Source organism: Haliotis rufescens, unplaced genomic scaffold, assembly GCF_023055435.1.
Source record: "Haliotis rufescens isolate VD_foot unplaced genomic scaffold, xgHalRufe1.0.p SCAF_18, whole genome shotgun sequence".
Taxonomy (NCBI): Eukaryota; Metazoa; Mollusca; class Gastropoda; order Lepetellida; family Haliotidae; genus Haliotis; species Haliotis rufescens.
In genome coordinates, this window is record NW_025963868.1 from 31,301,472 (window position 1) to 31,425,153 (window position 123,682).

Genomic DNA, 123,682 nt, shown 5'->3' on the forward strand with positions numbered 1-123,682 from the left:
GACGTTTACCACTTCGGTGAAACCCACGAGCACGGGTATGGTGCTGACAAACCTAGAGACATAATTGGGGCGAACCGGGATTCGAATCCGCAATCATAGGTTTCTGGCGTGCCCAAGGGACGCAACTGTGCACAGCGAATTGCGGCGCCTTAGACGACTGGGCCACCCGTGCCCCCAGTTAATTTAAGAACCTTATTTAAACTGTAAATGTATTTCAGAAAGATCATGGCATGTCAACTTAATACGTTTTTGTATGTCTTAACTGCTTTTGTGACCTCCACGAACACGGTGGTGACAAACAAAGGATTAAAATCAGGACGTATCAGGGATAACAGAGCCATGGCAACAGTCAAATGCAGGGCCTTAGACGACAGGACCACCCGCTCCCTTCTTACTTGAATTAGTAAGTGCCAAGATGCTATGAATATAGTGTTTCAGATTAATGAAAATATACCTATGAAAAGATGAGCTGTGTGATGATCACAAATAAGAAATAACAAATACAACAGGTAAATGTAATATTTATTGAAAAATTTATGTTTTACAAAATGATTGTTGTTTACATAATGTTGTATAGGAAATATAAGATAGAAGCTTCAAGGTTACAAGCTACCGCCTCGATCAGCGATGACAACGCACAGTACCTACATTTTCTTCTTTATTATAAGTCTTCATCACTGCATTGCACAAATTCGGCCATTCGCAAGTTCTGCAATGGACAAGCAAGTGTGCTGACGTGATATATCACACGACACAATCAACCATATTCCATAAATGTTAATATCAAACGCCAGGATCTCGCAAGTTTCCCTGTATCGCACATAGGGTTGTATATGGCTGCACATGGTACTGTGGCCCTCTGTAGAGGAAGCTGAAGAGTGGAGAGACGTGTAGATGTGGAACTGTTCCCTCATACGAGGCTGCACCTGTTACTGTGGTCCTCTGTAGAGGAAGCTGATGAGTTGAGACACGTGTAGATGTGAAACTGTTCCCTTAGTAGTCGTTCATAATCATGCAAGGATAAGGCATCCTCGTCATTGATGGAAGCGTACGGTGCATCACTGATGTCACGGGATAGTCTCTCCCCCACCACAGTGAGATATTCACCACATCTATAAATACAACATAACACTCTCATAAACTACAGATGACTTTGACTTCCACATACGTTGAATGATACATGTGTTTAATTGAGGTTGGCAATGCAAATATGCAATATATTTATATGGTAATATTTGCCCATCTTTCGCAATATAAAATACCAAATACAGGCATTGTTTATTTAGCTGTCAGATAGCTTGTGTAAATGAAGTTTCACATAATAGTGAGCACCTGAACAAGTTGTTCAGTTGGGGCTTGTCCTAATTGCAGTTAATCCATAGTTGAGACCTAACATGAAAACTCTGTTAATTTACCCGAAACATAATAAAATGCATGTACCTTAAGCTGTGTCCCTCTGGAAGTAAAAAAAGGTTGAACTTGTCAAATTATGTAACGAATAAGACTTTGTGCAATGAATTTTCTTTAAAAAATAGGAACAAAACAGGGCTGACGAACCCAAGACTTCAGCGTTTCCAGATACCCGAAAACCGTGAACTTATGGTTGATTGCATTTTAAGAGAGTAATTTGTTTACTCACCTTTCACGTCCTTGCAGCCAAGAATAGCAACTGCTGCAACAACAACTGTCACAGCGGTGAGTATAACAGAGTAGACGGCTACAATAGGGACGATGTCGTCTACGTTCACATCATCTTCTGGCGTAAGACAAAGGTTACTCACATGTATACTCAACATGATAATTCTCATGAGAATGCCAACCATGCATTACCGTATTGCAACCATTGGGGATTCACCACCTAATATTTTATGTTCATTTCAATATACATTTTAATTATCGGATATCAGAAATGTCCATGGATCAAACTATCTCTTCGGGTAACCTGGAACAATTAGCAAACTACGAACCCTATTTTTAAGCTGAGGAAACCCTGACTATATCACATAAAAGTGCAAAAAGAGAAGCGAGCAATTAGCAATGGATGAGGAATCGAATTTTCCCCATCACTCCAGCTTGGAAACGGTGAAAGAGTCTACATCGAAACGTCGCTAAATGAAATAAACCAGAATTTGTCATCCATAAAGTTGTATGTGTTGTTTTTCACTTACCAACTTCTCGAATGCCTATGACCGTTACTGCTATGCAGGCCCATGGATTGGTTTCTCAAACATGGCGTATTACATAACCCTTGTAATGTTTCATGATGGCTCATTTCTATGTTTAAGAAGTGTCGTTAAATATATATTATGGCTTTTAATAGTAAAAATACATATAACTAAAGGATGTCTGCTGTTGTATTAAGTGTAAGTTTCCTATTCTATGACAAGTATTATGAAATCTTTGTTATGTTATATAATTATCCACATGAAAAAAGGGGTTGCTGTACATTTTATTGCACGAGACACACTTATTAACTATGAAGGGAAAACATTCAGTTTCGCATAAAAGTGTAATTTATAGTATATAACGTTTCAATAATATTTTAACCACATGGATAAAAAGTGGATCTTTCACAAAACAACAATAAAATCTACATTTTAGTCTGTTAACTCTTTGACAAATAGACAACAACGAGCGAATTTACGTGTTTCCCTCAACATCTGTTGTGCAGTGACATTCTATGGATGACGTCAAGGAGTGCTACGACGTCACGCAACGAGGTTATAATAAAGGGAAATCTTGTAAAAAGAATGTTGCAGCACTACTCCTATTTGACGTTTCCGTAAGGTCGTAAAATGGGAATGAATTTGATTTGTATCTTAGTCTAAGCTTCCCGGCTTCAGGAGGGAAATAGATTGACTTAGATGGATTGAAGTCGTTAGAATAGTACCATACACATCAGTTCGAGTTGCGCGGTCATTACACAATCATACCAGTAGATAGCGGGAAGACACTAACCTTCTATCTCCTGGTAGCTACCTTCATTTTCCTCATCCCGGACATATGAGACCACGCTGATGGAAATGAATAATAATATTAAACATGATCTCGGACCGGATATGCTGTGATACACTATCAATTTACATTGTGCTCCAAACTGTATATAGTTTCACTCTCATAGCCATGCAAAGTCATAAATCACTGCGTAGAGTGTAACTATTTATTAACTTCACTAGAGGATCGATGGCATATACTCACCGATAATTAATGTATCCTCTCTCTGAAAGTAACAGTGTTCTGCAGTTAATTAGGTGTATGAACAACATATGACTCTTTATCATTGCATAGCTTCAAACTAATTGTAAATAGTTTCAACAATGATGTGACGCCAGCGTTATCCACATCATTTGAAGGATAAGGAAGCACTGTTTATTAACAGTGGTGCATTTGATGCTTTGTGATGACCTCTTATAAAGTTTAAGAAGCGTCATCCAAATTAATTGAAATTGCTTTTCAAATACTAATTTAGACTTACGCCACCAACCTTCTATTTCCTGGTAGCTCCCGTCTGTTTCAGCGTCCCGGGTATATGTGACCCCACTGAGGGGAAGGAAAGTGATTGGAATAGAAGGAACTTATCAAGGCAACTAGCAAGCAGATAATTTGTGTTGTTGTTGTCGTCGGTTTGTTGTTTTACGCCGCACTCAGCAATATTCCAGCTATATGACGGCCGAGATAATTTGTGACACAATCAATTTAGATTGTGTTCCAAATTGCATAGATACAGTTTTGTTCCTTTAGCCATGCACGTTGAAAACGCAATGTTTAGGTGAACTATTTCCCCACCAGACTTGATAGATAGCAGATACTCACTGGTTATGAATGGGTCCTCTCTCTGAAAGTTAGAGTTATGTGTAGATAATTATGTATAAAGGTTTCAAGATGAATAACGGATCAACTAATTAGGGCTCCAAGCCGAAAGGCTGTAGAGCCCTATTGTAATCGTTCGATTTATTATTATTATTATTTATTATTATTATTATTATTTATTATTCCGCCGATTTTTGTACCTGCCCTAGCAAAATAACCACCAGCTCGATTTTGTTCAAATTTTGTGGGTGTTTGTAGACCGTTGGGTACTAGTGCCCGCCAGAAAGCCAAGGCCGTAGGCCTAAAGGCCAAGGGCAGATAACTGAAAAACAAATATTTTTTGACGATATATTTTGCCCTGTTGCTCTACAACCGTTTGCCCGTTTACTTTCAAACCTTGCATGTATCTACTGCTTCAGTTGCTTGATATTTTTTGTTCTTTGACTTTGGTCATTGATCACGTTGTTTGGCAGCCATATTGGATTCAAGGTTTTGACAGGGTTTTATGGGCACCTGTCTTCAAATACTATCTCCTCTGAATCCGCTGCATGAAATGCTTCCAAATTTTCTGAGAATTGTCTCCACACACAACACAGCAAACTCTCATAGCCGTTTTGGGATATCTGTTTTAGTTGCGGTTGTATTGGATTTTGATTTTGATAAAAAAAATTACCGAAATTTTACTTTAAAGATCATATCTTGTTAGCTTGTTGACAGAAACTATTGCAAGTTTACATGAAGTTAGGTATCATATGCATCTTATTTTCTGTTCTTGGGTGCATGGAAAAAGTAACAACACTTGGTGGTAATATTTGATTAGAATTTGGGACACCCCTGGAACACGCCAATGTCCTTCAAATGGTGACTATCTTTTGACAGAGTTGGTACAAACAAACCCTTTGAGGATTCGAATATGTTTGATGTCGGAAATGGGTTTAAAACAGACTTAGCACACGCCAATTTCGTAGCGGCAATACCCTGCAAGTTGTGCCTACATGTGACGGATTTGGTACAAGGAAACCCTTTAAGGATTCGAACATGGACGTTTGTGCACAGTGTAACTTGGAGCCCGCCATTGCTGCTTGCAGCTTTAATTACTCGTGTTATTACATACCTTTGAAATAATAATAAATAATTTGAACTTTGCACAACATGTGCCTGTTTATCCAAATTTACGAAAAAAACGCGTCAAAGAAGTTCTACTTGTTATGAAGCCATAGTAAACACCTACAGAAGCCCGGCATCGTAGTTTCAAATAATCTTTTCTATCACAACTACACAAAATGGTTAGCCGATGTGAATGCCCTAAATAAAACATAACTCTATCTCGACAACTCTTTCATGTTGACAATTATGTTAGAGATGCTGAGATGATATATTGGGTTTAATGAGATAATAATAATAATAATAATAATAATAATTAAAGCTGCAAGCAGCAATGGCGGGCTCCAAGTTACACTGTGCACAAACGTCCATGTTCGAATCCTTAAAGGGTTTCCTTGTACCAAATCCGTCACATGTAGGCACAACTTGCAGGGTATTGCCGCTACGAAATTGGCGTGTGCTAAGTCTGTTTTAAACCCATTTCCGACATCAAACATATTCGAATCCTCAAAGGGTTTGTTTGTACCAACTCTGTCAAAAGATAGTCACCATTTGAAGGACATTGGCGTGTTCCAGGGGTGTCCCAAATTCTAATCAAATATTACCACCAAGTGTTGTTACTTTTTCCATGCACCCAAGAACAGAAAATAAGATGCATATGATACCTAACTTCATGTAAACTTGCAATAGTTTCTGTCAACAAGCTAACAAGATATGATCTTTAAAGTAAAATTTCGGTAATTTTTTTTATCAAAATCAAAATCCAATACAACCGCAACTAAAACAGATATCCCAAAACGGCTATGAGAGTTTGCTGTGTTGTGTGTGGAGACAATTCTCAGAAAATTTGGAAGCATTTCATGCAGTGGACTCGGAGTTGTTTGCGTTTGAAGACAGGTACCCAAAAGACACTGTGAAAACCTTGAATCCAATATGGCTGCCAAACCATTTGACCAATGACCAAAGTCAAAGAACAAAATATGTCAAGCAGCTCAAGCAGCAGATACATGCAAGTTTTCAAAGTAATCTGATAAGCGGTTGCGGAGCAATAGGGCGAAATACATCTTTAAAAACGTCTTGATTTTTAGTTATCTGCCCTTGGCTTTTGGGCCTACGGCCTTGGGTTTTTGGCGGGCACTAGTACCCAACAGTCTTCATACACATACAAAATTTGAACAAAATCGAGCTGGTGGTTATTTTGCTAGCTCTGGTACAAAAATCGGCGGAATAATAATAATATTAAATCAAACGCTTACACTGGGGCTCTTCAGCCTTACGGCTTGGGGACTCTTTAACAGGCTGTAACTTCTTTGTCAGTTGGGCTCCAGTCAAACGGATTAGCGTTCTGCGTTCGTCCGGACCCCGGGTTCCTGTCGTGCTAAACTTGTTTCCGACATCGTTCATATTCGAATCCTCAAAGAGTTTACCTGTACCAACGCCGTCAAATGTAAGGAACCTCTTGTGAGACATCACCACTACTAAATTGACATGTGCTTGGGTGTCCCAGGATGTTTTAACCAATTTCCAACTTCGACCATGTTCGAATCCTCAAATGGTTTGCTTGTACCAACGCCATCATATGTAAGGAACCGCTGGCGAGACATCACCACACGTGTCCTAGTGTGTTCTTAACCCATGTTTGACTTCGACCATGTTCGAATCCGCATATGGTTTGCTTGTACCAACGCCATCAAATGTAATGAACCGCTGGTGAGACATCACCACACGTGTCCCAGTGTATTCTTAACCCATGTTTGACTTCGACCATGTTCGAATCCCGAAATGGTTTGCTTGTACCAACGCCGTTAAATGTAATAAACCGCTTGTGAGACATCATGACATGTGTCCCAGTGTATTCTTAACCAATGTTTGACTTCGACCATGTTCGAATCCGCACATGGTTTGCTTGTACCAACTCCATCAAAAGATAGTCCACGTTTGCAGGCCATTGCCGCTACCAAATTGGCGTGTGCCACAGTTTCCCAGAGTGGACTAAATGCCGACCTCCATATTCTAATCCGCAAATGGTTTGCAAATGGTTTGCTTTTAACAACGCTGTCAAAAATAAGGTACCGTAGCAATTGGCAATTGAGAAATGAAGAATCAAGTCAGCGAGTCTGATCACCCAATCCGATTAGTCGCCACCTGTGACAAGCATAGTTGCCTCTTGAGACAAGCATCGTTTGAAAAAGGCCAATTCTAACTCTGGTCGTCAAGGGTAGTACACATAATATTGAACAAGGCTGTGGAGAACGCTAGGGTATCTGCAAAGCCAGTGAATGGGGGTTTATAGTAGATTTATGAGGCGCTTCCATCAGTATTATACTTGGGTGAAATTTTTTATCAAAATCAAAATCCAATATGACCGCAACTAAAAAGATATAAAAAAACGGCTATGCTCATTTGTTGTGTTCTGTATGGAGACAATTCTCAAAAAGTTTGAAATCATTTCATGCAGCGGATTCAGAGGAGATAGTATTTGAAGACAGGTGCCCATAAAACCCTGTCAAAACCTTGAATCCAATATGGCTGCCAAACAACGTGATCAATGGACAAAGTCAAAGAACAAAAAATATCAAGCAACTGAAGCAGTAGATACATGCAAGGTTTGAAAGTAAACGGGCAAACGGTTGTAGAGCAACAGGGCAAAATATATCGTCAAAAAATACTTGTTTTTCAGTTATCTGCCCTTGGCCTTTAGGCCTACGGCCTTGGCTTTCTGGCGGGCACTAGTACCCAACGGTCTACAAACACCCATAAAATTTGAACAAAATCGAGCTGGTGGTTATTTTGCTAGGGCAGGTACAAAAATCGGCGGAATAATAAATAATAATAATAATAATAAATAATAATAATAATAAATCGAACGATTACAATAGGGCTCTACAGCCTTTCGGCTTGGAGCCCTAATAATAATAATATGATAGACATTAAATTTACATGTTCAAACACTGTCTAGTTAATCCCTGGAATAAATTCAAATCATTTTACCTCATAAATGACAAAATTCAAACAATCTCAGCTGCTCTTTCATTAAGTCAGTTTCGCAATAGAAAATGGAATGTATATATCCGATATTGATTCTTTTGTCGTACTGTTTATGATTAGTTAATGCATACCTTGACGGTTATGTTGGAAATTACTCAGTATTGAAGGAAAGGAGAGCCAGGTTGACACTGTCAAGAAGATATAACCCTAGTTGCCTTTTATTCACCTCATCACCTCATCTAAGTTTACAAGTGAGCTTATGTCATTGTGTTCCATTTTCAACATCTCTTCGCTGACACACTGTTTTTATGAGAATGAAAGCTTATAATAATCACAGTAATAATAATCTTCCTTAAACGCTGGTGTCAGATTCTCCTTCTTCGCACGGACTTGGTTTTGATCCTTAACAGTGACTAATGCTGAATATCAAGGACAGGGAAACATGGCCTTCTTTTTGTTTATTCAAGATAAAATACAAGGAAGTAAACTATATAGTTGAAGAATAAATCCACTGATATCATAGGTCAAGCCCCACACATTCCACCTATCACCAAACCGTCAATGACATGCTGGTTTTATAGGATGAAACTTAGGGTAACAACAACTATATAATGTCTTCCATGTTTCACGTAATTCGTGTTCATCAATATCGTTTTCATTTAAGCTTTTACTTTAATACTGAGACTCGGACGAACGATTTTCGCATAACGTCACACAACCCTAACTATACACATCACATATCGTTATTGCATTGAATCTTCATGAATAACTTTAAATCCAGAATATATAGTGTACAGTTTGCAGTCAGAAAAGAAAATTGTTTCGTTGACATCAGTCGATCAGGTGAATACACGGCTCATTCGTAGTTAAACTAACTAAAGGTCAGTTTCTGATATCTTGATCAAGGAACCAGTGGTCAATAATGTGAACAACGACATACGCTGCCTGGTTTATGTGCACACAACCACTTACTTCACAAATCAAATTTAGGAGATAAACCTAGTGTGTGTTTAATATAGAGCTTTTGAAATTAGATTTGATACCTGAATATTTTATTCGAAACCGAAAGCAACAGCTCTTTACACTATCTAAGTATTTGTACGTCATGTTTTCCGCCTGTAATATACTGCCACACTTGCTGGGAATAATGTTGAAAACGCGACACGTTATTCAGCAACATTAATAAAGTAAGATCAATATTTGATATTGCCAAACGGGTGGGTTTCCGAAAGAAGTGCTTCTGATATTTTCGTTCGTGGTAATGTGGTCATCTGCCAAATCGTGGCCAAGAGTAGATGCGATACCGTCGGTGGACCAATCATAATGCAGGATTCTAAAATATTATGATAGAATAGTTTATGTGAGTCTCACGTTGTACTCATTCGCACTCACACCACACAGTATTACCTTCACCTGTCTGTTTTCTACGAACAGCAAATATGACGACCACGGCGATGACGACGATCAGCACAGAACAAACAGCAGCCACGTAGACGAAGGAAGCGACGCCACCTTCAGTAACCTCACGTGCTGGAACATTAAATAAATAACAAAAGCATTGTTTTGAATTCTAATGTTTCCGATATATAACATATGGAATAAGCGGTCACTTTAATTTCTAAATGTGGTGAACTTCAGTAAAATTGTCGCACATCTTACGAGTTATCGGAACAGTTTCGTTTGTCGAATTAGGTAGTAAATAAACAATCGATTTCTGTCTTTAATACAGATCTTTGTTAATTTGATTCTGAATGAACAGAAACGCTTTGCCATTTGAAAGAATCTCAAGAATCACATTGACATGATGTCACATCATCAGAATATAGTCAATATTACCTGTTTAAATGATTAATCATCTCTGTGGGTTTAGATGAAGTTGAAATGAATGAAAATGAAATTTGTCATTACAGGAGTTATCCAAATAAAAGTTACAGATTCTGTCTAACACCAGTAATGTTGTAGAAGTCTTACAGAACACGTCCAGCGTCAGGTTCCGTGATGTATTCCCATATCTGTTGTTGACGTGGCAGATGTACTGTCCAGACACAGATCTGTCTACAGCTGGTATATACAACACAGCCTCCCTATGTCCCATGATCTCCCTCTGTCTGGATGTGTCCCACCAGGTCACAGTGCAGGCGGGGTTACAGTCAGCAGAACATCTCACTGTGAGAGGGTCACCTTCTACTGCCTTTAGCCTGTCACTTGCACCGTTAAACTGTATCTGGTCAGGTCCAACTGGAATTTTTGATGTACTATGGTCAGAAGTTCCACACTGTATCGGAAACTAAACGGAAAATGCTACTGCACGCAACAGCGCATCCTTCTGATCCTAAATAATGTGATGTACGAGTACAGTTTGGTTTTGTAATATATGTGTAAATAGCGAGATAAACATGTGCGGTTTGTTTCTGTGACTTGTACGTGTGTGACTACTGGAAATACACATGTGACGGAGGGGCCAATATTGTAAAAGGGGGAGGGGTAGGATGGGGAAGGGGGGATGAGTTAGTGAATGAGTGATTGAGTGAGTGAGTGAGTTGGGTATAACAACGCTTCTAACATGATTCCATGATTATATCACGGTGTGTCGGCTTTATGTGGTAGGAAAGCCCGAAGTGAAGCAGGTCTTAGACGTTTGCCACTTCGGTGAAACCCACGAGCACGGTTATCGTGCTGACAAACCTAGAGACATAATCGGGGCGAACCTGGATTCGAACCAGCAATCAACTCTGCACAGCAAATCGCGGTGCCTTAGACGACTGGGCCCTGGAAGGAGGGATGAAAAGGAGCGGTTCAGTGAAGGGTTGAAAAAGAGGAAACGCTGTAATTTTCACGATCAATTAAGGTCAGTGTTTCTAGTTTAGGGATTACCCGATCATAAAATATTGAGGTTATACACACTTTGCATGATGACCTTGACCTTGACAGTCAACCCATCTTATTACAGAATAATCAGTTTTACATATGTAGTGTTGCTTAAGAGTATGTTGGTAAGTACGTATGTACGTACAAAATTGGAGCCAACATGTAACAAATGATTTCGTTGTAACGTGCAATGGCAAGATCTTATTTCATGTTTGAGACGTGTGAGGAGGTAGCGTAGTGGTTTAAGCGTTCGCTCGTCACGTCGAAGACTCGGCACAAAGATTATATTTTTACCTAAATTAAAAATGCACTGATGCTCTGGGCATTTGAATTTATCGAACCTCCAATCAGCAAGTGGATGTACAATTTTGTATGTGAACATGGAATTGATATGTTTCATTGCTAACAGACGGACCGACCTGTGGAGAACGGACGTCGGACGAAGCCCATTATACAATTTTACACTGACAAAAAGGGATCGTTTAACTGGTGATTAGCAACAGTGCATATAGCGTTCATATCTGATCGTACCTGCAAGGATTTCTTCCAGATAGAATGTATACAAGTATTCTCAGAATTCTCAGAAAAGAATTTACAAAGCATGTATCATAGCCTGCTGGAAAATTGTTGCTTTTGAAACAGGAGTAAACGTGGCGATAAATAATAACAGTAGCGCACAAATGACAAAGTCAAGATTAGGTAAGAGATATAAGTTTGCTTATGATCTAATACATGTTTATTTTATTACGGAATTTGCATTTGCAACGCGTGGGTGCGTTAGTGTGGCATGGCCGTTGTTTACAGTGAACAGGTAAGACGCACAAATCAGTATCACGCATGGACGCTGAGTTCAGGGCCATCAAACAATGATCGATCAATGAGTAATCGATTAAAAGTTGAAAGATAAATATTTCGTGGCCCAGTGATTGCCATCAAGCCAATCACAAGCGTTACAGGAAGAGCATTGGCGTCAGGTAATTGCGTCATTGGCGTCACATGTTCAGTGACAAGATTTCTTTCAGATCTTATAGATAAGTCGTGTCTGGAGAGGTTTACAATGGAAAGTTTGCATTCCTGAGAAGGTAAATGAAAGGTGTTTAAATATTTCAAGCTCGAGTTTTATGGGTCACTACATCGGTCTGTAGAAAGGACGATTTAGCATAGTAACTTACCCATTGTGAATTGGAATACATCCTTTCTACCTAGATTTTAAACACATGCAATAGATATTCTAAGAACAACAGTATACCATATTTTAAAATATGCTTCTTTAAACAGTTCCATTAAAAAAACACCGTCTCCTTGAAGCAATATATTGTTGTTGAGACTACATTCAAATTGCTAACACAAGATATCAGGTTAAACTGAGGTTTCACTATATGCTATTCAGCAATGTTCGTTCAACATGTCATGGTATTTGGTATATGTTTATTTGGTAATGGTTCACATATGTTTTATTTTTACCTTGATTTTAGATTTGTGCCTTACCATACTCATAACTCATCTAAAATGTATTTTTCACTTGTAAACATCCCTAGACTGCCTCCGTGGTCAAGTAGTAGAGCGTCCGCCCGGAGAGCGCAAGGGCCGGGCTTCGATCCGACACGACCCGCCGACATACTTTGATAATACTTCCGAACATAAACGTTATTATGAACAATGCACAATGCTTCAGAAAAATCAGTTCACACAAAACTGTCGCTTAGAATCACAGTTGCAAAGATAAGATACTTCCTTCACATACCTTAAACAAGGTAAGTGCTTACTCACACTGAACCTCCAGTACATGTCCGTGACTCCAGTCAGACTCCAGCCCCTCCTCCACAGCCTGGCAGGTGTAGATGTCTCCCTGGTCCCCTCTGCTGATGTAGGTTATTGTCAGGACATCTCCGCCTGTGTGAGACCCGTCACCAGATTCCAGCAGGGTCCTGTTCCTCCTCCAGGTGTAGATGTATCCCTGGTTCTTTCTGCTGATGTGGGTTATTGTCAGGTCATCTCCGCCCGTGTGAGACCCGTCACCAGATTCCAGCAGGGTCCTGTTCCTCCTCCAGGTGTAGGTCATGTTCAGTGGGGGGTGGTCCAGGGGCAGACTATGGGAGGAGGAGGAGCATGTCAGGGTGACATTCTCACCTGATACAGCATAGGGAGGTCCTGTGATGTTAGGTGTGGTCGGCTGCTCTGTTAAAATATTAATATTTCAAAATGAACCAGTCAACCAGGACCATAGAATTGTGTCGTTTTATATCTCGAGTAAATGGAATTCAAATTAACATCATGTTATATGTTATATCATGATGTCATGATGTTCGAACCTCGTTACACCTATATTTTATCACCAACAACCGTTGAGGGTATTACCCCAAATCATGTCGGTATTCCATGATTACACTTTACTCAAATTAAATTGTTTCAGTTCTTTTCTTCATTATGTTATGTCATGGAATTTCCTTTGTAGCCAATGGCAGGAGGTTTTGAAATCTTAAAATTACAAATGAAAGTGATAATTCCCATGGCACATTTCCCGTGACAAAACTGCGAGGCACAAGTGATGAATGTGACGAGCATGAGCTGCCTCGCGAAATACTTGAACCCTCCTGACCAAAGGTGTATGAAACATTAAAAAGTAACATACCACTCCTATCCTTATACTTCTAACGGTTTTACTTTCTTCCCAACTAAAGGGTCTGCTACCAATGATTACTTTCTGACATTGTTTATTTATTACCGCAATGCAGCTTAATGCACTTTCATTTCTTGGAATATTCTTCGGTTAATCACAGGTAATACTTACGTGACACAACGAGGATCTGCCTACATCCAGGTATTATCTGTCCATTGTTTCCTTGACAGTAGTAAGTACCAGCGTCCTGTACAGTAATATTGTAGATGGTAAACCTCAGCTGTCCAGTCTGTGATAGTGAGTCCTCCCCTGTGTATCTGATCCTGGTCGTGTAGCCGGTGTTACTGTTGTTCAGTACCTCTACACTGTGTGACTTAGGCACGACCACTAACAGTCTGCCAGCTACTGAACCATTCTTCCATACGTAATATAGGTGGCCGACATCAGCTGGGTTCATGGTCATGTCAACATCGTAGCCAGCACGTGTGACGGTGTGTGGGTATTCAGTTGTCATGGAGGCAACAGCTGCACACAAAACACATAAACGTCATAGACACGTATGTCGGTTAAAAGTTAATAGAAATATCAAATAATGCGAACTATTAAGGCAAAAATAAGTTTTAATAAGCACAGCTGAATATAATACCAAATTATGTTTACGAAAACATATACATACCACACACATATATTCCTCCGGCCACAACATAAAACAGAACCATAACCGTCACTGTGGTGAGTTAATACTGCCAGATCTGGTTTGTGATTTGTTTGTAAAGCCACACAATATTCAGTTTCGCTCCATAATATTTCCTTATAAAAGTTGGTCATTTCCCGTTGTACGTGAAGTTGGGGAAATGTATTACACGACACTGTACATATCTTTGTGTAGACATGCCCCCTGTGGACCCGGGTAAGAATAAGTTACCCCATCACTCTATTGTTTGTTTGGAGAGGCTCAGTGACTTGACTGATTGTGACTCACAGACAGCTTCCAATCACAGGTTTACCTTGCCCAGACTGAAGTTTCAAGCAGTCATGATGTAGCAGGAATATTGCTGACTGTGTCGTTAAAATAAGTATAAAATAGCTATGAATGGTTATGGCATTGAACTCTCGTTTCGTGTTAAGATAGGGGGGGGGGGGGGGGCTCAGTCGTATAAGGCGCCGCGATTCGCTGTGCAGAGTTGCATAGGGGCGCAACATTTCATCAGTTGATAACACAGACATGAGCACACTGAGACCCTAATTTGGCACTACTTTGTAAGTATTCCAGGTGTTCTGAATGATTATAGGGATACCATGTTACACGCTTCAATGTCTTGCGTTTTGTGAGGCTACAGGGAAACGACAACTGGTACATGTTTTCCCAGATCGATATATGCAATGTGTGTGAGAGAGGGGCCGTGCTAAAAATATTTAAGTGAAAGCGTGTAGCCCATCGGGTGCGTCGATAAAACATGGGTGGTATACACGTACGAGTTACCTCCCTTTAAACTATTTAAACCTCTTAAGTTGCCAGAGCGGTGCGCAAAACACAGTGAGTTGGATCTAGTGCTGCTTAAATGAGTTTCAGCTATATCATAGCGTGTCTGCTTTGTGTGAGTAAATTTAAAATCATGACTTTAGGATATATGCACGCAACTCTTTCAAGCAAATTGCGGTGACTTATACCACACATAAGATGTTATCTCATTCCGGTCGTTGGTTGATCCCTGGCCGCATCATGACAGATGATGTTAAAGATGTTACCTTGTTACCTTGGCTGACGCTCGATGTGAATGGTATACATCAAGAAGCGGTCGTTCAGGAGTCAGTAGCATGTTTCATTCTGGTTGGTTGATGTTGGTTTGTTGTTTAACGTCGCACTCAGCAATATTCCAGTTATATGACGGCGGTCTGTAAATAATGCAGTCTCGACCAGACAATCCAGTGATTAATATCATGAACATCGATAACTGACCGAAGACTGAAGTGTTGCAGGACTCTTACCACTTTATTGAAATCCACGATCACGGGTATAAAGCTGACAAACCTGGACACACAATCCGTGAGACTTTGATTCCTGCAGGCCAAAGTGACGCCACAATTTCAACTCATTTGTCCATTCGTCACCACTCGCCCCTTTCCGTAACCCCTTACGATCAATTTATTTTATAGACGACAATACAAAAAACAATCTGAATGCCCGTAAAGATTGAGGTACTTTGATAAAAAAATAATCCAGTACTTAACTCAATTATGGCATAATGTGATAATTTAAAATTATAAATAGTCAATTTGATATTAGAATGCACATGGTTAAGAGAATTGTGTTGTGTGAGTTGTAAAGACATATAAGAGTCATGCATGGTGAGATTTAAATCTACACACGTGCGTTTGTTTACATTCAGTTAATGGCTCAATTTACAACAATGTGTTCTTCCTTTGAGTTTTAACTGGATCTCAAAACTGAATACAGTTTAATGTTCATTTGAATATGTACTATGAAGCGAAAAGTATTCTGAAGTAGATAAAATAGCCACCAGTTTCAACACAATATATATTCATTTATCATATAATGGGTAGGTATCTCGGCGGGATAAAGGTGGCGAGACGTGTAGATGTGGAACGGTTCCCTCACATATGGCTGCACCTGGTACTCTGGTCCTCTGTAGAGGAAGCTGAAGGGTTGAGAGACCCGTAGGTGTGGAACTGTTCCCTCACATCAGGCTGCACCTAGTAGTGTGGTCCTCTGTCGAGGAAGCTGAAGGGTTGAGAGACGTGTAGATGTGTAACTGTTCCCTCACATCAGGCTGCACCTAGTACTGTTGTCCTCTGTAGAGGAAGCTGAAGGGTTGAGAGACCTGTAGGTGTAGAACTGTTCCCTCCCATAAAGCTGCACCTGGTACTGTGGTCCTCTATAGAGGAAGCTGAAGGGTTGAGAGACCTGTAGATGTGGAACTGTTCCCTCACATCAGGCTGAACCTGGCACTTTGGTCCTCTGTTGAGGAAGCTGAAGGGTGGAGAGACGTGTAGATGTGGAACTGTTCCCTTACATTAAGATGCACCTGGTACTGTGGTCCTCTGTAGAGGAAGCTGAAGGATGGAGAAACGAGTAGATGTGGAACTGTTCCCTCTCATAAAGCTGCACCTGGCACTTTGGTCCTCTGTTGAGGAAGCTGAAGGGTTGAGAGACGTGTAGATGTGTAACTGTTCCCTTACACATGGCTGTACCTGGTGCCGTTTTCCTCTGTAGAAGAAGCTGAAGAATGAAGAGACCTGTAGATGTTGACCTGTTCCCTCAGCAGTCGGTTACTGTAACTAATTACATATTCCTCATTAACGTTAATCCAATTGATAAAGGACATCTACTTAATATATGTCATCACCAGAAACACATTTTGTTAACACAAATGAGGCACCTATCACGTATATATGTTGGATTGTATGTCATCTGATTTTTAAAAATGTCTATGAAAGAAAGCTTTGCTGATATCGTTTAATTATATATATACCTCATGCCATGACCATCTGTAAATAAACATTGTTTCATAATAAATTAGTTTGATGTACTATTGTTACATGTAAATCTACTAATTCTATCTAAAACAAGAAACTATTACATCTGAAATGTGTAATTCAGACCTATAATTAATGTTGTTGCTTGATAAGTTACCTCTAAATCTACAGATCAAGGTTTCAGCCAGTTAACTCTTACAATATATTTAGAATTTGATGAATATTTTCTAAAATATTTGTTCGGGCTAAAGGTGACACTAAATCAAAACTGTCAACGTTTTGTTCCAACAAATCCAATGCTACAATGTTTACCGTTGTTCAGGATATTGTAGGGTATACTATTTATATTATCCTGAACTGTTATGTACCCATTGCGTGTTAAACGAAATGACACATTCAACAGGACTATGTTAAGATTAACAGGAATATCTACCAAAGAAGACTTAGGTGTGTACCAGGAAACTTTAGCAAACACATCCAGGAATATTCATAGCGTAGTTGCTATGGCTAAAAATGTACATAAAGACATGCCAACATTTCACCAATAAGTCCCTGATCCTGTTCTGACTAGGGCATATATTGATAACTTAAAACGTTGAGGTCACTATATTGGTATGAATTCTAATTGAAATACAACTATTGCTTTAAATATATTAAACGAAAACGTTTTTTCCTCTATTGAAATACACGAAACAAGTTATAATTACTTAGCCCAAGGCCTCTCTGAAAACAAACATACAAGAAATGACAGGCGAAGACATATATGCGTAGATATTAAAGGAATGGAAAGTAGTATGGATCTTTGAGCATGTGGTCATCTTGTTTCCCTTTTTCATTAATGACTTGTCAAATTCATAATACAAAATATAAAAACGAGCTTAAATAACTTCTTGTATGCCCATGGGTGAAGAAAAAGTGGCGCTTTAAAGAGGTGTCCCCAGCTTGAGTAAAACCTTCATATATAAATTGACCTGTGACGATCCGCGTTAGAATTGTTCTTCAGCAACTCAAGCTTGCCGTCATGCTTGCCGTAAGAGGCGACTATGCTTGTCGTAAGAGGCGACTGATGGGATCGTTTGGTAAGGCTCTCTGACTTGTTTGATGCATGACATCTCATCCGAATAGCGTGGGTCGATGCTCGCGATGTCAATCATTAGTTTGTCTTGTCCAGACTTGATTACTTACAGACTGGTGTCATGTAGCTAAAATATTGCTTAGTGCGGCAATAAACAACAAACAAACATATATAAATTATGATAATATATTAGTGGGTAGCACCTATGTTTTAAAGAAAAATGATACTATCTTTCTTTTAAAATAATATTGAACATGTTATATATCAACAAAGTTTCACATTATTATTCAGAATAAAAACATGTCGGAGTTCGTGTTTGTGTGATTGTTATGATTTACGTTGGCAAAATTAATAATAAAGAAGAAATTGTGTGCACCACAACTGAAATTGCATCCAGTAAAATAGAAGTTAATTTGTTCTGCCAATAGAGCAATTTTATTATTGGGTTGTGGCCCTGCAGTGATGAATAAAACAAATTAGCATAGAACAGATACAGATGTCTTCATACAGAACATGCTAGAAGCTTCATATACCACCTGTGCACTATAAAGATATGTTCGTACCTGTACTGATGATCTCCTGGAAGGTAGATGAGTTATGCAGTAAAGGTACATCGCCGAGAGCACTTACAATGATCAATAATAATTTTCATAAAATGTCACCATCAAATATCAAAAGAAGCTGGTTGATAGTAATAGCATGAAACACACACAAACGAACAAACACACACACGCAAACACACGCACGCACACACACATACACACACGCACACGCACACACAAACACACACGCACACACGCGTGCACACACACACGCACGCACGCACGCACGCACACACACGCACGCACGCACACACACACAAACACACACACACACATAGATACATGTATTCTTCAAGATGACATGACCTTTCTTCCCTCTTTTGCCACAAACACGTATCACGACAACAGCAGCAATGAGGACAATCAGGGAAGAGCAGACAACGACGACAGGTACAGCGACGGTTGAGACAACAGGCCCAGAATGTGAACCAGCTACAAGAGAACGAACTCAAAGATACATTTGTCAGCATTGAACCGATAGTACCAAACAGTGCCATTATAATAGCGCAACCATATCTTGCAATCTGTTTGAAAGTGGTCCCAAAGATGTATGTGGAGTCATAAAACGCCGTTTATATCGCAATTTATGTGTCGCTTGAAACACAAGTTACTGTTGCAGCAAGATGTGAAGTTCCAATATTTACCAGAGTTGTTTCATAACGCATACTGGTCGATTATAGCAGCAATATCTTTAAAAGTTTTCGTTTTGTCCTTTTGGTGTTGCCATTGTAATTACTTTGCAGTAATATGTATTGATGTGTATACCTTGTTAATCATATAATACATTTTTTTGTTATTTGTTGGTTTCACACTAATTTCGGTAGCGTATAAATTTCTGAATTAAGTTATTGTTTCAATTTGGATATTTGATATAACTGGAACACATGGAATTATGCTTTTTAAGTAACAGGTAAGATGTGATTCATATCAGATTATGTAGTTTAATTTCAATACAATCTTATAATGTATATCCAGCTTCAGGCTCCTTGATGACATGCCTTTTGTATTGTTGACGTGACACGAGTATTGTCCAGACACAGATCTGTCTACAGCTGGTATATACAACACATCCTCCCTATGTCCCGTGATCGGCCTCTGTCTAGATGTGTCCCACCAGGTCACAGTGCAGGCGGGGTTACAGTCAGCAGAACATCTCACTGTGAGAGGGTCACCTTCTACTGCAGACACGTTGTCTCTGTTGTCATTAAACTGTACTGTGTCTGGTCCATCTGAATAATAGAAATAATCTAATAATTTTTCTATCGTAACTGATCACCTATATCACTGCACAGCGAATCGCTGCGCCTAAGACGACTGGGCCACCCGTGTCCCCCACTTAACAAAGTAAAAACAACATTGAACATTAGCAGATTAAATGAGATATGCATTATATGCAAACATTCATCCTTCTGTACACGATTCTTTTTTTTAAATCAATTCCACATTAATTAACTTCAACTCACACAGAAATTCAGAGTGTATCCCTGACTCCTGTCTGACAGTACCCCCTCTCCTTCATTAGAGTTAGGATGAACATTTGAAACATCATGCTACACGTTCAAGTACCAAATCTAATTCAGTGTGGTTCAAATTATGAAAACAATTGTTTCGTTTATGTCCTAACCAACTCATACTACGTCTTAATCTATAACAATACAAAACACTACATTAACAAAACAACCTTTCCACTCACACAGAACATTCAGAGTGTATCCCTGACTCCAGTCTGACAGGACGCCCTCTTCTTAACACTGACATGTGTAGACACCCACAGCAAAAAAAGTGTAGGTTTCCGTCTTCCGGAAACCTTCCGGAAACCTTCCGGATACCTACCCATTTTGGATCCGGCCCGGATACCTTCCAGAAACCTTCCAAAACAATGTCAAAATTTGGGGGGTGCATTTTGTTCACTTCAGTGTGAAACACATAAAAAAATTATCTTGAAAATACCAAGAAATTTGAAGGTTGCTGAAGGCATCTGGTAGGTTTCCGGAAGGTATCCGGATGCAATTTTTTTTCATGTCTTGTTTCTGGTAAATAATGTTAGCCTGTGCATAACAGATAGCTGTTGTAATATTCTGTGTTACTTTAATGGTACATATCCTCCTAAAACATCTTTGGAGAAGACAATTGTTCAATTTCATATATTGTTCTTTTCAGATGTTAATGGTATTTAATGAACAAACATTAGTTCTCGTATAATGATATCCTTAAATTTCATGTCCAGACTTCCAGTTTGTACTGAGAAAAAGAAAAAGACAATGTGCTCACTTGGGCCTTTGGTCCTAGTGAGATGATAGTAAGACTATTTGTAACGGAACATGTACTTGTTATATCAAAAATGCTAACTTCATTGAAATTTGTCTCACCCTAGTTTTATGGTACTACAGTGAGCTCTTCCTCAGTTACTGTGAATTCTTTTATTAAAAGAGATTGAGAGTTAATTTGACACTGGAGTTGTAACCACTGCTCATATATGTGTATTCAAATAATATAACAACTATGTGCTTAATACTTCACTAATATCTCCAGAAATAGGCATTTTAGTTATAATTGCAGAAATACTTTATGAATGACCCCTTCACTATTGCCTTGATCTTACACTTCAACCCTTCATGAGTTATCACTTTTGGGTGTGAATTTGACCTTCAATATCAGTGAAAAATATTTCAAAAATTTTTCAAAGAGCTAGCCAGCACATAAACCAAATATGCAGTCCTTTGGTAGAATTCAACATATCATTGACAAAAATATGAAAATAATATAACCATTATATGTATAAAAGTTACTAAGTTTCTGCAGAAAAGGCAATTTAGGGAAAAATGTAGTATATATAGGTCACGCACGACCTTTTTCCAACTTCAACCCCTGCCCAAAGAAAGAGTTAGACCACAAACAAACTTTTTGTCTGGTTGTGACTTTGACCTTTGACATAATAGATCAATGTGTCATCAGACGTTCTCAGAGCTAAGGAAACACGTGTTATTTATTCCTGAGATGCCCAAGCAATGCACGGTTTCATAAGATAAGTGTGGCTATTAAACTGAGGCAAAATCATGAAACATCCTCATTTACACAGCTGGCAAATGAAACATAAGCAACAATCAAATTATCAATTTCTTTTATTCATATGCCTATAGTATATCGCACATTGAACAGTGTTCACGTGATGGTTCCTGATGCAGTATGCAATTTCATCCTATTCTTCAAAACTCATAACAGGGTGTGATAACTGTTCGCTTGACAGTACCTACGGATAATGTTCACTAGTTCAGAGAACTTACTTTCCCTCATTCCTCCTTTTCTTTCGATATTGCCATGGATGAACAGGAACCAGGATGAGGGTATGCCAGTTGGACTATCTCTGCTGCATTGTGTTAGTAGAATTGTGAACTTTCCATTTGGTGTTTGGGTCGGTCCACTTTGAAAGACAATAAGTCCCATTTATCATTCCTTTCAAGTGTTTACCACATGGCTCAAGACAAGAATTTCTTGAATGTCCTGGAAGGATCCCACTCCAGCTTGGCATTGGTTGGTCTTCACACATTAGCCAGACCAGCCTTTGTGTGTCCCAGTACCATTTGGCATACAACTTCTCGGTCGGCCTCCATTGAAATAACAGGACCCTCGTCATCCCTGTCTGCAAATCACCTCTGATATCTGAAGGGGTGCACTCTCTGTTAAGTACTCCCTTGTCTGGTCCTTCCAGATTGTCCACCTGGAGTACTCATCCAGGGATCTCTAGCAGGACTTAAGTTTCTGCAGCATTATGTACAAAGATTTTAGCAATCAAAAAAAATTGTTGCCACATGTACTTACAGATAGAAGACAGCAAAATCACTTAAGTTATCATATGTGAGTCTTGTTATATGCCAAACATTTAAGATAATCACAGCTCAACCAGACAAACCAGCGATTAATGTTATGAACTCGGTCCAGACAAACCGATGATAACTGTTATGGACAATATCCCACATCATTGTGGTATGATTACATGCGATCAATGAGCCTACTCGATCACTACCTGATCTATTAATTAGGCTTGTATGGCAAGCATAGACTGCTGGGAATATTTTTAAGAGATGTCACTTAGTGATTGTTTCAACTCATCAACATGGGAAAATATATATTTACAATCCTTGTAATATAGCCAATCTATTGCTTGATGCAGTGTTAAATAAGTGAGTTGGGTTTAACACTGCTTTGAACAGTATTCCAGATATATCACCGCCTGTTAGCTTGATGTGGGAAGAAAGCCCTAAGTGATGTAGGTATTTGATGAATCCCACGAGCATGTGTATAACGCTGACAAACCTAGCAACATAATCGGGGAGAACCAGGATTTGAACCCATGACTATAGGTTTCTGCTAAGCCCAAGAGATGCAACTCTGCACAGCAAATTGTAGTGCCTAAGATAATAGGACATCTGTGCCCACAGCGATAAGGAACAAACTGAAGAAATATTTGCAAAATATCCATATGAACCAAACAGAATAATTTCAAAATATTTATCACTCCCTGTTGCTCTTCTCTTGTTCCTCATTGCTTCTCTTCTATGGTCTTTCTTTGCATTGATGCTGCACTGATGCCTGTCTCTTTTATTCATCCGGACATTCTACAAACATAAGTTGCATTCACATCACAGAAATGTCCAAACTGTACATGTTGTACATTTGATTCAAATGAAAAGACCCCAGTTGTGACTTAGAATTGCCCTAATTATAATAATTCATGTCAAACATTCAGAGATGACATTTATCCCCATATTTAACAAATGTCAAAACAATATTTTGACAACAAAATCATGGTCATTCAACACATACATTACATAGGGAATAACTTGTTCAACAATGCAGAAAGATCCTCACCAAGTCAATATCATTCCATGAATTATTGCTAAATTTTCTTGAAATGCAGATTAATGCAATACAGTATTTACTTTTATATCTAGGCTATTTGTTTGGCTTTTCCATGGCACTGTTTTGACAGAGATCTAACCTTGATATGACACTTTGTTCAGAAATGATATGAATAAGATAATACTTTATTATTTCCAAGGAAATTTGGGTTACATTGTAAAAGCACAGAGAAACAAGTATAAGATTCATGATTTAAGTTAAATACACTCATACATACACACAAACACAACGACAAAACAACATCCAAACACTAATCAACTAATGAATCGGGTGGTCAGACTAAGTTGTCATCATACTCTGAGGGCATGGATCTTTGCTGATAATAACAATCACTAGATTGCCTGGTCCATGTTCAATTATTTACAGGCCGCCATCACAGAGCTCGAATATTGTGATTGTGATGTTTCACATTGCATTGAAATATACCATGATGAATACATGTAGTTTGTAATTAACACACACAAAAATACTTACTCATTACTTCGTATCCTCCCTGAGGTGAACCTCCCCACAAACCCTGAACGTGCTGAAACAGAAAACAACTAACTTGTCTTAATCCTTTCAAAGTTTCAATGTGAATTTGTTAAGATTCATAAGCTGCCATTATTCATTGTAATCCATATCTCACTTTCAGGTGGTTCAGGTGGCAACTCATGATTGGAATTGAATGCCACGTTTTGTATGACATGCACTTTTCCAGATTTATACCCTTGGTAACTAACCCTTATCATCAAATCCCAGCGTTATGTTGAGAATAAGGACACGACCATTAAAAGTCCTACACCTGTAACTCTTATGCAAGCCCAATTCCCATGTCAAAACAAACACTTGATCATAATAATAACAAAAGGTTTCCGAAAACAACAAAACTAAAAGGCCCTTGACGTTTACAGTAGTAACATGGAGTTCAGGAAAATATCTAAATCAATTCATTCCATAAGATCTCTGTATAGAAATCATGGAACATTATGTCTCGAAGCCCTGCTACTTACCTGGCATCCGCAAGCTGCTCTTCCTTCCTTCGGCTGTCAATCGAGTTTTCGAAATACTTGACGTCCTCGTTGTGAATGGCTCAGATGGATTTTGACCGGGATTTCCGTGTTAGAGGTGATTGAGAACAATGTATCGATACACGAGGTAAGCATATCGCAATCAAGCATCACGATGTACATCGATTACACGAGGTTTGAGTGTTTGTTTACATTTGTGTTCCAAAATGGCGCCCTCGGCCATACAGGGATTTATGGGTAGACTTGCTTGTCCCGGAATAACACGAGTTGGTCACGAATTACGAGCGGTCATTTCTGAAGCAGTTACGGAAAGAGACGAGGTTGGCCGATTACAGTTCATACAGGCCATATTGGGAGCCGCGGGTATTTCGACAGTGTGTATTAGGAAGTATACCTACGTCGTGAATGGAATATGAGTTTGCCTACCATGCCTAGATAAGGCAGTGTGACAAGGGATATCCCAGCGGACGTAATATTCCTACAGCAGAAATGTTTCAAACCTCGTCAAAATTGGCGATTGCAGCTGATGTCATGCAGGGAGCTGAATACGTGACATATTCAGACAGAGACCATATTACATATAGACTGTTACATGGTCTCTGATTCAGGTAAGGAATATGTGAATAATATTGATCACGTATTAAAGTTATTTATCATCTGTAAACCACTCATTCAGTTTTATATATGTTAGTAAATGTGTGATTTTATTTTTGTAGGATAATCTACCTAACTTATGTTAATCCTTGCTAATGTATATGATGTAGAAATATGTTTGCCTACTTATATTCCTTTAACTAGATACTCTAATGTGACTCATTTTCTTAGTTCATATCGTACCGTCAAAGCAATCTGTGGTACTCACCAATCTGTGAGAACGGTTAATAGACTAAACTTACTTTTGCAGGTGTCAAGAATCAAGAACAAATTAAATGACAGAAGTTTTGCAACAGTGAACATAGTGAAGTGGAAGATAAGACATTTGAAAGGTATGGATATTTTCACTTGAACTTGTTAAGGAATACCATGATGACAACTTTATCATGTTGGGAATTTTGGCGGTGGGGTAGCCTAGTGGTTGAAGTGCTGAAGACCAAGGTTCGATTCTTGTCATGGGTACAATGTGTGAAGTCCATGTCAGGTGTCCCTTGCTGTGTTATTGCTGGAATATTGCTAAAAACAGCGTAAAACCATACCCACTCATGTGGGGATACAGGGTTGGAATTGGTCCCCATCAACCTATGCTAGTTTTAAGAGAGGGTTATACAATATAGCGAAAACGGCACCTCGCCTGCTATTGCCCGGTGAAAACAGCACCTTGTTATTTATTTTACCTTGGTACTGAACATGCCCAAATACATGAAATTAAACTCGCATGGTCACTTGTAAACACAAATAAATGAGACATGTTCAAAAAGGTTTACATTAGAAACTAGCCTTTACTCGCCGACTCTGATTTGGAGATGCAACTGAATTTATTGTGAAAATATAACATGCTTTGATTACTTTGAAGTAAAATAAATGAAATAAAACTTGCAAACACAAATAATTGTGAAATGTTAATCACCTAAAAACAGTTCACATTAGAAATTAGCCTCTACTTAAATTTACTCATGATTCTGATTGGGAGGTGCAACTAAACTTATCATTGAAAGATCACATGCTTTGAAGATTTAAGTAGCTTTACTCAGATTAGCTCAATGTCAAGCTGAAACTGGACTACAGGTATACTATATATTTCATATTTATTTTAGTAAGTAGGAAATGAATAGTAATTTTATAGAAATTTCATATATATTTCCCCTTTCTGCCAACAACATCACAACATCTCCAGATAACAGACAACGACAATTAGTAGCCCTTTTTGCCAAAACAAGTGCTGTTTTTGCCTCACCCATAACAGATAACTTAATAGATCGGGTGATCAGGCTCGGTGACCTGGTTCATGGCATCTGACAGTGACCATCTGACAGCGTGGATTGTTGTTCACAATATCAATCACTGGATTGTCTAGAATTTTGGGCCTACCTTTAGAATACAGTACCACAAACTTTTCAAACAGGTCACAATACCCTCTGATGTAATTTGTAGTATTTTGTTGCCTGACACACTGGCAAAACAATGCCTTGTGATGTCAGGGGTCATTGGGTGTGCATATATATGCTCTTTTCAGTGGTCTATCGTCTCCACACACTATGTTTTTGCATAAGCCCAGCAATGTTGACAGTTTTAATTATTTGTTTACTAAATATTGCCTGCGGCTGCGCATTTTATATCAAGTGCTTGTTTATGAAAGCACCTTTGTTTTCTATATGTTTATTATTTCATTTTTTACTTATTCCAGTGGTTAAATTGATTATATATTGAAACTTATAATGTGCAATAAGCGGGTTATAGCTAAAACGTCAACGATTGGCAAAACCCTTGCCGAAAGCGAAAACGGCGATTATTACTTGGCGAAAATGGCACCTTATTTTTTTTTACCTTGGTAAAAAAAATGAAATTAAACTTGGATTGATAACTTGCAAAGACCAATAATTGTGAAATGTTAAAACAAGTTTACATTAGAAATTAGCCTCTACTCCAACTTATCCTATACGCGACTCAATTTATTGTGATAACATGCTTTGAAGTAAAATATATGGAATTAAACACACATCGTCTCATACAAACACAAATAGTTGTGAAACGTTAAAACATGTTTACCTTAGAAATTAGCTTCCTACTCCAATTTACTCGCCGACTCTGATTGGCAGACGCAGCTAACTTATTGTGAATATATTATACGCTTTGAAGTTTAAAGTACTCAATGTCAAGCTGAAACTGTATTTTAAAATCCTAACATTGTGCTGTCAGATCACAATTATTCACAGTGGCCTTTCGATGTATCATTTGAACATGTTGAAAGGTTTCACAAGAGATTTTTGTCAGTAATAGCTGATGCTATTTCTGCCCTTACATTACAACAATAAATCAACCAATATGGAACTATTTTATTGATTTGTGGCAACAAACATACTTCAGGCTGTATATTTTACAAATGGATCAATATCTATGTCATCTTGTTTCTCCTAATGTCTGTGCAGGTGCTCGCTACAATTTCGGAACTTCTTTACAGCTACAAACAGAAAATATTAGAACAGTTTACTACTACAAATCAAATACTGTATGGGTTTCACTGAAAGTGTCGCCACAACCGAAAATCTTCAAATACCTGTATTTGGCTATAAATTTGACTATGGTTTCTGTCAAATTATCTATTCCTGCCTCAGGTAAGGATGCAGTGATTTATTTAAGTGCACACATGTATCACAGATATACTCCTGAAGTCAATGAAAGTTATTTACAAGTGATACACATAAGGACTTAAAGGAGGAAATGTATTGATGTCAACTTCTTTATTATGAGGATCACAACATTTCGGAGTATATACATGTATTTACTCCTTCATTAGGTTGATATTCACGATTCTGCTCCAATTGCTTAGATCAATGCCCTCATTGTCAATCACTGGGTCGTCTGGTACAGACTCGATTATTTACAGATCACTGTCATATGGATGGGATATTGCTGAGTGTGGCGTTAATCAACTAATACAACATGTTTCTAATACCTGCCGTTGTGGATACCATTTTGAGAATCCTACACATTACATCTTTTCATGTCATAACTATTGCCATCTTCTAAATAATATGTACTACTACATGTGTTTTAAACATAATTATTTCAAATTGTAATGGATTTGCAAACAATCTGATTCCCTATCTATATGCTTATCAAATACACAAAAAGTATTAATTACAATACAGTTCAATACTATCAGTTAAGCAATAATGTAGTTATTAAATTGTAAGTAGATGTTTCAAGTATGAAACCATATTGATTAAATTTAACAGATTCTGACAAAAATGCATGTATCGATGAATTCTTTCAATGTTTTCTTGTACATAATTTTCAACATTACCATATTAAACCATTTTTATATCATATTCATGTGTATCATAATACATATTTTTTCTAATAATTGCGTAATTTGGACACACAAATATAAAGCAATCCAATACTTGCCGTAACAGGCGACTATGCTTGTCTAAAGAGTTGACTAACGGGATCGGGTGGTGGTCAGGCTCGGTGACTTGGTTGAAGCATGTCATTGATCCCAATTGTGTGGGTCGATGCTCATGATGTCAATCACTGGACTGTCTGGTCAAGACGCGATTATTTACATATAGCCGGAATATCGCTGAGTGCGGCATAAAACAACAAACCAAACCAAATCATAAAAAGCGCCACCACAAGTCGGGATGGGTCATTTGAGATTAGCAAGTTTTATGTGAACTTAAATCACTACAACCTGATCCGAGTCGTGAATAGATATGACTTTGATTCAGTGAAAATTTGCATCATGATAGTTTCAACTGTAGGCACAGTTAATCGCAACAGTTAATCTGATTTTTGTACAGTTTCTGTTTATTAATTGTTAAATGTCTTTGTGTTCAAATAAGCTTTGCCTCTTCACCAACCCTATTCCTCTTTTGGAATAAATAGTGTCTAATTCAAATACCATCACTACTAATCATCCTAGTGAACAAAACAAAGAAATGCACATCAAAACGGTCATTATTATATATCAGATATCTCATAAAGTAGAAAAAACTGCTATCCAGCAAGATACATTTCCTTGGTCCCCAGAAGCATGTTACATAGTAAACTGACTTGATAGGTTGAATAGCAGTCAGCGTGGTTGTAAATGCACAACTGACTAAGACGTCACTACTCAATTAAGTAATTAACAGACAATTGCAAGTGCTAATACCCACCCGACACTTATTGCCCTGTTAATCCCTAGCCCACAATGAGTTCATTTTGCTAATTAGCTTTTTTTTAGAGTAGCAAGGTTATAAACATCAAAGGTGGGGCAGGCTTTGATCATGTGTTCTGTAGAAAAGATGATGTCACTTGTTTTATGTTTATTTAGGATTAGCTACATCCCTTGAAGCTACCAAGGCAGCCCTTGAGATTATCAGACAGTTTGGCTGGACACAAACAGATGTCTCCCTTGTAGCACACTATGTGTCAGACAAGGACTTTGACCACTCTGTGCAGATGCATATCAATGCATAAAGAACATTGGGTAGATGATTCAATAAGGTCATGCAAGTCAAAGTTGGGTTTCACTGTATTTAGAAACAGACGATGGATCCAAAACCTTATAACAGTAATCATGATTAATTTAAACTTTGCCAGACCAATATTTTTGGCAGATTTGCATGTTATTATTAATCTTCATTAAGTTATTTTAAAAAAAAGATAGGATATGATAAGGTATGATAAAATATGATAAAAATATTATAAAAATATGCTAAAAAATATGATAATGATTTTAGTCAAGAATATTGCCATGAATATTTTAATTCAGATCAGAACAAACGGGGAGGGTCACCCAAAAAATGTGAGAGTCTCTAGGGGAGGGACCGGTCATGTAAAAAGGGTTTTGAAAAAATGGACAATAAAATATAAAGTGCTTTGCATTTTCTTTCAGGGAGGGTAGTGTCAGAACTGAATGAGAACATACCGGTAATACATGACCGGCCCCTTTAATGTAATATACATAGTTTTTAGTTGATGGTTCAGGTTGTGCTTTTCAGTTGAATTTCTTATCACTGTCTATGTCGGACTACCAATTAACGGTAGATATTAAATATCCATAATAACTTGGATAAATACTTCTACATTCTAATCCTAATTTGTCAAAATTTGAATTTCAATATAGCTTCCAATAATGAATGAATGAATTTGGTGAGAATATCTATTGTGAAATCCTAATGTACTTTCTTTTGTATTTGGTGTGCTAGGGTAGCCTAGTGGGTAAAACGATCTCTGAAACCCGGGTTCGATTCACCACTTGGGTACAATGTGTGAAGCCCATAGCTGCAATATTGTTAACGAGCTGCATGAAACTATACCAACTCACTCGCACATTATGTTGTATTTTGAGATCACTTACATGACCTGTCTGATTGAAAGTTTTGATTATTATGAATAGTTCTGTTTTTATGTATAAGAACCTATGTAACTTAGTTTTGCATTGTCTTGTTTACCCTTCCTTATATTTTGATGTAATGCAAACATTCAAGCAAAATTCAGGTGAACCGTGTGGCGCTTAAGGTATTGTTTTAGAAGACCGGATACATTTTTGTATTTTCTGAACACTTTTCTGTTTGCAATGGCTTATTTACATAAGATAAGTTGTCAATACCCCACTGTTCGAGAAAACAAATTTTTACATTTGTAAATATGTGTTTCATAATTTTTGAATAACAAGTTTCTAAAGATGTTATGAATTGTTTCAGGACTTGGATTTCACAATCTGACACCAGCTACATTTAAGAAGATCTTGCTCAGACATGTCAGACAAGGGACTTGCCGGATGATGAACAATCCTCCCAATAACAACCAACAGATTCACCTCAGAAAGTGATGATTCTGAATGAATAATGCCACATCAGTGTGATTGTAGGTGGTTTTATTATGACACTAATCAAGTCTGAATGAATTTATGCCAAAGTACTGTGACTATGTCCAGGTTGTGTACACCGACGCTGACTATACAAATCTGAATGACTTTTGTGGTTTACTGCAGAAACATAACTGACTTTACATATTCTTCTTCCATGAAATTCTTCTGAGATTTGGCAAATTTGTTTATTTAGAAAATTGCATTGAAGAGTCTGTTCTGTAAGTTTTTGCAAACACCACTGGTTACTTTATGCTAGTTCCTCTTCTTGCTTGATCAAATTTCAATTTGTGATATGTACCAATGAAATGTCATATAATCAATAAATATGATTTTTTCTCCAAAAACATTATTTGTTTTGCTTCATAAGCATACAGAAATATGATACTGACCAGCCATAACATAGGTGCTGAACAAATATAAAATATACTAATACCCTGAATGTTTTCCTACTATGAATACAGCTCACTTAACAAAAGTTGTAGTTCCACGCTAGTAATCAAATGACATTGATATTTTTTTCTGTGCTTTAATTAGGTGTTTTCTATGGATGCCATTTGTCTTATGCACCAATTTGGGACAATTGTATTGTGTTTCGTACTCCCATGAAACTACGCTCTCCAGATATAACAAGTACTGATACCGTTCCAAACTAATCTTTTAATTTCACCAGGGCCAATTGCCAAAGCACATAACCAATGACTTTCCATTTTTTCTGAGTGAGAATGGTGTTATGCCACTTTTAGCAATATTGCAACAATATTAGGGTGGGTGACACCAGCAATAAGCTTCACACATTTGTAACCATGTCGCGAATCGAACTTGTGAACAATGCATGCCCACATATCTCAGTTTTAGGAGGATATTTACAACTAAAATAACACAGAATATTACAACAGCTATCTCATATGTAAAGGCTAACATTAATAACCAGAAACAAGACATGAAGAAATTTGCATCCGGAAACCTTCCGGAAACCTACCAGATGCCTTCAGCAACCTTCAAATTTCTTGGTATTTTCAAGATAATTTTTTATGTGTTTCACACTTAAGTGAACAAAATGCACCCCCCAAATTTTGACATTTTTTTGGAAGGTTTCCGGAAGTTTCTGAAAGGTATCCGGGCCGGATCCAAAATGGGTAGGTATCCGGAAGGTTTCCGGAAGACGGAAACCTACACTTTTTTTGCTGTGACCCGTGTGCCCCTTGGTGACGTTTTCTGTAGTCAGGACTGCCCCCTCCATGTGTACTCCGCTCTCAACCCTCCTGTTGTTTCTCCTTCAGGTGTAGGACGTGTTCAGGGTATACGGGTACAGAGACCGGTCTGGAGGAAGACTCCGGGAGAAGGAGGGCGTGTTCAGGGTATACGAGTACAGAGACCGGTCTAGAGGAAGACTCCGGGAGGTGGAGGACGTGTTCAGGGTTTACGGGTGCAGAGACCGGTCTAGAGGAAGACTCCGGGAGATGGAAGACATGTTCAGGCTATACGGTTACAGAGACCGTCAGCTGTCTGGTCTGTGATGATGGGACCTCCCCTGTGTATCTGATCCTGGTGGTGTAGCCAGTGTTACTCCTGTTGAGTACCTCTAGACTCTGTGACTTAGGCACGACCAGTCTTGCAGCTTCTGAACCATTCCTCCATACGTAATATAGGTGGATGACATTAGGCGGGCTCGCGGTTATGTTAACATAGTAGCCAGCACGTGTGACAGTGTGTGGGTAGTCAGCTGTCACGGAGGCCAGACCTGCACGCAAATCAAATACTCATCATACAAACCTATTGATTAATGCATATTGACAGTTGACAGAAAGTTGAGAATTTATTCAAGAAAACAACAACAAAAGAACAACTATATACACTGCCAAATGTTGTTGACGAAGACAGATATATACCACACACATGTAGTCTTCAGGCCACAATCTAAAGCAGAAACATTGTCGCCATGATGCTGAGGCAACACTGACAGATTTCAGCTTCTGGTGTGATTTGCGGGCAGTGCGTCACACATAATGAGGTTTTCCATATGAAATGAACGTAGTCTGACGTGTTCTATGATAATGTTAAAAGCGATAATATTGCATAAATGTTAATGTCAATGTGATCCTCCGCTTGATATATCGAAACCATGCATATGAAACGTCAGGGCCTCGAAGCTTTCCTTGCATCGCACATCGGGGTAAACGTTTCCCTTTGCCTGTTCCCTCACATGAGGCTGTGCCTGGTACTGTGGTCTTCTGTAGAGGAAGCTGATGGATGGACAGACGTGTGGATGTGGAACTGTTCCCTCACATTAGGCTGCACCTGGTACTGTGGTCGTCTGTAGAGGAAGCTGAAGGATGGAGTGAGGCGTGTAAATGTTGAAATCTTCCCTCCAATTTGGCTGCACCTGGTACAGTGGAAGTCTGTATAGGAATCTGAAGGGTTGAGACACGTGTAGATGTGGAACTGTTCCCTCACATTAGGCTACACCTGGTACTGTGGACGTCTGTAGAGGAAGCTGAAGGATGGACAGACGTGTGGGTGTGGAACTGTTCCCTCACATTAGGCTGCACCTGGTACTGTGGACGTCTGTAGAGGAAGCTGAAGGGTGCACACACATGTAGATGTGGAACTGTTCCCTCACATTAGGCTACACCTGGTACTGTGGACGTCTGTAGAGGAAGTTGAAGGATGGACAGACGTGTGGATGTGGAACTGTTCCCTCACATTAGGCTGCACCTGGTACTGTGGACGTCTGTAGAGGAAGCTGAAGGGTGCACACACATGTAGATGTGGAACTGTTCCCTCACATTAGGCTACACCTGGGACTGTGGACGTCTGTAGAGGAAGCTGAAGGATGGACAGACCTGTGGATGTGGAAGTGTTCCCTCACATTAGGCTGCACCTGGTACTGTGGACGTATGTAGAGGAAGCTGAAGAATGGACAGACGTGTGGATGTGGAACTGTTCCCTCACATTAGGCTGCACCTGGTACTGCGGACGTCTGTAGAGGAAGCTGAAGGATGGAGAGAGGCGTGTAAATGTTGAAATCTTCCCTCACATTAGGCTGCACCTGGTACAGTGGACGTCTGTAGAGGAATCTGAAGGGTTGAGACACGTGTAGACGTGGAACTGTTCCCTCACATTAGGCTGTACCTGGTACAGTGGACGTCCATAAAGGAAGCTGAAGGATTGGGACACATGTAGATCGGAAACTGTTCTCTTACATTAAGCTGCACCCGGTACAGTGGACGTGTGTAGAAGAAGATGAAGGGTTGGGACGCGTTTAGATGGGAAACTGTTCCCTCACATTAGGCTGCACCTGGTACGTCTGTCCTCTGTGGAGGAAGCTGAAGGGTGGAGGCATGTGTAGATGGGAAACTGTTCCCTCACATGAGGCTGCACCTGGTACTGTGGTCCTCTGTAGAGGAAGCTGAAGGGTTGAGACATGTGTAGATGTGGAACTGTTCCCTCAGTAATCGCTCATAATCATGCAAGGATAAGGCATCCTCGTCGTTGATTGCAGCACAAGGTGCATCACTGATGTCACAGGATAGTCTCTCGCCCACCACAGTGAGATATTCACCAAATCTATAATTACAATGTAAAACGTACACACAAATTGTACCTTACAGATGAAATTGATTTGCACAGACAATGAAGGATACATGTATATTGTTTAAATGCGGCTGGCAATACAACCTATTATATGAAGAGAAACCTTTTTGTTCCTAACAAATTATCCATCTCCGACTTAAAACAAACACAACTTTAACATTTTCCCACCCTTTAGCACAAATCATACATAGCATACATTCATTTGAGTAATTACCATCACAAGATGCAAATGGAAATACAGCTATTTAACTATTGTATTATCATTGTCTCAGGTAACTCAAAATTATTTTGCTTTACATTAAATAGAAACAGGAGATATATCGGTGGGGGTTTTCCAAGGATATGAAGTTACCCTGAGACCTAATTTTAACATACAACTCAAGTATTTCACCTGCAACAATACAAAGTGTATGTACCTTCTGCTGTGACCATCTGAAAATAAAGAAACGTTCTACGTGTCAAATTCTTTAACGAATGAAACTTCGCGCAAAACATATATTTTTACCAAAACAGACAACACTGACAAAACAAGACTTCAGCGTTTCTAGATACTTGGCAAAAGGTGAACATAAGGTTGATTGAATTGTAAGAGAGTAATTTGTTTCCTTACCTTTTACGTCCTTGCAGACAAGAATAGCAACTGCTGCCACCACAACCGCCACAGCCGTGAGCATGACAGAGTAGACAGCTACAAGAGGGGCGATGTCGTCTACGTTCACCTCTTCTGGTGTAAGACAAAAGTTACACACATGTATAGTCAATATGATACTTCACAAGAAAATGTCTACCGTGCAGTGACATATCCCATTAGGGATTAATGTCCTATGAAATGACAATACGTATGACCAATACAACTATCCGTTTCTCGAACATGCATGCGTAATAAATAACCCAGGTTATGATTCACGATGGCTCACTAATATGTTTAACAAGAGAACATATAATGGCTTTTAAAAAACACCGTATAACTTCGGGATATCTGCTGATATATGAAGACTATCTAACCTATTTTATGATAGTTACTGTATAATTGTTATTGTTTGATCTAAATATCCAAATGAACAATCAAGGGATTTGTGTGCATTTTAGGTAATCAGGTAATCATTTCGCATAAAAGTATAATAAAACCTTTGTTTAAATATATTTACCTAAAATGCGAACAGTTACATCTATAAAACTCTTTCACAAATAGATGAGAACGTTTGCATATATGTATACTAGCGGGAAAAAGTAACTGTGCTTCATATGAAGTGATGTAAATGTTACGTGATTAAAAACTGAATATGGTTTGGACATTCGTCTGTCCAATTTTTTATCATAACAAATTCATTCACAAAACCAATAATTGGGAAAAGGCGTCAGAGAAACACGCCACTCAATTAACAATGGGGTGTGACCATCATTTGCGTTGATGCAAGCGAGGCAGCGACGACGCCTTGAAGACGCCAGATGATTGAATACAGCCTTGGGATATTGTTCCAAATGTCCAGCAAAGATTGTGCTCCCTGAACCGATTTGTCTCAACCAAAGGATGGTCTGAGCAGTTCATATGACATTTGGTATCGATTCCGTCGATACACAAACCGAATTGGTTGTTTTGTTGACGTGAAGTCACACTTGACATTAGTGTTGCGCTGCTGTAGACAACGTCTCAATAGAAATAATATTGTGTTTCAGTGAACATTTAAGTGTTTTCCAACTATGATTTGCGCCATTCTTGTTCACGGCTTACCCACGGCACGTTAATTTTATGAGCACCCAACAGCTAAACATTCATTGTGAACTGTTTACATAAAAAAACACGTGTGTGGGTATCATGCTCCCAACAAATATCCCAATTGTGCACTGTGCATAAAAATTCATGGGTAATTGTGAATCACGACATTAAAGTCGATGATATGTCTTCATGGATATGTATTAAAAGATGAATTATTTAAATTCAGAATAAATCATTTTTTAGTCAACTTTATATGAAGCAAAGTTATTTTTACCCTTTCGTGTTTCTCTCATTATTTAATGTCCAGTAGCATTCCATGAATGCTGTTGAGCATATGGTAATTATTTTCCTCTCGCTTTTTTCACAGTGTGCCATCCTCGATGATTTGACTCCTGGGCCCACTTGCACAAAATGATCTTAGTGCTACGACTATTGTAAGCCTATGGTAAAGTATGGTAGTTCCGATCATATTAGCGCTAAGATCCCTTTGTGCAAGTGGGCCCTGGTCTTAGCATTTAGGCTTTAGATGGGAGATAGGTTGACTTACAATAAGTCGTTAGATCAGGCCAATACACCATCAAACCAGTAGACAACCTAAAGACACCAACCTTCTATCTCCTGGTAGCTCCCATCTTTGTCCTCGTCCCGGACATATGAGACCATGCTGGTGACAATGAATATTAAAAAAAGATTGAAATAAGAGACAAGTTAGCCTACAGATGAGCTGTGATACATTTTCAAGTTACATTGTGTTAAACAGCTTGTATGTAGTTTCCACATTATTGCCATGCAAGCCCATATCATTGCGTAGAGAGTAACTTTTAATTCATTTCACTTGAAGATCGATGGCAGATACTCACCGATTTTGAATGGATCCTCCCTCTGAAAGTTACAACGTTGGACAGGTAATTATGCATACAAAATGCAAGATAAATAACAGATGACTCCTTGTCATTGCATACCTTGAACCTAATGGTAAATAGGTTCAAGTATGCTGTGATATGTGACTCGTTTCCTCTTACGCGATTAAGAAGTTTAGATAAAGCTGCACTTTGGTAAAAGAGCCAGTGTGACTCGTGATTTAAAAAGGTCAATCAGTGCTTAACGTTTCTAAGAAGTCACAACTTGACGACAGAAACAAATTAATGTTAGTGATAAGTTATGACTTAACAGTATGTCCATTAAAGGTTATCCAAATCAAAGAATGCGAACTGTTTTCAAGAAAGGGTTGATTACATTATTCATGAAATGATTCTCAATTACCCTGTAAAATTTAAGAAGTGTAATCCGATATAAATGCAATGGTGTTGAATGACTAATTAATATTTACGACACCAACCTTCTATTTCCTGGTAGCTTCCGTCTGTTTCCTCGTCCCGGGTATATGTGACGACGCTGAGGGAAAGGCATTAAAAATGACTTAAGCAGAAAGGACTAATCAAGGCAAACTAGTCTTCAGATAATCTGTGATACACTATCAGTTTAACTGTATATATACAGTTTTATTCATCTGACTATGCAAGGTCAGTGACATGATGGACAGCATGTACTCACCGGTTATGAATGTATCCCCTCTCTGAAAGTTAGAAATGTCTTTAGATAATTATGGATACATATTTCAAGATAAATAGAAGATAGACTAATTAATTATTTCACTGCGTACCTGTGAAATGATAATATATATTTATTTTATTCCATTCTTAACATCGTGTCTGACCTACTGTATTTACGAGAGTAAAAGGTTATGCATATAATCTCAGAAGTATTACTCTTCCTTAAACGTTGGTGTCAGACTCACTTTCCTAACACAGACTTGGTTTTGATCCTTGTGATTACTAATAATGGCCATCAAGGACAGGGAAGCATAGCCGTCTTTTCGTTTATTCAAAGTCAACGACAAGGAAGAAACCTAAATAACTGATTAGACCCAGTAATATTGATAACAACTTTGATCATTACAGCCACCCTCCCAACCCAGACACACACTACCCTCACCAAGACCGTCATTTTCATGTTGTTCTAATGGTAAGACACTGTGGTTAACAACAACAACAACAACAACAACAACAAAAACAACGACAATAACAGCCTTAATTAAACAGCTATTCATCCCATTAACGAGTGAAAACAACAATGCCGTCCTTGTTTCGCGTATATCGTATTGATAATTTGTTTCATTTGATTGATTTTACCTTAATATTGAGACTCGAACTATTCCCGCGTGATAACACACACACTTAGCTGTACACATCACATACCGTGATTACAGTAGACTCCAGGAAGAATTTTAAACCCAGAATATATCTTGTGTACAATTCAGGAAAAATAATTGTTTCGTTGACATGAATCGATCAGCTGAATATAGGACTCATTCGTAGTTAACGAAACTGAAGGGCGGTTTCTGATATCTTGATCAATGGTCACTAATGTGAGCAACGGCCAACAATGCCTGGTGCAAACAACCAGTTCATTCATGTATTCATTAAGAAGATATAGAGCTTTCGAACGTAGATTTGAAACTTGTAACATATATTCCAAACCGAACGCTATAACTCTTTACACTCTCATTAAATATTTGATTTTTACGTGTTTCTCCTGAAATATACTGCCACATTTACTGGTCATAATGTAGAAACCACAGCACGTTATTTAGCAACGTTAATGAAGTGAGATCCATATTTAAAATTGTCATACGTGCAGGATTTCCCAGAAAGGGCTTCTATCTATTTTGTTTGCGGTAATCTGGTCTTCATGGCCTAAAGTGGATCCAATACTTCTGGGGACCAATCATAATGCAGGGTTCTAAAATATTATGGTAGAATAGTTAATGTGACTCTCACGTTGTACTCATTCACACTCACACCACACAGTATTACCTTCACGTGTCTGTTTTCTACGAACAAGAAATATGACGACCACAGCGGTGACGACGATCAGGACAGAACAGACAGCAGCGACAGGGACGGTCGAAGCGACGCCAACTCCAGTAACCTCTCGTGCTGGAACATTCAAAATGTTTCTAATCTTATTTTCCCTTGGATAGATAACTTCTAGGATTGTGTTTGTTTGTTTGTGTGTGTGTGTTTTTGTGTGTGTGTTTTTGTGTGTGTGTGTGTGTGTGTGTGTGTTTGTGTGTGTGTGTGTGTGTGTGTGTGTGTGTGTGTGTGTGTGTGTGTGTGTGTGTGTGTGTGTGTGTGTGTGTGTGTGTGTGTATGTGTGTGTGTGTGCGCGCGTGTGTGTGTGTGTGTGTGTGTGTGTGTGTGTGTGTGAGATCCATATTGTTAAATGAATGGGAGTGGGTGGTACAATCAGAACGGCTGATCCTCGGAATATATCATACCAGAGCTATTCTGTGTCTGCAAATGTTTTGTCGGGTGTGGTGTTCTTTCTTGTTATGCTTATCGGTAGCCTTATACTGAATAAGCTATGTTTAACACGAAATAAGGTTGAATATTTATGTGTCACATGGTAATTTAAATAATGAATTATTGACATACTCGTTTCAATAATTACTCTCAAATTTCGCAACAACAGCGTTTACAGCAGCTGAGATGACTGAAAATGTTATCAATCATGGTTTGTTTAACCCCAATAAATGCTTGCATGCCACTGATTCTGTTACTAAAGTCTATCGCTAATGTTGTTTGAGTCTTACAGAAAACGTCCAGCGTCAGGTTCCGTGATGTATTCCCATGTATATTGTTGACGTGACACGTGTACTGCCCAGACACAGATCTGTCTACAGCTGGTATATACAACACATCCCCCCTCTGTCCTGTGATCTCCCTCTGTATGGATGTGTCCCACCAGGTCAAAGTGCAGGCGGGGTTACAGTCAGCAGAACATCTCACTGTGAGAGGGTCACCTTCTACTGCCTTTAGCCTGTCACTTGCACCGTTAAACTGTATCTGGTCAGGTCCATCTGGAATGTTTGATGTACTATGGTCAGTAGTTCCACACTGTATCACCAGCTTACGACGGAAAATGCTACTGCACGTCATAACGGTTCATACTGATCCTGAATACTGTGATGTACGCGTACAGTTTGGTTTTGTAATATATGTGTTAAAAGCGAATTAAACGTGCGGTTTGTTTCTGTGACATGTGTGTGACTACTGGAAATACGCATGTGACATGGGCCAATGTTGTACAAGAGGGAAGGGTAGAATGGGGAGTGAGTGAGTGAGTGAGTGAGTGAGTGAGTGAGTGAGTGAGTGAGTGAGTTGGGTATAACGCCGCTTTTAATATTATTCCAGTAATATCACGGCGTGTCAGCTTAATGTGGTAGGAAAGCCCGAAGTGATGCAGGTCTTAGACGTTTGCCACTTCGGTGAAACCCACGACGATGGGAGCGACACCAGCTTTAGTAACCTAAGTGCTGGAACATTTAATAAATAACAAAAGAATTGTTTAGGATTATAATGTTTCCGATATATAACATATGAAATAAGCAGTCACTTTAATTTCTAAATGTGGTGAACTTCAGTAAAATTGTCGCACATCTTACGAGTTATTGGAAGTTTCGTTTGTCGAATTAGGTAGTAAATAAACAATCGATTTCTGTCTTTAATACAGATCTGTGTTAAGTTGATTTTGAATGAACAGAAACGCTTTGCCATTTGAAAGAATCTCAAGAATGACATTGACGTGATGTCACATCATCAGAATATAGTCAATATTACCTGTTTAAATGATTAATCATCTCTGTGGGTTTAGATAAAGTTGAAATGAATGAAAATGAAAACACTGTATCACTAGCTAAACGGAAAATGCTACTGCACGCGACAGCGGATCCTTCTGGTCCTAAATAATGTGATGTACGCGTACAGTTTTGTAATATATGTGTGAATAGCGAGATAAACATGTGCAGTTTCTTGCTGTGACATGTACGTGTGAGACTACTGGAAATACACATGTGACGGAGGGGCCAATATTGTACAAGGGGGAGGGTAAGGATGGGGAAGGAGGGATGAGTGAGTGATTTGGGTATAACAACGCTTTTAACAGTATTCCAGTTATATCACGGTGTGTCGGCTTTATGTGGGAGGAAAGCCCGAAGTGATGCAGGTCTCAGACGTTTACCACTTCGTTGAAACCCACGAGCACGGATATCGTGCTGACAAACCTAGAGACATAATCGGGGCGAACGTGTATTCGAACCGAAAATCACCTCTGCACAGCAAATCGCGGTGCCTTAGACGACTGGGCCCTGGAAGGAGGTATGAAAAAGAGAGGTACAGTGAAGGGTTGAAAAAGAGGAAACGCTGTAATTTTCACGATCAATTAAGGTTAGTGTTTCTGAGGGAAACCCCGATCATAAAATATTGAGGTTATACACACTTTGCATGATGACCTTGACCATGACAGTCAACCCATCTTATTACAGAATAATCAGTTTTACTTATGTAGTGTTGCTTAAGAGTAATTTTGTAAGTACGTATGTGATAGACAAAATTGGAGCCAACATGTTACAAATGATTTCGTTGTATCATGTGCAATGACAAGATCTTATTTCATGTTTAAGACGGGTGGTGAGGTAGACTAGTGGTTTAAGCCTTCGCTCGTCACCTCGAAGACTCGGGTTCGATTCCTACATGGGTACAATGTGTGAAGCTCATTTCTGGTGTTCCCCGCCGTGATATTGCTGGAATATTGCTAAAAGTGGCGTAAAACCAAACTCACTCACTCATGTTTAAGACGGATCCTCTAAAGTGTTGCAAGGAAGTTTACTGAGGAGAGGAGATTGGTACTAATATTATATGTTTACCTAAATTAAAAATGCACTGATGCGGTGGCCATTTGAATTTGTCGAACCTCCAATCAGCAAGTGGATGTACAACCTGGTATGTGAACATGCATTTAAAATGTTTCATTGCTAACAGAAGGACCGACCTGTAGACAACGGACGTCGGACGAAGCCCATTATACAATTTTACACTGCCAAAAAAGGGATCGTTTAACTGGTGATTAGCAACAGTGCATAAAGCGTTCATATCTGATGGTACCTGGAAGGATTTCCTTCAGATATAATGTATGCAAGTATTCTCACAATTCTAAGAAAAGAATGTACAAAGCATGTATCATATATAGCGTACTGGAAAACTGTTGCTTTTGAAACAGGAGTAAACGTGTTGATAAATAATAACAGTAGCGCACAACTGACAAGTCAAGATTAGGTAAGAGCTATAAGTTTGCTAATGATCTAATCCATTTTTATTTTGTTACGGAATTTGCATTTGCAACGCGGGGGTGTGCTAATGTGGCATGGCCGTGGTTTACAGTGAAGACGCATGGACGCTTTCAATCGATTGAAAGTTGAAAGATTGATATGTCATGGCCCAGTGACTGCCATCAAGCCTATCACAAGCGTCAAGGGAAGAGCACGGCGTCATTAGCGTCAGATACTTGCGTCATTGGCGTCACATGTTCAGTGACAAGATTTCTTTCACATCTTATAGATAAGTCGTGTCTGGAGTGGTTTACAATGGAAAGTTTGCATACCTGAGAAGGTAAATGAAAGGTGTTTAAAGAGAATATTTTAAGCTCTAGTTTTATAGGGCCACTACATCGGTCTGTAGAAAGGACGATTTAGCATAGTAACTTAGCCATTGTGAATTAGAATACATCCTTTCTACCTAGATTTTCAACACGTGCAATAGATATTCTAAGAACAACAGTATACAATGTTTTAAATTATGCTTCTTAAAACAGTTCCAATAAAAACGCCGTCTCCTTGAATTAATATATTGTTGTTGAGACTACATTCAAATTGTTAACAGCCATAAATGGTGTATGAATATGGAATATGTACCTCAAGATATCGCTCAATGGAGGTTGGACTGAGGTTTCACTATATGCTATTCAGCAATGTTCGTTCAACATGTCATGGTATTTGGTATATGTTTATTTGGTAATGGTTCACATATGTTTCATTTTTACCTTGATTTTTGATTTGTGCTTTACCATGCTCATAACTCATCTAAAAATGTAAACATCTCTAGACCGCCTCTGTGGTCAAGTGGTAGAGCGTCCGCCGCGTCATACCAAAAGACGTTAAAAGATGGTACTTGTTGTTACCCTGTCTGGCGCTCGACATAAAGGGCCTAAAACAGGGACTGGTCAGCTCGGAGTCAGTATGCTGAGTCTGATTGGGGTATTCATGTTAATCTGCGGCATGGTATCTCAGTGGGCATTGATATGCATTGATATTTAAAACCCTAGACAACATATCCAGGTGCCGTGAAAACATTTGTATAGTGATCATGAATTTTCTATATACCTTCTGAAACTGCAATGAATATGAAGCTGAAACTTTTCACAGCTGATTTTGACTTTGGTGTCTATTATCCCGACACGACCCGCCGACATACTTTGAAAATACTTCCGAACATAAACGTTATTATGAACAATGCACAATGCTTCTGAAAATACAGTTCTCACAAAACTGTAGCTCAGAACCACAGTTGGAAAGATAAGATACTTCGTTCTCATACCTTAAACAAGGTAAGTTCTTACTCACACTGAACCTCCATTACATGTCCGTGACTCCAGTCAGACTCCAGCCCCTCCTCCAAAGCCTGGCAGGTGTAGATGTCTCCCTGGTTCTCTCTGCTGATGTGGGTTATTGTCAGGTCATCTCCGCCTGTGTGAGACCCATCACCAGATCCTAGCAGGGTCCTGTTCCTCCTCCAGGTGTAGGTCATGTTCAGTGGGGGGTGGTCCGGGGGCAGACTCTGGGAGGAGGAGGAGCATGTCAGGGTGACATTCTCACCTGAGACTACTGAGGCACGTCCTGTGATGTTAGGTGTGGTCGGCTTCTCTGTTAAAATATTAATATTTCAAAATAAACCAGTCAACCAGGACCATAGAATTGTGTCGTTTTATATGTCTAGTAAATGGAGTTCAAATTAACAATGTTTTATCATGATGTCTTGACCATTATATTACTGTAATATTCGAACCTCATTACATCTATTATTTTATCACCAACAACCGTTAAGGGTATTACCCCAAATCATGTCAGTATTCCAACATTACACTTTACTCAAATTAAATTGTTTCAGTTCATTTCTTCATTATGTTATGCCATGGAATTTCCTTTGTAGCCAATGGCAGGAGGTTTTGAAATCTTAAAATTACAAATGAAAGTGATAATTCCCATGGCACATTTCCCGTGACACAACTGCGAGGTACCAGTCATGAATGTGACGAGCATGATCTGCTCTGCGAAATACTTGAACCCGCCTGAACAAAGGTGTATGAAACATTAAAAAGTAACATACCACTCCTATCCTTATACTTCTGACGGTTTTACTTTCTTCACAACTAAAGGGTCTGCTACCAATAATTACTTTCTGACATTGTGTATTATCACGGCGATGCAGCTTAATGTACTTTCATTTCTTGGAATATTCTTCTGTTAATCACACGTAATACTTACGTGATACAACGAGGACCTGTCTACATCCAGGTACCGTCTGATACGTGCTTCCTTTACAGTAGTAAGTACCAGCGTCCTGTACAGTAACATTGTAGATGGTAAACCTCAGCTGTCCGGTCTGTGATAGTGAGTCCTCCCCTGTGTATCTGATCCTGGTCTTGTAGCCGGTGTGACTGGTGTTGAGTACCCATACCCCGTGTGACTTAGGCACGACCACTAACAGTTTTACCGAACCATTCCTCCATACGAAATATGTCTTGCTGACATGAGCTGGGTTCATGGTTATATTAACATCGTCGCCAACACGTGAAAGAGTGTGAGGGTAGTCAGCTGTCAGGGAGACCAGACCTGCACACAGAACAAATAATAAAGATTAAGCTTATGCTTATTAATATTTGATAAAAATTGTAAATGTTTTATTAATGCAAAATACGAATTTAAGCACAGCTCAATATAATGCCAAGTTCTGTATACGCAGACCGATACATACCACACACATATATCCATCCAGACACCATGAAAAACAGAAACATAGTCTCCAGCTGTTGAGTTAATACTGAGTTGATACAATTTGTAATTTGTCTGTAAAGCTTCAAAAATTTAGTTTCGCTCGATGATATTTCCGTGTAAAAGTAGGTCACTTCCCCTTGTACGTGAAGTTGTGAAAATATATCACTGTCTGGATACCCTACATTTCTCCTTGGTTATGTACCCGTTGGAGACCCGGGTAAGAATTAATCATAATCACGTTGCTGCTCGTTTTGAAAAACTCACTTACTTGACTGATTGATGCCACTGATCGAGGCTCGTGCTATCAACCACTGGTTTGCCGCACCAAGACTTGATTGTTAACAGGCAGCCGTCATGAGTCTGGAATACTGCCGACTGTGTGGTGAAACAGCAAAATCAAAAACAGGCAGAGTGCCGTAGTAATGAGTGATTATATAATTTCACTACATTTCAGTATACAGTATACCACATGTCGCGTGCGGTCACGACGCTCTGAAAGTAGTTTATCAATCATCTTTTAGGCGAAAAAAAACATTAGGCGTTCTGCCCCAGGCTCGCACTCATTAACCCGAAGCACGGAGATATCTGAATGACGTCACGCTAAAAATAGCTTACCAGCGTAGTACATTACAGGTTGTGTTGCAATCTGGGAAAACCCTGGCTTAAGATAGACCAACGGTTATACATTCAAATGGGGAAAGGTGTACATATCTATTAAGGTTGATGTAGTATGTTATGTGAACAATTTATGTTGAATGTTTTAAAACTTTCTTTCTTGGGAAATGTATTTACCTACGGGCGTCAGACAGTGTGGGATTCATTAATTCACCTTTAGCGAGGTGGACACACGCTATGTAAGCTGTGTTTTAAAAAAAAAATAATTCACATTTATGTTTTGAAGACGCCTTGTCATAAAACTACTAGCATATCTAAAGTAAATGTGATAGTTTACATACAAACTGCTGCGTAGTTGAAATATTGTAATAATTTGTATCTATAGTGTTTTCATGCTGAGAGAAATTGCTTTGTTGATATGGTGACTCATCAGAGTGGTATGCGGGACGCTGCCCTTACATCTGTTCAACGACAAAGGTATATCTTGTTGGACATCTTAGTGATTTAACGATGCAGTGACGTCTTATCAGTTACCAGTTCAAACAAATCGTAATCTTAATTCACTGTTGACTACAACCCTACCTAAGCACAGGTGCGTAGTAGACGTAACAACGGTCCTTACGCAGCCGATAGCGAGCTCCAGTTTGGCTTCTAATGTTCTATTTAGGGGTGCACCTTCAGAAATTTTTTTGCCATGATGTAGTTTATCGTAAAGATAACGTTCAACCTCACGTTCTGTGTATAATGTTTAAGAAAATAAACTTTTATCTAACTTGGAGTTGGGCGATAGCGGGCGATGTAATGTTCTCCAGTCCTCTTCAGACAGTTTTGGAAAGAATTGTGTTTCCAGCTTTGCCGTTTTGTGACATGTAACTTGTATTTTGTGAATTTCGTTGAAATAGTCCTACAGTGTAGGCTCAATCATAATCCTTCGAATTCTGTCACAATGAACCATGTAAACTGTACATGTTCGTTCCGCGAAATATATAATCAGTTGCATTTACATATTCATATAGTTTATTGTCTAAACTCCTTTCAGTAAAAATTACAAATTAAAATAATTGCAGTTTGTTTTCCTTCGTTAAGTTGCAATTCTCAGCGAAAACACAAATTGAGTTCTTGTGATCGAAATATGAACGAATGAATGTAGCGAAAGTTGTCCCGTAGAAGTCAGGTCTCACAATCAGCCAATCAAATAGCAGCACCTGGGCTAACAAAAAGTGTTGCATATGAAGATAGTGTAGTATGTGTGAGTGAGGTGAATGATCAAATATTATATCGTTATTTTGTTATCACATTAGTACCACTTTACATGACGCACAGTTACTTTTCCCCCGTTAGTATATACAGATAATCAAGAAACTGTACGAAGTGTTATACAATGACAGCAAAGCAGAGTCACATGTCCTTCACAACGACAACGTGTTAAGTGTGAGTCGGGTTTAACGACGCTTTGAACAGTATTCCAGTTATATCACGGCGTGTCAGTTTGATGTGGGAGGAAAGCCCGAAGTGATGCAGATCTCAGACGTTAACCACTTCGGTGAAGCCCAAGAGCATGGGTATGGTGCTGACAAACCTAGATACATAATTGGGGCGAACCGGGGATCGAACCCTCAATCATAGGTTTCTGGCGTATAGAAACATCGGGATTCGCACCACATTCATAGGTAACAACTTGTTAAGACAACCCAGGCGTATTCGTTACTAGTTTGCTGAGGAAGTAGATTCGTTGACCTTGTTCATTGGGATGGCACATGAATCGTGACAATTTCCGTATCAGCCATACCATCAGAGTAGTGTGACATATACCAGTTGTAACCACAGCAAACGACATCACTTCAAGTGACAAGAGCTATTGCTTAATGCTATCATTCACAATATTAGAGTCAGTGAGTTGGGTGTAACGCCGCTTTTAACAGTATTCCAGTTATGTCGCGTCGTGACTGCTTAATGTGGGAGGAAAGCCCGAAGTGATGCAGGTCTCAGACGTTTACCACTTCGGTGAAACCCACAGGCATGGGTATGGTGCTGACAAACCTAGAAACATAATTGGGGCGAACCGGGGATCGAACCCTCAATCATAGGCTTCTTGCGTGCCCAAGGGACGCAACTCTACACAGCGAATCGCTGCGTCTTAGACGACTGGGCCACCCCTAAACTATAAGAGGTATCACCAATCACATATGCCAGTTGTGACAAAAGTTACAATCAGCAGCAGCACAATGTTACCACTTGAATCGGTGCCCCACATGTCAGCCCGTCTGCCTACAACCGTCCATACGTCACTGTTTACGGAACTGGGATATGTGCTGTGGAAATGTTTGTTTTAAAGGAAATTTAATTAGAGTGAGTGAGTTGGGTATTACAACGCTTTTAAAATTTTTCCAATTATATCACGGCGTGTCGGCTTTATGTGGTAGGAAAGCCCGAAGTGATGCAGGTCTTAGACGTTTGCCACTTCGGTGAAACCTACGAGCACGGGTATCGTGCTGACAAACCTAGAGACATAATCGGGGCGAACCTGGATTCGAACCAACAATCAACTCTGCACAGAGTGAGTAAAAAATGGCTGCAGTCATTGCCCCATATCATGAATCGAGCCCTGTCCTTCGGCGTAATGATCGATTTTTTTAACCACAAGACTATCGGCGCGCATCTTTTCATCAATACACTAAGGCCCTAATTTGCGCTAAATTGTAAGTATTCCAGGTGAATCATAATAGGGATACCATGTTACACGCTTTATTGTCTTACGACAGCTGGTACATGTATTCCCAGATCGATATATGCAGTGGGTGTGTGAGAGAGGGGCCGTGCTAAGACATGTAAGTGACAGAGTGTAGCCCACCGGGTGAATCGATAAAACATGGGTGGTATACACGTACGAGTTACCTCCCTTTAAACTTTTCAAACATGTTTATCTTGCTGTCAGAGGTGCTTTCATGAGTTTCAGCTATAACGTGGCGTGTCTGCGTTATACTGGAGTAAATGTAAACATATACATCATGATTACAGGATCTATGCATCAATAAGGGACGCAACTCCTCAAAGTAAGTTGAGGTGTCTTTTACAACACCTTCTCTTCATCTTCCGAGTATGCACGGGTGGCCCAGTCGTCTAAGGTACCGCGATTCGGTGTGCAGAGTTGCGTCCCTTGGGCACGCCAGAAACCTATGATTGTGGGTTCGAATACCTGTTCGCCCCGATTATGTTTCTAGGTTTGTCAGCACCATACCCGTGCTCGTGGGTTTGACCGAAGTGGTAAATGTCTGAGACCTGCATCACTTCGGGCTTTCCTCCCACATTAAGCGGACACGCCGTGATATAACTGGAATACTGTTAAAAGCGGCGTTAAACCCAACTCACTCACTCTTCCGAGTATCTCTTTCTCTTCATCTCTCGCCGTCTCTTTCCTAAGATCTTCCTGTCATCTTTTCTCCTTCAGCTTCCATCGTTTTAAGTAATGACACAAATGTAATACCGTACCAAGTTTCATTATTTCATTGTGAAAACTATATTGATTTTATCATAATATACAAGGTTTTCTTAAACAAATGAAAATGTTTATATGAAACGGATTTATTCATCCAAATTTTGACTTTTTGATATCAGTTCAAATAATTGGTCAGTCAGTACATGTTGCAATTGGAACTGCATAATAGCTGTCAGAAACAGCAGCAACATTGGAAAGGGGAATATTTTCTTAACACGAGGATATGTTTAAGTGTGCTTTAAACACAATAAGAAGACTTAATTTGAACACTCCCATGACAGCGGGGCCAGGGAAGGAGTTCTAAACCGGGTTAGAGTTAAGCTCCCAGGTCCTCGGTTTATTGCTTGTCATAAATGATTTGGTTGGTTGGTTTGTTGTTTAACGCCGCACTCAGCAATATTCCAGCTTTATGACGGCGGTCTGTAAATAATCGAGTCTGGACCAGACAATCCACTGATTAATGTCATGAGCATCGATCCGCGCAATTGGGATCGATGACATGCATCAACCAAGTCAGCGAGCCTGACCACCCGATCCCGTTAGTCGCCTTTTACGACAAGCATAGTCGCCTTTTACGGCAAGCATGGGTTGCTGAAGACCTATTCTACCCGAATAAATGACTCAACTGATTGCCGTCGTGCACCGAGGACGTGGATTATTGTTCACGATATCTGCCACTAGTTTGTCTGGTCCAGAACTGATTCTTCACAGGTCGACGTGATATTGCTGGATTCATAATATCTGCCACACACACTCTTAATATTATATTTTCTTATATTCTATAAACGTCTGTCACGGGTCTAACTGGTTGGGGTACAGGTAACCGTATTTCGATTAAAATATTGTTTCAAGAATAGAAGAGCATCCTATGCTTGTCCTAAGAAGCCACTAAGTGGATCAAGCAGTTATGCTCTGTGACTCTGCATTCAATAAGCTTATGGTTGAAAATCACTTGACACAGGTCTTAAATGTGACCCCTTTTAACACTGTGAAGTATAATGTAGTCATCTCTACAACATGTTTGCTCGTATGTGTTCTCCTAATTCGTAAGGGGCGATCGGGTAGCCTTGTAGTAAAAGCGTTGTTTGTCACGCCGAAGGCCCGGGTTCGATTACCGACATGGGTACAATGTGTGAAGCCCATTTCTGGTGTCCCCCGCCGTGATATTGCTGGGATATTGCTAAAAGCGCCGTAAAACCAAACTCACTCACTCACTAAGTGGATCAAGCAGTTATGCTCTGTGACTTGGTTGACTGCGTGTCACGGTACCCGTACCAGTCGTTGCTCATATCAATCGCTGGGTTGTCTGGACTACACCCGAGCATATAGAGGTCACCATCATGTACGAAGCTGGAATATTGCTGAGTGCGGCGTTAAGCAAACAAACATGATTACCTCCCGTTTTGTTTTGCTGACCTCTCTGTCTCCACGATAACCAACAAGTAGCATTCAGTAAGCTTATGGTTGAAAATCACTTGACACAGGTCTTAAATGTGACCTCTTTCAATACTGTGAAGTATATTGTAGTCATCTCTACAACATGTTTGCTCGTATGTGTTCTCCTAATTCGTAAGGGGCGATCGGGTAGCCTTGTAGTAAAAGCGTTGTTGGTCACGCCAAAGACCCGGGTTCGATTACCGACATGGGTACAATGTGTGAGGACCATTACTGGTGTCCCCCGCCGTGATATTGCTGGAATATTGCTAAAAGTGGCGTCAAACCATACTCACTCACTCACCTAATTCGTAAATCGATGAAACTGATATTAAACTATAAAGTTAAATTTATTACAATTTAGTTTTATTCATATCAATGTTTGACTAATACGTGTATTGTAATATCATTTGGAACTAATTTAGCGTTCCTGTATTTTCTATGCACAAATCACTTACAATAATTCTTATCCTAAAGGTCCGAGGTTGATCCCGGGCCGCATCATGACAGATCACGTTAAAGATGCTACCTTGTTACCTTGGCTGACACTCGATATGAATGCTATACATCAAGAGGCGGTCATCCAGGATTCAGTAGCATGTTTCACGCTGGTTGGTTGATGTTGATTTGTTGTTTAACGTGGCACTCAGCAATATTACAACTATATGACGGCGGTCTGTAAATAATGGAGTCTCAACCAGACAATCCAGTGATTAATATCATGAGCATCTATAACTGACCACGTGCAATTCATGGAAAGAGCAGTAGAAGTATGGGTTTATAAAACACGTGTTGATTAGCAATACATTTTATCATTTTCACTGAAAGACAAGGTCGAATATGCCACGGTTGAGTGCTGCAGATCGAAATATCTCCAATTGCCTTGGGAACGTTGCCCGGCACCTCAATTATCATAAAACAATGATTTCCCGACTTTGCACCGGGATACACCCAGTTTCATGCAACTGAAGATCTCCCCAGAAGTGGTAGGCCAAGGGTTACCACACCACCTCAGGATCGATTCATCCTGGTCACCCACCTACGTAATCGGCTAGCCACACCTACCGTCACTGCAACACAGGTGCCAGGTTTGAGAAGAGTGTCCGCACAAACATTTAGGAACCGTCTACGAGAGGGCGGTCTACGTGCAAGATGACCTCTTATTGGACCTGTTTTACGCCACGAACATCGACGCCAACGACTCAGGTGGTGCACCAACGTTCGGATATGGACCCTCAGAAACTGGAGGCGCGTCTGGTTTAGTGACGAATCACGTTTTCTCTTACAACGCCGTGACGGAAGACAGCGTGTCTATAGAAGAGGAAACGAACGTTTTGCCCCGAACTGTGTTCGGCAGGTCGACAGAGTTGGAGGAGGGAGCGTCATGGTTTGGGGAGCCATGTATTTCAACCAAAGATCAGACTTGGTGATCGTTCGTGGTAATATGACAGCCCAGTGCTATATCAATGACGTTTTACAGCCTCATCTTCTGCCGATTATCGACCGACAGAGGGAGCTCTATCAACACGACAACGCCGGGCCGCACACTGCTCATGCAACAGTGAATTTTCTCCAGAATTCTAACGTCAACGTGTTACCATGGCCCTCCCGATCACCAGACATCAACCCAATCGAACATCTTTGGGATTATCTGGACCGACGAGTACGTGCACGTACACCGCCGCCGCAGACGTTGGATGCACTAGCCGTTGCACTACAGGAGGAGTGGAGAGCAATCCCTCAGGAAAGAATCCGGCGTCTAATCCGTTCTGTTCATAGGAGGTGTAATGCTGTGATCGCAGCTCGTGGCGCTCATACGAGGTACTGAGAAAGACGCCCCATTGCGTCAAGTCAATCTTAGTGAGAGAACTGTCGAAGTCTGGACTTAAACTTGCATAACTGTACTGCCACCATGCCAAATTTCATATTGTTGTCTTCAATAATAAATGTGTTATAATAACTTGAATATTGAGATAAACATCTTGAAAATATAGGGGTTGCGTTTCTTTTTTGAGAGAGTGTATTTTTCACAATGAAATATTCAAACTTGGTACGGTATTACATTTGTGTCATTACTTAAAACGAGGGAAGCTGAAGGAGAAGAGATGACGGGAAGATCTTAGGAAATGGACGGCGAGAGATGAAGAGAAAGAAATACTCGGAAGATGAACGGAATGAGATAACATTCGTGTGGTATAAGGCGCCGCAATTTGCTTGAAAGAGTTGCGTGCATATATCCTAAAGTCATGATTTCAAATTTACTCACACAAAGCAGACACGCTATGATATAGCTGAAACTCATTAAAGCAGCACTAGATCCAACTCACTGTATTTTGCGTACCGCTGTGGCAGCTTAAGATGTTTAAAAAGTTTAAAGGGCGGAAACTCGTACGTGTATACCACCCATGTTTTATCGACGCACCCGATGCTACACGCTTTCACTTAAATATTTTTAGCACGGCCCCTCTCTCTCACACACTGCATATATCGATCTGGGAAAACATGTACCAGTTGTCGTTTCCCTGTAGCGTCACAAAACGCAAGACATTGAAGCGTGTAACATGGTATCCCTATAATCATTCAGAACACCTTGAATACTTACAATGTAGTGCCAAATTAGGGTCTCAGTGTGCTAATGTCTGTGTTATCAACCGATGAAAAGTTGCATCCCTATAGTCTTATGCTTAAAGAATTCGATCATAACCCTGACTGACAGGGCTCGGTTCACCACATGGGACGAGTGAAGCCAGTTTTTACTCACCCACTCACTTACTACATAGTGATTCATAACCAAAGATATATGTTTATGTTGTAGTCGGTTTTTGATTTAACTGCAATTTCTTATGAATATGGAGATGGTTTTGTCGCTTTTATGTCACCAAAACACTGACGACCTGCGACGCCTTTGGTTTCCACCAACATCGGGCTGAGACGCCTCCATATCAGTGAAATACTGTTCAAAGAGACTTAATACATCCAACTGACTAGATCATGAACTTACTCGTCGCAATTTCCTATGCATTTCATATGTTAACACTTCCTCATAGCATATATTTGGTTTCGTATTGATTACATTAAATGATTAACAAAGCAAATTTCCTTTAAACAAACATTTCAACAGCACATATCCCAATTCCGTATACAGTGACGTATGGAAAGTTATAGGCCGATGATCTCGTCGCGGTAGCGCTGTCCTTTGAGATTTCCCTCTACCACTATCAAACGGGTCCTCTGTCTTGGTGTAATCCCACCCCATACCATAACGCTGCTACCCCCGAACCGATCTTCTTCCATGACACAATGATTGACGTAACGTTCACCTCGACGTCGGTACACTCGAATCCATCGCTGTGGCTGAGGTTAAAACGAGACTCGTCAGTGAATAGAACTTGTCCCCACTGCATGGCCCTCCAGCGTTGACGCTGTCTGCACCACTGTAGACGTGCTTGACGTGCTTGACGGTGGTTTCCTGTCAAAATGAGACGCCTGGCGGGTCTTCTGGCTACAATGCCTGCATATCTGAGGCGACGACGTACAGTTTGTGAAGATATTCGTCGAAGGCCAGAGATGCTTCTTGCAGTCACTGTTGCTGGCTGGAATCGTTTTCGTAGGTGTGTTGTTCGAATCCAGTTGTCTTGTCAATTATTGGTTACGCGTGGCCTGCCACTGCGAGGATGGTCTCTGACTGCATTCGTCTGTTGTCAACGTTGCCACCAAATGGTGTTTCTGTGGACGTTAAATGGTCATGCAACATCACGTTGACTCCATCCTGCTTCAAGTATACCAATGGCTCGCAGACACCCATTTTCGGACAGGCATGGCATGTTGAATGATGAATAATGGCGTAAATATATTGTTTTTCTGAGTGGTTGTTGTCAGCACGAGGCTTAACAATGCATATGGAATCCTGTTAACGCACATGTTTTTATACCCATTCTTGGGTAGTGAAATGCATGTGGCTTGCAAAAAGTCAACTTTTGCATGGAATGCATGCTTTTCTGTAGCTGTTGCGTTTTTGTGACTTGATTTCATACATGTACTACAATATTGAAAACCAAACTTTACTAGTTTGAAAAATACACTAAAATAATGGTGTCACAGGAACTTTTGTTGTTGAGTATATTTTTCATTGTGTACGTTACAAACACGTCGTCACTGGCACTTGCGAGTCTGTATTCATCCACTCAAGCCATGTTAATAAAAACAACAACATTAGATTAGGTTTATTTAAGGAAGTTTTGTTGACTTTATTTATTCATTAAACTGAAGTGCAAACTGTTATAAAAACCCGTAGCTTTGCATTATGGGGATTAATAATAATTTTAAGGATAAGTCATATTTTTCTAACTTAACCTTCAACGTCAGCAAATCATGTTAGAAAACCCCACTGAACATATAAAGTGCGTATGTAAAAAAATATCATGATTATTAGGAACATATGGTACACAGAATTGGACATTCAACACTCCCTCAACAGAGAGATGCCATGGTGGTACCTTACCCTACTTTGTTATAAATGTAAAATGTTTAACGCCATTCAAATGTTTCTCGTTTCAGGGACCTTTACCATATAATTCGTTGATATTAAATATGTTATACATAATCACACTCTGCAACCTACCGAAAGGGCGTAAGACGAAGGGCGAAGTTCCATGCTATAAGTTCCATTGATAATGTCAATGTGAGCAGGTTTATAGCTTCATTCTATTTGTGATACGTTCGGTCAAACAAGCCCCATACACTAAGTTCCCACGCACCAATCTGACAACGAGTGAGTGAGTGAGTTAGGTGTAACGCCGCTTTTTACAGTACTACAGATATGTCGAGGCGATGCTGGTCTCAGACGTTTACCACTTCGGTGAAACCCACGAGCACGGGTATGGTGCTGACAAACCTAGAAACATAATCGGGATTAGAACCTACAATCCTAGGTTTCTGGCATGCCCAGGGGACGCAACTCTGCACAGCGAATCGCGGCGCCTTATACGACTGAGCCCCACGTGCCGCCGCTTCAGTCTGGGCAAGGTAAACCTGTGATTGGAAGCTGTCTGTGAGTCACAATCAGTCAAGTCACTGAGCCTCTCCAAACAAACAATAGAGTGATGGGGTAACTTATTCTTACCCGGGTCCACAGGGGGCATGTCTACACAAAGATATGTACAGTGTCGAGTAATACATTTCCCCAACTTCACGTACAACGGGAAATGACCAACTTTTATAAGGAAATATTATGGAGCGAAACTGAATATTGTGTGGCTTTACAAACAAATCACAAACCAGATCTGGCAGTATTAACTCACCACAGTGACGGTTATGGTTCTGTTTTACGTCGTGGCCGGAGGAATATATGTGTGTGGTATGTATATGTTTTCGTAAACATAATTTGGTATAATATTCAGCTGTGCTTATTAAAACTTATTTTTGCCTTAATAGTTCGCATTATTTGATATTTCTATTAACTGTTAACCGACATACGTGTCTATGACGTTTATGTGTTTTGTGTGCAGCTGTTGCCTCCATGACAACTGAATACCCACACACCGTCACACGTGCTGGCTACGATGTTAACATAACCATGAACCCAGCTGATGTCAGCCACCTATATTACGTATGGGTGGATGGTTCAGAAGCTGACAGACTGTTAGTGGTTATACCTAAGTCACACCATGTAGGCGTACTCAACACCAGTCACACCGGCTACACGACCAGGATCAGATACACAGGGGAGGACTCACCATCACAGACCGGACAGCTGAGGTTTACCATCTACAATGTTACTGTACAGGACGCTGGTACCTACTACTGTCAAGGAAACGGCAAAAAGAAAATGCCTGGATGTAGGCAGATCCTCGTTGTATCACGTAAGTATTACGTGTGATTAACCGAAGAATATTCTAAGAAATGAAAGTGCATTAAGCTGCATTGCGGTAATAAATAAACCATGTCAGAAAGTAATCACTGGTAGCAGACCCTTTAGTTGTGAAGAAAGTAAAACCGTTAGAAGTATAAGGATAGGAGTGGTATGTTACTTTTTAATGTTTCATACACCTTTGGTCAGCAGGGTTCAAGTATTTCGCAAGGCAGATCATGCTCGTCACATTCATCACTTGTGCCTCGCAGTTGTGTCACGGGAAATGTGCCATGGGAATTATCACTTTCATTTGTAATTCTAAGATTTCAAAACCTCCTGCCATTGGCTACAAAGGAAATTCCATGACATAACATAATGAAGAAAAGAACTGAAACAATTTAATTTGAGTAAAGTGTAATCATGGAATACTGACATGATTTGGGGTAATACCCTCAACGGTTGTTGGTGATAAAATATAGATGTAAGAGGCTCGAATATTACAGTAATATAATGGTCAAGTCATCATGATATCACATTGTTAATTTGAACTCCATTTACTAGATATATAAAACGACACAATTCTATGGTCCTTGTTGACTGGTTTATTTTGAAATATTAATATTTTAACAGAGCAGCCGACCACACCTACCATGACTGGACCTCCCTCAGCTGTATCAGGTGAGAATGTCACCCTGACATGCTCCTCCTCCTCCCTGAGTCTGCCCTCGGACCACCCCCCACTGAACATGACCTACACCTGGAGGAGGAACAGGACCCTGCTAGCATCTGGTGATAGGCCTCACACAGGCGGAGATGTCCTGACAATAACCCACATCAGCAAAGAGAACCAGGGAGAAATCTACACCTGCCAGGCTGTGGAGGAGGGGCTGGAGTCTGACTGGAGTCACGGACATGTACTGGATGTTCACTGTGAGTAATCACTTACCTTGTTTTAGGTATGAGAACGAAGTATCTTATCTTTGCAACTGTGACTCTAAGCGACAGTTTTCTGTGAACTGTTTTTTTCTGAAGCATTGTGCATTGTTCATAATAACGTTTATGTTCGGAAGTATTATCAAAGTATGTCGGCGGGTCGTGTCGGATCGAAGCCCGGCCCTTGCGCTCTCCGGGCGGACGCTCTACTACTTGACCACGGAGGCGGTCTAGGGATGTTTACGAGTGAAAAATACTTTTTTAGATGAGTTATGAGCATGTCTAAAATCTAAAATCAAGGTAAAAATAAAACATATGTGAACCATTACCAAATAAACAAATACCAAATAACATGACATGTTGAACGAACATTGCTGAATAGCATATGGTGAAACCTCAGTCCAACCTCCATTGAGCGATATCTCGAGGTACATATTCCATATTCATACACCATTTATGGTTGTTAGCAATTTGGATGTAGTCTCAACAACAATATATCAATTCAAGGAGACGGTGTATTTTAATGGAACAGTTTTAAGAAGCATAATTTAAAATATGGTATACTGTTGTTCTTAGAATATATATTGCATGTGTTGAAAATCTAGGTAGAAAGGATGTATTCCAATTCACAATGGCTAAGTTACTATGCTAAATCGTCCTTTCTACAGAGCGATGTAGTGGCCCCATAAAACTCGAGCTTGAAATATTTAAACACCTTTCATTTACCTTCTCAGGTATGCAGGGGCGGTCGGGTAGCCTAGTGGTTAAAGCGTTCGCTCGTCACGCCGAAGACCCGGGTTCGATTTCCGACATGGGTACAATGTGTGAAGCCCATTTCTGGCGTGATATTGCTGGAATATTGCTAAAATCGGCGTAAAACCATACTCACGCCACGACATATTAATCTTTCAACTTTCAATTGATTACTCATTGATTGATCATTGTTTGATGGCCCTGAACTCAGCGTCCATGCGTGATTCTGATTTGTGCGTCTCACCTGTCTTCACTGTAAACCACGGCCATGCCACATTAACACACACCCGCGTTGCAAATGCAAATTCCGTAACAAAATAAACATGTATTAGATCATAAGAAAACTTATATCTCTTACCTAATCTTGACTTTGTCATTTGTGCGCTACTGTTATTATTTATCGCCACGTTTACTCCTGTTTCAAAAGCAACAATTTTCCAGCACGCTATGATACATGCTTTGTACATTCTTTTCTGAGAATTCTGAGAATACTTGTATACATTCTATCTGGAAGAAATCCTTGCAGGTACCATCAGATATGAACGCTATATGCACTGTTGCTAATCACCAGTTAAATGATCCCTTTTTGTCAGTGTAAAATTGTATAACGGGCTTCGTCCGACGTCCGTTGTCCATAGGTCGGTCCGTCTGTTAGCAATGAAACATACATGTTCACATACAAAATTGTACATCCAGTTGCTGCTTGGAGGTTCGACAAATTCAAATGCTCAGAGCATCAGTGCATTTTTAATTTAGGTAAAACTATAATCTTTGTGCCGAGTCTTCGACGTGACGAGCGAACGCTCAAACCACTAGGCTACCTCTCCACCCGTCTTAAACATGAAATAATATCTTGTCATTGCACGTTACAACGAAAACATTTATTACATGTTGGCTCCAATTTTGTCTATCACATACGTACTCACCAACATACTCTTAAGCAACACTACATATGTAAAACTGATAATTCTGTAATAAGATGGGTTGACTCTCAAGGTCAAGATCATCATGCAAAGTGTGTATAACCTCAATATTTTATGATCGGGTATTCCCTTAACTAGAAACACTGACCTTAATTGATAGTGAAAATTACAGCGTTTCCTCTTTTTCAACCCTTCACTGAACCGCTCCTTTTCATCCCTCCTTCCAGGGCCCTGTCGTCTAAGGCACCGCGATTTCCTGTGCAGAGTTGATTGTTGGTTCGAATCAAGGTTCGCCCCGATTATGTCTTATAGGTTTGTCAGCACGATACCCGTGCTCGTGGGTTTCACCGAAGTGGCAAACGTCTGATCAGACCTGCATCACTTCGGGCTTCCCTACCACATAAAGCCGACACACCGTGATATAACTGGAATACTGTTAGAAGCGTTATTATACCCCACTCACTCACTCACTCACTCACTCACTCACTCACTCACTCATCCCCCCTAGCCCTCCCCCTTGTACAATATTTGCCCCTCCGTCACATGTGTATTTCCAGTAGTCACACACGTACAAGTCACAGAAACAAACCGCACATGTTTATCTCGCTATTCACACATATATTACAAAACCAAACTGTACTCGTACATCACATTATTTAGGATCAGAAGGATGTCGCGTGCAGTAGCATTTTCCGTTTAGTTGCCGATACAGTGTGGAACTTCTGACCATAGTATATCAAACATTCCAGTTGGACCTGACCAGATACAGTTTGACGGTGCAAGTGACAGGCTAAAGGCAGAAGAAGGGAAACCTATCACAGTGAGATGTTCTGCTGACTGTCACCCCGCCTGCACTGTGACCTGGTGGGACACATCCAGACAGAGGGAGATCACAGGACAGAGGAATGATATGTTGTATATACCAGCTGTAGACAGATCTGTGTCTGGACAGTACATCTGTCACGTCAACAACAGATATGGGAATACATCACGGAACCTGACGCTGGACGTTTTCTGTAAGACTTTTACAACATTGCTGGTGATAGACAGAATCTGTAACATTTATTTGGATAACTCCTGTAATGACCAATTTCATTTTCATTCATTTCAACTTTATCTAAACCCACAGAGATGATTAATAATTTAAAAAGGTAATATTAACTATAGTCTGATGATGTGACATCACGTCAATGTCATTCTTGAGATTCTTTGGAATGGCAAAGCGTTTCTGTTCATTCAGAATCAAATTAACAAAGATTTGTATTAAAGACAGAAATCGATTATTTATTTACTACTTAATTCGACAAACGAAACTGTTCCGATAACTCGTAAGATGTGCGACAATTTTACTGAAGTTCACCACATTTAGAAATTAAAGTGACTGCTTATTCCATATGTTATATATCGGAAACATTAGAATCCTAAACAATGCTTTTGTTATTTATTTAATGTTCCAGCACGTGAGGTTACTGAAGCTGGCGTCGCTTCCATCGTCTACGTGGCTGCTGTTTGTTCTGTGCTGATCGTCGTCATCGCCGTGGTCGTCATATTTGCTGTTCGTAGAAAACAGACAGGTGGAGGTAATACTATGTTGTGTGAGTGTGAATGAGTACAACGTGGGACTCACATTAACTATTCTATCATAATATTTTAGAATCCTGCATTATTATTGGTCATGATTTGGCAGATGACCATATTACCACGAACGAAAATTTCAGAAGCACTTCTTTCGGAAACCCACCCGTTTGGCAATATCAAATATTGAACTTACTTTATTAATGTTGCCGAATAACGTGTCGCGGTTTCTACATTATTCCCAGCAAGTGTGGCAGTATATGACAGGCGGAAAACATGACGTACAAATACTTAGATAGTGTAAAGAGTTATTGCTTTCGGTTTCTAATAAAAAATTCAGGTATCAAATCTACTTTCAAAAGCTCTTTATTAAACACACACTAGGTTTATCTCCTAAATTTGATATGTGAAGTAAGTGGTTGTGTGCACATAAACCAGGCAGCGTATGTCGTTGTTCACATTATTGACCACTGGTTCCTTGATCAAGATATCAGAAACTGACCTTTAGTTAGATTTACTACGAATGAGCCGTGTATTCACCTGATCAACTGATGTCAACGAAACAATTTTCCTTTCTGACTGCAAACTGTACACTATATATTCTGGATTTAAAGTTATTCATGAAGATTTAATGCAATAACGGTATTTGATGTGTATAGTTAGGGTTGTGTGACGTTATGCGAAAATCGTTCGTCCGAGTCTCAGTATTAAAGTAAAAGCTTAAATGAAAACGATATTGATGAACACGAAATACGCGAAACATGGAAGACATTATATAGTTGTTGTTACCCTAAGTCTCATCCTATAAAACCAGCATGTCAATGACGATTTGGTGATAGGTGGAATGTGTGGGGCTTGACATATGATATCAGTGGATTTATTCTTCAACTATATAGTTTACTTCCTTGTATTTTATCTTGAATAAACGAAAAGAAGGCCATGTTTCCCTGTCCTTGATATTCAGCATTAGTCACTGTTAAAGGATCAAAACCAAGTCTGTGTGAGGAAGGGGAATCTGACACCAGCGTTTAAGGAAGATTATTATTACTGTGATTAGTATAAGCTTTCATTCTCATAAAAACAGTGTGTCAGCGAAGCGATGTTGAAAATGGGAACACAATGACATAAGCTCACTTGTAAACTTAGATGAGGTGATGAGGTGAATTAAAGGCAACTAGGGTTATGCCTACTTGACAGTGTCAATCTGGCTCTCCTTTCATTCAACCCAATATCGAGTAATTTCCAACATAACCGTCAAGGTATGCATTAACTAATCATAAACAGTACGACAAAAGAATCAATATCGGATATATACATTCCATTTTCTACTGCCAAACTGACTTAATGAAAGAGCAGCCGAGATAGATTGAATTTTGTCATTTATGATGTAAAATGATTTGAATTTAATCCAGCGATTAACTAGACAGTGTTTGAACATATAAATTAAATGTCTATATTGTTATTATTATTATTATTATTATTATTATTATTATTATTATTATTATTATTATTATCTCATTAAACCCAATATATCATCTCAGCATTTCATCTCTCTAACATAATTGTCAACATGAAAGAGTAGTCGAGATAGAGTTATGTTTTATTTAGGGCATTCACATCTGCCAACCATTTTGTGTAGTTGTGATAGAAAAGATTATTTGAAACTACAATGCCCGGCTTCTGTAGGTGTTTAACACTGGCTTCATAACAAGTAGAACTTCTTTGACGCGTTTGTTTCGTAAATTTGGATAAACAGGCACATGTTGTGCAAAGTTCAAATTATTTATTATTATTTCAAAGGTATGTAATAATACGAGTAATTATTTGATCCGTTATTTATCTTGAAACCTGTATACAATTATCTACACATAACTCTAACTTTCAGAGAGGGGACCCATTCATAACCAGTGAGTATCTGCTATCGTTCAAGTGAGGTGGGGAAATAGTTCACCTAAACATTGCGATTTTAACGTGCATGGCTAAAGGAAGAAAACTGTATCTGTGCAATTTGGAACAAAATCTAAATTGATTGTGTCACAATTTATCTGTTTGCTTATTGCCTTGATTAGTTCCTTCGATTCCAATCACTTTCAACATTTCTTTCCCTCAGCGTGGTCACATATACCCCGGACGCTGAAACAGACGGGAGCTACCAGGAAATTGAAGGTTGGTGTCGTAAGTCAAAATTAGCATTTGAAAAGAAATTTCAATTAACTTGGATAAACTTTAAAAGCGGTCATCACGAAGCATCACATGCACCACTGTTGATAAATAGTGCGTGCTTATCATTCAAATGATTTGGATAACGCTGGCGTCACATATTATTGTTGAAACTATTTACAATTAGTTTGAAGCTATGCAATGATAAAGAGTCATATGTTGTTTATACACCTAATTAACTGCAGAACACTGTTACTTTCAGAGAGAGGATACATTAATAATCGGTGAGTACCTGCCATCGATACTCTAGTGAAGTGAATAAATAGTTACACTCTACGCAGTGATATGACTTTGCATGGCTATGGGAGTAAAACTATATACAGTTTGGAGCACAATGTAAATTGATAGTGTATCACAGCATATCCGGTCCGAGATCATGTTTAATATTATTATTCATTTCCATCAGCGTGGTCTCATATATCCGGGATGAGGAAAATGAAGGTAGCTACCAGGAGATAGAAGGTTAGTGTTTTCACGCTATCTACTGGTATGATTGTGTAATGACCGCGCAACACGAACTGATGTGTATGGTACTATTCTAACGACTTCAATCCATCTAAGTCAATCTATTTCCCTCTTGAAGCCGGGAAGCTCAGGCTAAGATACAAATCAAATTCATTCCCATTTTACGACCATACGGAAACGTCAAATAGGAGTAGTGCTGCAACATTCTTTTTACAAGATTTTCCTTTTTTATAACCTCGTTGCGTGACGTCGTAGCACTCCTTGACGTCATCCATAGAATGTCACTGCACAACAGATGTTGAGGGAAACACGTAAATTCGCTCGTTGTTGTCTTTTTGTCAAAGAGTGAACAGACTAACATGTAGATTTTATTGTTGTTTTGTGAAAGATCCACTTTTTATCCATGTGGTTAAAATATTATTGAAACGTTATATACTATAAATTACACTTTTATGCGAAACTGAATGTTTTCCCTTTATAGTTAACAAGTGTGTCTCGTGCAATGAAATGTACAGCAACCCCTTTTTTCATGTGGATAATTATATAACATAACAAAGATTTCATAATACTTGTCATAGAATAGGAAACTTACACTTCATACAACAGCAGACATCCTTTAGTTATATGTATTTTTACTATTAAAAGCCATAATATATTTTTAACGACACTTTTTAAACATAGAAATGAGCCATCATGAAACATTACAAGGGTTATGTAAAACGCCATGTTTGAGAAACAAACCCATGGGCCTGCATAGCAGTAACGGTCATAGGCATTCGAGAAGTTGGTAAGTGAAAAACAACACCTACAACTTTATAGATGACAAATTCTGGTTTATTTCATTTAGCGACGTTTCGATGTAGACTCTTACACCGTTTCCAAGCTGGAGTGATGGGGAAAATTCGATTCCATAGCCATTGCTCATTGCTCGCTTCTCTTTTTGCACTTTTATGTGATATAGTCAGGGTTTCCTCAGCTTAAAAATAGGGTTCGTAGTTTGCTAATTGTTCCAGGTTACCCCAAGAGATAGTTTGTTCCATGGACATTTCTGATATCCGATAATTAAAATGTATATTAAAATGAACATAAAATATTAGGTGGTGAATCCCGAATGGTTGCAATATGGTAATGCATGGTTGGCGTTCTCATGTAGAGTATACATGTGAGTAACCTTTGTCCTACTGCAGAAGATGATGTGAACGTAGACGACATCGTCCCTATTGTAGCCGTCTACTCTGTTATACTCACCGCTGTGACAGTTGTTGTTGCAGCAGTTGCTATTCTTGGCTGCAAGGACGTGAAAGGTGAGTAAACAAATTACTCTCTTAAAAGGCAATCAACCATAAGTTAACGGTTTTCGGGTATCTGGAAACGCTGAAGTCTTGGGTTCGTCAGCCCTGTTTTTTCCTATTTTGTAAAAGAAAATTCATTGCACAAAGTCTTATTCGTTACATAATTTGACAAGTTCAACCTTTTTTTACTTCCAGAGGGACACAGCTTAAGGTACATGCATTTTATTATGTTTCGGGTAAATTAACAGAGTTTTCATGTTAGGTCTCAACTATGGATTAACTGCAATTAGGACAAGCCCCAACTGAACAACTTGTTCAGGTGCTCACTATTGTGTGAAACTTCATTTACACAAGCTATCTGACAGCTAAATAAACAATGCCTGTATTTGATATTTTATATTGCGAAAGATGGGCAAATATTACCATATAAATATATTGCATATTTGCATTGCCAACCTCAATTAAACACATGTATCATTCAACGTCTGTCGAAGTCAAAGTCATCTGTAGTTTATGAGAGTGTTATGTTGTATTTATAGATGTGGTGAATATCTCACTGTGGTGGGGGAGAGACTATCCTGTGACATCAGTGATGCACCTTGTGCTGCCATCAACGACGAGGATGCCTTATCCCTGCATGATTATGAGCGACTACTGAGGGAACAGTTCCACATCTACACATGTCTCAACTCATCAGCTTCCTCTACACAGGACCAACGTACCAGGGGTAGCCTTATGTGAGGGTAGAGGGAACAGTTCCACATCTACACGTCTCTCCACCCTTCAGCTTCTTCTACAGAGGGCCACAGTACCAGGTGCAGCCTCGTATGAGGGAACAGTTCCACATCTACACGTCTCTCCACCCTTCAGCTTCCTCTACAGAGGGCCACAGTACCAGGTGCAGCCTTATGTGAGGGTAGAGGGAACAGTTCCACATCTACACGTCACTCCACTCTTCAGATTCCTCTACAGAGGACCACAGTACTAGGTGCAGCCTTGTATGAGGGAACAGTTCCACATCTACACGTCTCTCCATCCTTCAGCTTCCTCTACAGAGGACCACAGTACCAGATGCGGCCTCGTATGAGGGAACAGTTCCACATCTACACGTCTCTCCACCCTTCAGTTTCCTCTACAGAGGGCCACAGTACCATGTGCAGCCATAGACACCCCTATGTGCGATACAGGGAAACTTGCGAGATCCTGGCGTTTGATATTAACATTTATGGAATATGGTTGATTGTGTCGTGTGATATATCACGTCAGCACACGTGCTTGTCCATTGCAGAACTTGCGAATGGCCGAGTTTGTGCAATGCAGTGATGAAGACTTTTAATAAAGAAAGAAAAAAAATGTAGTTACTGTGCCTTGTCATCGCTGATCGAGGCGGTAGCTTGTACCCTTGAGAAGCTTCTATCTTATATTTCCTATACAACATTATGTGAACAACAATCATTTTGTAAAACATAATTTTTTTCAATAAATATTACATTTACCTATTGTATTTGTTATTTCTTATTTGTGATCATCACACAGCTCATCTGTTCATAGTTATGTTTTCATTAATCTGAAACACTATATTCATAGCACCTTGGCACTTGCTAATTCAAGTAAGAAGGGAGCGGGTGGTCCTGTCGTCTAAGGTCCTGATACGTCCTGATTTTAATCCTTTGTTTGCCACCACCGTGTTCGTGGAGGTCACCAAAGCAGTTAAGACATACAAAAACGTATTAAGTTGACATGCCATGATCTTTCTGAAATACATTTACAGTTTAAATAAGGTTCTTAAATTAACTGGGGGCACGGGTGGCCCAGTCGTCTAAGGCGCCGCAATTCGCTGTGCAGAGTTGCGTCCCTTGGTAACGGCAGAAACCTATGATTGTGGGTTCGAATCCCGGTTCGCCCCGATTATGTTTAAACGTTTAAATGTGGTAAACTTCTGAGACCTGCATCACTTCGGGGTTCCTCCCACAATAAGCTGACACGCCGTGATATAACTGGAATAATGATAAAAGCGGCGTTAAACCCAACACACTCACTCACTCACTTAAATTAACTGCTATCGTTAGCGGGAAAATTCTCGCTCATGCATATAAACTACTGATTTATGTCTCGCGTCATCTACTTGACATTTAATACATAACAAGATAGAGATGAACATTACTATATGAGATACTCGCTGTGTATAGTTGCATCCTTAAACCGTCCCAGGATCCGAATGTGTTCGACTTCCTTTATTGCCGGATTATGATCTTTTGATGTCACTTGCACCACTATAAGACATGGCCGGAATGTTATGATCCCGGGTTCGTTTCCCAGGTATGAGTATTATGTTTTTATGTTGATCAACACAATACCCATGATCGTGGGTCTCATCACTTCGGTCTTTTACCACTCACTCACTCACTCACCCACTCACTCAATCACTCACTCACTCACTCACTCCATCCACTCACTCACCTGAAATCACATTGATATCCATCTCTTATAATGACAGTACACTTCATGTATACTGTAGATGGATTCTTCAAGCAATCACGTTCGTTTCCACAAAATGACACGTGACAGAAACAATTATTGAATTTTCTCCTGTTACATGGAGTTGAGATTTTCCCTTGCTTTAACATCCACCTAGTTTTCCACCCTCCCAATTATTATTCTGTTGAAGATACGCACACAACTATGGGCACCAGTACTAGATCGGTGATTTGATATCAATAGTTGCATTTGCACCTTGATTTGGAATGCATTAGCGTAATAAGGTGTAAACACTAGAGGGATGATACAATGAGAGTATTCTGATAGACATGTGGACAATGCTGTTATATACACTGCAAAAAAAGAAATGCAAAAGTGATTTTCAATGTATATTTTGTTTAATATATCATATTCATAATCAACACATAGTAATTGAATGTTTGCAAAATTGGCATGCCAGTCACCAGGATGTATCACCGTGGACAGTGAGCATTCGTGACCAACTCGTGTTATTCCGGGACAAGCCGAATAGCGACTCGTGCCCATATCCACTTATGCGACCGGGTTCCATCTTAGCGCAAACGGGCATACCTAAAACAATTGTCAACTCGTTGCGTAATGGTTCACATATTTTTCCCCATATGTTATATATATTTCAGATGCAATTTAAAACACATCTGGATATGTGGAATTATACAGTATTAGTTGAAGGATAACAAAAAACCATCACTATAGGATCAAGGCATCAACTGCTGAAGATACAAAAATAGAAAATTACCACATCAAAGTCTCAGTAAAATGAAGCTGAAAGAGTTTGGGAGATCCTGGCAGTCAGACGGGTAAAGGCTTATTATCAGCTCAGTACTCTCACCCGCTCTATATGCAGCCCAGACAGCACATGGGACTCACTGGAAGCCTCGCTGCCTAGTCGAACCCACCAAGAACTTTCCAGAGAGTAGGCAGACTCCACAAGCACATCAGTCTTCTGCATTACCAAGATTGTCAGAAGAACTGTGCTGTCGACGGGCAGTGTGTGTGTGTGTGTGTGTGTGTGTGTGTGTGTGTGTGTGTGTGTTTTATAATGAATGAATTGAAACGCGTACTTGTTCGTGTACAATGATTAGGGATAGGGATTAGGGATTAGGGTTAGATTTGTTCTTCAGCAACCCATGTTTGTCGTAAGAGGCGACTAACGGAATCGGGTGGTCAGGCTCGCTGACTTGGTCGATGCATGTCTTCGTATCCCAATTGCGTGGATCGATGTTCATGGTTTTAATCAGTAGATTGTCTGGTCCAGACTCGATTATTTACAGACAGCCGTCGTATGTCTAGAATAGTGCCGAGTGCGGCATTATACCACACAAAAAAACAACATGATGGTTACGTTTTATGCAGAATTACATCTTGTAAATTAGTTTTCCCGACGACAGCTCATGCAAACAGTTTTCGTATGTATTTTTCAACCATATCGATCCCCGTGTACACCAGACATGAGGTTCACGCATTACGTCTATGTTGGTTATCTCATCCTGGTCTTTGGTGTGAAGAAGCAAAGCTTTAACCACTTGGCTACCCACTTCCCCAAGTGCGTGACGCTAAATCGCGTGAACTGACACATTTGCAATAATACTTCCTTGCTATAAACAAACTTGCCCACGTTTCATTGACTCATGGAAACTGAAGCTGATTAGTGCGCAATAGCCGACTACAGGACAGGCTACGTGCATCTTGGTTTTAGAGTACCCACATTGAATCGATATTTCTAGATTTCTGAAATGATAATCATTTTAGTAACTTTCATACATGTATATCTAATTTAGATGAGTTGTAATCTTGAGCTGAGGCAATATGTATTTTAACTACTGCTGATACAAGACTGGAAATATATGTATTCATTGAACCTTGTGATAACTTAAGATACGGACTAACCAAGAATTGCACAACTCCTCTATATACGATTTTTCATTTTATCATCAACGTATATATATCAACTTCACGTCATGAAACAATTCGGTGCATGAGCGCAAAATATATTCATTCAGAAAAAGCAAGGAAAATGAAAGTGAAACAAACGACGGGTCTCACTCATCGTAGAGTTGTCCGGTACCGCTTCTCATAGCACATTCGGGGGCACGGGTGTCCCAGTCGTCTAAGGCGCCGCGATTCGCTGTGCAGAGTTGCGTCCCTTGGGCACGCCAGAAACCTATGATTGCGGATTCGAATCCCGGTTTGCCCCAATTATGTTTCTAGGTTTGTCAGCACCATACCCGTGCTCGTGGGTTTCACCAAAGTGGTAAACGTCTGAGGCCTGCATCACTTGGGGCTTTCCTCCCACATTAAGCTGACACGCCGCGATATGACTGGAATACTGTTAAAAGCGGCGTTAAACCCAACTCACTCACTCACTCATAGCACATTCAATATGCAATACAATCCCTCGTACAGCTTTAAACCTGACCCCTGACATCATGGAACAATTCTATTGACATCTGGTAAACATGCACAATAATATTAAACAACATTATCCAGATTTAACGTTTACCGTATAACTCGAATTGTTGTTAGCCCTAAAAGGAAAATGACTTTAGACTTTAAACACCATTTCACCTCTAGTGTAACTCAAACTGCAGACGCGCCTCTTCTTGATATGTTTATGAATCTTTGAAGGTATGTTGAGGTCTCATTGAAATATAGTAGCTCTTGAGGAACTGATACTTGTATAATATAAATAATTATTAATTAAAGCAACAAATGCCTTTCCATAATCATAAGAAATCTCCATATCGAGGATGTGTTTATGAATCACTAAATAATCGTGATGATGACGATAATCGCGAAAAGATTAGGGTAACCTGCCCCACCAGTAGCACCCATGCAAACACATGCAAAGGCAAATCAGTTGTTCACGTGAACAACGACCACTGAATCACAAAAAATAACAAGTCCCAGTTATGACATATTAGTAATGTGTCAGTTCACCAAATGAAGTATGAACTTGGACAAGTAGCTAGTTACATACCACGACATTCTTTTAAGTTCTTACGTTCACATAAGACATTCACAGAGTTTTTTTTTATCAACTTCTTGTTGTGAATAATGTTATGTAGCAGTAGAAGCTGTTTTAAACTTACTTGTAGATCGAGGGTTGATTGATACTTTTGACCGGATATAATCAAGAAAAATATGTTGATGATACAGTTTTTATATGCGTTCGTAGTGCGTATGCATTACTGGTGTTTTCTGGAGAATCCGGAGTAGAGTAGACGTTCCACAGTACAGTTGCTTAGTGTTGCCGAGGCCTCCATTCGAAAGACCAGCTGATGCAAAACATCGTCCCGGCCGCAGATGTCGATATTACATAATGTGCAATAAATGTGAAATGTTATTACACGGGTGATCACTGTGTAGGTACGTAATACTGACACGTTCGACACATGTACATCTTGATCTATATACATAATGTCAAAACTGTGATTAAATAGCATGAGGTCTCTGAAAAGATTGGTCGTAAGGCTTGGTTACTTGACTGACAGTAAGTCATCGTACCGGACGATGTTGACCGATCCTCATAATGTCAGTCACTGTATTCCAAACTCGATTATTTATAGGCCGCCACCATATAGCTGGAATATTGCTGAATGATACACGTTTTGTTCCGAAACGACGGAGGTTGCAATAAGAAATAATACCACTGAATGTATGGTCACTTAATAAATGCACATTTAGTTTTGTCACAACACTCAGTGTGTCACAATCTGTGTGATAAGCAGATATTGGAACAGATTCTAAACTAAAGAGATCAATCATGTTCAGGACATTCGCAGGACCCTGGCTCTGTTGAATATAGAACATAAACAGCCAATGATTACTGGTGTTTTCCGGTTGATCATTCGACATCATGCAGCTCATCTGCGTGTTCGACGACCACATGTAATCCCACGTTTGACTGAAAGCCAGAAGTGCAGACAATGTAGGCACTGGACGAATAGAAGAAATGCATGTTGAATGTCGCCATACGAATCAAGTTCACCTTACACTTCCTTGACAGGCGGGACCGTGTTCGGAGACGTACGTACGTCTGCAAAAATGAGAGGTTTGGCGGTGGTTCAGTTTTTACTTAGGGATGAGATCATCATGGCAGATCACCACATCATCCAAAGGAGGGTCACAGAACAGTACTACCGTATAAAACATACTTGCGGCTAACGTGCTGCCAACTGCACGTTTCGCCTTCAAATTTGATAAGATCATAGTCGGATTGTCACAGCGTCCTTGCCTCAGCAGAACATTGCTATATGACAACGACCAGCACTATATGACACATTAGCCTTCACTGGGTCTTGTGCTTCATGGGATAAGGATAGGAAACCCAAAATGACCACTGGTTTATCAAGGGCGTACCACGTCAATCAACGAATGTTTGTGGAATCGTGGTTGGTATTCCCGTTATATGGACGCACATGTAGCAAATGCATTCTTGGCTACTGGCATTCACCTCTGTTTTACTCCAGGAGATGAACTCGTGATAATCGTGATTTGTCAAATTCTTCCTCAGTATGGTTCATTCATAACCAGTATTTGTATAGTTACTGTATATTTATCCTCAGTCACACATGTACACTCAATGTTACGGGACAATAAAAGTATAATGTTCAATGTATCAAGTGTTTCCTTCCTGTAGGAAACCATTAGTTCCGGTTAATGACATAGCTAGAGAAATAACAATTATATACGTTTAGGTAAATAAAGTATCTCATCATTAAATAGGACATAAAACATAAACAAACTGTTTTTTTTCTATATTTCATTTCTAAAATTGCTTCAAACATATATATAAAATAGTTGATCAACCATCAACCGTTCATGATATGTACTGTAACAGGAGTAACATAACTAATCATAATTTGAAACACATAGCGAGACGGATATATAAATTCGAAAATAACAGATGATAACAAGAACATGTCGAGTTATGGTAAAGAGACAGGAAGAACTAGGTTAAATATGACAACTTGACAGAACATGTTGGCGGTGCAAGACGGTTTCATGATCCCCGACGTTTTGAGAGGTGAGGTGAGGTGAAATTGGGTTTAACGTCGCGGCCAAGATTATTGCACTTATATAGCGACGTGCATGCACGTGTATGCACATGTATGTGTGTGTGTGGCTGCTTGTACTAGTTCGGACTGATGCCGATTGATAGTGCTAGCTCACTGAGACACCATGCCGCAGTTTAACATGAATACCCAACTCAGACACAGTATACTGACTCCGAGCCAACCAGTCCTTGTTTTAGCCCCTTAATGCCGAGCGCCAGACAGGGTAACAACAAGTACCATCTTTTAACGTCTTTTTGTATGACGCGGCCGGGGATGGAACCCCGGACCTTCCGCTCTCCGGGCGGACGCTCTACCACAAGACCACGGAGGCGGTCGCGTTTTGAGAGAGTTTTATAAACCCAGGTAAAAATAAATGCGATCACACACAAACATTAAAATTATTAATAACATGATGACTGTAAAACTTCACACACTCAATTGTCTTGACACAATCTTGCAAATCCACAAAGCTACTTTTCGGGACATATGTATCAGGGTAGATTAGCACTGTTTTAGTGGAAGTTGGAATCAAAATGAATATATAGAAGAGAAGAGTTAGGTACCTCTAAAACTTAAATGATAGATTGAACATATTCACAGTTACCTTTGCCTTTTATTACTACGAGGGGTGTTCATTAAAGATTTCCCCTAAACCACTTAGGGTTATCATTTTGGTTGAATTTTCACATGTGTAATGATACATGTATCTATGGGTTATGTCTGAATTTGCAGCACCGAACTATTAATCTTACCACTTTTACAGGTGTTATGATCGAGTAGGGTGTGACAATGGAGCCAGTAGAATACCGAGCAGTGATTAGGTTTTTATATTTGAAAGGTCGATGAAATGAAAGCAACTTATATGACGTTGTTAACCAGTTCAAGTGTGGTCGGACATCTGTGGAAACAGCTGCCATTCCTGGTCGCCCCCATTCAGCCATTGATGAGGACACTATCCATCAAGTGGAGACCGCCATTTTGGCAGACCGACGTATAACTGTTCGCCAGTTAGCACATGATGTCAAGATCAGTTTAGGGTCTGTGGAAAAAATCATCCATGACAATTTGAACATGCATAAGGTGTCTGCACGATGGATTCCCAGGTTGCTCACACCTTTCCAAAAGCAGGAACGAGTCAATTACTCAAAGGATCTTTTGGACATGTGCCATAAAAACCAGGCAAACGTTTTTGACAGACTTATCACACAGGATGAAACATGGGTCCATCACTATGATCCTGAGACTAAAGTTCAGTCGATGCAATGGAAGCATGTGGAGTCACCACCCCCAAAGAAAGCACGTGTCCAACCCTCTGCAGGCAAGGTCATGCTCACGGTGTTTTGGGACCAGCACTGAGTAGTGATGATGGATTTCTTGGCAAAGGGGTACCACAATTACAGGAGCTTATTATGCTTCACTGCTGCGGAAATTACGGGACGCTATCAAGCTTAAGAGGCGTGGCATGCTGACCAAGGTGTCCGTCTCCTGCAAGACAATGCTCCAGTACACAACTCTCATGATGCCCAGACAGAAACGCGGTCCTGTGGCTATGAAATCCTTCCACATCCTCCTTACTCTCCTGCCCTTGCACCATCTGACTTCCACCTCTTTCCAACCATGAAGTCATTTTTGAAGGGAAAACGTTTCACAGATGATGAAACACTGATTTCTGAAGTCAAGTCCTGGTTTGGGACGCAAAATGAGGGCTTTTATATGCGAGGTTTGTGTCTTTTAGCTAAGCTCACATGTACTGAACCGTTAGATATTTGACTTGCGACTATCGAGACAGATGCTATATAGAATTTAGTGTTTGTTTGTTTGTTTGTTGTTTAACGCCGCACTCAGCAATATTCCAGCTACATGACGGAGGTCTGTAAATAATCGAGTCTGGACCAAACAATCCATTGATTGACATCGTGAGCATCGATCAACGCAATTGGGATACGATGACATGCATCAACCAAGTCAGCAACTATCTCGTGCTGACTCAGGGGTTTGAGTATAAAGCTCTCTCTACTAAATACAGAGAACATGCCCGAACGTGTCACCCGTGTGCAAAATACGCATAATGGAAAGCGCATGTTAAATCTCCAGTAAGTGAACGCGTCACTCGGCGGCCATGTTTAAAGTGTGTGAACGACTCGAGGATGTCTGTGTGAATAAATTATATGTTTATTCAAGATATTTTTCTGTTCATTATGAAAAGATGTGATACTACACCTTATGTCATGTAAGCCTGTTGTATAAAGCAAACCTTATGTCCTCCTTCTTTGACTAAACCATATCAGGGCTCACAGGTACAATGGGATACATATGTTTGGGTAAACGGGCACATTGAACAAATTTCGCATTTGATCTCGTCACCAACCAGCTCACATAGTCAATACAAGGAAGTATGAACTATTTTATATGTTATTTCTATTTTGACTTCAACATGTGTCACACTTGTCGAGAGGCTTCCTTGTGTTTATCATCTGGTGCATTTGTGTGAGCTTGTGAAAAGGAAGTTTTACATTGTACCAAGCTCAACTCTCTATGTGTAAAATACATGAGTACACATGACTGAGCTTTCACGTGGTTTTACCGTGACTGCCATAATTATCAAAAACACACGAGTAGATAATGACATTTCTACATTAAGGGTGGTCGGGCAGACTAGTGGTTAAAGCATTCGTTCGTCACGCAGAAGACCCGGGTTCGGCTCCCGACATGGGTACACTGTGTGAAGCCCATTTCTGGTGTCCCTCGACTTTATATGGTTTTACGCCGTTTTTAGCAATACTCCAACAATAATCACTTACCCACCCACTTCTGCATTTAAATATAATTGCACACTAAATTGAGTGTGTGAGTTGCGTTTAACGTCGCAATTGTAGATATGTTTTCTGGTGTTTTGAGGATGGGTGCAGTATGTCATTATAGTATAATGCATTGGAACGTGTTCAATGTTTGATGAGGGAGTGAGTGAGTTGGGTTTAACGCCGCTTTTAACAGTATTCCAGTTGTATCACAGCGTGTCATCTTAATGTGGGAGGAAAGCCCGACGTGATGCAGATCTCAGACGTTTAAGACTTCGGTGAAACCCGAATGGGTAACGGGGATGACAAACCAAGACATATAATCGATGCGAACAGGGATTCGATCCCACAATCAAAGGTTTCTGGAACATTCAATTTTTCTCTGATATATATTTTGGTAAACTGAGCACATTCTAATGTTGCTCCTAATGTTACTCATGTACATATCATGGTACTGACGTCTGAGTTTTGAAAAGCAGCAAAACACAAATACAAGCTGAATAAATAACACTCTCTTATGGGCCTCACATTGTACTCTTGTGGGTTATAGAACCCGGGCGTTTGCTGTGACGAGCAATTGCTTAAACCACACGGCTCACACAACCGCGCCTTGTGTCGAAGGAAGATGAAAATGTGTGTGTGTGTGTGTGTGCGTGCGTGCGTGCGTGCGTGCGTGCGTGTGCGTGCATGTGTGTGCGTGTGTATCGATTGAAAATAGCAGTATGTGCGTCTAGCAGTTGTATCGATGGAAGCTATCCTTATTTGCCTGTTGCAGCGCTGTCAGGTAAGACAATCTTTCCTGCAAACTTAGTTTCGTCCTTGTTTTGCAGATAGCCAGTATTGACTTGCGTTAATTTCCCAACAAATATTGCAATAAGCCAAGTTCAGTTGATTAAACATTTATTATCAGTCTATCGACACAGATGCTATTAAGAAATTCACTGTATACTCGTTTGTTTCTCAAATTGAAGAAAGTGTGATCGCAAATCGTCAGCTGCGATCCTAAACTGCCTACCTTCAAATGCCTGGTTCAAATCCAGGATGCTATCATAGATGCATCACTATAACTGTGGGTGACAGTGTGTCGAACAAATTGAAGGTTGCCAATTACTGAGTTTTCATGATGCTAAAGCGATTCAATCCTAACTTTCCTTCTTGGAATGCATTGGACATATATTTGTGACATTCAATTGTGACAAGTTATTTTATAAAAGGCTTAAAATAGCCAATATCAGTATCATAAATACAAAGAGCATGTCCTCACTATAATTGTGAATTGTCAGAAGCGTACGTCAGAATGAAAAAGAAACGAAATAAGAAAGGTTTAAAATACATTCATTTATCTCTTTGTATCAGTTGAAGTATAAATACTTAATCGGAAATACCATGAGTGATAATTTCGACCTCAATTTCAATGCCCTGTTATTTTGTTTATGTTGTGAAAGTTCACTAACCGTCATGTGTGTGAATAGTACAATCAGAACCGACACGAACATATATCATCAACAAACGCTTGAAACAATTATTAATTTACACGTTATTTTAATGTCAGCATATAATGTTAGTATTTCCACTGAAGTGACTATTCAAAGTCTACAAATCAGATTAATATATGACATACCCATGTACCATCCAAAACGTGAAATGATTATGTGATAAAATTTGCAATAAAGTTTACAATGTTGCATATTCCTTCCTTCGCACAGATTTCCTTGTAAACAGCAGTGACATCATCAGAAGTTAATTTCAATATTTCCATTCCAGTCCTTGAAAAAGAAACCTATGAACTGGAATTATTTAATTACCCTGTTCTGAATTTATGTGTATGTAACCATATGATCCATTTTACCCATTTCCTTTTTAAAAAGCAGTCAATTTCGTAGGAAACGAAAACTGGCACAATGAAAGCAAATGTTTATCTCTAGGGATCAAACAAGGATATCAGTGTGGATCTATTTATAGTAAGACAATGCGAAACCTATCGAAATGAATTAAACACGGATTATTGGTTAAAAATAAATCATAGAAGGCTTCACAAACAAACACAGTAATGACCACAGGCGACAATTACAACAATGAAGGCATAAAAGAACTAGTAGCACCAATATGTACACATATAAACAATCATAATCAATAGAAAACTGTTGAAAAGAAGAACCATGTTTGGAGGTCTGCAACTGCCACAAGCTATGTTCTATAATACTGTTTAAAGCGATAATATTTCATAAATGTTAACGTCAATGTGATCCTCCGCTTGATATATCGAAACAATGCATATGACACGTCGGGGCCTCAAGTTTTCCTTGCATCGCACATCGGGGAAAACGTTTCCCTTTGGCTGTTCCCTCACATGAGGCTACACCTGGTACTGTGGACGTCTGTGGAGGAAACTGAAGGATGGACAGACGTGTGGATGTGGATCTGTTGCCTCACATGAGGCTGCACCAGGTACTGTCGACGTCTGTAGAGGAAGCTGAAGGATGGACAGACGTGTGGATGTGGAAATGTTCCCTCACATTAGGCTACACCTGGTGCTGTGGATGGCTGTAGAGGAAGCTGATGGATCGACAGACGTGTGGATGTGGAACTGTTCCCTCACATTAGGCTTCACCTGGTACTGCGGATGGCTGCAGAGGAAGCTGATGGATGGACAGACGTGTGGATGTGGAACTGTTCCCTCACATGAGGCTGTACCTGGTACTGTGGTCTTCTGTAGAGGAAGCTGATGGATGGACAGACGTGTGGATGTGGAACTGTTGCCTCACATTAGGCTTCACCTGGTACTGTGGATGGCTGCAGAGGAAGCTGATGGATGGACAGACGTGTGGATGTGGAACTGTTCCCTCACATGAGGCTGTACCTGGTACTGTGGTCTTCTGTAGAGGAAGCTGATGGATGGACAGACGTGTGGATGTGGAACTGTTGCCTCACAATGGCCTACACCTGGTACTGTGGATGTCTGTAGAGGAAGCTGATGGATGGACAGACGTGTGGATGTGGAAATGTTCCCTCACATTAGGCTACACCTGGTGCTGTGGATGGCTGTAGAGGAAGCTGATGGATGGACAGACGTGTGGATGTGGAACTGTTCCCTCACATTAGGCTTCACCTGGTACTGCGGACGTCTGTAGAGGAAGCTGATGGATGGACAGACGTGTGGGTGTGGAACTGTTCCCTCTCATTAGGCTACACCTGGTACTGCGGACGTCTGTAGAGGAAGCTGATGGATGGACAGACGTGTGGATGTGGAACTGTTCCCTCTCATTAGGCTACACCTGGTACTGCGGACGTCTGTAGAGGAAGCTGATGGATGGACAGACGTGTGGGTGTGGAACTGTTCCCTCACATTAGGCTTCACCTGGTACTGTGGATGTCTGTAGAGGAAGCTGTAGATGGACAGACGTGTGGATGTGGAACTGTTCCCTCTCATTAGGCTACACCTGGTACTGCGGACGTCTGTAGAGGAAGCTGATGGATGGACAGACGTGTGGATGTGGAACTGTTCCTTCACATTAGGCTACACCTGGTACTGTGGACGTCTGTAGAGGAATCTGAAGGGTTGAGACACGTGTGGATGTGGAACTGTTCCCTCACATTAGGCTGCACCTGGTACTGTGGACGTCTGTAGAGGAAGCTGAAGGATGGAGAGAGGCGTGTAATTGTTGAAATGTTCCCTCACATTAGGCTGCACCTGGTACTGTGGACGTCTGTAGAGGAATCTGAAGGGTTGAGACACGTGTAGATGTGGAACTGTTCCCTCACATTAGGCTGCACCTGGTACTGTGGACGTCTGTAGAGGAAGCTGAAGGATGGACAGACGTGTGGATGTTGAACTGTTCCATCACATTAGATTGCACCTGGTACTATGGACGTGTGCAGAGGAAGCTGAAGGGTTGGGACACGTTTAGATGGGAAATTGTTCCCTCACATTAGGCTGCACCTGGTACGTCTGTCCTCTGTGGAGGAAGCTGAAGGGTGGAGGCACGTGTAGATGTGGAACTGTTCCCTCAGTAATCGCTCATAATCATGCAAGGATAAGGCATCCTCGTCGTTGATGGCAGCACAAGGTGCATCACTGATGTCACAGGATAGTCTCTCCCGCACCACAGTTAGATATTCATCAAATCTATAATTACAATGTAAAACGTACACACAAATTGTACCTTACAGATGAAATTGACTTGCACAGACAAAGAAGGATACATGTATATTGTTTAAATGCGGCTGGCAATACAACCTATTATATGAAGAGAAACCTTTTGTTCCTAACAAATTATCCATCTCCGACTTAAAAGAAACACAACTTTAACATTTTCCCACCCTTCTGCACAAATCATACATAGCATACATTCATTTGAGTAATTACCATCACAAGATACAAATGAAAATACAGCTATTGTTTTATTTAACTATTGTATTATCATTGTCTCAGGTAACTCAAAATTACTTTCCTTCACATAAATAGAAACATGAGATATATCGGTGGGGTTTTTCCACCGATATGAAGTTACCCCGAGACCTTATTATAACATACAACTCAAGTATTTCACCTGCAACAATACAACGTGTATTTACCTTCTGCTGTGACCATCTGAAAGTAAAGAAACGTTGTATGAGTCAAATTCTTTAACGAATGAAACTTCGCGCAAAACATATATTTCTACCAAAAAAGACAACACTGACAAAACAAGACTTCAGCGTTTCTAGATACTTGGCAAAAGATGAACATAAGGTTGATGGAATTGTAAGAGAGTAATTTGTTTCCTTACCTTTTACGTCCTTGCAGACAAGAATAGCAACTGCTGCCACCACAACCGCCACAGCCGTGAGCATGACAGAGTAGACAGCTACAAGAGGGGCGATGTCGTCTACGTTCACCTCTTCTGGTGTATGACAAAAGTTACACACATGTATAGTCAATATGATACTTCACAAGAAAATGTCTACCGTGCAGTGATATATCTCAAACATTAGGGATTAATGTCGTATGAAATGACAATGCGTATGACCAATACAACTATCCGTTTCTCGAACATACATGCGTATTAAATAACCCAGGTTATGATTCACGATGGCTCACTAATATGTTTAACAGGTGTCATCAAGAGAACATATAATGGCTTTTAAAAAACACCATATGACTTCGGGATGTCTGCTGATATATGAAGACTATCTAACCTATTTTATTATAGTTATTGTATAATTGTTATTGTTTGATCTAAATATCCAAATGAACAATCAAGGGATTTGTGTGCTTTTTAGGTAATCAGGTAATCATTTCACATAAAAGTATAATAAAACCTTTGTTTAAATATATTTACCTAAAATGCGGAACAGTTACATCTATAAAACTCTTTCACAAATAGATGAGAACGTTTGCATATATGTATACTAGCGGGAAAAAGTAACTGTGCTTCATATGAAGTGATGTAAATGTTACGTGATTAAAAACTGAATATGGTTTGGACATTCGTCTGTCCAATTTTTTATCATAACAAATTCATTCACAAAACCAATAATTGGGAAAAGGCGTCAGAGAAACACGCCACTCAATTAACAATGGGGTGTGACCACCATTTGCGTTGATGCAAGCGAGGCAGCGACGACGCCTTGAAGACGCCAGATGATTGAATACAGCCTTGGGATATTGTTCCAAATGTCCAGCAAAGATCGTGCTCCCTGAACCGATTTGTCTCAACCAAAGGATTGTCTGAGCAGTTCATATGACATTTGGTATCGATTCCGTCGATACACAAACCGAATTGGTTGTTTTGTTGACGTGAAGTCACACTTGACATTAGTGTTGCGCTGCTGTAGACAACGTCTCAATAGAAATAATATTGTGTTTCAGTGAACATTTAAGTGTTTTCCAACTATGATTTGCGCCATTCTTGTTCACGGCTTACCCACGGCACGTTAATTTTATGAGCACCCAACAGCTAAACATTCATTGTGAACTGTTTACATAAAAAAAACACGTGTGTGGGTATCATGCTCCCAACAAATATCCCAATTGTGCACTGTGCATAAAAATTAATGGGTAATTGTGAATCACGACATTAAAGTCGATGATATGTCTTCATGGATATGTATTAAAAGATGAATTATTTAAATTCAGAATAAATTATTTTTTAGTCAACTTTATATGAAGCAAAGTTATTTTTACCCTTTCGTGTTTCTCTCATTATTTAATGTCCAGTGGCATTCCATGAATGCTGTTGAGCATATGGTAATTATTTTCCTCTCGTTTTTTTCACAGTGTGCCATCCTCGATGATTTGACTCCTGGGCCCACTTGCACAAAATGATCTTAGTGCTACGACTATTGTAAGCCTATGGTAAAGTATGGTAGTTCCGATCATATTAGCGCTAAGATCCCTTTGTGCAAGTGGGCCCTGGTCTTAGCATTTAGGCTTTAGATGGGAGATAGGTTGACTTACAATAAGTCGTTAGATCAGGCCAATACACCATCAAACCAGTAGACAACCTAAAGACACCAACCTTCTATCTCCTGGTAGCTCCCATCTTTGTCCTCGTCCCGGACATATGAGACCATGCTGGTGACAATGAATATTAAAAAAAGATTGAAATAAGAGACAAGTTAGCCTACAGATGAGCTGTGATACATTTTCAAGTTACATTGTGTTAAACAGCTTGTATGTAGTTTCCACATTATTGCCATGCAAGCCCATATCATTGCGTAGAGAGTAACTTTTAATTCATTTCACTTGAAGATCGATGGCAGATACTCACCGATTTTGAATGGATCCTCCCTCTGAAAGTTACAACGTTGGACAGGTAATTATGCATACAAAATGCAAGATAAATAACAGATGACTCCTTGTCATTGCATACCTTGAACCTAATGGTAAATAGGTTCAAGTATGCTGTGATATGTGACTCGTTTCCTCTTACGCGATTAAGAAGTTTAGATAAAGCTGCACTTTGGTAAAAGAGCCAGTGTGGCTCATGATTTGAAAAGGTCAATCAGTGCTTAACGTTTCTAAGAAGTCACAACTTGACGACAGAAACAAATTAATGTTAGTGATAAGTTATGACTTAACAGTATGTCCATTAAAAGTTATCCAAATGAAAGAATACGAACTGTTTTCAAGAAAGGGTTGATTACATTATTCATGAAATGATTCTCAATTACAATGTAAAATTTAAGAAGCATAATCCGATATAAATGCAATGGCGTTGAATGACTAATTAATATTTACGACAGCAACCTTCTATTTCCTGGTAGCTTTCGTCTGTTTCCTCGTCCCGGGTATATGTGACGACGCTGAGGGAAAGGCATTAAAAATGATTAAAGCAGAAAGAACTAATCAAGGCAAACAAGTCATCAGATAATCTGTGATACACTATCAGTTTAACTGTATATATAAAGTTTTATTCATCTGACTATGCAAGGTCAGTGACATGATGGACAGCATGTACTCACCGGTTATGAATGTATCCCCTCTCTGAAAGTTAGAAATGTCTTTAGATAATTATGGATACATATTTCAAGATAAATAACAAATAAACTAATTAATCATTTCATTGCATACCTGTGAAATGATAATATATATTTATTTTTTTTCCATTCTTAACATCGTGTCTGACCTACTGTATTTACGAGAGTGAAAGGTTATGCATATAATCTCAGAAGTATTACTCTTCCTTAAGCGCTGGTGTCAGACTCACTTTCCTAACACAGACTTGGTTTTGGTCCTTGTGATTACTAAATAATGGCCATCAAGGACAGGGAAGCATAGCCGTCTTTTCGTTTATTCAAAGTCAACGACAAGGAAGAAACCTAAATAACTGATTAGACCCAGTAATATTGATAACAACGATGATCATTACAACGCCCCTCCCAACCCAGACACACACTACCCTCACCAAGGCCGTCATTTTCATGTTGTTCTAATGGTATGACACTGCGGTTAACAACAACAACAACAACAAAAACAACGACAATAACAACCTTAATTAAACAGCTATTCATCCCATTAACGAGTGAAAACAACAATGCCCTCCTTCTTTCGCGTATATCGTATTGATAATTGTTTTCATTTGATTGATTTTACCTTAATATTGAGACTCGAACTATTCCCGCGTGATAACACACACACTTAGCTGTACACATCACATACCGTGATTACAGTAGACTCCAGGAAGAATTTTAAACCCAGAATATATCTTGTGTACAATTCAGGAAAAATAATTGTTTCGTTGACATGAATGGATCAGCTGAATGCAGGACTCATTCGTAGTTAACGAAACTGAAGGGCGGTTTCTGATATCTTGATCAATGGTCACTAATGTGAGCAACGGCCAACAATGCCTGGTGCAAACAACCAGTTCATTCGTGTGTTCATTAAGAAGATATAGAGCTTTCGAACGTAGATTTAAAACTTGTAACATATATTCCAAACCGAACGCTATAACTCTTTACACTCTCATTAAATATTTGATTTTTACGTGTTTCTCCTGAAATATACTGCCACATTTACTGGTCATAATGTAGAAACCACAGCACGTTATTTAGCAACGTTAATGAAGTGAGATCCATATTTTAAATTGTCATACGTGCAGGATTTCCCAGAAAGGGCTTCTGAATATTTTGTTTGCGGTAATCTGGTCTTCATGGCCTAAAGTGGATCCAATACTTCTGGGGACCAATCATAATGCAAGGTTCTAAAATATTATGGTAGAATAGTTAATGTGTCTCACGTTGTACTCATTCACACTCACACCACACAGTATTACCTTCACGTGTCTGTTTTCTACGAACAGCAAATATGACGACCACAGCGGTGACGATGATCAGGACAGAACAGACAGCAGCGACAGGGACGGTCGAAGCGATGCCAACTCCAGTAACCTCTCGTGCTGGAACATTCAAAATGTTTCTAATCTTATTTTCCCTTGGATAGATAACTTCTAGGATTGTGTTCGTTTGTGTGTGTGTGTGTGTGTGTGTGTGTGTGTGTGTGTGTGTGTTCGGCGCTTGAACTATATTGTTAAATAAATGGGAGTGGGTGATACAATGGTGGGTGTGGTGTTCTTTCTTGTTATGCTTATCGGTAGCCTTATACTGAATAAGCTATGTTTCACACGAAAAAAGGTTGAATATGTATGTGTCACATGGTAATTTAAATAATGCATTAATGACATACTCGTTTCAATAATTACTCTCAAATTTCGCAACAACAGCGTTTACGTCATATGAGATGACTGAACATGTTATCAATCATGGTTTGTTTATCCAAATAAATGCTTGCTTGCCACTGATTCTGTTACTAAAGTCTATCGCTAATGTTGTTTGAGTCTTACAGAAAACGTCCAGCGTCAGGTTCCGTGATGTATTCCCATATCTGTTGTTGACGTGACACGTGTACTGTCCAGACACAGATCTGTCTACAGCTGGTATATACAACACAGCCTCCCTCTGTCCCGTGATCACCTCCTGTCTGGATGTGTCCCACCAGGTCACAGTGCAGGCGGGGTGACAGTCAGCAGAACATCTCACTGTGAGAGGGTCACCTTCTACTGCCTTTAGCCTGCCACTTGCACCGTTAAACTGTATCTGGTCAGGTCCATCTGGAATGTTTGATGTACTATGGTCAGTAGTTCCCCACTGTATCACCAGCTTGCAACGGAAAATGCTACTGCACGTGATAACGGTTCATACTGATCCTGAATACTGTGATGTACGCGTACAGTCTGCTTTTGTAATATATGTGTTAAAAGCGAATTAAACGTGTGGTTTGTTTCTGTGACATGTGTGTGACTACTGGAAATACACATGTGACATGGGCCAATGTTGTACAAGAGGGAAGGGTAGAATGGGGAAGGAGGAGTGAGTGAGTGAGTGAGTGAGTGAGTGAGTGAGTTGGGTATAACGCCGCTTTTAACATTATTCAAGTAATATCACGGCGTGTCAGCTTAATGTGGTAGGAAAGCCCGAAGTAAGGCAGGTCTTAGACGTTTATCACTTCGGTGAAACCCACGACGATGGGAGCGACACCAGCTTTAGTAACCTCAAGTGCTGGAACATTTAATAAATAACAAAAGCACTGTTTAGGATTCTAATGTTTCCGATATATAACATATGGAAAAAGCAGTCACTTTAATTTCTAAATGTGGTGAACTTCAGTAACATTGTTGCACATCTTACGAGTTATCGGAACAGTTTCGTTTGTCGAATTAGGTAGTAAATAAACAATCGATTTCTGTCTTTAATACAGATCTTTGTTCAGTTGATTTTGAATGAACAGAAACGCTTTGCCATTTGAAAGAATCTCAAGAATGACATTGACGTGATGTCACATCATCAGAATATAGTCAATATTACCTGTTTAAATGATTAATGACCTCTGTGGGTTTAGAGAAAGTTGAAATGAATGAAAATGAAAACACTGTATCACTAGTTAAACGGAAAATGCTACTGCACACAACAGCGGATCCTTCTGGTCCTAAATAATGTGATGTACGCGTACAGTTTTGTAATATATGTGTGAATAGCGAGATAAACATGTGAAGTTTGTTTCTGTGACATGTACGTGTGAGACTACTGGAAATACACATGTGACGGCGGGGCCAATATTGTACAAGGGGGAGGGGTAGGATGGGGAAGGAGGGATGAGTGAGTGAGTTGGGTATAACAACGCTTTTAACAGTATTCCAGTTATATCACGGTGTGGCGGCTTTATGTGGTAGGAAAGACCGAAGTGATGCAGGTCTCAGACATTTACCACTTCGGTGAAACCCACGAGCACGGGTATCGTGCTGACAAACCTAGAGACATAATCGGGGCGAACCTGGATTCGAAACGACAATCACCTCTGCACAGCAAATCGCGGTGCCTTAGACGACTGGGCCCTGGAAGGATGTATGAAAAGGAGAGGTACAGTGAAGGGTTGAAAAAGAGGAAACGCTGTAATTTTCACGATCAATTAAGGTCAGTGTTTCTGAGGAAACCCCGATCATAAAATATTGAGGTTATACACACTTTGCATGATGACCTTGACCTTGACAGTCAACCCATCTTATTACAGAATAATCAGTTTTACATATGTAGTGTTGCTTAAGAGTTATTTGGTAAGTACGTATGTGATAGACAAAATTGGAGACAACATTTTACAAATGACTTCGTTGTATCATGTGCAATGACAAGATCTTATTTCATGTTTAAGACGGGTTGTGAGGTAGACTAGTGGTTTAAGCCTTCGCTCGTCACCTCGAAGACTCGGGTTCGATTCCTACATGGGTACAATGTGTGAAACTCATTTCTAGTGTCCCCTACCGTGATATTGCTAGAATATTGCTAAAAGTGGCGTAAAACCATACTCACTCATGTTTAAGACGGATCCTCCTGAGTGTTCCAAGGAATATATCCAAAGTTTTCTGAGGAGAGGAGATTTGCACTAATATTATATTTTTACCTAAATTGAAAATGCACTGATGCGGTGGCCATTTGAATTTGTCGAACCTCCAATCAGCAAGCGGATGTACAACCTAGATGTGAACATGCATTTAATATGTTTCATTGCTAACAGACGGACCGACCTGTGGACAACGGACGTCGGACGAAGCCCATTATACAATTTTACACTAACAAAAAAAGGATCGTTTAACTGGTGATTAGCAACAGTGCATATAGCGTTCATATCTGATGGTACCTTCAAGGATATCTTCCAGATAGAATGTATACAAGTGTTCTCAGAATTCTCAGAAAAAAATGTACAAAGCATGTATCATAGCGTACTGGAAAACTGTTGCTTTTGAAACAGGAGTAAACGTGGCGATAAATAATAACATTAGCGCACAACTGACAAGTCAAGATTAGGTAAGAGATATAAGTTTGCTTATGATCTAATACATGTTTATTTTGTTACGGAATTTGCATTTTCAACGCGGGTGTGTGTTAATGTGGCATGGCCGTGGTTTACAGTGACGCTTTCAATCGATTGAAAGTTGAAAGATTGATATATCGTGGCCCAGTGACTGCCATCACGCCTATCACAAGCGTCAAAGGAAGAGCACGGCGTCATTAGCGTCAGATACTTGCGTCATTGGCGTCACATGTTCAGTGACAAGATTTATTTCAGATCTTATAGATAAGTCGTGTCTGGAGTGGTTTACAATGGAAAGTTTGCATACCTGAGAAGGTAAATGAAAGGTGTTTAAAGAGAATATTTCAAGCTCTAGTTTTATAGGGCCACTACATCGGTCTGTAGAAAGGACGATTTAGCATAGTAACTTAGCCATTGTGAATTAGAATACATCCTTTCTACCTAGATTTTCAACACGTGCAATAGATATGCTAAGAACAACAGTATACCATATTTTAAATTATGCTTCTTAAAACAGTTCCATTAAAAACGCCGTCTCCTTGTATTAATATATTGTTGTTGAGACTACATTTAAATTGTTAACGGCCATAAATGGTGTATGAATATGGAATATGTACCTCGAGATATCGCTCAATGGAGGTTGGACTGAGGTTTCACTATATGCTATTCAGCAATGTTCGTTTAACATGTCATGGTATTGGCTATATGTTTAGTTGGTTAATGGTTCACATGTTTTTTTTTTCCTTGATTTTGGATTTGTGCTTTACCATGCTCATAACTCATCTAAAAATGTAAACATCTCTAGACCGCCTCCGTGGTCAAGTGGTAGAGCGGAAGGTCCGGGCTTTGATCTCCGGCCGCGTCATACCAAAAGACGTTAGAAGATGGTACTTGTTGTTACCCCGTCAGGCGCTCGGCATTAAGGGCTTAAAATAAGGACAGGTCGGCTCGGAGTCAGTATACTGAGTCTGATTGGGGTATTCATGTTAATCTGCGGCATGGTATCTCAGTGGGCTAGCAATATAAATCGGCATCAGTCCGGCCTAGTACAAGCAGCCACACACACACACACGTCCATGCACGTCGCTATATAAGTACAATAATCTTGGACGCGACGTTAAACCCCATTTCACCTCACCTCACATCACCGTAAACATCTCTCAAATTACCAGACTGATAAATATGTATGCTTCGTCTTGTGATGACATCACATTTCGTGCAATCAATATAACTTAGTGTTTGTATTTTTTCCTGTGTATATATGCTGGAAATATATGAACATCAATGCTGACAGTAAAGTTTCAGTCTGCATTGATATTTAAAACCCTAGACAACATATCCAGGTGCCGTGAACATATTTGTATAGTGATCATGAATTTTCTATATACCTTCTGAAACTGCAATGAATATGAAGCTGAAACTTTTCACAGCTGATTTTGACTTTGTTGTCTATTATCCCGACACGACCCGCCGACATACTTTGAAAATACTTCCGAACATAAACGTTATTATGAACAATGCACAATGCTTCTGAAAATACAGTTCTCACAAAACTGTAGCTCAGAACCACAGTTGGAAAGATAAGATACTTCGTTCTCATACCTTAAACAAGGTAAGTTCTTACTCACACTGAACTTCCAGTACATGTCCGTGACTCCAGTCAGACTCCAGCCCCTCCTCCACAGCCTGGCAGGTGTAGATGTATCCCTGGTTTTCTCTGCTGATGTGGGTTATTGTCAGGACATCTCCGCCTGTGTGAGACCCGTCACCAGATTCCGGCAGGGTCCTGTTCCTCATCCAGGTGTAGGTCATGTTCAGTGGGGGGTGGTCCGGGGGCAGACTCTGGGAGGAGGAGGAGCATGTCAGGGTGACATTCTCACCTGATACAGCTGAGGGAGGTCCTGTGATGTTTGGTGTGGTCGGCTTCTCTGTTAAAATATTAATATTTCAAAATAAACCAGTCAACCAGGACCATAGAATTGTGTCGTTTTATATATCTAGTAAATGGAGTTCAAATAAACAATGTTATATCATGATGTCTTGACCATTATACTGTAATATTCGAACCTCGTTTCATCTATATTTTATCACCAACAACCGTTGAGGGTATTACCCCAAATCATGTCAGTATTCCAACATTACACTTTACTCAAATTAAATTGTTTCAGTTCTTTTCTTCATTATGTTATGCCATGGAATTTCCTTTGTAGCCAATGGCAGGAGGTTTTGAAATCTTAAAATTACAAATGAAAGTGATAATTCCCATGGCACATTTCCCGTGACACAACTGCGAGGCACAAGTGATGAATGTGACGAACATGAGCTGCCTTGCGAAATACTTGAACCCTCCTGACCAAAGGTGTATGAAACATTAAAAAGTAATATACCACTCCTATCTTTATACTTCTAACGGTTTTACTTTCTTCCCAATAGAGGGTCTGCTACCAGTGATTACTTTCTGGTATTGTGTATTTATTACCGCAATGCAGCTTAATGCACTTTCATTTCTTGGAATATTCTTCTGTTAATCACACGTAATACTTACGTGATACAACGAGGACCTGTCTACATCCAGGTACCATCTTATGACTGGTTGTTTGACATGAGTAAGAACCAGCGTCCTGTACAGTAACATTGTAGATGGTAAACCTCAGCTGTCCGGTCTGTGATAATGAGTCCTCCCCTGTGTATCTGATCCTGGTCATGTAGCCGGTGTGACTGCTGTTGAGTACCTCTACACGGTGTGACTTAGGCACGACCACTAACAGTTTTATCGAACCATTCCTCCATACGAAATATGTTTTGCTGACATTAGCTGGGTTCATGGTTATATTAACATCGTCGCCAACACGTGTGACGGTGTGTGGGTAGTCAGCTGTCACAGAGGACAGACCTGCACACAGAACAAATAATAATGATTAAGCTTATGCTTATTAACATTTGATATAAATTGTAAATTTTGCGAATTATTAATGCAAAATACGAATTTAAGCACAGTTCAATATAATGCCAAATTATGTTGTGAAGACCGATACATACCACACACATATATCCCTCCAGACACCATGAAAAACAGATACATAGTCACCAGCGTGTTGAGTTAATACTGAGTTGATACAATTTGTAATTTGTCTGTAAAGCTTCAAAAATTTAGTTTCGCTCGATGATATTTCCGTATAAAAGTAGGTCACTTCCCCTTGTACGTGAAGTTGTGAAAATATATCACTGTCTGGATACCCTACATTTCTCTGTGGTTATGTACCCCGTGGAGTCCAGGGTAAGAATTAATAATAATCACGTTGTTGCTCGTTTTGAAAAACTCACTTACTTGACTGATTGATGCCACTGATCGAGGCTCCTGCTATCAACCACTGGTTTGCCGCACCAAGATTTGATTGTTAACAGGCAGCCATCATGAGTCTGGAATACTGCCGACTGTGAGGTCAAACAGCAAAATAAAAAACAGGCAGAGTGCCGTAGTAATGAGTGATTATATCATTTCACCACATGCAGTATACAGTATACCACGTGTCGCGTGCGGTCACGACGCTCTGAAAGTAGTTTATCAATCATCTTTTAGGCAATAAAGATAAACGACAAAGGTATATCTTGTTGAACATCTTAGTGATGTAACGATGCAGTAACGTCTTATCAGTTACCAGTTCAAACAAATCGTAATCTTAATTCCCTGTTGACTACAACCCTGTCTAAGCACAAGTGCGTAGTAGACGTAACAACGGTGCTTACGCAGCCGATAGCGAGCTTGTTTGGCTTCTAATGTTCTATTTAGGGGTCACAAAGTGCACCTGCAGAAATTGTTTTGCTATGATGTTGTGTATCGTAAAGATAACGTTCAACCTGACGTTCTGTGTATAATGTTTAAGAAAATAAACTTTTATCTAACTTGGAGTTGGGCGATAGCGGGCAATGTAATGTTCTCCAGTCCTCTTCAGACAGTTTTGGAAAGAATTTTGTTTCCAGCTTTGCCGTTTTGTGACATGTAACTTGTATTTTGTGAATTGTGTTGAAATAGTCCTACAGTGTAGGCTCAATCATAATCCTTCGAATTCTGTCACAATGAACCATGTAAACTTTGCATGTTCGTTCCGCGAAATATATAATCAGTTGCATTTACATATTCATATAATTTATTGTCTAAACTCCTTTCAGTAAAAATAACAAATTAAAATAATTGCAGTTTGTTTTCCTTCGTTTAGTTGCAATTCTCAGCGAAAACACAAATTGAGTTCTTGTGATCGAAATATGAACGAATGAATGTAGCGAAAGTTGTCCCGTAGAAGTCAGGTCTCACAATCAGCCAATCAAATAGCAGCACCTGGTCTAACAAAAAGTGTTGCATATGAAGATAGTGTAGTATGTGTGAGTGAGGTGAATGATCAAATATTATATTGTTATTTTGTTATCACATTAACACCACTTTACATGACGCACAGTTACTTTTTTTTTTTGCGTCCCTTATGCATGCATAGATCCTGTAATCATGATGTATATGTTTACATTTACTCCAGTACAACGCAGACACGCCATGTTATGGCTGAAACTCATTAAAGCAGCTCTGACAGCAAGATAAACATGTTTGAAAAGTTTAAAGGGAGGTAACTCGTACGTGTATACCACCCATGTTTTATCGATTCACCCGGTTGGCTACACTCTGTCACTTACATGTTTTAGCACGGCCCCTCTCTCACACACCCGCTGCATATATCGATCTGGGAATACATGTACCAGCTGTCGTAAGACATTAAAGCGTGTAACATGGTATCCCTATTATGATTCACCTGGAATACTTACAATTTAGCGTAAATTAGGGCCTCAATGTACTGATGTCTTAGTTATCAACTGATGAAAAGATGCGCGCCGATAGTCTTGTGGTTAAACAATCGATCATAACGCCGAAGGACAGGGCTCAATTCATGATATGGGACAATGACTGAAGCCATTTTTCATCACTCTGTGCAGAGTTGATTGTTGGTTCGAATCGAGCTTCGCCCCGATTATGTCTCTAGGTTTGTCAGCACGATACCCGTGCTCGTAGGTTTCACCGAAGTGGCAAACGTCTAAGACCTGCATCACTTGGGGCTTTCCTACCACATAAAGCCGACACACCGTGATATAACTGGAAAAATGTTAAAAGCGTTGTTATACCCAACTCACTCACTCTAATTAAATTTCCTGTAAAACAAACATTTCCACAGCACATATCCAAATTCCGTATACAGGGACGTATTGACGGTTGTAGGCAGACGGGCTGACATGTGGGGCACCTATTCAAGTGGTAACATTGTGCTGCTGCTGATTGTAACTTTTGTCACAACTGGCATATGTGATTTGTGATACCACTTATAGTTTAGGGGTGGCCCAGTCGTCTAAGGCGCAGCGATTCGCTGTGTAGAGTTGCGTCCCTTGGGCACGCCAGACACCTATGATTGAGGGTTCGATCCCCGGTTCGCCCCAATTATGTTTGTAGGTTTGTCAGCACCATACCCCTGCTCGTGGGTTTCACCGAAGTTGTAAACCTCTGAGACCTGCATCACTTCGGGCTTTCCTCCCACATTAAGCAGATACTCCGCGACATAACTGGAATACTGTTAAAAGCGGCGTTACACCCAACTCACTCACTCTAATATTTTGAATGATAGCATTAAGCAATAGCTCTTCTCACTTGAAATGATGTCGTTTGCTATGGTTACAACTGGTATATGTCACACTACTCTGATGGCATGGCTGATACGGAAATTGTCACGATTCATGTGCCATCCCAGTGAACAAGGTCAACGAATCTACTTCCTCAGCAAACTAGTAACGAATACGCCTGGGTTGTCTTAACAAGTTGTTTCCTATAAATGTGGTGCGAATCCCGATGTTTCTATTCGCCAGAAACCTATGATTGAGGGTTCGATCCCCGGTTCGCCCCAATTATGTTTCTAGGTTTGTCAGCACCATACCCATGCTCGTGGGCTTCACCGAAGTGGTTAACGTCTGAGACCTGCATCACTTCGGGCTTTCCTCTCACATCAAACTGACACGCCGTGATATAACTGGAATACTGTTCAAAGCGTCGTTAAACCCGACTCACACTTAACACGTTGTCGTTGTGAAGGACACGCGACTCTGCATTGCTGTCATTGTATAACACTTCGTACAGTTACTTGATTTTCTAACGGGGAAAAAGTAACTGTGCGTCATGTAAAGTGGTATTAATGTGATAACAAAATAACGATATAATATTTGATCATTCAAATAGCGTTAGCGGCTGGTTCTGATCCTTTCGTAGGCGTAGCTCCATTTAATCCCAGACATGTTCTATTGGGGATGGGTCTGAAGAAACAGCCGGTTAGGGCAGATCAGCAATCACATGCTGCCTCAAAAAATATGTCACAACACGTGCAACATGTGAGTGGGCATTATCCTACTGCAAAGTGACATTACGTACCTGCATTTGAAAAAAGGTAGAACAAGTTTTCGATCGTTGTCGTCGTTGTAGCGTTCGCCATTCAACATATCATTAACGGTCCCATCCTAGAACTGACGACATTGAGTGACGCAAGCGTCGCTAAATTAACATTCCCCTGGACGCCTGTAGACTCGTGCATGACCACCAGAGCTGTCAATATGAAATCCTGGACTCATCTGTGAACAGTATACTGTCCCAGCCTTGTCTTCCGAACCACATATGCTGTCTGCACCAAGCTAGGAGTGGCTGACGGTGACGTGACGAAAATGGGCGAACCGCTGGATGTCGGGACTGGATGTCATGCTCCCTCGACTGCTTGCGCACATTTCTGCAACGAATTTGTCTCAACCCAGGAATTGTCCAAGCTGTTACTGTGGCAGTTTGGTATCGATTCCGTAGATGCACCAACCGAATATGGTTGTCTTGTTGACCTCCAAAGAGATGATATTGTGTTTCGATGAACATTAAAATATCTGGCAACGTCGTGTTGATCTTCAGGACTGAGCAAGCGTTATTTATCGATGGTGAAACAAATGTTTAAGACACGTGTGTGAGTATCAAACTAACGCTCCTAACAAACACGCAAACACCCAAATTGTACACCGTCCATTAACATGCACGTGCAAATTATGAAATACGACCTTTAACTCGGGGAGATGTCTTCACAAATATGTATTGAATGATGCATTATTTAATTTCAGAATAACTTTATTTTAATTTTATATGAAGCACAGTTATTTTTTTCTGTGAGTATATAAACACTGTCTACATAATCAACGTTATATTCACAAACACAACTCTTTACGTTCACTAACAATATAACACTTGCTGCATATGCAACACTATCTGTATATTTGCAACCTACACGGGTCCCTCAGTCGTCTTTGGCGCCGCAATTCGCGGTGCAGAGTTGCCTCCCTTGGGCACGCAAGAAAACCCGTGATTGTGGCTTGGAATCTCGGTTCGCCCGTATTATGATTCTATGTCTGTCAGGTTCTCGTGATTTCACCAAAGTAGTAAACGTCTAAGACCTTTATCACTTCGGGCTTTCCTCCCACAGTAAGCTGACACGCCGTGATATAACTGGAATACTGCAATATGGCGTTAAACCTACCTTACTCACACATACTACACTATCTTCATATGCAACCCTATTTGTAAGCCCAGGTGCTGCTATTTGATTGGCTGATTGTGAGACCTGACATCTACGGGACAACTTTCGCTACATTCATTCGTTCACATTTCGATCACAAGAACTCAATTTGTGTTTTCGCTGAGAATTGGAACAAAACGAAGAAAAACAAACTGTAATTATTTTAACTTGTAATTTGTACTGAAAGGAGTTTAGACAATAAACTATATGAATATGTAAATGCAACTGATTATATATTTCGCGGAACGAACATGCAAAGTTTACATGGTTCATTGTGACAGAATTCGAAGGATTATGATTGAGCCTACACTGTAGGACTATTTCAACACAATTCACAAAATACAAGTTACATATCACAAAACGGCAAAGCTGGAAACAAAATTCTTTCCAAAACTGACTGAAGAGGACTGGAGAACATTACATTGCCCGCTATCGCCCAAATCCAAGTTAGATAAAAGTTTATTTTCTTAAACATTATACACAGAACGTGAGGTTGAACGTTATCTTTACGATAAACTACATCATAGCAAAACAATTTCTGCAGGTGCACTTTGTGACCCCTAAATAGAACATTAGAAGCCAAACTGGAGCTCGCTATCGGCTGCGTAAGCACCGTTGTTACGTCTACCACGCACTTGTGCTTAGACAGGGTTGTAGCCAACAGGGAATAAATATTACGATTTGTTTGAACTGGTAACTGATAAGACGTTACTGCATCGATGAATCACTAAGATGTTCACCAAGATATACCTTTGTCGTTTATCTTTATTGCCTAAAAGATGATTGATAAACTACTTTCAGAGCGTCGTGACCGCACGCGACACGTGGTATACTGTATACTGCATGTGGTGAAATGATATAATCACTCATTACTACGGCACTCTGCCTGTTTTTTATTTGCTGTTTCACCTCACAGTCGGCAGTATTCCAGACTCATGATGGCTGCCTGTTAACAATCAAGTCTTGGTGCTTCAAACCAGTGGTTGATAGCACGAGCCTCGATCAGTGGCATCTATCAGTCAAGTAAGTGAGTTGTTTTCAAAACGAACAGCAACGTGATTATGATTAATTCTTACCCGGGTCTCCATGGGGTACATAACAGTAAAATAACATCCATCGGGAAATTACTTTTGTCACTGTGCTGCAGTAACGGTTAAAAGGAAAAGCTGCGGAACATCACAGTATTAATATAACTTCACATGGCTATCAGGAGTGGAACATAAATGAAAACAAAGGCAAAGTTTTTTTATATGCAAATCAAGTTTATTGAAGTTGAAACAATATTTAAAAGGAATGACTGAAAAAGTTCCAGATGAAAAGGAATGGCATCGAACATATTAAATCAAAATCACATGGTTGCTATATATGCATGCAACAATCTATTTTCCGACAGAGAATGTGCATATAATGGATGCAAGAACCTGCATTCCTCTCATTCTACTCAGCAATTGTACATATGGTTATACCGTGGGGATCTTAAATGAGTCCAAGTTATAAACTCTTTTTGGCTCTGCCCCTGATCCCCGCTTTTATTTATCATACAGAAATAGAATCACGGTAGTATTTGGCAATCCCATACAGCCACCATTCATCCATAAAAAATATTTTTTATGCAACATGCACCTACTTACCCTTAAGTATCAAAATCGATTTCAGTGATTTTCATTTCTTTTATAGTGAACATTGTATTGTGTTATTTAGCTGATGACATTATTCGTCAGTGCCTGTTTTATTTTGCATTTTCTTTCAAACATGTCACACTTCTCTAAGTTATATACCTGACAAATACTTACATGTACTGCTGTCGATATTCACAACATTTAGGCAACTATCAACTTTACGTTGCATAAGACCTTCACATTTCGCGTATTACATTGCCTTACTGCTGTACCGAAATGCATGCATATGATGTAGCGTGATTGGCAATACTACAACATAGATATGGGTATGTATACAATGAAGATCTACTTCATTTCTAAAAGTGTGATATTCAAACATCAAAGGCAATCACTTTCAGTACCGATTGCAAACTATCAACAAAGCGACCTTGAATGAACGACCAGCTGATCTCACTGCCTCGCTTCGAATGGCTATCAAGTGGTTAACGATACGATGTAACCAGTCTTGGTCATCCCTAATGTACCAGTGAATCACGGACATCTATTTCCGGACATGAAAATAGATAGATCTTTGTTTAGACTAAAAGAAATACTGTCTATACACCAGCGTGACCGTTGCCGCTAGAGATGAAGGCTATACTCGTCAACTGTCTACAGGTGTGATATTAACATGTACCGCTCGTACTACATGCGCCGTCAGTTTAAGGTTGAACCGTCCAAGTCAGTGCACCAGCCGGGTAAGTGAAGGGAAGATGAATTGAACAAGATCGCCCATTGCGAAGATCGATGCTCATGATGTCAATACTTATAATGTCTGATCCAGTCTCGATTATTTACAGACCGCCATCAAACAGCTTGGATATTGCTGATTGCGGTATTAAACCACAAAACAACCATCCATCAATGGCACAAACCCCTCACACCAACAGTAATGAAGTGAGACAAAGGAATAAAGGAAAAGAGCTTGCTTATGTCACAAACTGTCCGACATCCAAAACCTTCGCTCAGCAATGACACTGGAATAATATATATTATTACCAATTATTTATAATAACAGTGGCATATCTCTGATAAGGTTTTTGATGTCCTGTGTCCCCTGTATAGTTCTGTACATTCACATGAACTCCAGCCTTCAGTAACGCATCAACACACGCTGCAGATCCATCCCTTGCTGCTGCTGCATGAAGTGGTGTGTCACCTGTATTGTTCTGTACATTCACATGAACTCCAGCCTTCAGTAACGCATCCACACACTCTTTAGATCCCCGTCCTGCTGCCGTATGAAGTGCTGAGTCACTTTTATTATTATGTACAATCACTTGAGCCTCAGCCTTCAGTAACACTTCAACACACACTGTATATCCATCCCTTGCTGATGCTGCTGATTTATGAAGTGGTGTTTGACCTGTATTGTTCTGTACATTCACATTAGCTCCAGACTTCAGTAACACACCAACACACTCTATCTATCCCATAATGCTGTATGAAGTGGTGTGTCACCTGCATTATTCTGTACATTCACATTAGTTCGAGCCTTCAGCAACGCATCAACACCCTGCAGATCCATTCCTTGCTGCTTTATGAAGTGGTGTGTCACCTGTATTGTTCTGTAAATTCACATTAGCTCCAGCCTTCAGTAGCACACTCTGCAGATCCATACCATGCAGCTGCTGTACGAAGTGGTGTGTCACCTTTATTATTACACTCACATTAGCTCAGGCCTTCAGTAAAGCATCCACACACTCTCTAGATTTCCGTCCTTCTGCTGTATGAAGTGGTGTGTTACCTGTATTATTCTGTACATTCACATTAGCTCCAGCCTTGAGTAACGCATCAAAACTCTCTGTATATCCATGACTTGCTGCTTCATGAAGTGGTGTGTCACCTGTATTATTCTGTACATTCACATTAGCTCCAGCCTTAAGTAACAAATCAACAAACTTTGTACATCTATTCCCTGCTGCTACATGAAGTGGTGTGTAACCTCCATTGTTCTGTACATTCACATAAGCTCCAGCCTTCAGTAACGGATCAACAAGCTCTGAAAAGTCGTCACCCCGTACTGCGTCATAAAGTGGTGTGTCACCTTTATTGTTCTGTGCATTCACATTAGCTCCAGCCTTCAGTAACACTTCAACACACTCTGAAGATACCCACCCAGTTTCTGTAAATCCTGTTGATGCATGAAGTGGTGTGTCACCTGCATTATTCGTGGCATGTACATTAGCCCCAGCCTTAAGTAACAAATCAACAAACTCTGTACATCCATTCCCTGCTGCTACATGAAGTGGTGTGTAACCTCCATTGTTCTGTACATTCACATTAGCTCCAGCTTTCAGTAACGGATCAACAAGCTCTGTAAAGTCGTCATCCCATACTGCGTCATAAAGTGGTGTGTCACCTTTATTGTTCTGTGCATTCACATTAGCTCCTGCCTTCAGTAACAATTCAACACACTCTGAAGATACCCACCTAGTTTCTGTAAATTCTGTTGATGCATGAAGTGGTGTGTCACCTGTATTATTCGTGGCATGTACATTAGCCCCAGCCTTAAGTAACAAATCAACAAACTCTGTACATCCATTCCCTGCTGCTACATGAAGTGGTGTGTAACCTCCATTGTTCTGTACATTCACATTAGCTCCAGCTTTCAGTAACGGATCAACAAGCTCTGTAAAGTCGTCATCCCATACTGCGTCATAAAGTGGTGTGTCACCTTTATTGTTCTGTGCATTCACATTAGCTCCTGCCTTCAGTAACAATTCAACACACTCTGAAGATACCCACCTAGTTTCTGTAAATTCTGTTGATGCATGAAGTGGTGTGTCACCTGTATTATTCGTGGCATGTACATTAGCCCCAGCCTTCAGTAACACATCAATACACTCTGGAGGTGCATTCAAGGCTGCTGTGTAAAGTGGTGTGTCACCGGTATTATTCTGTGCATTCACATTAGCTCCAGCCTTCAGTAACTCATCAATATTCCCTGAAGATCCACCCCATGCTGCTGTATGAAGTGGTGTGTCACCTGTATTGTTCTGTACATTCACATTAGCTCCAGCCTTCAGTAACGCATCAACAGTCCCTGAAGATCTACCCCATGCTGCTGTATGAAGTGGTGTGTGACCTTGATTGTTCTGTACATTCACATTAGCTCCAGCCTTCAGTAACACTTCAACACACTCTGCAGATCCACCCCATCCTGCTGCTGTATGAAGTGGTGTCTTACCTGTATTGTTCTGTACATTCACATTTGCTCCTTTCTCCAATAAAAATGAGACAACATTAGGGTTTCTTCCACATGCACTGTGAAGAGGAGTATCGCCATCAGATGAAATCATGTCAACTGTTGCACCCTCCTCAAACAACATCTTGATGATACGAAAGTTTGTCAACCCACAAGCAATGCACACAACATTACTGTCAACCTGTGCTCCTCTGTCTAAAAGAAAACGCGTCATATGCGTGTTCTGGCTATTCAATGCACATTTAAGACCTCTCTGTTTATCTATATCACATCCTTTCTGCAGCAGCAGTTCCGCCACCCCAACATGACCACTTTCTATGGCAAGGTATAGAGGGGGTTGGTTATATGGTCGTCGGAAAATATAAAAACGTGGAGAATAATGCTCATTAACATCCACGCCCATGTTGATTGAATGTTCCACAGCTGATGTAAGGCCATTTGCGCAAAGGTATTGAAAGACTGTTTGAGCGTGACTGTCTCGTGCATTCAGGTTAGGCTGAAGGGCCAAAATTTGATTAACAAACACACTGTCTTCGGTTTCTGCTGCCAACATAAGTGGCGTTTTCTTCTCCATACCATATCTAGCATCTATCTCAAGCTGATGGTGTTCACTGATATAGGTCAGTACACTACAAGCAGCATTCTTGCACACCCCAAGTAAAATGTCTCTCAGTTCAATCTGGCTGAATGTTCTGTTTTCTTTCTCCATAATAAATTTGATGAGATGATGTGACTTGCTGCTAGAAATTAATTCACAAAATGACTGTTTTGAAGAGTTATCAGCTAGTTTGAGAATATCAGAAACAGACATGTGACACTGTGTTTTCAGGCAGCCCATTAGCAAGTCTATAAACTCTGGATTACAACATGTCTGGTGCGATAAGACATGCAACAAATTGCTCCTTGAAATTTCAGTTGCAAATCTTCTTGCTAGATGTTTAGCATAGTTCCAGGAGATGTTTGCAACAAGATCTGTCTCACCAGGAACGTTTTCCCTTGGTCTTGTGGAGGCTTTAAGAAGAAGTCGCTGATGGATGAATGACAAACTGCAAAAATCGATGACAAACATTGATTGTTTCGTGCTGAGAATTAGAGCGACACTGTCATATATAGAGGGATGGTCAAACATGTATGTGTCATCTTCCTTCTTGAGGTAAGATCCAACCAAATCATCAGCAGCTGTTATGTATTTGTATCCATGGGCATCCTCCTCCTCCAACTCTTTTCCACTAATCTTTCCATCCCTCTTAATCATAGCCTTGAACAGGGAAACCTTTATCTCATCTTTAAGAAATTTATCTAGGGTCTGTTTGAGGAATGCTAGAGGCGCTTGAAAAAAAGTATCTACTGGAAGCTGAGTCTGATCCTTTTCACATGATGTGACAAACATTTTACACACGTGGGGAAAGCCGTGTGGAGAGTCAGATTGACATATCCGAGACACGGTTGACTCATCAAAGTCTATGTTTTTTGTTTTGGCATGAACATGCCATATCTTCCTTCGTTCATTAGAGTCTCTCTGTGAGGAAACTTCCACCACATACTGGGCACTAGATATGTAATCTGCCATCCTTCCCAAGTCTGCCAGTGAGGATTTCAGCACATAGTCACGGCCTACGAGGATAATGATCGTTTTGCCTTTGTTTGGTGCTGTTCTCTTCAGAATTGTTTGCTCATCCTTTGTTCTCTCTTTTTTACTTTTAGTGGACTTATCCATAGAGTCCTCTTCAGTGGTCTTGTCTGGATCCTTCATATCCACAATAGGTCGTAGACTTGGTCTCCACTTGGCCCATTCTGCTACATCAAATTCTAGATCACCGAATATGTCATCTAACATAATGACAGGGTTAATGCTGGCCGTTATGACCTCATTGAACTCTTCTGGTGACACCACCTGATATACTTGTCTCCCCTGAGTGTGCTGATCGCTGAGGGCCATGTAGGCTATTGTAGACTTCCCCTCTCCTGGCCTTCCTTTAATTGTCACCCATGTTGCTCCTCTGTCCAGCTTCTCCTTCACTTTCTGGAGGGCTTCTGTCTCCACCATGTCTTTAGTCATTGACTGAATCCTGGATTCCGTTCTTTCTGTGAAAACAAGGCACATTTGATGTATCTATAAACTATAGAATAATATCTGTAAAAGTATACAGTCTGCCATTTTTTTAATTTGTCCTCAATTAAAGGAATAAAGTGTGGCCATTATCAATCACATACAGTTTGAGATCCCTGATGTTGAAATGTGTCAGTGAGTGAGTGGGTTAAACATTTTAACAATATTTCATCCACACTGTGACTACAATATTTACAAACATTAGATGAAATAAAATCCTCTCAACAAGGACTGTAAAAAATCAGTAACATATCACATAATTGCACCAAGAGAATGGACAATACTAAATACATCCCGTGAATGTTGAATACTGTCGATATACAAACAATAGTTTGCACGAAACCTAAATCGAATGTGCCACCTTCAATTTTCACAGCATTTCTCGATGTTCCAATATACCTCTGCATTTACCTCTACGTTTGAATAGTGCTCACTCTGCTTGTGGATCATAACACAGTTTCATATGAACAAAGCAGCCAGAATACCAGGATATAGAATTAAAGTGACAAAACCATTTCGATAATCATAAGAAACAGTCCACTTTATGATCCTGTCTGTGTATAACAATCACCTGTTTATGAATCACTATCAAATAGTAGGCATCCTACTCGACATTAAAGGGAATTTTTAAACATGGCAATTTGAAGTCATCCCCCATACAGTTTTGTGGACAGTGTTGTGTCACTCAGAATCTTCACTCATAGATCTGAATATGAAAAACAGACCAGATGTTCTCACTGGTCTCTCTTGTTTATAGTTCAGGTGGCTAAATCAGCGAAAGGGTCATTGACTGATATCCGATCACTAATATACCTGAAGCCTGAGGTAAACGTCTTGGCACAATTATCTAGTTACCACTTAGCCAATCCGAACAGAAATTCTGATTCATATGTATTTGTTGATATTATCTTCCAGGTACTGAGTTTCTACTTGATATGTTGTACCACCAGATACAAATACGACCTCACATCTTACCAACTTACATTTGATCTGAGTGATATAGACGACAAAATCATATGGACACGCTGCAATTTGTAATATGGTCCTGTAGAATTGTAACATAGTGTGAAGTGAACAGAGAGCAAAAAAAAATATATTGAGTCAAATTAAAAACTTCACATTTTTAAAAGTAATCCCATATATGATATCCAACGGACAAATGTATCAGAGAAGGTAATTTTTAATCATTAATGTCCCCAAAAGGATTTTAATTAACGTTGGTAACCATGATTTGTTCCAAGCACCTACGGTATACGGTAATAGCATCAACAGTTTAAATCATAAGTCCCAAGCATGAGAATCTGATGGCACACAAGTTCAGTAGCGTGTATGGCCACCATGTGGGTTGAAAACTGCCACACAACGCCTCCGCATGGACCTTGTGATGCTTGTGAACACATGATTGGGAAGACGACGCCATTGTTGCAGCAAAATGGTCCCAACATCTTGCAAATTCTGTGGTTGGTTCTGGAGAGTGCGCAGACTTCTGCCAAGAGCATCCCAGACGTGTTCGATGGGATTCAGGTCGGGAGACCTTGACGGCCAGTCCATGAAGGAAATTCCTTGTCAAAATTGCTGTGTGGGGTCTGGCATTGTCATGTTGGAAGATCAAACCGGGTCCATGTGCTGCGATAAAAGGCAGAAGTTGTGGTACCAGTAACTGGTCGCGGTAAGCAGCAGCGTTGAGGTTGCCACGGATGACAGGAAGCCTGGAACGTGCATTGCCACAGAAGGCACCCCACACCATGACACTTCCGCCTCGGAATCTGTCAACTTCCTGTACACAACACTGGGCGTAACGTTCATGACGGCGCCTCCACACCCTCGCCCTACCATCAGCAAATCCAAGATTTAATCGGGATTTATCCCCGAAGACAACTTGATTCCAATTCCTTAAGTGTGGCTATGCCCACAATTGTCGTTGACGTCTGTGTAATTGAGTCAGAATCGGCCCGCAGTATGACCGTCGTGCTTGAAGGTGAGCAGTTCTAAGACGGTTTCGAACAGATTTCGCACTCAGTCTACCCCTAAACAGTTCATTTCTGGTTGATGTAGCCGTCAAAAATCGGTTACGGAGGTGACGTAAGACAATCTGACGATCCTCTGCATGTCACACGTGGTCGACCTGGCCGAGAGCGATCAGCGGTGGTACTTGTTTGCTGTAGACGCGTCTGTAAATCATAAACAGTCCATCGACTACAACCCATCGTCCTTGCAATTGCAGCTACGGACGTTCCCGTCTGCAACATGCCGATGGCACGTTCACGTTGCACATTTGGAAGGCGTGGCATGACAAATGGCCGTAAAGACTTTTGTTTTCTTGTGTGTTTTTTGTCATTTATTGACTGAATTATGGTTGAAAACACGTGTGGTAGTTTTGGCCACGTGACCAGTTGCACGTGAAAATCACTTTTGCCACTTTAGTGCTGTGCACATGATTTTGATTGATTCACCTGCACAAAAACGGGCGTTATCTGAAGACAATACGTGGTCATTACTGTTTAAATACATTATAAGGGCCCAAAGAAACTATGTCCATGAGGTGACAGTTGGAACAAATATGAAAATTATCATAGCCAGCGTTTACTTCAAAATATATATGCCTCAGCTGAGCGATCATTGTGAGAACAAGTACAGGGATCTAGATAACTCACTCCTGATCTTCTGTGCTGCAACAGTCAATGGGCGGGTCTGAGGTGTACTAACGTTCTGCGTTCCGCCAATGTTCAGATTCCTGGCGCCCTGGACTGTCACATTTCCAAACTGCTGCCGTACTTGGATAAGGTTGTACTGGGTGACTGTAACAGGAACCATATAACTTAAGTTGTCAGGGTTGTTTTCCTTATTTGAACTGAGATACCTCACGTGATACTGAAAACTGACAACTGTCATGAACAGACATCAAACTGCTACGGCATATAAGTTGCTTTATCATATAATGGGTAGGTTTCACTGCAGGATAAAACAACGGATAAAAACGATATCCATTGGGGCCATATGCGGATAGAGATGCAAAAAATCAAAGGTCAAGCAGGGACTACTTTCAGTGTTTATAAACAAACATGGCCTCGCCCTTGTTATTCGGCGATCGAGTAAGAACCAATGGGAATCTGTATAAACTACAAGGATAATTGCTATCATTAACAAAAGAACAGTCTAATATACTGAAAATCAGTGTCTTACTGTAACGTAGCTATGGCATTTTATAAGTTTGGGCATCTTTTGAGATATAAATTTCCCAGCGACTTTGCGAGGGCACAAGGCATAGCTAAGCGGGATCACTAGCCATATCTGTTCTTGTAGACCTCTGTGGCTTGAAACCTTTTCCACAAATGAAAAACAGTTGGATTTGGCCGAAACATGTTTGAATTGTTAGTTTGGTTCGTTTTGTCTGTGTGTGTACATCTGACTGTACTTCTTAACGTTATGACAGGACAGGCCGACTGTCACCAACGTCTAACTGTGGTCGTGACGTCTCATAGACTAGGGCTAGAGTAGCTTCCCTTTGACAAAGGGCAGTTACTCTAGCGGACAGGCCGACAGATTGCCGCGAAAGACAGGTAAAAAAATAAAATCAATTGTTGTCTTGCGTATATGTTGCTTCGCCACTGTATAAGAATAGATTTTAGTTCGAACTCGATTGACTACTGTTACTGTCCAACTGACACATCAGTTGCCCTGTGACGTAATAAATATTATTAATGCGCGCATTTCAGGAAAACTCAATGTTTCTGTAATGTTTGTTAGACAGGAAAGCGATTTTAAAGCACAGAATGAAAGAATGACATTAAATGATAAAGAGGTTATCACGCTTGTGGATAGTAAATATCCAGAATTAGGAATAAACACTATCTATTTAGCTCGCCTAGGCTCGCTAAATGAACTGCTTATTCCTAATTCTGGATATTTACCATCCCCAAACACACTCGCGTGATAACCCCTACATATTTTCGTAAATGGTGATTGTCTTGTTATGCTTGTTTGACAGTGGCAAACCTGCAATTGAGCAGAGCTAGACCTTGATTTGTGGTTGTGTAGGGTTAATGACATCCCTGTAAAAACTTGAAGGCAATACTGCCATAGCCTAATAGCTTAAAAAACCAAAGTTATTTGAAAATACCCTATTGAAGATATTAGATATTTGTCACGCACCTGTTTATCAGCACTCACCTACAGGAGAATCACCAGTCACTGGTGCCACAGGTAGCCCGGACGACTGTATCTCTGATAAAACAGATCCTGGTATTCTGGGTAGGAGAGAAGATGTGGACGCTGGTGTCAGGGCTGCTGTTGTTCGGACCTGTAGACTGGTTGTGTTAGGAACTACACAAGATGTATTTGTGGGCAGCTGTGTCTGACTTGTTGTCTGAGCAACATCACCAACTGAAGCTGGTTGGAGTTGTGTCCCTTGATGTTGCTCTGGTGCTGACGCTATTTCTTCCTGTGGTTGTTGACAACATCCCACAACGTGTTGTGCTAGTGTCACAATTGGATCTCCAGCTATTTGAAAAATATATCTAAAAAAATATATTGTCTCCAATTCAGTTTGAATTATATTATATTATATCCTATACAGCTGACAAAGACATTGACTGCCATAAAATTTACATTATTGCGAGATGTTTTTTTAAAGTAAAACATATTGAGACTCATTAAAAAAATCCGGTTTTGCAGCTGTAGCTCCATACAGACTCCCCAAAAAGTTTATTATCACCAACCTAGCTGTGGTGACTCACAGTTATAGTGAGTTAAACATTAGGACAAAAGATTGTGCCGTTCAGGTTCCACACGATTCTACCGAAACTAATATACACACTATGGTAAGTACTTGAAATGCTAATGCAGTAGTAAACACTGAACACTCTAATGTAGTAACGGGACTATCTGGCAGATACATCTTACTATGGTCTCCTTTGCGATGCGATTGGTGATATGTTTCTCTTTGGAAAACACATGTTAATTTCAGTAATTGAGTAGGAATTCAAAATACTAGTATCTATCTTGAAAAATATTGTCCCATCCATATGCTTCAATTCCACATGGCACACCTAAATGTCTTTAACAGCCACTGACATGGTGGGAACTTAAAACAACATCCTCACTTCACTGTAAAGAGGAATGTGATGAACGTCCCGCAAATGATGCTTTTGTGTATTATTGATACGTTTAAAAGTGAAATTGCTTCATACAAACCTTTCTCTACAAGTTGGTATGACTCTTGTTGAACAGTCTGGAGTTTGACCTCTGCAGCACCTGTTCCAAGCTGTGACATGTCTCTTATTCCTTCCCCCTCTTCCTCATTTGTGATGTCATCAAACAAATATTCGTCGGCACTCTCTTCATCACCATCTATATTTTCTGCATCCTCCGTAGTCCTGCCTGCTCCTTCACTTGTTCCCTGAGGGCAGTACGTGGTAGTACCTGCCAGCTCCATGTTTTCCCCGCCTGATGACGTGTCCCCGTCATTGTGCTTCCTCCTGCACTTTGCTGGTGTACATCCTCCACACTCCGTGTCACTCTCATCCATCTGTCCTTGATCGTTCTGATTCAGTCTATGAAAATTCTTCACTGTATCTTGTTTTTCATCAGTGTCTTCAATCTAAGTTGGCATCTAACTCATCGTCATCAACCTACAAGACAAAAGTCCTAACGTGTACAGTGTCTGCCTGGGGGACAGCCTTACATTTGGTATCAGTGTATCAAGTATGAGAATTCTCTGCCACAGCACTGTAGCTCACCTGGATTTTTTGTCAAATCGGTGCCAGCTCTTAGTGTTACAGCACTGCAAAAATTACACATATGCAGTTATAAAGGTTTTTTTTTTTTTCAAAAGTCATATTCCACTGTCATGAAAACTAAAACCAGTATTTTCATGGCCTTGGTATGACAGCACGAGTTTCGTCCAAAGTTACCGCCCTTAAAAGTTGTCTCCCTTGGTTCATCAGCCTGTGTGAAACCAAAACTAAACAAAATGAGGAAACAACCTTTCAACTTGTGGTACTGACTACTTGATGTCATACAACTTTTATATCACAAAAAATATCACCATGCTGTCTGTAATGTTCTTGTTTGACTATCGTACCACAAACTTGTGACAAAGCGGGTCACTGACAGTTTCCATGATTGTCATTCTGTTGTATACATGTATTTGTGTGCTTTCCCACTGGTCCTCCACAAACACAGTTTTATTATTGTTTTCAAACTTCACTCGATGAGTACATGGTTTTTGACGAAAAGGATGAATAGTCACCAAAATAACCTGAAGATTGGCCTCATGGGAAAAGAACCAAATGTCATCACAGTTTTAGTAAATAATAATAAAGTAAATACCCATGGTTGGCTTAATACAAAGTTTACGCCAGAAAACAAGATGTTCACCAATCCAAAACACTGTCATGATAACCTCCATGTACTCACAAAAGTATGTTATGGAAGAAACTTTTTGAAAGTTATCTCACATTCTTAGTTATACTATTGTCATTGTTTCTTTTGGTTTTTCCAAATATAATAAAAGGAAATGCATTAGTCTGAGCCAAATAAAGAGAGTAAGGGATGTTTAATTTTATACATACCTGGCAATTATTAAGTGCCTTATTATCCTATTTAAATAAAGAAATATGGCTTTGGGGATGTAATTGTTCATTAGTTTCTGATGTATAGTTAGTTTGATGCCAGTGTAAATTGAAAAGAAATGAGAAACACTATGTAATGTCAAAACAAATTTCCCACAAACGACAAAAACTACATGACAAAATCGCGCCAGTTGATACTAAAATAGGCATTACTTGATTGTTTTTTACCCACGCCAATTGCCTGTATGCAAACATTGGTGGAGTAACTTTCATGCACTGCCACAATGTCCTCTTGTTAAAATGTGGAATTTGATTTGGCGTTTTGACGTAATTCACACTGGTCCCGTTTTGGTGTTAGTCCGTTTTGACTTGAATCCACTACGAGCCCTGAAGCGTGAGTACGATGGATGGCAAAAGGTGAGACTTCCTTCCACCCGGCCCCTCATGACATCAGGTGATAATGGGGCGTTTTGACGTAACACAAACTGATCCGTTTTCACTTCTATCCATTACGTGCCCAGTGTGTGAGAACAATAACAGATACATGTAAAACATTGTTAAAATAAGTCTACATGCAGCGATCTTTGTGAGTGAAAACAAGTTGTTCTCTAGGTTATTGTTACTGATTTTGCCATTCTGTAACAACGGGACCAACATAGTTATACTTCCTGGTGCTACTGGGCTAATTTCGTTGTCGCAGTCACCAACATCTTGTCTATATTACTATTTTTTTAATTTTGTTTGTTTGTTAGTATTACGCGATCTGTAAATAATCGAGTCTGGACCAGACAATCCAGTGATTGACATCATAAGCATCCGATGATATGCATCAACCAAGTCTGACCACCCGATCCCGTAAGTCGCCTCTTACAACAAGCATACTCACGTTATAGCATACACACTGAACTGTATATTTATTCGTTTCTAGGGTGTGTGAACTACGCATAAAGTCGGAAAGCTCACTTAAATCTCCTACAGTAATTTACGTAAGTAACTATTCGTTTTCAAATTCAACCCGACACTGACTTAATGTGCTGTATCATGAGGAAATGTGTCGACGAGCTCCGGACACCAAGCCCCCAGTCTAAAACAAGTAGAGACTGCTGTAGAGCATCAATTGTGCCCCGCATTATAATGTTATTTGCCGAGGAAGTACCTGTAAGCTGTGGGAGGACAGAATTGGTGTAAAGTACAAATTGGTTGTTATTAATGTAGTTATCTTTTGAAAACACAATAAAAGAAACAGTGTCTTTGAATGGTCAGCACAAGGAAAGACCAGGCAAGAAAACTTGGTCTGTCAGGCAGAACTTGATATATACCCACTAATAGTACCAATAAAAAACATAAGTTGATTACAAGTCATATATGGATAACACAACAAATTTCATTCTTAAACATGCTTTTGCAGCAAATATCAATATTTCTGGTCAAAATGTTGGTTGGTTTAAATAAAACAAACTTTGAAAATAGTAAACACAAAAAAATGTAATGACTCCACTGTAAATAAACTTCAAATATAAAAATTCACGCATTCCTTAGGGGATTCCTATTTATCTAACAGCAAGTTAAGAACACACAGTTTGGTCAAGTCATCTATAAATATTGAGAATTATCTTTCATATTTTAAAAACAAAGGTCATAGGTCACTTTTCTCACTTCGTTTAAGTAATCACATACTAAAATTTGAAAAATTGGTAAATATACAAAAACACCAACCCCATTGGAATAATGTCTCTGTGAAATATTTGATGTCTCAGAAGATGAGCAACCTTACGCAAAGCCAAGAAAGAGAATCACACATAATTCTCAATCATGATAAAGAATTCGGTACACTCTGTTAAAAGGAACAGTTCTTAATGATTTTACTTACAGTTATCCAGAAACATCTGTGATCATATCAACAATTACAAACAAATTTCTTGTATGTACAACATTACCATGGTTTTGCGCAATTCTCATGTTGTTTCCATAGCATTATAATACACTTGTTTTTAAATAAAATTGTTATAATGTACCTCCTTTGTATGTTGAATGTACCTTTGTTTTTCAATTGTCGTTTATGGTGCATGTATTTTGTCGTTTGTGATTGTATAATATTGCCACTGTTTCGTGATCTAAAACAACTGCTGCATGATTGTTTCTTAAAGTTGTGTATTGGGGCAAGGTCGCCTAAGGCGCTGTAATTTGCTATACAGAGTTGTGTACCTTGGGCACGCCAGAACCCTATGACAGTGTGTTTGAATCCCGGTTCGCCGCTATTTTATTGTCAGCACAAAACCTGTGCTCGTTAGTTTCACAAAAGTGGTGAACGTCTAAGACCTGAATCACTTCGGGGTTTCCTCTCACATCAAGCTGACACTGCATACTATTCTTATGTACGGTTCCGTTTGGTTAACTGGGTTTGTGCTGTGATTGCTTTCAGTTTCGATTTGAAGTATGTTCAGAACAATGTTACTATTTTCAACCCAAACATCATGAAGATATCGTGCAACCATATTATCTTTTAGGAAAATAATTACATACTACAGACCAACCTGTTGATTTCCTATGTATCCAGAAGCAAAGAACATATATTGGTGTATAATCTCTGCCGGAAGAAAACTGTCAAAGCAATAAACCACGCACAACTGTAAACCGCCGCATATAATGTTATGAATCATTCTTCCCCGCCCTGTAGGCAGGGAAGTATACGGAAACCGTTAATTTTGTACATTACATACAGTGAACTATTTGAAACAATACTGTGCTCAACTATGGCCAGCAAGGATCATACATGTGATCATGAAAACAACTAATTGCAAATTTATCATATCAAACCCATTGTTTTACATTTGTTGTTTATTGAACAAAGTTATACTTTATAGAAGCCTGTTATTTAATCGTGTTGTACAATATGTTGCAACGGCAATGTGAAGTTGAAAGATTGAGTGCGCGTGACAGGCTTGACCTAAATTCCTCCCTGGAACCTTTTTTGATGGCTGCCTTAATAACATACTATACATTGCAAAGGTAGTGCGTAACAGAGCTGTTCGGGTAAGGGAGATAATGACTCACGCTCTTTGATACAGCTTGAATAAGATCAGATGTACAGCGTTGCAAGGTCAGTGCGTGATAAAGCTCTTTACTGCTCCTATAGCTAAATGAGATAATCGCTCAATGCGCAATAGTATATTCTTGCAAAATATAGACTGGTTAAAATGAGATATAGATATATTTCCCCTTAACATTTTTAGTTCTTTTAAAAAGAAAATGAACAAGTGTCATGGGTTATCTGCATTAGGAAACGTGACTAAGTCTCAGAATTGCAAGACGATTTTGAAGTATCTCTTATTGCTGCAAAAGAATAGCATCAACATTCCACGCACATGATTTGTATGTTTCGTTTCGGTAAATGCGTGGCTTGAAATTTCAAATAAACCAACATGTCGACGACCATGCCACAAAAGTAACGGTTCACGTATACTTCCCTGCCTTCAGGGCGGGGAAGAACAAGACGCTGGAAAAAAACAGTGTTAAATATAGCTGTGTTTACGCCGCGTATGTCCAAGCTCCTCTAAGCGATGCCTCGTTCCTAGTGCTTTCTTGTACACTACTGCCTAGAAGTTCATTCCCCTTACACGCATGGGCAACGCGTTACGCAACCAGTGTGCATCGGGTTGGTCACGCGTGTGATACCCGTGTGCAACGCGTTGCACACGGGTGTGCACCCCGTCCGCCACTCGTGTGCAACGCGTGACACACTCATTAGAGGGGGAACAAACTTTTGACCAAAGGAGGACCCGTCTTAAGCTGAACCTGGAGATGGTAACAAGGAGAGAACATTTTGTTATCCTGACGAAAAATGATAATACACATGTATTTGCTAATGTCTCCTTTCTTTATGTGATTTTGTGGGAATTACATGAATATTGTTGTGTTTAAATAGATCTGTCTTGTTTTATACGACCATTGCTTCTAAATCTGATGGTGTTAAGAGAATACATGGTCCTGGAACATGTTATTGCAGTTGAAATGCTTTTATTGTGATTTGACATTTACCGTCTGTAGTACGACTTTCAGTGATAATATGTATGAGGTTTGGCGGCGCATTGTTTTTATTGGACCCTAATTACTTTATGATGACTTGGACTCTTTACCTCAGCTCCATAGCCGTGAGGCTGGAAAAGAGCAGCATGTAATTAATGAGGGTGGGTTATATCATTGAGGATACACTTGAGGGAGAGAATACTAATTACCGTACTACAGGAAGAGACCTGTAGACGTAAGCGCGGGGTTGTGTTTTAGCTGGCCGTTCGATAATGGCCGCCAGGAGACGTGAGCTTTGACTGCGTCATCTAAAATAAATAATAAGATACAGCAGTGTTATTTTCACGGGTCTGTTGATTAAACTCCCAGCGCTACGGTCAATGTATCTTCTACTTGATCCTTGATACATCATTTTGGCATTCACAATATATAGTAATTCAACGTACAAAGGAGCACTGATCTAAAGCAATTCCGCGGGAGTAGTTGTTACCTGTGCATTACTGTATTTTCCCAGTGAGTACCCGGATGATATAGCAGAAATCTAGACTTGTTCGCGACCTGTGCTCGCCATTCGTAAGCGCATTTTTATTGCAAGTAGAAGGACGTATGGTCACATTGATCAACAAAAATGAAATACAGTTTTGGAAATATAGGTATATTTGTGGGGAGCATCGGTACTGGTGATGCAGTTTTGGTAAGTCACTTGCTTGGTAATTGTGCGATCTTTGTGTACACTATTTTGACTTGCAACACAAAGTAAATATTTCATCTGAACATTGCTTATTTTACCGTGTGTATATGTTTACATTCAAAATGTAAACAGATTTCACTAAGGAAATTTATTAAACGCCTAAATATTCAGTTTATTTTACAAATTAACTGAAAAAAATGTCCATCTTTATTCATATGATAACGAATTCCAAATATTTGTTTATGTTTAATATCATCACCAAGTACAGTTCTGTATTGTTTGGCTTCTTTTCTTAGCATAATTAATATATTGTGATGTGTTTAAGCTCTTTTGATCGTCTTTATCATTTTTAGTCAGTCGGTTAAATAAATGAATGGATTATTCAGTCAATTTGTAAAATGACTGAAATATTTAGATATTTAAAAAAATTGCCTGAGTGAATCATATTTTACACATTGACTGTAACATATACACGCTTACAAAAGAAAATACTTGTGAAAACAACGTCTATCGCGCATCGAAAAACTTCCCAACCAAACGGAAAGGACCAAGAATGATTCTGTTCAAAGCTGCAGCGAATGAATGAAAACAAAATGCAAATATTATTATTACAACCTACCAAAGTTATAATGTATCCGGGAATATCAACATAAAGGAACAATATCCATTGCGTCTGCAGCTGTACAAAAAAACTTATTCGATGTCAAATGTCTATGTGAGAATCAAATACTTTAATAATAATTATTTGGAAACAATATTTGGAATATATATGAAATATATTAAAATATTGAAATATATCGTTTTTAAACGTTATTTAAATGTATCGAATATTATAACCCGTGTTTGTTTCTTAACTGATCACTTAGTTTGTTTCAATTGTTTCACATAGGTGCCAAATTAGCTGAGAAAGCCCACGTGACAACTATTTTTATAATGTCCACGGTTCTTAAAAACATACATTGAGTTAGATAACAATGAACAACCAGTCAATGTATTATCGGTTACCCTTTGAACAAAGTATGTTGTTTTTACATCTGTACTTCACGCCATGATATGAGTGTATTCCCTAGGTTTAGTAAACCTACCTTCACATGTAAACACTTACTTTTGACATATCCACTGTGCAAGATAACAGTAATTAATCAATCAACGTATTTCCTGTTGATCCTTTGATGTCTGGGAATGATCAGTTGATTTACAAAAAAAGTAAAGCAACTAACCATACATCTCTTGCTTGGCTGCCACGTGCATATCACATAACTCACATTCCACCTCACTTCAAACCTGGATTTAGATTGAATAATTTCCCCAGGTACAAGAAAGACCAAATTTGAACCTTTATAATCTGAGTGGTGCTACAACTAAGTATACATGTTATAAATTCATTAACTGAGCAGCAAGTGAATTACGACAAATACACAATTGTAGGGTTATACCAGAAAATGTGGATGACAACAAGGGAGTAGTAATTGTATCATCCACGCAATCCGAAATCCGCAAATGCTTTCACTCAGGGATACTTTTTTATTATTAAACTGTAACCATCAGGGGTATTTCCAAATAACGACAACCGATGAGCTTTCGCCGTAATTTGTCTGTTTGTTTAGGCTGAAGAAATTAATTACCATGCGCCCTTTGTTGAAATCTTCATAGATCACGGGTAACCAATCAGTTTTTAAAAATGCGTAAGCTTATTTAGCTGTCCTTGCAGACTGGTAGCCCAGTCTCTTGTCACGCTCGGTTGCGTTAACGAGCAAATTGACTCACGGCAGCTAGAAAGCCCAAGCGGAAATCCAAAGGTCGTATTACCTGAAGAATCAACCTTCATTTGCGAAATATCTACTGCTCTCAAAATTAAAGACAGAACTTTCTAACCAAGGGTTACCAGTTGAAACTGGTCGATGGCTGAACATTCCCAGGGAAGACAGCCAGTGTCCACTCTGTGAATCTTTCGCTGTGGGAGATGAATTGCATTATTTATTCCAATGTGAAGCTTTTCACCAACGGCGATATGAACTCTTAAATAAGCAATATCTTAAGTTTCCAAACATTTAAGAACATTATGACCACTAACAGTGTAAGAAATCTAAAAGGCCTATCTAAATTCCTTAACCATGTGTACAATACAATTGGTAAATTGTATAAGTATCCACGTATCCTATTTTTATTATTTTGGTTAAATTGTACATAATAAAAATTGTAGATAATTGTATGTCATGTTATTCTAAGATTAAATGAGTTTGAGTTTGAGTCCGACACCCGAGAAGAAGCCAGAGATTAGTGCCCCTTTTTGAATAGTTTACAATCATGTGTTTTAGGGTTAGCTGTGTTGGCTTAAACGTATTTATATTTCAAAAGAAATCTGGATCGGTAAACAAGCAAAACTTGCTTATGTAATACCTCTCCAGGTAACAACTTAACAACAGCTGGATATATATAAGAGAGTGATGAACATAAACATACAAAATGCACAAATGAAATACACGAAGCCAATACACTGAAGCAAGTGGTGTCTGTGAAATAAGGTAATGCAGTTTTCCTTTACTACATGCATAAAATTAAGCTACTCAAACCTTTTGCTTTTGACAATGATGTCGTGAACTGATTTAAGAAGAGTCATGTTTGTAGAACTGCTTAACTACTGCCACGTAATATAATTTTTAGACCATACCCATGTGTGTAGAAATACACAGTGTTTCTGATATTATCGTATTTTTTGACAGTTATAGAAAAAGTGAATTGCATCTTCAAGGTGATATCCACAAGTGCAGTCTGGTATGTCTGATACATGTCGTCTAAACTTATCAGCGTTTAAGTCACTGCAGCCGAGCCTAAGGCGACAGTGGACAATTTGGCATGATCTATGAAAATATTTGAAGTCAAAATTATTAGTAATTGCATCAGAACGATTAATTAATGATTTGATTTCTTTTAATGAGCGAGCATTAGTTACTTCATCGGATAGAGGGTTCCGCAGGTTGATCATATCCAGAAGAAATTATTATTAAGCATAGGTCTGTGTTCTACATTTGATTGTTTGTATGTTGAATCTATTTCTAAGGTTATATTTGCTGTTATCAGAGAATTGAATATACACTTTTCAAATATTTTGGCTAAGCAACTTGTGAGTGCTACAAGTCTATAATTTGAGTATTCATGTTCATCGCTGACACTGACACCGCATCAGCCCGGCAGTGGACTTGACACAGTTATTTGCGCACCGATTATATAACTCCTACAGACAGGGTGGGGTGGTTGTTTAAAGCGAAACGGACGACCCCGTCTGTTATGTAATATATGCTGTGCGGCGTCTTTGATCTTGCCTCAAAACATACACCTTATAGTAGTAAACGACGATCAGGATGGCCTGGAAATAAACACAATTCTGTCTGCCCAGTGTATCCACAATTAACTAGAATGCTTCATATCCACAAATATATATATATAAAATAGATATTTGCCCACAGCAAATATTCATTTGCTTAATTGCATCAATGTGGTTTATCAGAACATGTACAATGCTTTCTTACGCTTGGTGAGGCAGACTGAAATTGAACATTAGGATAACGTCAGCAGGGATAAAAGAGGTCATACCAAAGAACTTTATTTACTAGTGGAATAGTCAGACATTCCGATCAACCACTACAAGGCCCGGCCGGATCTCAAGGTTGACCAGATCAACACCCCAAAGAAACATCTCTACGCCAAACAAGGAGTCCCTTTCGTCATGGTGCACAAGAAGGGGGGACAGGACATCGAGTACGACATCACAAACTACACAGACTTGTACCACTTCTTCCAGAGTAGTGGCGTACCGACCTCAAACCACTTCGTCGCCAATACCGCCGCCCTCCTTGCTAAGAGTCTCTACCAGAATCCCGACCCCCAGGATGAGAAGCTGACCAAGAGACTACTAGAAGGATACCACCTCTAGACTTCAAGCCACACATGCTCGCCAGCCGACGCCGTGCCTTCCCACGCTTGCCCCCCCACCCCCAGGCCCAAACTTTTCCATATTATTGAATATTCTTTTATCACCCACTCCCACCCAGCCAAACCCCAACCCCCTTAACTTTATTAGAATAGGCTGTAAACTTATAATTTTTTTTTTGGGGGGGGTGCACTTCTTTATTTAATCATTACGCTTTTTTACCCTAATAGTATAAGTGCTTCCCCGTGTGCGAGATAGGCTTAAGTCGGAAAGCGCACGTTAAATCTCCGAGGTACCTATCTACCAGAACTTTATTTGCTGTTCTGGTCATACATAAATATATGTAAGTTACGTACATGGGGAGGCTATTATTATTTACAGCTAACAGCAATATAGTGCAAATATTATGTTCAATAAAAGAAAACGTTGATAGATCTATAACACACTTTTTGTACTATTAAACAAACTGTGGACTTTTAAGACATTTTCGCTTATTGTAATAACATCTAGCTAACAAATCATGTCTATCTCTGAAATCCACAAGCATAGTTGCTGTCAAACCTAAAAAACATATTCAGGGAGGTCAGTTTTGACTTGCCAAGCACCTTAAGGTGAGTTTATTTTTAAACTGGCAAAAGCGATTGTCCCTTCAATACTAGTATATGGCTGGAAGCTGTTTCTCAGACTGTTATGAGTTATGATGTATTTTATGATATTACTGGGGAATGTTCAAATTAGTTACTGTCATTTAATCCAACGTTCTAACTGTCAACTGTCTCAACAGGACCATAGGTTTGGTTATATATCTCCTCCCTGTCTCTATGTCTTCAGTTGTTAATCGGTAACTGCGGTCCAAATGTATCAACTTATTCATCTATTGTTGCAAACTTGACTGATTTAAACATATCTAATTGATCATGAACTACTCAGTCAGTCAAGCACCTGTATCAGAAATGTAAAACCAGCCATGTTTCATGTAGTCCCAATATCACTAAAAAAAAGGCCGATGAAACGTGACATATAAATTTACTCACAGACAATATATTTTTCGTGAGAGTGAAGCACAATTTTATTAAAGTTTTATTAACAATTTCATAAACTATAATAATATTAATATTAAAATTCATCATCACTTGCCAAGTTTATGAACATGTCCCCATTTGGGAGATGTCACATATAAACAAGGATTCGAACTAAGTTTGATCGTCTTTGACACTGAGGTTTATCCCCACTTTGCCAGCAAACTGCAGAAGATTAACAGTGAGTGAGCATCGTTTCTATGTTTATACAATAATAGATGTTATGCCAAAAACGCTCACAGTAGTTAGTGAGTAAACTCACGACCTGTCATGACCTGGTTGAGTGACTTCCTCCAATCAACGTGAAAGGATTACCCACAGAGAAAGACAGGATTAAATTTACCCATAAATCTTATCCTAACGTAGTACTCCAACTTCTAAATGCCTCCCAAAGAAGGATTAAAATCCTAAATATATCCTATCTACGTAGTATAGGTACTCACAACCTCTAATAATAAACTGTTACGTTTGGTATCCCCAGCAATACTCACTATGGTCATTGGGCAAATGTAAAAATCACAAACCCTAACGAGATTCTGTCTACATGGTCACACCCGGTGATTGTGAAGATCTCAAATTCTATCAACAGTCAGACAGCATGGCTGTTCATATTCATTTACAACATCCTCTTATAATTAGTATAAAAGTGTCCCACACAAAACCTTCTTTTATTTATTCTTTCAAAATACAAAACAGAAAGTGGGGTGTGGGGAAATGGGACATATTCCTACGTGAAATAATGAGACATTAGTAGTGGTGAAGGCTATATCATAATTGTACTGTCTAAAGTATAAATTTGGCGAACGAAAAACGTTATATTTGCAATCAAATGGAATTACTCGTGTGGGCAAATGAATATGTTCGCAAATCCACAAACAATCATTTTATTAATGGCGAACATTTACCAACCCGCGACAATCGTGTCAACACGGGGGTTCCCCTAGCAATAAACTTGCATCTAAATTCACTACTGTTCTACTGTCGGCTAGCCACAATGGCTAGACGGGACCCTAGTGGAATGGTTCATGCCATAAAAGTCTAACAACCGAACACTAATTAAGATGGGCCGACCTTGTATTTACGGTCTGGTGAACACAGCTCAATGGCCGCTCATTAACTAAAATTTCACATCTCACTGTTTTGTTTTATCTCACTATTCATTTGATAATTTTGTCAACTTCAACTGGAACCCGGTCCCGTGTTACACGCGTGGCACACGCGTGTGCAACGGGTTGCACACGCGATGCACACCCGTTGCACACCCGTGTGCAACGGGTGCTCACCCCGTGTGCAACCCGTTGAGCACCCGTGTCACATGCGTGTTACACGCGTTCTCAACGCGTGTTAGGGGAATGAACTTTTAGGCAGTAGTGTATGTAGCGGGGGGAAGCTCCTCCACAGCACTAGAATAAACTATATCCTGCATCCTCCGCCTAGTGTCACTCTTCCCCCATCCAGGATAGACTGGTACCTAACCTGCTTACAGACTCCTTATGCGCATCGTCAACTTGCGCCAAAGATAAAGTGTGATATGAGAGACGGAGCACAGCGGCGGCACAAGTAATTTCTCTAGGGCAAACAAGTCTAAGATAAGGACTACAGTCACCCACTATGTGACTTTGGGTCGCTCCTCTCAGCTTTCGGTTCGGCGAGTCATGGCAACTTTCCAAAGGTAGAATATTTGCAGTAATAGCGGTGAGTATTGGTACCATTATTGAATGCCGTGCCCTACCATGCTTTATTTGGTGTTGTTTTTGTTTGATGTCAGTTTTAAAAGATACCTTATCACCCTTTTTACAGGGCCTTATGCTAAGGCTAATGGTTAAACCATTCCTAACTGTACATCTGTACACTAAATATGTCCTTGTGAGTCGGGCATTATGATAAAAGGGGGACAAACTCTTTGATATGAGTAACGAGTTAGACTTAAACATTGTTTTTAAAGAAACCATATGTTAGTCTCAAAACGTATAATGACATGTGTACATATGAAATGCTTAAATCATAATGAAAATATTTTCTTAAACTATAAAATTATTATCCTTAACACGTTATCACTGTTATCAAGGGGGCAGGCGTGAATGTTGACCTGTTTTCCGTGTAGCGATATGTGAGGACTTTGTACAGCGTGAATAATTGACGTGTCAGGGCAAAGGAGTAAACATACAGTACGCTTAGCATAAGGGAGATAACTCTCCTTGAGAAACATGATTCAGGATTGTACCTAAGCTACGAACTCACAACATTATGGGTTTCAGTTTGAACAATGTGTGCATGACAGATATTTACAGATACATTTTGAGCCCCTCTGCCACCTCCAAAAGCACCAAATATCAGTATGTTTTAGTAAAGTGGGAGAACTATGACAAATGCATGTAAAACTTTGTAAAAATAAGTCTACATGCAGCGATCATTGTGAGTAAAAAGTAATGTATCCTTTGTTTATGTTATCTGTTGGATTTCGCCATTCTGTGACAACGGGACCAAGAAACATAGTACGTTTTTCTTCCTGACGCCACTGGGCTAGTTTCGTTATCTCAGTTACCAACATCGCATCTATATTAGTATACACACTTAACTATTCGTTCTCAAATTCAACCCGACAATAAATAGTCACACAGTGATGATTACAGACAAGCAAAAATCCGTCGACACTTACTGTGTTGTATTATTAGGAAATGCGTGGACGAGCTCCGGCCCCTGTCAACACGTCAAGACAAGTCTCGATGCAGCTAGTCCTAGCTCCTCACAGCAATGCCTCGTTCCCAGTGCTACCTTGTATTTAAATAGAGGAAGGAAGCTCCTCAACAGCACTAGCGTAGACTGTTTCCCGCATCCTTCGCTTGGTGTCGCTGCTCTCGACTCGCCCCTTTCCGTAACCTACAATATTCGGCTTGTCCCGGAAAAACAGGAGTTGGTCACGAATGCCAAGAGAAAGATATATATATATATATATATACTGGTTACCGTCTCACTATGCGCTTCGTCAACTTGCACCAATCTTATATTGTGGTAAGCAATGAGATTAGAAGGTAAACCACAGACGCTACCGATCACGCCTGCTATTCTTCTAAAGATACGTCATAAATTAGACCTGACCTCACTCTTCAACATAGCTTTCTGGTCAGCCAGTGTGGTGGGCTTTTCACATTTTTAAGAAAATCGACTCTGTTGCCCTCCAATGTGGAAAACCCAAACCACTCACAAGTTGTGTATTCGTGACGTCACATGGTGTAGTGATAAAGTGCTCTTAACAATTAGACATAGCAAAACTATCCAGTTTGGTCAAGGATTCTGCAAGTTCCCTTGTGTAACGTGGCCAGCTCACTCTTGTGTCCAGTAACAGCTTTACAATCTCTTCGCCAGGTCCAGAACATGATACCGGTGACATGCCATGTGTTCTCATTCTTACACACAGCTCGGGTTGACTGTGTGACTCACGATATGTTTGTCAAGGCGTTGCGCCGTGTGCTAGCGGCATGTGGGTTCACCTCAAGATTACAGTGGACATTCCTTCCGAGGGGAGGCTGTACTTACACGGTGACTGGAAGTCAAACGACTTTGGGCGTTATATCACAATTGAAAAGGACTTGCACTGTAAATTCGCACGACCTTTAGCTCTAGCAGCTATCTTAAGTTAAAAAATGAAGAAAAAAAAACGTTTGGGGGATTTTGAGGTATTTTTACATTGTCTTAACACACAATTTTTTTATTGTCAATTAAATATTGACCTATTCCCCCCAAACGGTTCTTTGTCTTTTCTACCAATGGACGACGGAGGCGGGGCAGATAACGTGAGACGGCTCTCCAGAATCTCTGTGATCGGGGTTAGAATCTTAGTTTGACAATGAGTATGGTTCCAGACCCGAGTTCGTGGCATTCACCTGCGTTACATCCCGTCCCTCCGACATTCATCTGACACGCCGTGATATATCCAAGATACAGCCAACAACTCTCTCTCTCTCACACACACACACACACATTCACCGAACCCGAAGTCCTTCATTGCCTGGATGCCATAGTGCAGAGCTGTACCACAGCTGCCGCCTGGAACCACATTTAGAACTTGTACAGCACATGAACCACATTTAGAACTTGTACTCCACATGAACCACATTTATGACTTGTACTCCACGTGAACCACATGTATAACTTGTACTCCACATGAACCACATTTATAACTTGTCCATCACCTGAACCACATGAAGAAATTGTACATCACGCGAACCACTTTTATAACTTGAACACCATATTAACCATATTAATAATTTGTACACAGCATGAACTACATTTACAAAACAGTCGTCATGTGACTGTGACTCGTGGCAATCACCGAGGCCTATAGCGGGATTGTGACTTTGACTAGCGGCCATCGTGGAAGCCTACAGTCAGAATGTGACTGTGACTCGTGGCCATCACCGAGGTCTACATCGAGTTTGTGACTGTGTCTCATGGCAATCGCCGAGGCTTACATCTAGTTTGTGACTGTGACAAGCGGCCATCATGGCAGCCTACAGTCAGAATGTGACTCTGACTCCTGGCAATCGCCGAGGCCTAAAGCGAGTTTGTGACTGTGACAAGCGGCCATCTTGGAGGCCTATAGTCAGAATGTGACTGTGACTCGTGGCAATCGCCGAGGCCTACAGCGAGTTTGTGACTATGACTCGTGGCAATCGCCGAGGCCTACAGCGAGTTTGTGACTGTGACAAGCGGCCATCTTGGAGGCCTATAGTCAGAATGTGACTGTGACTCGTGGCAATCGCCGAGGCCTACAGCGAGTTTGTGACTATGACTCGTGGCAATCGCCGAGGCCTACAGCGAGTTTGTGACTGTGACAAGCGGCCATCGTGGCTGCCTACAGTCAGAATGTGACTGTGACTCGTGGCAATCGCCCAGGCCTAAAGCGAGTTTGTGACTGTGACAAGCGGCCATCGTGGAGGCCTATAGTCAGAATGTGACTGTGACTCGTGGCAATCGCCGAGGCCTATAGCGGGATTGTGACTTTGACTAGCGGCCATCGTGGAAGCCTACAGTCAGAATGTGACTGTGACTCGTGGCCATCGCCGAGGTCTACATCGAGTTTGTGACTGTGTCTCGTGGCAATCACCGAGGCCTACATCCAGTTTGTGACTGTGACAAGCGGCCATCGTGGCTGCCTACAGTCAGAATGTGACTGTGACTCGTGGCAATCACCGAGGCCTATAGCGGGATTGTGACTTTGACTAGCGGCCATCGTGGAAGCCTACAGTCAGAATGTGACTGTGACTCGTGGCCATCGCCGAGGTCTACATCGAGTTTGTGACTGTGTCTCAAGGCAATCGCCGAGGCTTACATCCAGTTTGTGACTGTGACAAGCGGCCATCATGGCAGCCTACAGTCAGAATGTGACTCTGACTCCTGGCAATCGCCGAGGCCTAAAGCGAGTTTGTGACCGTGACAAGCGGCCATCTTGGAGGCCTATAGTCAGAATGTGACTGTGACTCGTGGCAATCGCCGAGGCCTACAGCGAGTTTGTGACTATGACTCGTGGCAATCGCCGAGGCCTACAGCGAGTTTGTTACTGTGACTCGTGGCAATCGCCGAGGCCTACAATCGCCGATGTCTCTAACCGATGACGTTGCGTCATCAACACACAACATCGACTTCAGAGACATAGTTTTGACATTGTACGCGTCTTTCTTCAGGTTCTGTCAAATGGTGGCAATGGATATTTCCGTTGATCCTCA

General features: G+C 40.0%; 4 protein-coding genes and 2 long non-coding RNA genes across 6 annotated transcripts; 2 read left to right on the forward strand and 4 right to left on the reverse strand.

Annotated features, from left to right (window-relative positions):
- Positions 1–570: 570 nt before the first annotated feature.
- On the reverse strand, positions 571–14,245 carry LOC124117857. Its single transcript, XM_046479884.2, has 12 exons — positions 14,067–14,245; positions 13,562–13,915; positions 12,541–12,948; positions 9,874–10,140; positions 9,310–9,432; positions 3,814–3,835; positions 3,485–3,540; positions 3,199–3,220; positions 2,959–3,014; positions 1,640–1,756; positions 1,441–1,456; positions 571–1,112 (listed from the first exon to the last, which is right to left on the reverse strand). The coding sequence occupies exons 1-12, from the start codon at positions 14,107–14,109 to the stop codon at positions 911–913; spliced, it is 1,686 nt and encodes a 561-aa protein (XP_046335840.2). The 5' UTR covers positions 14,110–14,245; the 3' UTR covers positions 571–910.
- A 10,754-nt stretch (positions 14,246–24,999) lies between these two features.
- On the forward strand, positions 25,000–31,226 carry LOC124126006. Its single transcript, XR_007221906.1, has 3 exons — positions 25,000–25,103; positions 25,400–25,481; positions 30,846–31,226. It is a non-coding gene; the product is annotated as an uncharacterized LOC124126006 (long non-coding RNA).
- A 1,739-nt stretch (positions 31,227–32,965) lies between these two features.
- Positions 32,966–89,911, reverse strand: LOC124117855. Its single transcript, XM_048398602.1, has 11 exons — positions 89,599–89,911; positions 88,682–88,981; positions 84,532–84,798; positions 39,200–39,322; positions 37,878–37,899; positions 37,663–37,718; positions 37,184–37,205; positions 36,932–36,987; positions 35,217–35,330; positions 35,023–35,038; positions 32,966–34,579 (listed from the first exon to the last, which is right to left on the reverse strand). The coding sequence occupies exons 1-11, from the start codon at positions 89,876–89,878 to the stop codon at positions 34,378–34,380; spliced, it is 1,458 nt and encodes a 485-aa protein (XP_048254559.1). The 5' UTR covers positions 89,879–89,911; the 3' UTR covers positions 32,966–34,377.
- Positions 57,306–66,265, forward strand: LOC124117851 (cell adhesion molecule 4-like). The gene is made up of 10 exons (XM_048398606.1): positions 57,306–57,599; positions 60,028–60,294; positions 60,736–60,858; positions 62,739–62,760; positions 62,964–63,019; positions 63,276–63,297; positions 63,480–63,535; positions 64,726–64,842; positions 65,026–65,041; positions 65,370–66,265. Exons 1-10 carry the CDS (start codon positions 57,320–57,322, stop codon positions 65,569–65,571), a joined length of 1,161 nt encoding a protein of 386 aa, XP_048254563.1. The 5' UTR covers positions 57,306–57,319; the 3' UTR covers positions 65,572–66,265.
- On the reverse strand, positions 79,781–81,762 carry LOC124121836. The gene is made up of 3 exons (XR_007221908.1): positions 81,706–81,762; positions 79,975–80,088; positions 79,781–79,796 (listed from the first exon to the last, which is right to left on the reverse strand). It is a non-coding gene; the product is annotated as an uncharacterized LOC124121836 (long non-coding RNA).
- Positions 89,912–95,942: 6,031 nt separating the features above from the next.
- On the reverse strand, positions 95,943–120,865 carry LOC124124855. The gene is made up of 5 exons (XM_048398591.1): positions 120,616–120,865; positions 106,851–107,287; positions 105,828–106,157; positions 104,312–104,455; positions 95,943–101,632 (listed from the first exon to the last, which is right to left on the reverse strand). Exons 2-5 carry the CDS (start codon positions 107,182–107,184, stop codon positions 98,016–98,018), a joined length of 4,425 nt encoding a protein of 1,474 aa, XP_048254548.1. The 5' UTR covers positions 107,185–107,287; positions 120,616–120,865; the 3' UTR covers positions 95,943–98,015.
- Positions 120,866–123,682: the final 2,817 nt, after the last annotated feature.

Excerpts from the sequence above, each read along its gene's own strand:
- LOC124124855 (XM_048398591.1), bottom strand. The coding sequence starts at position 107,184 with ATGGATGAGAGTGACACGGAGTGTGGAGGATGTACACCAGCAAAGTGC. Across the intron at positions 106,158-106,850 it reads ATACCAACTTGTAGAGAAAG|CTGGAGATCCAATTGTGACA; the intron begins GTTTGTATGAAG and ends TTTTTCAAATAG. Across the intron at positions 101,633-104,311 it reads TGCAGCACAGAAGATCAGGA|AAAGAACGGAATCCAGGATT; the intron begins GTGAGTTATCTA and ends TTGTTTTCACAG.
- LOC124117857 (XM_046479884.2), bottom strand. The coding sequence starts at position 14,109 with ATGGTTCTGTTTTATGTTGTGGCCGGAGGAATATATGTGTGTG. Across the intron at positions 10,141-12,540 it reads ACATGTACTGGAGGTTCAGT|TTGGACCTGACCAGATACAG; the intron begins GTGAGTAAGCAC and ends CAAAAATTCCAG. Across the intron at positions 3,015-3,198 it reads AGAGGATACATTAATTATCG|CGTGGTCTCATATGTCCGGG; the intron begins GTGAGTATATGC and ends CATTTCCATCAG.
- LOC124117851 (XM_048398606.1), top strand. The coding sequence starts at position 57,320 with ATGACTGGACCTCCCTCAGCTGTATCAGGTGAGAATGTCACCCTGACA. Across the intron at positions 60,295-60,735 it reads CCTGACGCTGGACGTTTTCT|CACGTGAGGTTACTGAAGCT; the intron begins GTAAGACTTTTA and ends TTAATGTTCCAG. Across the intron at positions 60,859-62,738 it reads TAGAAAACAGACAGGTGGAG|AGAGGGGACCCATTCATAAC; the intron begins GTAATACTATGT and ends TCTAACTTTCAG.
- LOC124117855 (XM_048398602.1), bottom strand. The coding sequence starts at position 89,878 with ATGAACCCAGCTAATGTCAGCAAAACATATTTCGTATGGAGGAATGGT. Across the intron at positions 88,982-89,598 it reads ACAGGTCCTCGTTGTATCAC|AGAAGCCGACCACACCAAAC; the intron begins GTAAGTATTACG and ends ATATTTTAACAG. Across the intron at positions 37,719-37,877 it reads AGGGGATACATTCATAACCG|CGTCGTCACATATACCCGGG; the intron begins GTGAGTACATGC and ends CCTTTCCCTCAG.